A 144,179-nucleotide genomic window follows, 5' to 3' on the forward strand; every position below is an offset into this window, starting at 1 on the left:
TAAAATGCCACATTAGAACATCACAAATATACATGTAATGAGGGTTCAAATGTAGTTTTATTAGGTCTTTATTGAGGTAGACAATTGAGTTAATAGAAAACAATAATTGAATAACAAATAGATTAATTAATCAATTGTGAGATTTGTAGTTGAAAGGGAAGATTTGCAGGTCCATATATGTGAAGGGTATGCCAGCGTACACGGACGTACGCTCACTCTCACGAGCGGTGACATAACTTGTGTTTTCCATTGAAAACAATAGGGACCCGTGCGTGCAAGCTGGCGTACGCTCAGATCTCCGCAAGAAGTCGGTGGGAAGACGGACGAAAGACGTCCGCGTACGTTGCCGTACGCTCAGTTGTACGCCAGTTGTCGGAGTGTAAGGGCTGGGCCGGCCGCGTACGTTGCCGTACGCTCATTTGTACGCCACTCCCCTTCTACGTTGTTTCTGGCCGTACGTAAGCGGCAGATTTGTGGGTGGACCTAACCCCAACGGCCGCGTACGGCTAGCGTACGGTAATCGCGTACGTACGCACGTTTGGCCGCACCGATCAGAATAACCTCCATAGTTATATAGTAGTTCATTGAGTTACAGTATACTAACCTATCTTGATAAGTAGGCTCAATCCACTCATCCAGTAGTAACCAATTAGGGTACCTGTGGGGAAAAAAAACTTACCAAAATCCAGTGTAGATCACATCCTCTGCATTCCAAATTAGGCGTCCAACGGGCTAAAATAAAAATGCTGTAACCGGACCAATTTGGACTGAAGAAGTCCAATTGACAGGGATTCCACTTACCTTTTTCAGCCAATCACCTAAGAGCTCCAGAGAAGATCTGCTGGTGATTGGCTCTCCATGTCCCATAGAACTCAATGTCATGAAAATAACATTGAGTTCTATGATGAGAACCAGCAATTCAGCCTGATGACAAAGTTAAAACATCCACAATATAAGGTTCACTGGTCAGTAATTACTTGCCTCTTCCTTGATTCCCCTTTTGTGCAGTGGGATTACATTTGCTCTTTTCCAGTCCCCTGGATCTACCTCTGTAGCTAACTACTGGTTGAATCATTTTATTAACGATGGTATCAGATTTGCATGAGTATCCTTGGATATGTCCCATCTGGTCCTATTGATGTCTTTACTTTCAGTTTTGAGAGTCCTGTTAAAACCTGATACTGTCTAAATGTACTTTTATATACCTCATTTTTATGAATGTCCTTGGAACTTAACCGCAGCCATTTTCCCTCTCCTTCTGTAGTGAATACTGAAAAATAAAATTGTTTAGATGATATTGCCTTGTCTCCCTCCACCATTGTCTCGCTCTCTATCTTAAGCCTCTATTTGGACCCTCCCCTGTATAAATCCTCTGTTAGCCCCTGCTAGATGCCAAAAGTCCCTTTTTCTTTCTTGCTTTTAGAGTAATTTGCTAATATTTTTCTATCCAACAGCCGAACAGTTAATGTTGAATTTTTTGGGAGCCTAATGATTATTTACAGTATTTCATATAATGAATATGCAAAGTGCAGTTCAAGTGAGGTTTAGTAAGGAAGTTACGGTGATTAATGCTTATTTCATTTGTATTCTGGCAGCGGTTTGGCCTTTATCTCAAGTACTTGTCCGTATTCTATAATTCCTTTTATTTATACCCTTCTCGGAGACAGGTACGGTAGTATTCAGCAGACGTAGCGTGACTTTTCTGCATCCTTAGTTATAAAATATTTTGATTAATTGTTTCACCTTTCAACTTGAGAATCATAAGACGATTTGTATGAAACAAACACATATTTTATAGGGATGACAGTCCTTCTCATTGCACTACTTTATGGCTTGATAGGAGGCTCAAAAGAAATATCGCAATCACTCTTCCGACACTGACTGTCAAGGGTGTGGAACATTTATGGATTGAGGTTGATGTTCATTTTTGAAAATGAATCAGCCCTGAGACTAAATGCATCATTGGAATGGGGACCCAGCACGGATAAGTCGTCCTTACAACAAGATGATCTGACAGAGGAGAACATAAAGCACTTTATTCCATACACATTATAAATAATTAGTATAGTCTGGGACTGAAAAACAAGACTGCATACATATAATGTAAAAGATAAACGTTAATTTACGCTGCCATTCGCTCAGTCAATGATCAGGGTATCGGCTAATGAAATGAACAGCTCTAATTGATTATGGACTAAGGCATAGCTCCTTAATAATATGACAATACAATAAGGTGATGCTATTCTGCAATGTCTGATTGGAACATGAACAATGATAACTGGTTGGGAAATGTGTAAGTAATGACTGTAACCAGGGGAGTCTGCGGAGGTGGGGCTGCAGACCAGGTCAAAATACAAATATGGGAGCCACATCCACTGTCACCAACTGCCATTTCAAACAGACTCACTAGCAGTTGGTGTTTCTCCCAGGGGCATAACTAACTATTTAGCGCCCCCCCCCCCCCCCCCACCACACCTAACCTGCCCCCCCTTCTTACCCGCGGTCTGCGTCTCGCCCGGCTCTCTGTCGGGACCTTCCTGACGTCACGGTCCCAGCCGGCTCCTGCTGCTACAATGAAAACGGACTCTTAGAAAATGGCTGCCCCCATACTGCAGACAGAAAACTGTCTGCAGTATGGGGGCAGCCATTTTCTAATTGTCAGTTTTCATTGCAGCAGGAGCCGGCTGGGACCGACAGAGAGCCGGGCGAGACGCAGACTGCGGGTAACTATAGCCCCGCAGCCCCCCCGGCGGGGCCCCCAATTTCTCTGCACCCCCCCCGCCACTGCAGAGCTATAGTTACGCCACTGGTTTCTCCCCTATTTGAATTTTGAACTGTCCTGCAGCCCACCCTCTGGAGCCGCCACTGACTGTAAATATATTTTATAACCACTTTTCAACAACTCTATATTCAGTAAATTTACTAACAGTAACAATAAAAAATGTAACAAGGGTAGAATCTGGTCGTCTCTTGACTTTCTCTCTCCAAGGCTTGATACATCTCCCCACAGTCAGTAGAAAACACTTTTTCTAGAACTGCAATACAATACCTACTAAAATTAGAGGTGTGCAGATTGGAACAATGAGTGTTTTCATGTTCTGAAGGACGGGTGCAGCCATGCCTATTGGGGCATGCCTGGTGCTGGAAAGTGTGAGATTGACCGTCGTGGTCTCTCTGCAGTTTTACGTCTTTCAGCTGGGAACCCCCTGTCCCACTTTGCTCTGCAACGGCGGTGAAAAGAGGCTGTGCACACCCACTGCAACGATTATAAATGCACCAGTGATGAGATGCCAGCAGCTGGGGGTGGCCCATCACTGTCGCCATGGAGAGGGCAGCAACATAAAGTTCTGTGCCTGGTACACTGAAATGCTCCCCCCCCTCCAGCAGCAGATTTTTGTTACATTGCATATTGAGTATTATTTTTTATTATTACAAAACAACTGGTTATTATTCATTATGTAATGTAGTAGGGAAGGACAGGTGGGAGGCCACAGCATTGTTCGTCGTGCATCACGTGATGTCACTAAACTCATTATTACGGGGAGCTGGACAGGTGACCAGGCCCTTTAATACCCCTGTTCCTGGCCATGGGAGAGTGGAAAACATTGAAAGGAGACAGGCTGCAGTCTGCCAATCAGAGCCAGGGACACTATAGAGAAGAATGGAAATCTACAACTGCCATGAGCCCCTGAGCTTGGGCTGCAGGAGGACTGTCCACTTATCCTTATCTGTACACTTGGCAGGAGGAGGGACCAGAGAGGGAGACGGGGTTGAATACAGTGGCCGCTCCAGGGGTTGGGCACAGTTCAATATTCAAATAGGTGAGCCACACCCACTGCTGGTAGGTCAGTTTGGAACGGCATTATTTGGCAGTTGGTGTGACTTCCCTAGCAGCTATTTTGGACAGTTATGATGGTATCAGGGGGTCTTGGTGTGTTGACCGAAGACAGGAAGGCCTACCATTTGGTTGTGGAGAAGTTAAAAAAGTGTATCTCAGCATCTGTAACAATTATGCTGGGATAGCTATAGGTGTGTGTAATGTGCAGTGTGTTCAACCACCTGGTACTGTGACATCCTTGCTATTATTGTCTGCTGTGTGTATGTACATATAATACTAGGTGAGGACAGTGCTTACACTTTGATCAATGTCCGCAGAAGGCCAGGGGAGATGCATATGGCTCACCTAGGTGCACTCAAGGCAGCTGGCAGGGTGACTGGAGCTAAACATTCCCCTGTATCCTCACAATAATATGCTTAAACAGGACTGAGAGGGGGAGTCAAACCAATATGAGAGTGCTAGCTATAACTGATGCTGGGACATTGCTATCACCAATGCAGTGCATGGTTTGTATCTGGAGTGTATGGAAGCTTTGACAAGTGATGCACATCCAATCAGAAGGGATGTAGACAATAGGCAGATGTTTCAAACAGCAGATTTTGACAGATGGAACTTGTAGGGAATCCATTCAACTCAAAATGATAAGAGAGGCGGATTTTTACTCGCTCTTCAGGTAATGTGGGAGAAGGGCTTTGCACACTTGACAGCTGACCGGCTTTGAACTAAAGTTTTCCCGATGACGCTTAGAGACTAGAGTAAGTGTGGCACTGCTCAGTACGAGAGACTATAGTCGGGAAAATCATTTAAAAGAAATACACGTCTGTAGTTCTTTCCTTTCAGGATATAAAAAGTGTTTTTCATACGCTAAGCATGGAAAATATATACAGTATGTAAGGCTAGTTTCAGTTTCAGGTGGGCTGCACTGTGGTAGTCTAGTCATAAGGTAGCAGCCTGTTAGGAGTATAAGGGGAGTTTACCTTTGAATAAGTATATATTCCTGGTCTTGTGGTTTCCTCTTCCTCTTTGCCTTTTGGAAGTCCCTCCTTCCCTTTTGGAAGTCCCTCCTTCCCACCCTGAATTTTTCTAGAATTTTTTGCGCGCATTTCAGTTTTTGGGTGCGATTGTTGTCGGCTTTTTACAGCCAGATTGGCGGGAAGTCGCTGCCAGCCAGCGGACAAAGCATGGCAAAAGAGGCCATTGTGGGGCACCCCCTTTTGGTAGGACGGCGAGTGTGTCTTTCCCATGCGGGCGGACAAGGAGCGTTCCTGTGTGGGAGCACCCATTGCTCTGCCAGGTTAAAGGGTGGTGGGTTCCGCACAATGCAGGTTATGCAGGTCGGTGGTGGTGGTGAGCCCCTCCTTGGTGTTTGGATAACATCAAGTTGACTGGGCTGGCGTTGGTAGCTAATTTCTCTCTGCCATCCGCCAAATTTAGTTAAAGCTTATTTCTAAAACCTAGTTAAAATTACAAATCATATTTAATTTAAAGTTAATCAAACATGGTCACCAATCAATAAACGCTTGTTGACCTTTTGAAATCTAGAACTCGGTTGCCTGTGTATTTATTTATCGTCTGTGTGGTTTATTTTGTGTTGGTGTGATTTGTTTTAGGTTAAGCTAGCTTACAGTAAGTTAAGGTAGAAGTCAGTCACAATAAGTTATGGGCGCCTTAAAGTATATAATACGCTTTGGTAATGTGGGGCGAAAATTAATAGGCTGAGAGATTCAGAAAGTGAGAGATTTGGTAAGAAATCTCCAGGTTTTTTAAAGCGGCAATCATTTAAACCCGGCGCTACCACTACCGCATACACCCTAATGACATGGCACTAGCATTGCAGGGAAGCACCGGGCGGCAGAGGCACTCTCTCCCTGCAGCGTGGCGCAATCTACACTACTCCATCACCTGCAAGCAAGCAGTAGTACACATCCGGTTCCAGGTTCCAGCACCCGCTGGCGGATTAGCTGCTGATCCGATTCCCACCTGATATTTTTCTGCCTGTGGCCCCCACTACTGGATTGGCAGAGGCCAGGCTGGGGGAAACTGAGAGATTGTATAACCAGGGTGATGTGCATGCCCCCAGCTCTCCCTTGTTAGAACTTGCGGCTGGCGGCCAGACAGTGGGTGAGTAAGAGGTGTTTTGCACTTTTTACAAGGCTTTACAGTGTCTATCTATCTATCTATCTATCTATCTATCTATCTATCTATCTATCATATATCAGTCAAAGGGTTTTCAGAACATTTATATTTACCTTCTTAAGGTATCCATACACTACTCTCACCCAGGGCTAGAAATGTTTTGCTTTTGGCAGGGCACATACTAATGTTATGTTCTGGGAACACCTTTGGCCCCATACCTCACAGCGCATCCCGCACAGGACCGGCCCATCTGCACCCTCAAATCTGTCTCTCCTTCTCTCCTGTCTTGGGGGGGGGGGGGGGGGGGGGCTCTTTCGATAATTTGCTATGGGGCCCATGAAGTTCTTGTTACGCCTCTGCAGTTGGCAGTCATCTCCACTAAGTTCCCCCCTGCATATGTAACTGTCTTACCAGGAACAGGAGATTATCCAACATTTCAATGATCTTTATTCGGCCTTCCAGCACTGCGGATGTAACTTGGCAGGATCCAAGTTTCTTATTCTGCTTAAACGGGTTATTTGCTTCCTCCTCCGGCATCATTCTAATGGTGCAGTAAACTAGAGACAGGTCACCACTGAGTTATTAATCGCATGCATGTCTGTCAAGCTGTACCAGTTGTGATGTGGGTGTGGCCAAAATAAACCTGTAGCCAATCAGATGTTTACAATGTATTTTAGTTGCCGAGCAGACTGATTTTGTGAAAGGCTCTGGCACCATTGGGATGGGGGAAAGCAGGTGTAGATAATGTATTTAGCAGGTTCTAGCAGAAACATGGGGAAGTGATGCCAGGCTCCTGTACGTCTGATGTGGAAAGATTTTATGGTGAAAGCCAAATCTATGTGAAACAAAGTTCATCCATCGAACTGTATCTTATGCCAAAAGCAATGTTAAATCTGCAGATTTATGTCAGCCACTAAATTGCTTCTTTTGCTTTAGTAGTTTTTGCAACACAAAGATACAATATGTCGCACAGCTTGGTGTATGGAGCTACTGGTGAGTGCAATGCCAGCAATCATCCACCAGATGTCACTTTTTAAAATCACCATTGCTCATGGGACAGATGTGCAGTTCAATGCTACAATACAGCAAAACAATCATCATAGCATGTGCGTGAAGTCTCCATTGAAATGCACTATAGCATAATAACTACTTTTCTATACAATACTGTACTGTATTACAGTACAGTATTGAAAATAATATTGCATAGATGTGCGTCTCATTACGCTATTTATAACGGGCTATGTGGATAAGTGAGCAAGTATACAGTATGGTCGAAGTACTGTACATTCGGGCGGAGTGAAAAAACTGAAATTGAGAAATTCAAAATCGGCTAGTGTGGGAAAGTTGTGACTTGACCTGAATAAGAAACGTGCAAAAGCTTTTTGATCTGAGTCAACATCTTCTGTTCTGGCAAGAGGCCTGAAGTTTCACTATTTTGGTGAAAATGACGAAAATTGTGAAGATGCACCGATCTAGTTAAATTATGTCAGGATGTCTTAGAGTGGTTTATTAATATACTTTAGCTTAGTAAAAGAGAGTACTAGCTTGTCCTAGTGCAAAGTGACTGACTTTGGTGGGAGAAAAAATCTCTGATAAATGACCCATTTTCATGGCTTCAATTGTTCAGTTGTGAATATAGTGTTTTCTCCGGAACGTGTAATTGATGTGATCAGGAAAATAAACTTGGTGAAAAAAAACCAGGTAAATCCCTTTTGTTTGCCTTTAATAGAATAATGCACCTACAGGATGTGTCTTCTAATGTCCAACAAACTCTTTACTGAATGCTCCAGTAAGTTCAGTAACAATGCATTACACTCTGTTCTTTAGGTGCGGGATTTAAAACACTTCTGTTTATTGTCTTTACTTGTGGCAGTTTATTTGTTTGAAAAACAGTCTGAAAAACAGTTTGCATCCCCTATGCTGGGAACATGAAAGGGCTGCATTACGGCATATAGGGCCTTAGGGGTTTATTCAGGTGAGTCCACCAAACCCCGCCCGGCAAACGCACGCCCCCCCGCCGCCCCAGCGAAGTGCGGCTTCGCCCGCACAGCAGCGAATGGATGTTTTGCATAAACATCCATTCGCTTTGCTGGGGTGTCCGCCCACATCATTCGATGGTCACCGACCATCGAATGATGTTTAGCGTGCACGCTTATATAAGTGACTTTTGAGTCACTTACATTTGCGTGCACGCTGGCGTGATATGGGCGGGCAGCTGACATCCGGTGATGTCAGCTACCCGGCCCACACACCCGCATCACTGCCTCATTACCATGAGAACGCCCAGCGTTCTCATGGGAACGCCCATGGAATGCTGGGCGTTCCCATATGGTTGGGGACAGCCCGGCGCCCCCCACCCATCTCCGCCCCCCCTCGCTGCCATGGGTGCGTGCACCCGGCGACCCGAAAGGTCGCCGTGGGTGCACGCACCATATGCCTGCACATGCGCAGATACCCGTCTGCGCATGCGCAGATGGCTAACATCGGATCTGCGTGCGAATGCACACAGATCTGAATAAGGCCCTTATTCTGGTCGATGCGTAATTTTCCGAATTCTTTCGGATGGCGTTTTTTAGCCGTCTGCGCATGCGTGGGCAACGCTATGCGCATGTGCCACGCAAGGTCTCCGTACTCGTTCTTACTAATACCGTACAGAAATGTGCACCACATTCACTCTGGAAATATGGGCGTAATATGGGCGTCATTCGGAAGTACCCAGGGGCGTAGTTTCAAAGTGGGCTAAACTGGGCATAAACATAACGTACATGAGGGAGTGCACTAATTCTGGTAGGCGTGCATTCGGACAGCACACCGACTGCACACGAACAAAAAGGCAGGAAATATGCGGTCTTCATAAGCAAGTATTGCTTTGCGGACACCACTCGGTCATGCACTAGGCATTCGGAACGCCCAATCAGTACGGGCGCACCTGAACCAATGTCAGCTGAACACAATACAATCCACTCCTTTACTCATTACTCATTAATTACACTCTTTTCATTGCTTCAATTGGAACCATTGCAGCTTAAATGGACCATTACAAAACACACAAATATATGTTCAAAGCACGGCTGCATTTGTTACACACATTTACACTGCAAGCAATGGACAGAACTTGCTATCACTAATATAAATATACATGTCACTTTTACATTCACCAATAACATTGGTGCATACGGGCAGGTTCCCGTCCGTTCTGACGCGGTAAGACCGTGCAAACGCTGTAAGACCGTGCAGAATATGTGTGTGTCCACCGCACACACACGCAAGGTTTGGATGTCGTCCGTAAACATGCCCTGTTCTTCTAGTGGGAGTCCGTCCGTATGCGGAGGTCCGGTGGGCGTTTCTTCGGACGATGTCCGCACAGCGTGGCGTGCGGACCGCTCCAAAAGAATTCAGAGATTTACGCACCAACCAGAATAACCTCCATAGTTATGCCAAAGATAAGCCATTATATTAACAGTTAAATATGTTGAAATTTATTATGATGTAATAAACAAATACATCTAATGTTTAGTGATATTTAAAATGATGCATTAAACAGTTTACATTGTTACTTGTAATACTTATTGTAACAGTTACTGTTTTTCAAAAACAGACTGCAACAGTTATTTCTTATTAGCAAGATCTGACAACCAGACACTCTTATTGATAAGACACAATGGGGCAGATGTATGAAAGATGTATGATGGATTCCGACATCAGGATACTGACTGTCGGGATCCCCCTGTCGGAGCGTCATCCGGCACCCGCTTCAGCCAGGGCTTCATGGGAGCTCACATCTATGGAGCTAGCTAGGGCATAACTTACACTTGTGTATGGGCACAGCTGTATGTGCGTCTCATTACGCTACACTAGTTAAACACAGAATTATGCTACAGAATGGATGACATACTCTACAGTACGAGCAGGCCAGACTTAAGCACCAGTTTTCAATAGTTTTACATTCTCGTAGCCAATGAAATGGAGAACAAAAACCTTTATGCATGTACAGTACATGCAATTAATTGTAGTGTCCCATTCACACCAATGTAGATTGCAGTGTGTTTTCCCTTAAAGGTCCATACACACTGGGCATTTTTACCCAGCGTATATGGATAACGATTATGGGGAAAAAACGCTGGATGGGGGTAATACTCTTATTGTGTTTTTCGTTCATTTCAGCAATTCTCCCCGGGGTGGACATCTTTCCATAGTGGGAAACTATGGAAATCCGTCCACTCCCTCGCTAATCTGCGGGTATTACAGAGTTTGTTTTCCCTGAATCAATAGAAATGTGGAAGTCTTTAATTAAGTGATGGATTCATTTGTTAACAATTTGATTAAACTCAATATTGAAAGTTTTGCCATACAGTATATCATTATTACAATTGCCGCGGAAGCTTTCAATACTCAGAATAATCACACAGTGTTATCATACTAATTAACCACTCTATTAAAGGTTTCTGAAGCACAATTGATGTGATACAAAAAAAACAATGCACACTGCTTGGTAACACTGGGATATTGAAGCATAAAAACTGTCAGGATATCTGATATCTGACAATTCCAGAAGCTTGTGTCCAAAAGGCCAATTCATTATAGTAATTATCGGGAGGCTGGATAATAATTAAATTTTAGACAAACTAGTGAACACAGGTACAAGTGTGAAATGATTATCTGCTGGGGAAAACATATTTATTAAATATAGTATAAATTTAGTGGCATAACAATAGCCCAACAGACCCCGCCGTGGCAGGTGCTGGGGGTCTGCAGGGCTATCACTGAACCGCTGCTTCCTGCCGGGACCTGCAGATCTACTTGCCTGCAGTCCTTACTCCTGGCGCTCCTCCTGCTGCTGAAAAATAGCCCTAACAAAACCAGACTTATCTTTCTTCTGGATACATTGTCCCCCAAAGGCTTGAACGAAGAAAACAAGTACACTTGTGACAGTGCCCCTGTACGGTGTGGTGTGAGATGGTACCTGAACCTGGAGCCGACGACGGCAGCAGCTTCCGGATTCCTCACAGCGTCTTCTGGAGAACCTGTGGCAAGGAACGGCACAACCCAAGGAGACCCACAAAAGATAACACTACTACAGTTAGCAGCGACAAGTATTTATTAAAAGAAAACACCTGCCCTCGTCGCTGTGATGCACTCGTACACGTATACTAACATCAATAAGCAGGAAAAGACATTTAAATAAAACATTTTCAAAGAGAGCAAAATTACAGAGAATAATACGACGTCACTAGAATACTATACTACACATATATCCGCCAGGTGGCGCTACGCACCCTACCTATACTGAACTGTAGTCCCGGTGCAAACAACACAGTTACTAAATAAACGGTCCCACGAAGACAGGTCCTCACAAGTATAAGAGTCAGGCCCTAGCTTAGTGTGCACACTACTTTCATATGGACCCACGACAGGGTAACTCACAAAAACGATCCTCATCAACGAGGGGCAGGCAGATTCCCGTTTCCTGGGGCAACCTCCTGTATTAAGATATCAACAGGCCTCAGAAGCACTCTGCACATATAGGGAGCTTTCATCAAGGGAGTCTCTCAAGGGGCCTCCTTCTCTCCAGGCGCTGGGGACTATGGCTTATGTGCAGGCCACCAGATTCTGCTGTGGGCATGAGGTAAGGTACTAGATGCAGTCCTGTACAGGGGACAGTATAGGCCAGCCAGGGGAATGAGAAGTACCTGTTTGACGGCTACCGTTGCTGGCTCCCGCCAGTCACGATCTGCTAGGCTCTTTACTGTTGGCGCGATGCTGTAGAGATACACCTCCCGCCGTGGCACTTCCAAGCTGCCCGTTAGCCCACTCCTCCAGCCGCCCCCTCTCCTCTCCTGGCCAGGGACACCAGGTGTCAATCACCACCGGGAAAGCTGCTGTCGGCGGCTCTCCCCTGCGTGCAGTCTCTCTCCTCATGCGACGCTGCTCCTTTGATCTCCGCCTCCCAGTCCTGCTGGCTGGAGACACTGTCTGTCAGTCACAGCTGGGTTCTCTCTCTTCAGTGCACGGACGGGGAAACAGCTTCTCCGGTCCCGCTGCACACACATTCTTCTCAAGACATGGCTGGCTGGCTCTGTCTATCCACGCTTCCAGGCTGTGCGCTCCGCTGCTTCTCTCCGCACTGCTTTTCCACGTGCCAGCCTTCCTCCTGCTGCTGCAGCCTTCCTCTCCGTTCCACTGCTCCACAGAGCTAACCTCTGACCTCCCAGCTTCCTGTCTTGAGCACTCCAGGGCAGCCAATCAGGGGGGGTGTCAGGCTCCCTTCACGTGAAGGTGAGCTTTAACCCCTCACAGCCCTGCAGCTTCCACAAGAACAGGAGGTTTTTTTCCTCTGAGCAGCATTGGCTGCAATTACAATCTTTGAGGGCACAGGGACACCTCTGGGGTGGACTGCCACACACCTCCCTGCTGGAAATTTGCCTGTCCGCAGGCAACTTACCCAGACCAATAAGTTCTTGACAAAGTCCTGTCAATAAACATTCTGCAGCAACAAAACAATGCAAACAGTTATACATTACATAACCACAAGTATTACATACCTTCCTATAACCTGACTATCCAATGTGGGCTCCCTGGGTCAACCATCCCTCCGCCACAGGACTCCATCCCTCTGCGGTCCAGCTTCTCCACTGCTGTCAACGGATGGCGCTTACTCTCACGACTTGCACTCAGCTTTAGGCACGTCTCGCCTCTCGATCTTGCCTCTTCGACCTCTGTATTGCTTGCTGGATTCTGAAGGCGAATTCTTCTCCAGAGATGGTTGCGTATTCACCGCTTGTTACCGGCTTCCCACCGATGGAACAGATCTCGGCCTTGTCTTCTCTCTCTTGTGCTTCTACCTTGGCCTTGGATCTATGCAGTGGCACCACTGGTTCTGCTGCTGGTGGCTCTATCGTTGGCATCACAGCCATCTGAACCACGATCTCGGGGCTTCTCTGCTGGTCTACCATTCTTGGCCCTAGGTTCGCCACCCGATAATCGGCATCATCCATTCTGGGCACATACTCCCGCGTTGGCTCTGGAAGTTGAGGCCTGGTCGCTTTTTGCCAGTTCTGATGGACTGCCTCACTCCGCACGACCGGTTTCTTGCTTGACCTTGTGATGTCAGGTTCTGGTGGGCGGGGCATCTGTCCTGGTCGAGGAGGGTTGGCATTAAATCGGTCACTCTCGCCATTTACTTCCCTCAGTTCAGCTCTACTTCCGCTGTGGCTGTACTCTTGCTGGTAGTACGGTTGGGGCTCTCTATGACTTGGATAGTGTGCTGGGGTGCGTCTGTTACGTAGCACCGGTGTTCCATTCGGTCCAGTCACGTTGGCGGCCTTGGTGCCTTTCTTCCCGCTTGTCAATTCGAATTCTACGGCCTCACCATTGCTCAGGCTCCGGAAGCTGTGTTGGGGGTTGGCATGCTGGATGGCGGTATAGTGGACATACACGCTATGGCCAGTGTCTGCGCGCTTAATGAATCCATACCCGCGTGGTACATCAAACCATAGGACACGACCTGTAATTCTTTACTGCCTTTTTATGAAGGAATCATACCCAATTCCCTGAGTATGATCCCAATCCTAGCTCCACTCTGCTTTCCCCCTATCATCACTGCCATTTCCCCATATTCCATGAATCAATTCTCTGAGAATCAACTCAATCTTTCTGAGACATATGATATCTTTCAAAATCTACCTGTAATACTCCCCAGGACTCACCTTTCATCAACATTGATGTTAAACCCCCCTCCTTTTCTCTCTGCCTAATGGTGACCATTATGCTATATAGATGTGGTTACCCCTCAGGTTACGTTATACTGTGGGCAAGTACCCATTATTCCTCTTATCTCATCTCTAATGGTGAGAACAAATAGCTGGTTTAAGGTATAAGATATATCATCGCAGCATGATTGTACACCGACTGGTGCAATAAGATACCTCTCCTATGACAGAATTTTTACAATCTCTCTATCTCATGATTTAAACTCTAATTAAGATACACACATATGTTGGATAAGGCGATAATATTATTGAATATTGAATATTAAATACAAATACACTCAGCCGTCACTGTCACCCTTTTTCTTTCCCTTTTTATCAATTTTTTAGTGTCTTCACCATTTTACACCTTTTACGTTTTTGCGTGCACCATGACACACGGTTTAGAGACAGTGACACTTGTTGTCACATTATCTTAAAAAACAGGTCCACTATATCAAATATGTAATTTGACTGGTTACATATATATTTACATATATTTTTTACTCACATTATTCCTTTTTATAATACCTATGTTCACACCAACTTATGACTAACACTATTCCCACATAGCGATATCTTATTTCATCCTATTTTCACTTATGTCACTGTCACTCTAACAGGTGCATCCACAGATTTTCAAATCATCCTCGACATACCTCTATCTCATAGACAAATGTGTGCCTCTATAGAAAGGAGATACATGACATCATGTACCTAATACACCATCCATTTAGGACTATGTTCATCATATTAGAAGATTCATGAATCACTACACCGCCCCGTCTGTAGTACATTCGAGCAACCATTAAGACAAGTGGAAAAGGGGAAACCATACACAGGGACAATCGCTCCGGACTGTGACATACTATCAGCAACGCAATTTACACTGAAACTGATAGGATACTTACTCAGCCACGATTCAATACTTTGAAACAGAGCTGTCAATCAGAGTTGCCGGCAGATTCCCCGCCCCCATAAAGCGCACTCCGCTGATAGGGAAACACAACTGCCAATCAAACCTACAAATGTTCCATCCGCCCTGTACGCCCACGGCAACAGGGTATTTAAGGAGCATCCGGTCCAAGAGTCGGGTTGGCCTTGAAAAAGCTGGAGGTGAAGCGCGCGCCGGCTAGCGGTGGTGCCTGCTCATTCGCCAATATTTAGCATTGTATTTTGATTGTGTATTTTTACCCACAGGTTTATCTGCACTTGTCTTATACCGGCTGCTGATCCCGTACCCTGCAGAAGGGCAGCAGCGGTAGTTTGACAAGCTAAGTAGCTTAACACCTGGCATGCCATGGAGCGCGTCACCTGTAAAGCTACCACGTATCCCCGCATATCACTGACTAGACAGGGGGTCTATTATACAGCCACAGAGCTGGTAGATTTATCAGAAGACCCTCTGCTATCACAGTATCAGTACGGTATATGCCACAGGGATTTCCACAATTGAGCTCCTTCAGTTGAATACCAGTGTCGGTATTGGGAGACGGCAATAAAGTCTACCCTTCTTATCAAATTAAAGAGCCTCGGGCAGCAGTAATACTCGAGTCACCTGCAGTCCACCTCTAATCTACTTTTGCAATTAAAGCATCCTATTACAGTGTATCAAAGTGAGAATATGTACACAGGAATATGTATCTAACAAATGTTACAATAAAAGTGTCCTTTTGACCTACTATTATCCCTTTGCATTCACAATCTTATCAAAACTGCTGAAGGGACTCAACTTATCTATCCGTGCACATAGCCTGCACTATAAACCTATGCTCACTGACTGGAAGTGTGAATACTGCCTCTAGAGAAACACGCACACCCTCATGTCGACAGGTGGCAGTCGACACACCACTGACAACCAATTTGGTTATATATATGCCGGTGTCAGTCACTCTGAATTAAGAATAAATATAATGATGCAGGAAAATGTTCAAAAGTGTTTGATTATACATTTTGGCTCCCTCTAAGTTGAATATATTACCCACTGACAGGTTTTGGCCGACACACAGTGTGTCGACTGTGGCAGTCAATACCTGACCAGATATTCCTGTCACGTGACAGAATTAAAGCACTGTCCAATGAAATGTCAAAACGACAATATGATATGACAACGATATCTTGAATGTGCTGTATAAATACCGTTGGGGCCACAACCTACTGCATTATATCTACTTAATACTGTATGACCTAATGTGACGACACAGAGTCGACTGAAGAATTGTCCAAATCACTGATATATCGATCTCCCAGAGGCTGTTTCTCCTTCCTATGGGAAACATAACACTATTGGAAGTTTGATGTTTATGCTTCATCGACTGCAAGACCACTGATATAACCTCTTATAAAGAGCAAATAAACAGACACGGTACCAATCCACAAATTTATTTCAAGGAGCACACATATACAGTACGTGGAATTTGAGACAAATTTATTTTCCGATTGTACACACATATGTGAAACCTAAGATAAACCTGTGTAATAACATTAGTGCGAATTGAGCAGGCCACCGATTTTAATAAACACACTTACCCTTCCCCTTGTACTCACATTTCAATGTTACATGTGTGTTTGTCATATTTCGCTTAGTTTTAAGTAATCATTCAATAAAAGTTAAATTTTATTTTATTTAAGGACCTAATAGGTGCACCCGACAAGGACATACTTTCTCTCTCTCTTCCAATAAAGCTATCTCCACATTGTCCAGTGGTCGCACACCTCCCATAGTAAACCAATACACTCTAGGCTTACGCCAGTTTTGTTGTTATCATTTAGGGGGGTCCTATCTTCCTCAAAAATACAATGAGGATCCTGTGAGGATGACTACCTCTCCTTCTGTTGCCCTAACAAAACGTCCGCCTCCTTACAGCAGACAGGTTTTAAGGATGCTAGAGGAGGCGGCCTCTTCTAGCATCCTTAAACACGGTTTGCTGTTAGGGGCAGCCATTTTGTTGGAGGTATTTTTCATTAGCAGCAGAAAGAGTGTCGGGACTGCAGGCAAGTGGATTTTCAGGTCCGGTAGACCCGGCGGCGACAAGCAGATGGGTGAGTGATGGTAAACTTTAGTGGGGGTGGGTGGGGGGGGGGGTATAAGGGGGTTTGGCGGTGCTGCCAACATTTTCTGGCTTGGGGGGGGGGGGGGGTGATGAAGGGGTTGGGGAACGCTGCCAAAAATTTCCGGCAGGGGGGGCGCATATTTTGTAGTGACGCTACTGTATTAATTCTAATATTGTCCGGGCTAGTAGGGGTATTAAATCTGGGTGCTGCTGACTGAATGCCTGGACTGGTTTCAGGGAGGGATGCTGCAGCGTTTATTTATTAAATTATTTATATAGCACACATAGATATTCCGTAGCGAGTTTGCTCTGTACCCGGTGGAGAAGTTTTGTGGGTCTTTTTCATTGGCAATTATATTACTTGTGAATGCATAAAATGTTTTCTGTTTTGGAAACTAAGCAATGAGTTTCGTTGTCCTTTGAAGAGTTTTATGCTGAATCAAAGCCCTAGGAGATAGCTGCTGGAATAAGAGGAGTAATTTCAACATTGTTAAACAAACAGCAAAGGAAGAGGGGAGAGAACACGCTGGGCTTAAATGCTGACATTCTAGGAAGCGACTCTAACTATTGTTTATCGTTGCCAGGGGGCTTTGCAATAATTTTTTATTTCTTCGGAGATTTGCACGGAAAATAAACACAAGAATGAGCTATTAAGCAAAACATATTTCCACATATTGACCCTAAAGCCATTAATGCATAAAGTAAATTAATTAGTCACCATAAATGTCATAACTGAGAAAATAAACAAAAAATAAAATGCCACAAATGAGATTACTGGAACGTTGGCCGTACAGTCATTATGAAGTTGAATAAAATAGTAAAATTGGACTGCGACAGCGTGAGGACTCTTCTCCCCCGCTGGGAATAAAGTTCCATGTTTCATTTCCTTTCACGCTAAACCAATAAGGGGCATTATAAAAATAAGCCGCTATTGTTGAAGTAGTAAGACGTTTTGGTACTTGTTTCCTAGCACGGCCACAACGATCATGATCGCGGTCATCGGGGGTAAAATCGGGGCCATCGCGGGCATCGCGGCCGCTATAAAATCGGGTGCGATGGGCCAGACGCGATGCCCGCGATTTCCCCATAGGGAACAATGTTAAATGCCTCAATTTACCCGCGATGACCACGATTTCCCATAGGAAACAATGTGAAATGGATCAATTTACCCAAATTATCATAGGGAACAATGGTAAATGGGCCAAAAACACCCCTGAACATAAAAATGTCCCCCTAAAAGTACTATACGCCACCCCGCGATCAACGTGAACCCGAAGCGTGGCGAGCGCAGCGAGCCCGCGAGGGGCGGTGGTACGCGTCCTCCGACCTTTTCATGCCCTACTATCCACGTCGGCGTGGAGTTGAGAATAGAATAGTGTGGCGAGCGCAGCGAGCCACCGAGCCCGAAGCGTGGCGAGCGCAGCGAGCCCCGCGAGGGGACGCGGATACCTTCACAGTTATACGTGTCCCCTCGCGGGCTTCCCAGGTGTCCATGGCGACGCGGACACCTGGTAAGCCCGCGAAGGGACGCGTTTACCTGTGAAGGTATCCGCGTCCCCTCGCGGGGCTCGCTGCGCTCGCCACGCTTCCGGCTCGGTGGCTCGCTGCGCTCGCCACACTATTCTCAACTCCACGCCAACGTGGATAGTAGGGCATGAAAAGGTCGGAGGACGCGTACCGCCGCCCCTCGCGGGCTCGCTGCGCTCGCCACGCTTCGGGTTCACGTTGATAGCGGGGTGGCGTCAACTACTTTTGGGGGGACATTCCACTGCTCTGTGGGTTTTTTGGGGGTTTCTGGCCCATTTACCATTCTTCCCTATGCTGATTTGGGTAAATTGATCCATTTAACATTGTTTCCTATGGGAAATCGTGGTCATCGCGGGTAAATTGAGGCATTTAACATTGTTCCCTATGGGGAAATCGGGGGCCTCGCGTCTGTACCATTTAAGCATTTTTAGGTGCACACGACGCGACCGACCCGATTTTTCACTGTTTTCAATGCATTTCAATGGAAAAATCGGGTGCATCGCGTCGGTCGCGTCGCAGGCCACTAAAAATTACCCCCGATGGCCGCGATTGTGGCCGTGATTGTGGCCGTGCTAGGAAACAAGTACCGACGTTTTTATGTGATTCCATTTAATGTCTTTGCATTACACAAGAATGTGACGAAAACAAAATATACACCATGGACGGATGTGTCACAGTATTGATATTGAAAATGTAGAAGGTCATACTGTCAACATATGCAAGTTGACACTTATGATGTCGACCAGGGATGTAGCAATGCTGCAGTAGTCCAAGCAGTGGCTAGGGGGTGCTGGCAGCATGCAAGAACACTCATGGCCTGTCATTGCATGCTGGCACTTGTAGTACATCAGATGCATGCTCTGCATTTTTACATTATTATGCTGGTACCTGCGCCATGGCCCTGGGGTGCCAGAAGAGACCGCATGTTGCATCTGCCCCACCTGCAGTGCACATGGTTTTGCCCATTTTGAGAACAAATCTGTACTGCGATCAGATCTGAATAAGGGCCAGTGCTCACGCCGCAGCCGCACGCCAACATTTTGAGGGCATGGCCTAGTGGGAAGGGGGGGTGGCATATACTTGCGGTGCTACCACGAGGCCATGCCTCCATTGAAACCACTGTGGGGGCTTGCCCAGCAGCTTCTGCCCCCAGCCACTCTGGCTGCAGGAATAGACGCTGTGCGCATGATCATTATTTGGGGGGTACCCACTTCCTCAGGTACCCCATCCAGAGCTGACCAGCATGGCCTCGTAAGGACCCTTGCCACCAGGCCACACCTCCAAACGACATCCATCATCTAAAAGTTGGTAGGTATGGTTTTTAGTTGATATTTTGCACTTCTTTCACAGCAAGTTGGCACTCAAAGGGTTAATAAACATATCATTTGCTTTTCCACTGACTCCCCTTTCCCACTGCAGGCTTTACACGGTAAAATGCCATTTTTTTAGCCTTTTTAAACGGGTACAGCTGCAGTGGGAAAGCTCCAGGTTGCTGTACCCGTTTAAAAATACTGTGTTTTTTTAAACGGGTAAAAAGCAGTGTTTTACCCGCTTAAAAGCCATTTTTTCGGCAGTGGGAAAGGGGTAGCCCTTTACCCGTTAAAAAGAAAAACGGCATGGGATCCCCCCCCCACTGCCGTAACCAGCACCAGGCTGAAGGAGCCGGGGCTGGTATTAAAAAAATCAGGAAACCCGACAAATAGGGGTTCCCTGATTTTTTACAACCAGCCCCAGGCTCCAGGTCCGGGGCTGGTTCCCAAAATACGGGGGACAAAATGACTAGGGGTCCCCCGTATTTTAAGAACCAGCCCCAGGCCAAACCAGCCAGCAGGGTAATGCCACAGCCGGGGGACACTTATTATATAAGTTCCAGCGGCCAAAGCATTAACCCTACCGACCAGTCAGCCTGGCCAGGGGCCCTGGGGTCCCCCCCCTCCAGGACTTACCTGACCAGGCTGAAGCCTGAAGCTGTCCCCGGTGACCCTGGGCGGTGGGCATCGAGCTGATGGAATGGTGTAAAAAAATAGAATAAAAACGATTGTCTTTTACTGTGGAACCTCCCCCGCAAGCTGGGACTTGGAGAACCACAAGTCCCAGCCTGCGGGGCATTAAAGGGCCTGCTGGAACTTGTAGTTCCACAGTAAAAGAAATAGTACAATAAACACACTGACACACGTGAAAAATAAAAGTTTAATACATACATTACACAAACACACTGATACTTACCTAGCTTGAGCCCGTAGGTATCCCTGGTCCTGATGTCCTGGTCTGTGTCGGCGTCTGTATCCATGTCGACATCCCTGTCGGCGATGGCGTCGGCGGTCCGGAGTCCGACGAAATCCATGTGGGAACCTATGAAAGGAAACCATACTCACCTCTCCCAGGGCGACGTAGGGGGGGGGGGGGGACCCCTTCATTGGGAAAGGGTCTTTGTGGCCCGTGTAGGCAGTGGGAAAGCAGCATGAGACGCTCACAGGGAAGCATGCTTTATTATTGTTCCTGGAAGTATCAGCACACACACACACACACACACACACACAGAGTGACCACTGATGTAAAGAAGAAGACATTGTACAACTCCACTTCTAAAATTTACAGAAAACATCGGTGAAAGTTACAATAGCTATTTAAGGTAATTATCATAAATTCTACTCGATAGCTAACCACATAAAGAGGCTCCAATTTTGTGTAATCTACCTTGAGATGCTCTGAGTGGTTTCCTGCTGTGTCCTTCACAGCTGGACACAACCATTCTATGGCCGGGGAGACTTTTTTTCTCTCATTTGCGACCAGACCAAAATTCACTGTGTGGATGCTTCACTTTAAATGGAATTTTTTATTATTATTGTTTTCTGGGTATGATATAATCACTTTTAGAAGCAAACTGAAACTACTTTTCTTATTTCTAGCTTTTAACTGTTATGTAGGGAAAAGCTGAGAAGATTAGGAACCGTTTTCCGAGATTGTTGCCCTAGATATTCTTACTGTATACAAGTAGAGACAGTGCTACAAAATAAATCTAATTGATTCAAAGGACTGACAATAATAGGACCCAAGAAGGAAAGTGCGCTACCGAGTGGCGTAACATAAGCCCCACAGACCCCGCGGTCACAGGGAGGCTCTGAATAATTGTGGGCGCTGGGGGTCTGCGAGGCTATCGATGTGCTGCACTGCTGCCGGGACCAGTCTTCCTTACCACTCTGCTTGCCGCTGCTGCCGGGACCTGCAGATCTACTTGTCTGCGGTCTCGGCGCTCCTCCTGGCTCCAGGTAATGAAAAATAGCCCACACAATATGTCCGCCCCCTTACAGTAGACAATTTTTGAGGATGCTAGAGGAGGTGGCTGCCTCCTCTTGCATCCTCCAAAACGATCTGCTATTAGGGGCAGTCCTTTTGTGATAGTCCTTTTCATTAGCAGGAGCCAGCCAGGAGGAGCGCCGGGACTGCAAACAAGCAGATCTACGGGTCCCGGCCACAGACCCTGTGGCAGAGGGGTAAGGCAGGGTTGGGGGGGGGGGGTATAATTTTACTGTGTGGGGAGGGTGGGCATTGCCAAAATTTCCAGCTGGGGGGCATAGGCAAATGCAGGCGGGGTTTCTGGTTGCCTGGAAACCCCCCTCCTCTTGGAAAGTGACTTCAATTATGACAACACTAGCACATAATATGATCAATAGAGCGGCCTCCACATCATGCAGTGTAAGGGGCAGAGCAGAGCTGCTGCACATGCCCAGTGTACCAGCTTCTTCTACCACATGTACTGTATGTGTGGATCTGAGCCCTCAAACATCGCAATGGACCAGAGAGTAGCTGCCAGGAGGAAGAGACAGGAGCCTTACCATGAAGTGGGAGATTGTGAGTTTAGAAAGTGCAGTACTGGTTCTATTATATCTGTGTATTTATTTATTATGATATGTTTAACCATTTCCTGGCCATCTTATTTAAAATGTTTGAAGTAGCTTATACTATAGAACAGCTGTACTGTTAAATAATAATACTGTATTCCATACAGTATCCTGTGTATAAAAAGACCAATTTTGAGGACTGTAATGGCGAACCCCACTCTAAAAATCCTGCGTTTGCCACTGGGGGTGGGGCGCACAATGTATAGTTACGCCACTGGCACTAGCCTCTTACCCCTGTTCAGGCCATCGTTGGCTACCTTCGGACGGACAGCTCGTGCATATGCACTGCATACGCGGTTGTTCTATAATCGCTCATGCTGCAAATTTGCAGCTCAGCGAAGGAATCTGAATCGGCCCGTATGTGTTCACAGCGATATAGAAATGTCTTTGTGTGGTGCACCTGGAAGAGAATTAAGATTTACATTTTATTTATACTAAATATAAAATTCTGCAAAGTATAAAAAAACAGATGAAATGGTAACAAAGTATAGAAAGAGGGATTAAAATCTTCTGGCGGTCAAAGCGGTTGGCAGATCGACAATAAAAGGGTTGACCATCAATAGGTCGACTATTGGTCGAAAAGGCCATAGGTAAACATGGTGAAAAGGTCAACACATACAATAGGTCAACAGGGATGTTACTGGTAATAATGTAGCATCACAAGAACAGTATGTTAATAAAAAGAAGGTTACAAATCGCTCACAGTGGACACTGGGCCCAATTCAGACTTTCTCACTGGGCTATGAGTGTTCGAAGCCCGGCACGCAAGTAGCCGCCTCCCCTCCAAACGAACGCCCTCTACAGCCTGCATACTCTGACCCTACTGTACTGTTAAGTTGGCCATACACTACTGCGATAACTCACACCAGTGTATGGCCATCAGATCCCCATTGAGCCGCCCAGTCCTTTCACGTGTGATGTATCGCATGCGACCCCTGTTACCCGCCGCCAGGAGGGGGTTCTGATCATCAGATCCCATCCGATGCACATGGGACCGCACATCGGATTCAATGGGATGTCAAACAAATGCAATTTGGGCTGTTTTCACCTGATTTATTCTGAAGATTTACTGATGATTTACTCTTTTCCATGCACTCATTATATCCCGCATTGATTATTGCAATAGTCTCCAAACTGGTCTTCCCAAGAACACTCTCGCCACTGCAATCTGTTTTAAATGCTGCTGCTAGGCTGATCTTCCTAGCAAGATGCTCATCGTCTGCTGATCCGCTCTGCCAGTCCCTTTTTTTGGTTACCTGTGTTTTACCGTATTCAATATAAAACCCTTCTACTAGCATATAAAGCTATTAACCATACTGCACCAGCATATATCTCTGCACTTATCACACAATATCTCCCATCTCGACCACTACGCTCTACACAAGATCTGCGTCTCTCTACTCCACGGATCACTAGCTCCCATTCACTATTACAGGACTTTCATCTGGCTGCTCCCACCCTATGGAATGCCCTTCCACGCACAATAAGACTCTCCACTAGCCTCCAAACTTTCAAGCGTTCCCTGAAAACTCACCTCTTCAGGCAAGCCTATCATATTTAAGTTCCATATGCATAACCCTCTGAGGTACTTATGTAACATATAGCTTCCCTTCTGGACCTACAAGCTATGCTATTACTGATGCCTGTCCTTGTGTTTCCCGGTACTTGTTTCCTAGCACGGCGCCCATCGCATCGCAGACCATAAGGCATACGATGGTATGCGATGCGATGTTACGCAATGGCAGCCGATTTTATACAATTTTAAATTGTATACCATCGCATTTTATGCCATTGTATGCCATATACAATGGTATACAATTGAAAATTGTATAAGCACACTAATGGGTGTTTTCAATGTTAAATGTGACCCCTATACGATAATTAATTGTATAAGCACCGTAATGGGTGCTTAGTATGTTAAAAGCACCCCCAACGCCACCCCCACTATCAACGCCAACCCGAAGTGTGGCGAGCGCAGTGAGCCCGTGAGGGGCGGCAGTACGCGTCCTACGAACTTTTCATACCCCCACTATCCACGTCGGCGTGGAGTTGATTTTATGTAGTGTGGCGAGTGCAGCGAGCCACTGAGCCCGAATCGTGGCGAGCACAGTGAGCCCCACGAGAGAACGCGGAATACATGTAAAGTAATACGCGTCCGCTCGCCACATTTAGGGCTAGGTGGCTCGCTACGCTCGCCACACTATATGAGATCGGCTCCACGCCGACGTGGATAGTGGGGGTATGAAAAGGTTGTAGGACGTGTACCGCCGCCCCTCGCGGGCTCGCAGCGCTCGCCACGCTTCGGGTTGGCGTTAATAGTGGGGGTGGTGTGGGGGTGCATTTATCATTGTAAGCACCCATTAGGGTGCTTATACAATTAGAAATTGTATAGGGGCTTATACAATTTAAAATCGCATCACATGCGGGCATATGGCATGCGATTCGATGTCATACAACTTAATATCGTGGGCACCGTGCTAGGAAACAAGTACCTGTTTCCCTCCTATATCCCTATAGATTGTAAGCTTGCAGCAGGGCCCTCCTACCTCCAAGTCTGTCTGTTGTTACCCAGTTTGTTTTACCTTTGTTTACAATTGTAAAGCGCAACGTAATCTGCTGTAAATAAATAAGTACATTTATTCTCCCAATCCGTCAGAATTGGGCAATATCGGCCCAAATCACAGTAGTGCCTTAGGATTGAGTGTGATAAAGGCAGTATGATGATAGGAGGAAGACAAAGGCACAGTACAAGCAGATGCGGCACGTGTGAACCAGGGTCCTCTAACAGCATAAAATTGTGAAGCGACTTGAGGCTTCTATCCAATTGGTGCAGGAAATCTGCAGTGTGAAATGTACATTAGTTTTCTCTTAACATCATTTGCAAAGTTCATTTAAATTTCATTTTGAACAGCAGAATTAAAAATCATAACTGAATGGTATGTTTGAGTAATGTTTATACAAACTGATAGTGTAAGTTAAAACTTTCACAAACTGTCATATTGAATGTATTTTGCTCGACACGGAGAAAAGCATATACATGTTCCCAAGGCAAATTGTTAAATAAATTCTACTGCAATACCGTTCAATATTCAAATGTGAAGCACTTGAGGCAAGGATCGCGGTAACTTTGAAGTGGCAGTTTTAGGAAGAGCTAAGGTACAGTTATAATTACAGGTCGCAAGAATTTCAGTTTTGGCATTTTCTTGATTACTTCCCCCGATCGTTTTGGATTTTATCACACACGTGAACATTTTTTATGACTATCATTACAATTATTGATCGCAAAGAAAATGATTTACATCCAATGGGTGAGAAGTAATGATTAGCTGTTTGTAATTAAGAGAGGTATTTTGCATCTGCATAAACGCCTAATTGAAATTCACAATTACAACTGCAAGACTACAGGGTGAGAGTTCAGCCAAATAATTTTAACTGAGTAAATTGTGTTGCTGGCGCTCACTGATCAGGGGTATACTTGGGGTAGGGTGCTGCTGGTTAAACAGGTGAGGGGACCTGCCTCACGAAGAATTATGCAGACAAGGATTGGTTTCTGTAACCTGCGCTCCCAGGGGAAATGGGAGTTGATGCGTACAATGTAGGACAAATGTTAGTATAAAGAATGGCTGATGGACTGAAATGGGGTAAAAAGTGAACTTTATTTTGAGATACAAGTGGGGGGGGGGGGAGTCTTGTGCGGGGCTGGGTTGAGGGTTGGGTCACCTCTATTCCGTGGAATTGGAGGTGGGGGGGCAATGGGGTTGAGGGGGTAGGTTAAAGTCAGCAAGGGAAAGAAACAGTCTGGGTCCGGTTTGTGGCAGGTAGGTGTCGCTGGAGGCTGGCGTCCCGTCCAACCCGCGATACACGCTTACCTGCTTCCTGGTCCCCTGCTGTCCCCTTTGCTACTGTAGATACTGCAGATACATTCAAAACAAAAAAGGAAGTAACTACTGACCCATGAAGTGTATCTAACTCATTCTAGAAGGCACTCACTGGCTTAACTACTGTAAGGCAGCCCCCGCAGCCGCTTGGAGGAGCGGGGGCTGCGTGGGCGCCGGATGCCGGCACTCGCCCGGCCCTGCTGCTACCTAGGGTTGTTGTGAGTTACCAGAGATGCTGCCCGGGAGTCGGAGGCTGTGTCAGCTAGCAGTGACACATATGCGCCATGTGATTTAGTCAGCCTATCACACTCCTACCAACAGTGTCATGTGCCCACATTACATGACAATGCTAGCTGTCACAACCTCTGACTCACGGACAGCGCTCTCTATTTAGCGCTGTCCCGGGGCGGATTTAGAGAGGGGGGGGCACTCGCCCCCCCTGTTATTTCTGACACTCTTTGTTTTTTAACTTTAGCCGCCGCCGCCGCCGGAAAGATTCACAGCCGAGCAGAGCTGCCCGGCTGTATTCAGTGTCAGGACACTGCACTAGGTCCCGACTCTCGGCTGTATTGATTGGCTGCCGCAGTCACCTGCCGGGTCCGCCAGTAAATCAGAACTCCTTAGCGGTCCGACAGCCAATCAGGAGTGGTGGCTCCTGATTGGCTGCCGGGCCGCAAGAGAGCTCTGATTGGTTTGCGGAACCGACAGGTGAATGCGGTGCAAGATTTAAAATAGCCGGGAGTCGGGACCTAGTGCTGCTGCTGAATACAGCCAGGCAGCTCTGCTCGGCTGTGAATCTTTCCGGCGGCGGCGGCTAAAGTTAAAAACAAAAAGTGTCAGAAATAACAGGGAGGGGAGGGATGGGACATCGAAAGAAAACATCGGTCAAATGATGTTTTTCAACATTGGTTGCAAAACATCATTTAGACCTAAACATTGGTACTGTGAACCCGATGTTAACCGATGTTTCGATATTTTTTAAAATAAACTGGTTACCAAAGCATATAATACACTAATAAGCTTCTGAAATGATAAATAATCCCTCTATTAAGTTTATCTTAGTGGGTTCTCCATGATACACTCTGACTCTCCGTAACAAGTTATAAAAAAACATGACTATGCTGGCATTTGTAATAGCAAGCTATTGCTAATTCATAAAAAAAAATTTTTTTTTATTTAAATACATTTATCACGATTGTTTTAATATGGAAAAACTTTGGGCCTAATTCAGAGGTGGATGCAGTTGCACTCTCAAATCCACCGCTTAAGTATAAAAGATGCAACATTGCCAACATCAAACATCTGAGCAACCCGATTGTTGCTTAGAATAACCATCAAAACAAAGACGCTGGAGCCAGTGCAACTGCAAATTAATGTTTGAAACATGTCCGCATTTGACAAACCAGCCCCCATCCCCTCCCTCAAATAGAAACTACTGTACCTGTCACTCAGTATCTGCAGCCGCTGTTACTAATAAATCACTGCACAGAAATAAACTGTGCAAATGTCTGCATCCACAACTGAATCAGGCCCTTTGTAAGGTACTGTGATATGCTTGCTGCATAATAATAAATCAATTGATAGATTGTAAGCTTGCGAGCAGGGCCCTCATACCTTTGACTGACTGTAAATACCCAGTTTGTTGTATCACTGTCTCCTATTGTAAAGCGCAAGTGAATATGCTGCTCTATATAAGAAACTATTAATAAATAAATAAATATGAAGGGAGTTCACCACAATGTCACTACTAGTGACTATCGTATTATACTGTTAATTCTAGCACCCGCTATCTTTGAAAACCCATACAGTTCCTCTTCCCTGCCTGGAGTGTCGCTGTCTGCTGTAGTGCTTCTAGCACAGTGTGGTCTGTATATCAGCACTGATATGCAAACCAGACCTGTGCGACAGTGACTCACTAACAGCACCAGTTGCAGTGAGGCAGGGGTGGGGCTGTCCTGTGTGCTGCTGCTGAATGGCTGGCCAGACTGTCTTTAACTGTCAGCTACTACCACCCACAGCAGCAGCACACAGCCACACACACATATGAAAGCCCAGCCAGCGGTGATAATTTCATGTTTGTTAATGGCTTTTTTTTTTATCAGTCTCTTAAGTTTTAATGAATATAAATCAAGGAGAGAGTGAGCTGGCTGCAAAGCATTGAAAGCACCACACATTGACACACAAAAGAAAAAACATTGGAAGATTGAGAAAAACATCGGGGGAGAAATCTAGCGATGTAGATGAAACATTGGATCCTCAACATTGCATGGTTAAACATCGAACATTGGAACCATAAATCCGATGTTACCGATGAAACATCATATGATTACCCATCCCTAGAGGGGACCTAGTACTGCTGCTGCAGCGTCCTGACATTGAATACAGCCGGGCAGTGCTCTGCTGTCTGCCCGGCTGTGAAGACACGCGCAGGCAGGGGCATGATCCCTCTGCTGTACAGACCAGGCATCCTGCAAATAATAAACAACTTTGTATAGCGCAAGTGCTGGAGCTGCACACACTTGCCGCCCATCACTGGGGAAAGGATCTGGGGTCAAAACAGAATTATAACATATCTGGAATTATGCTGCGACTGGGCTGCTTTTTTCTTCATGGGATTTACACAGAGGATCGGCGCTGGGCTCGGTAACCCGCAGCATAGAACTGTACGCAAGTCTGGTGAGTGCCCTGTCCTTGAATGTGTGTATATGTATGTATGTATGTATATTTATATATATGCAGTGTTGTATTTGTCTTAACAAAATGCCATAGGGGGGGGGGGGCGCAAAAAATTTTTTGGCAGGGGGGAGCAAAATTTATAGTTACGCCACTGAAGGCACTATTAACTCTAGAGGCCCAAACATACTGGGCAACTGAGCTGACAGTTTACTTGTCTAAGCTCAAAAGCTGCCCAGTGCAGGGCAGCGATGAGGGGTGAGCGCTGAGGCATGATCCCACATCATCACAGGCCTGGCCACTCATCTACTGGTATTACCAGCAGGTGAGCAGCGGAGTGGATGGCTTTCCATAGCGTTCTGCTATGGAAAGTTGTCCACCCCCGGGAAAATCGTCAACACGGGTGAAAAACGCTCAGCAATTTCCCCCACCATATATTGATTGATGATCTAGGTAGATAAGAGCAGCAGTTTTCAAAATGTGGGACCTGACCCCAAAGTGGGACCCGTCCTTCTCAGCATGGGGTCATGACTCCATGTTGCTGACCATCAGACTTTTCCAATCTCAGTCAGTGGGCGGTATTCAATGAGAATACCTGCGAGGTGCAGCGAATCCTTTTTAGGATTCGCTGCACATTCGCCACGTTCCGGAGCCTCGCAGGCTCCGGTATTCAACGAGTCGGGGGCTCGCTGCCCCTGACCGGCGAATATGAGCTCCTGCGGCAAAAGCCGCAGGGAGCCTGAGGACGGTGGCAGGCAGAGTGATGGAAGTCTCTCTGCCTGCCCCAGAACGTTTGTGGGGGGAGGTGGGCTCCCCGGGTGCCAGGCAGCACAGGCTGCCCCCCCGGGGTGCCAGCAGGGGACGCGTATATTCACTACACCCGATCGTAGCGATCGGGTGCAGTGAATATATGAATATCTAATGAGCGGCTCGGCTCCGGCGCCCCCTGCTGGCTGCTGTGTAAAAAAATAAATAAAAAAAAATATATATATTTTTTTAAATTAAATATATATTCATGTGCTTATAGCACATGAATAAAAATAGCATGCCCCTCCTCAGAATAAAATTCCTGATTTTTTGACACCAAATGTAAAAAAAAAAACACTTTATTTTAAAAGTTCACATTACACTTCACCATAAAAAGATAGCGATTGCTACTCTGTGAATCATGGCGAAAAAAACCTTCAAATGTATTCGCCATGTGGTCATTGAATAGGGTGATTCACCGTTTTTGTCAAAAATTCACCAAACAGCACAAATTCGCCATAAAAACATGGCAAATCAGCCTCATTGAATACCGCCCAGTGATTCAAGGAGTCTGAATGTCTTGATGTCTGGATGTCAGCCTGGGCAGGGAGAGGGCAACAGAGCAGCAGGCGGCCCATATGTGTGGGGGCCATCAGACACCCAACCCTACTGCCCCTCCCTTAATCTGGCCCTGAAACATACTTGCCTACCTGACCCTCTCCAGGCGGGAGAGAATGCTCTGTTCCTGGGCTTCCCTGGTAATGTATGATTGCTGTCACCTGTGGGGAGCTAGGTAAAGGTGTTTCACCACAGGTGATGGCAATCATACATAACCAGGGAAGTCCAGGAGCAGAGCATTTTCTCCCGCATGGAGAGGGTCAGGTAGGCAAGTATGCCCTGATACCGTGAGGATCACTGTGCTCCTGCTTTTAAATTCCTACATTACCATCCTGTATCTGCTGATGTCATCTTGTGCAGGAACAGCACGTTGCAGCAGCAGGCTGTTCCTGCCCTGTGCTGCTGCGACTGAATTCCTACATTACCATACTGTATCTGCTGATGTCAGCCTGCGGGGGGAGGTCTGCTGGTACTTGTAGTTCTCCTGTATAAAGCAATGTTAGGATTGAAAGATTTTACCCCATCAGGCCGGCGTCCACTGGCCAGGGACACCGGTGACAGCCCCGGGCTTCAGCCCTGGACGGGTGAAGCCTGGGGGGGGACCCCTTTATTGTTGGGGTCCCCACTCCTCCAGGTACCCCGTCCAAGGCTGACCAGCCACGGTGCTCATGGTACAGCCGGGGAACTTATGTAAAAAGTGTCCCCTGGCTGTGGCATGACACTGCAGGCTGTTGGAGCCCGGTGCTGATTTCAAAATACGGGGGACCCCCAGATTTTTTGTCCCCCGTATTTTTGGAACCAGGACCGGTCCAAGAGTCCAGGGCTGGTTTCAGAAATACGGGGGACCCCTACGCTTTTTGTCCCCCGTATTTTTGGAACCAGGTCTGGCTCAATGAGCCCTGGGCTGGTTATGCTCAGGAGGAGGGACCCCACACAATTTAAAAAAACAAAAAAACAACAACACATTTTTTACTACAGAACCATGCACAGATCTCAATGATCTGTGCAGGGTTCTGGCCAACTCGCATATCCAAACCTGGTCTGATTTTTTGGCGAATTTAAGACACATTTCCCAAATTCGCATCTCATTAAATATGCGATTTGTATACTTTTTTAATGGGAAAACATCTGGATGCGAGTTAAAATCGCACTTTGTAAAACTTTTTGCCGTTTTTCGCATCTCATTAAATATGCGAAAACAGGATTTCAGCCGTATTTTGCGAAAATTACGCCAAAAAACACACATCTCATCCCATAGAATGTCACCCTATATGTCCTAACAAATGTAAACATTACCAGTCGTTATGATGAATAAAAATGTGTGCTTGCCAATTTTCACACCTATTCTGACAAATTCACTTGGCCCTCAAAGGGTTAACTTACTGAGTATGCGTTGCGGTCCGCTAATACATCTTTGTGAATAAGGTATGCACAGTCTCTAAATATATATGTGGGGTATTTATCAAAGCTTGGCATGAAATAAAGTGTAGAGATACAAGTATCAAACTTCGGAGAGTGATACAGAATTAACCAACCAGCTCATAACTGTAATTTTGCAAATACAGCCTGTAATATTGCAGTTTGAAGCTGCTTGGCTGGTAGGTTTTATATATCGCACCCATATATTTTTGTATATGCATTTCTACATCTTCTCATCAGCGGTGTAGCTAGGTGCCATGGTGCCCGGAGCAAGGGCATATTTCGCGCCCCCCCCACCCCCCCCGGAAATGAATTGGGGGCGTGGCTAACATGTGTTGGCATGTTACATTTGAAATATATAAGACACTGTAGACGAATCTGCTGCGCTATATAAGACGCTGTAACGGAATCTGCTGAGCTATATAAGACAATGTAACAGAATCTGCTGCGCTATATAAGAACCTATAACTGAATCTGCTGCGCTATATAAGACGGTGTAACGGAATCTGCTGCGCTATATAAGACACTGTAACGGAATCCGCTGCGCTATATAAGACCCTGTAACGGAATCTGCTGCGCTATATTAGACACTGTAACAGGACCTGCTGCGCTATATAAGACACTGTAACGGAATCTGCTGCACTATATAAGACACTGTAACGGAATCTGCTGCGCTATATAAGACACTGTAACGGAATCTGCTGCGCTATATAAGACGCTGTAACGGAATCTGCTGCGCTATATAAGACACTGTAACGGAATCTACTGCGCCATATAAGACGCTCTAACGGAATCTGCTGCGCTATATAAGACACTGTAACGGAATCTGCTGCGCTATATAAGACACTGTAACGGAATCAGCTGCGCTATATAAGACACTGTAACGGAATCTGCTGCGCTTTATAAGACACTGTAACGGAATCTGCTGCGCTATATAAGACACTGTAACGGAATCCGCTGCGCTATATAAGACCCTGTAACGGAATCTGCTGCGCTATATTAGACACTGTAACAGGACCTGCTGCGCTATATAAGACACTGTAACGGAATCTGCTGCACTATATAAGACACTGTAACGGAATCAGCTGCGCTATATAAGACACTGTAACGGAATCTGCTGCGCTATTTAAGACGCTGTAACGGAATCTGCTGCGCTATATAAGACACTGTAACGGAATCTGCTGCGCTATATAAGACGCTGTAACGGAATCTGCTGCGCTATATAAGACACTGTAACGGAATCTGCTGCGCTATATAAGACGCTCTAATGGAATCTGCTGCGCTATATAAGACACTGTAACGGAATCTGCTGCGCTATATAAGACACTGTAACGGAATCTGCCTCGCTATATAAGACACTGTAACGAAATCTGCTGCTCTATATAAGACACTAACGGAATCTGCTGCGCTTTATAAGACGCTCTAACGGAATCTGCTGCACTATATAAGACACTGTAACGGAATCTGCTGCGCTATATAAGACATTGTAACGGAATCCGCTGCGCTATATAAGACACTGTAACGGAATCTGCTGCTCTATATAAGACCCTGCAACGGAATCTGCTGCGCTATATTAAACACTGTAACTGGACCTGCTGCGCTATATAAGACGCTGTAACGGAATCTGCTGCACTATATAAGATGCTGACCGCTGTAAATAAATAAATAAATATAATATATATATATATATATATATATATATATATATATATATATATATATATATATATACAGATAAAAATATATATAGCACAGCAGGGCAGCAGCAGAAGCCAGGGAGATTCATTTATATTAATATTTTACAGTACAGAGGGTCTATAGCAGGCATGTCCAAACTGTGGCCCTCCAGCTGTTGTGAAACTACACATCCCAGCATGCTTTGACATAGTTTTAGCATTCCCTAATAGCAAAACTGATGGGACTTGTACTCAGAGCCGGCCCTAGCCTAAATGACGCCCTAGGCAAGATTTTGGCTGGTGCCCCCTAGCACCGCCACTAGTTCCGCCTCTGACCCTGCTCCCCTTTCCCAGCACCATCAACCCTCATCATAGCAATCATCATTTTGGTGCTCCGACCCGCAATATTTTAAATAGAAACAGTGCACACATTCGGTGCGCAGCCCAAACAAGGGTGTGTTCTTGCTGGGAAGGGGCATGGCCACACAATAGTACCCCCAATTCAAATTATGCCACATATTAGTGCCACTTTATTCACATTATATCATGCAATGGTGTCCCTTATTCACGTTACGTCACACAGTAGTTCCACTTTACCTTATGTACATTACTCCTCACATTATTCACATTATACCCTTAGAAAAAAATCCTGAGAAAATATTGTATTTTAAGCACCTCCATGGCCACACTGCAACCCAGCACAAAGCAGTGTGTGCTGGGCAGACTAGAAGAGCTGCAGCTGCTGCTGTCCCTTAAGGGGAGGGGGCCCGGGGCCCACTGGGCCCTTCCATCAGACATTGGCCTGGGTCACTTGTACCCCCTACCCCTTTCTCTCGGCACCCCTGATAATACCACACAGTAATGCCCCTTACACATGACACACATTATTAATGTCCTTATAACCATAATGCCCCTTACACATATGCCAACCTTTATTAATGCCCTTCATACACATAATGACACACATAATGCCTGTTACACATATGTCGCCTCATTATTAATGCATTTATACATGACACACATAATGCCCCTTACACATATGCCGAACTCTATTGCACAACCAACCCACCCGCAGACAGCACTCGCACAGCCACTAACACTGTGACCTCTGCCTCTGCTTGGATACAGATGTTTCCTCATACATCTTGATTCAATAAGCCATGCAGCTCCTGGCCAGTTCTGCTAGCTATGGGTGCCTTTTTTGCTGACAATTTGTCGTATTTGCATTGTTATGTGATCAGGACACAAATGGAGCTTCCGATGATTAAAATGATATGCGGCATGCCTATATTCTGTGTGCGACTGTGACTTTACCTGCATACGGAATGCTTTGTTACAGTGATTTCCATGAATACACTATTTCATATGCTGCATATCATTTTAATCAACAGAAGCTGCTGATGCCCTTAGGCATTCCAAATGCCCTAGGCAATTGCCTAGTTTGCCTATGGCCGGCTCTGCTTGTACTTTCACAACAGCTGGAGGGCCACAGTTTGGACATGCCTGGTCTATAGTATAGGCTGTTTTACATAAAATAAAATTGTCAGGGAATGTTTAAGCATACTGTATCATAATAAATATATACACAAACATAATAGAACCCATACTGCAATTTCTAAGATCCCACTTCATGTTAAGGCTCCTGTCTCTTCCTCCTGGCAGCTGCTCTCTGTTCCAGTGCGATGTTTGAGGGCTCAGATCCACACACAGAGCAAACTTGGTAGAAGAAGCTGGTACACTGGGCATGTGCAGCAGCTCTGCTCTGTCCCTTACACTGCATGATGTGGTGGCGCCTCTATTGATCCTACTATATACCAGTGCTATTGTTGTCACAATTTAAAGGCACTTGCCAAGGGGAGGGGGGTTTCCAGGCAACCAGAACCCCCCCCCCCCCCTTCATTTGCCTATGGCTTTGTATAGTAATAATAAATGTAGCCATTGTTTTTTTAGTCATATCAGATGTGTTCTTTTTCTCTGTTTCTGGTAGGAGAATTATTAAATACACACATCTTCTATGCACAGGATCTCATTTAAAAATCACATCGCCTTTGTAGTGGCTGTCTACCGAATAAATTAATTAGTCATACCCTGCTAACATGGTAAACAATAAAGTCATTGTGATAAAGGAGGTTCCAATATATACAGTATCCGATATGTGACGGGTACATCCATCCCTTGCATAATGAAAGCAGTAAATACAGGATTCTGTGGATCTTCTGCGTACAATCTGTTTTCGGAACAGGATTTGTAACAATGTAAATCGTCTGCAGAAACAGAGCGCTGTAAAATGACTCACGGAAGAGACACTACTGAGGATAATAAAGCAACAAATTAAAGCGATCCCTGATGTGACTGACTTGCCAATTGTAAGCATGTAATCTTCGCACATATGACACTGATTTCCTTTTGTAGCTGCAGGCTTTCCCTGAGTGCTGGTGATATTCTTTGTACATTTGTTATATTATAATGATGTACCCCTCCCTTGTGTGCACTGTACTCACTGTTGTATGCGGCTTTCTGACTTTCATCTTTGGACGCATAGTAGTGGTTGCCATCCTGATTTTAGGGCAGATGGAAGCTGGATGGGCATAAGGATATAGGAACCCGGGACTCTGGTGATTGGCTGAATAATGCAGTCCTGTTACTAGGTAGATTAGAAGATTTTATTAAGGGAGTGTTTGTTTTTGTTTCCTCCCAACTTTCACAAATATGACAGCAGGACTCCTGGGGGCGTGTCACTGAAAAATGGGGGCGTGGCTTTGCGGCAATGCTGCGATCAGATTTTGCCATCACTATGGGAGCACGGACATTGCACTGTGGGGGATATTCTGGTTCATTTGCTCGGATGCGAATGCGCATCCTTGCGTGTGACCCAGATCCTGCCTTGCGAATGGTGGTACGCCGGCCCGCCATTCGTATGGTGCGTATGTTCGTGCACCCAGCAATTGGTTTGGTCGACGTGGATACCTGCACATGCGCAGAAATGCACATGCACAATGCAAAAGCATTACCCCGAGCGAATGTACGTGGGCCTGCAAACGGAACAGAATAAGGTCTTGTGAGCTGCTGGCCATGAAACCCTGTCACTCTGTCTGCGGGAATAGATGCTGTGCACATGTGCACTGTATCTATACATATGATCCATTCCAGTCAGGGTTCAGGAGAAGACATAGCACAGAAACAGCCCTGGTATGTGCGCTGAAGGATCTTCTAATGGCACAAAACGGAGGTAACTGTTCAATCTTAATCCTTCCGGCCCTCTCAGCAGCATTTGACACTGTGGACCATGGGATTCTAATTGAGCGCCTGAAGAATCTCTGTGGACTTTATGGCACAGTCCTCAGCTGGTTTAAATCTTTTCTCTTCTGGAATATACTCATCATCACCAATGCCACCGCCTTGTGGTGTCCATAGGCGTGCGAATACAGCACTAACCTCCCCTGCCAGCAGCAGTGTGGAGCTGCCCGGCGGCTGCCTGTCGCCGGAAGCAGTTTCCTCCGGCGCTAGGACCTGCATCTATGCGCTGGGCGCCCCACCGCCAGCGGCTCCATAAACAGGGAGACGGGGGTCACCTGCGGCAGCGCTCCGCACTTCTCCTCCCCCACCTACTAACCAGGAGAACCATGGACCTCAGACAGGGGTCACCTGCAGCAGCGCTCCGGCCTCATCAGCAAAGCTCCTTCCCCCGGTGCCCCCTCCCCTCCTCTGCCTGGCAGCAGCAGCTTTGTCCCCGGCCCTCACACTGCTGCAGTGGCAGGCTCCAGGCAGTTCTGTCATATACACATGACACTGTGTATATAGCAAAATGGGGGCATTATATGTGTATGGAACTACAGGGGGCATTAAGTATGTGGCACTACAGGGGCATATATATGTGGCACTATGAGGGTAGTATGTATGTGGCACTATTGGGGCATTGTGTGTGGCACAAAAGGGTCAGCATTATGTGTGTGGCACTACAGGGGCATTATGCATGTGGCACTATGCTGGGCATTATGGATGTAGAACTAAGGGGGGCATTATATGTGGGTAACTAGCATGTAATCGCCCCCAGACAATGAGCATGTAACCCCTTGGGCAACAGGCATGTAGTCCCTATGGCAATGAGCATGCAAACTCCCCCCCACGCCCGTGTGAAGGGGCATGTAACCCCCTGGCATGGAGCATGTAAACCCTGGCATCGAACATGTAACTCCTGACAACGAGCATGTAGGTAAGCGCACTTATATGGCATAATAAGTAATGGGTATTATGGTGTGTGGCATAATGTGTAATGAGCAATATGGTGCATGGTATAATATGTAATGTACACATTTATACACTATATAAGTGTGGTGTAATGGGTAATTTGATGTGTGGCATACTGTGTAATGGGCATTGCTAAGTGTGGAATAATGTGTAATGGGCATTACAGCATATGGCATAATGTGTAATAGGCAGTTCGGTGTGGGGCGTAATATGTCATGGGCATTATAGTGTGGGATGTAATAGGTAATTGGCATAACAGTGTGTGGCTCAATATGTAATTGGTTTTATGGTATCTTTATGTGGCCTAATATGTAATTGGCATTATGGTGTGAAGCAAAATGGGCATAACAGTGTGAGGCATAACATGTAATGGACATCACAGTGTGGGGTGCAACGTGTAATGGGCATTACAGTGTGTGCTATAACGTGTAAGGCATATGGTATACTATGCAATGGCTGTGTGATGTGTAATAGGCATTATGGTGTACATTTTTGGCGCATGCCTTTGGCATGCACTGTCGCTATTGTCAAGTCCTGGCATAATGTGGCAGTACGTATGTACGGATGGTGTAATGGTTAGCATTACTGCCTCACAGCGCTGAGGTCATGGGTTCCATACCCAACATGGCCCTAACTGTGCAGAGTTTGTATATTCTCCCCGTACTTGCGTAGGTTTACTCCGGGTGCTCCGGTTTCCTCCCACAATCCAAAAATATACTGGTAGGTTTATTGGCTCCCAAAAAATTTACCCTAGAATGTCTGTGTGTGTGCGTGTGCATGTGGTAGGGAATATAGATTGTAAGCTCCACTGGGGCAGGGACTGATGTGAATGCTCAAATATTCTCTGTAATGCGCTGCGGAATATGTGTGCGCTCTATAAGAAACTGCTAATAATAATAATGTGTAATGGGCATTATGGTGTGTGGCATTATATGTAATGGCCATTACAGTGTGCTAAATTATGTGTAATGGTCATTATACTTTAAATTTTTGCAGCGCTCCTTAGGTGCACACTGCCCCTGTTTATAGTATATGGGGGGGGGGGGGGGGGGGGAATGATTCACTCTGAAGTGCATATACATAAATAAGTCACCTATTTATTTTGCATTTATGCTCATTAGGTCGTGATAGACACGCCCAGTAGGCGGGGATGGACACGGCCAATAGGCGGCAATGGACACGCCCCTCCAATGGTGCACCCCCTAAAAAAATGGGCTGCGCACACCTATGGTGGTGTCCCTTGGGTTTCTTCCATGCTTTTTGCGGTATACACATGCTACCACTGGGTGACATAATCAGACATAGGGTGACCAACTCATCCCTTTAATCCGGGACATATATTAATTACACAGGTTCTGTGGCAGTTTAAAACCAGGTGAAGTGGAGTCTGGAGGTGTGGCAGTTTAAAACCAGGTGAAAGCCAGCCACAGAACCTGTGTAATTAATATGTGTCCCGGATTAAAGAGATGAGTTGGTCACCCTAATCAGATATCATGGCCTGGTCTACCACTGCTATGCAGATGATACACAACTGTACCTGTCTTTTGTGTTATAATGACCTAATGACCTAATGGTGTCGACCCAATGCTTATCGACCTAATGACCGTATCCCCCTTTCCTGAAGACTTGTGTATACAGAGAATGAGACAGCACTCAAAGCAAATTTTATAATTAATGATAATTTTAGACCTTGGGGGCCCCCATTTTAAGTACGCCAGGACCCCAAAGCCTTAATCCAGCTCTGCACCCACACAATACTTGTTGTCCCTATTTTTAGGCGCAGGGGTTATCAAACCTCCAAGTTGTCTCCAGGCAACTGGGATGAACTTACACCGCTGCCTCCCACTGTACCTCCCCCCCCACTTCCCCTCCCCCACCCCCGCCTGTGGGACTACTGCAACCTGTGGATGGGACAGCGGTACACTGTCCAATTAGCTGGACACTGCTGCAATCAGCAATAATGAAGAAGTAAAGCAAAAAATACAAATATTTAATAATGTAAAACACTACAGTGGAATGGATCTCTTGTAGCAATAAATGTTTAATGAAACGCTCATGCACAAGTGTGCAGTGACTAATGACCTCAGTGTAAGGCATATTACGTACAGGGCAAATAAAACAAACAAGCTTGTAAAGAACAAGTGCTCTCTGTAAACGAGGCCAGACAGCCACGACACAATTAAAAATGTACACTGTGGATACACCTTGGAATTACTGAGAGCCTGCGAGGCTGCCACCTCATCCCTCCAAAACGGAACACTTATAAAAGATGTATAGGGCGAGCTGGTCTGGCTCCTCCAGTGCGATGCTGCGCTATACACTTTTTATAAGACATTTGTTTAAAGTCAGAAGGTTGCAGCCAGAGTGGGAAGACTGCCAGGCAATACTGCTCCTAGACAGATTGGGATCTGTTGTGTATTCTAACTCGTAGCTCTCGTTCATTATATACTGTGTGCATATTTATTGCGACATATATAATGATTTTATTTAGATATCCTTATAATAAACAGTTTTAAAGGAGCTACAGTATATTATAGTGCCGCAGGTTGCATCCTAATAGCTTAAATCCTCATGTCCAGTGAGACCACGGAGAGCCAGTGCAAGGAGAGGAGGCTGGAGTTGGAGAGATTATGGGGCAGGTGTACCGAGACTTAGAGAGTGACAAAGTAGAGCTTTATCACTCTTAATTGTAGAGATGAGCGGGTCCGTATCTCCGGGATCCGGCAGATCCGGATATGGTGATCCGAGTCAGGATCCGAGCCGGCTCGGGAGTTTCCGCCTGAATTCCGGACCGAAAACGAGGCAAAACGTCATCATCGCACTGTCGGATTCTCGCGGGATCTGGATTCTATATAAGACGTACGCGCTCCCCGCCATCTTCACTCCATTATAGGTGAGGGAAGAGGGTGGTTGGGATCTGTGCTCCGTGCCCTGTGCTGCGATTTATTTAGGGACTGATTTTGTATTTTGTTGTAAACTAGGTGCTGCAGTGCTCACACGCAGGGGGTGCAGTGCTGCTGACTGTACACTCAGTGTACAGGGGCTGCAGTGTCCATAATACAAGGGGCTGTGTCCAGTGTGTCAGGGGCTGTGTCCAGTGTACAGGGGCTGTGTACATGGGCTGTGCCCAGTGTACAGGGGCTGTGTCCAGTGTACAAGGGCTGTGTCCACTGTCCAGGGGCTGTGTCCAGTGTCCAGGGGCTGTGTCCCTTGTCCAGGGGCTGTGTCCAGGGTGACGGGCTGTATCCAGTGTCCAGTGTAACGGGCTGTGTCCAGTGCGACGGCATATATCTAGTGTCCAGTGTGACGGACTATATCCAGTGTCCAGTGTGATGGACTATATCCAGTGTCCAGTGTGACGGACTATATGAAGTGATCAAAATTGACTAGAAATGAGTGGAAATTAATGTTGTTGAGCTTAATAATACTTTAGGGGCAAAAACAGGCCCAAAATCTGTTATTTTAGCAATTTTAAGCATTTTCCCCCAAAAAAAATCCAGATCCAAAACCAAAACCAAAACCTGCATGGGTGGTTTTGCCAAAAGCAATCCAGATCCAAAACACCAAGGGAGATCCATATCCAAAACCAAAACCCAAAAAAGTGCCCGCTGCTCATCTCTACTTAATTGTCATTTTTCAATCACAGCCTGTAATATTGCAGTAAGGAGCTGATTGGTTCCTACTTTTGTCTCTCTCTTCACATTATCACTCTCCAAGATTTAGGGGGTTATTCTGGTTTATTTGCAAGGCTGCAAATTCGCGGCCTTGCGAGTCCACCAAATCCCCGTCTTGCAAAAGGTTGGCTACACCACCCATTCGCAGGCGCGATTCGCACGCAGGGAATGCAAATGCATGTTACACAGGGCCTTATTCTAGTTCACTCTTAGAGACAAATTCCTTCTCAGATGGACAAAACCATGTGCACTGCAGGTGGTGCAGATGTAACTTGTGCAGAGAGAGTTAGATTTGGGTGGGGTTTTTCTTCAAAGTGAGATCTATATTGCAGTGTAAAAATAAAGCAGTCAGTATTTTCCCTGCACAGAAACAAAATAACTCACCCAAATCTAAATCTATCTGCACTTGTTACATCTGCCCCCCCCCCCCTGCAGTGCACATGGTTTTGTCCATTTGAGAAGGAATTTGCCTCTAAGAGTGAACTAGAATAAGGCCCACAGTAACATCCATTTGCAGGCCAGGGGGATCCACCCACATCTTTCGATGTTTGCTGACCATCGAAATATGTGGAAGGTGGACGCATATGTAAGGTTGCTCAGAGCTTGCTTTAATGGCAAGAGCTTAAGTGTTGTGTAAAAGGGACGGTCTCCAGCTGCTCACCGGTGAGCAGCTGGAGACCGTCGCTTGTGGAAGAAAGCCACCAGACACAAGGGGTATAATGCTGGAGCTGAGAAGTGTGACCAAGTAACACCATCAGCACTGGGTGGCTTGAAAGATCTAGAGCCGGACTGGGAGTCCTGTTCGAGCCACACGACTTTTCATTTGCCATGAAACACCACCAGGCTGCGAGCGCAGGCAGTTCTCGGGCGGGAGGGTAATACGAGCTGCACCATCGGAAGCCATACACCTGGCTCACATTACCCCACCTTTTTTCCTCTAAGATCCTGACACACAGGGAAACTCTGAAGGATAGCCGCTGTGACAGTGCGGCGTCTTGAAGAGGAGTACCAGTGTGAGAACGGCAGTGGCCCTGCGAAAAAGGAACATATAACATCTGTGGATTAAAGGTAAAAAGCACGTTCCCAGGAGGTCCGGTGAGCTCATCATTTTTTCTCGTTGATAAGGAACTGGTTGATGATTTTTTATCTCCAGATTTTTTTACTTGTTTATTATTTTTTATTGACTTGTTGGTTTTTTATGGAAATAAAGAGACTGTATTGATTTTTAAAGAAAGTTGTGGAAATCCTACATATTTTTAAACATATTGTTTAGCGCTGCAGTTAACCCTTTTACAGGGCCGGTGCTAGTCACCGGAGCGCCCCAGGCGGGGAGGAGGGGGGGGGGCGCCCCGGCGCTCAATCACTTACCCACTCCAGGGGGGCCGCCTGCAGGGTCCAGCGATGCGGCGCACAGCGCTGTGACATCCGGGGGGGGGGGGGCTTGCCGTGCGATGTGGCACTGGCCGCCGTGCTCTCCACAGAGAGGGGAGGGGGATGTCCGGTGCCGTGATGTCCCGGGGGGGGGGGGCTTGGCGGGTGATGCGGGTCGCCGCTATGCTCCCCAGGGATGGGGAGGGAGTGGCGATGTGGAGCGGGTGGCGATGTGGAGCGGGGGGGACCAGCTCCGAACTGTCGTCCTTCAGCGGCCCGCGCCCTAGGCAAATGCCTAAGGCTGCCTAGTGGTGGAGCCGGCCCTGCCCTTTTATATACCCTCTAGACCAGTGGTAGCCAACTTCAGTCCTCAAGAGCTACCAACAGTTCACATTTTCCAGACAATCTAGCTGCTGCACAGGTGCACTCGTTACTCACTGACACGTTTTAAAAGATCCACAGGTGGAGCTATTTCCTTCACTTGTGATTCTGTGAGGAGACCTTGAAAACATTAACTGTTGGTAGCTCTCGAGGACTGGAGTTGGCAACCCCAGCTCTAGACCATAAGCACCTGTAATACTGTACAGGAGAATTACAATTGATAAGAAACAGAAGTAACATTTGGAGAATGTGTTGTTCTCATGTAACATGTAGTGTTCTGCTTCAGAGTTTTACCCTGCCTGTTACCAGCATTACGGCCTCACAGAGGGAATGCATGACAGGAGAAGAGACATAACAGTAATGTACATTCCTATTGATGCTATTTCTGGACATTCTCTGCAAACCAATTTGTTCTGACATTACCGCATGAAACTCAGAACGCTCAGCAGTGTCGCTATGTGTGTAGACCCATTTAGACTTGCAACCAGATAGGATTCTGAATACTATGCTACCCTTCTGTGGTGGCCGGGGTACAAAAAGGGAACGGGTTCCCCTTACCTTGCTGCCTCAGAGACGACTCAGGTTCACCCGTTATTCGTTCTTCCGGTGGACGAGGGAGAGAGACTCTTCAATGAAAGGGGACAGCGTTCTGTGATGCAACTCAAATTTATTATGACGGAACAGTAATCGATGCCCACTGACCCTTGCTGCGCAGCAGTACTTGGGAGTAATGAAACATCGATAAACAACAATACTTAAGAACAACCTCAAGTGACACAACCGGGTTGCACACGTACCCACTTAGGCCTACTAACTCCACGTGTCCAAAATACCGTAGCGACACTCGGGGTCAAACACCCCCACTTTTAAAACTACTACTGGATCCGGTCAGTCGGCACGGTATCGTTGACACTGGAGTCGTATCTTTGGATATACACACAAACTTAACGGTATACGGTACACTTCCAATAACAATTACAACAGTAGTGATAATTGGGACAACCGGTGTACCCTGTATAAATAAGTAACAGGGGTGACGTCACCTGATGTGGGACCCAGTCCTACCCAACCTGTGCACAGGGGTCTGAAAAAGTCAGTTCCGTGAAGCTAGGTTTCCGGCAGGGAGTGCGCTTGGAGTGCTCAGCCTGGGTCCCCTATGCGGGCATTGGTGAGTGCTACAAGTCTGCGTTGGTGGCAGGGAGTGGGCCTTAGTGCAGTGGGTTTAGAGAGTACCTGTTTTCCCCAGCAAGGTGCAGGCTCCTGCCCGTCTCGATCCCGCGCTCCGGCTGTCGGTCAGTCACTCTGCTCTCCGTCTTCGGCAGGGGCACTCTAGTGTGGGCGCTGCTCTCGCGGCGTTGCCACACTCAGATACGCCGCACCTGCCCTGGGCTGCTCCGGCTGGGGTCCTCTGCGACGCTCCCGTCGCTCCACGCTACTTCGGCTCCTGTCACTGCCTCTCTTCCCCGATGACGCGGCGCCCAGCTTCTCTTCTCCTCTGCGACGAGCGGGGTCAGTCGGCGGTCGCGTGCTGCACACTCTTCTCCTTCCCCGGGACACACCGCACGCTGTTCAGCTTCTTCCCTCTCCGTCCTCACACACGAGGGTCCCGGGTCCGCCCCCCTCTTCCTCTTCTCCCCTGCGTCCAATCCCCTCCCGGCGCGAAATCCCGGGGGACATTAACCCCCTAGCGTCCAAATGGAAACGGGGGTAACAAGCAGTCCTGGGACACCACATTCACCCCCACTTTTACGGATGCGTGTCCCCGCGCATCGCAACGAGACGAATAATTGTCCCCTTTTTTTTCAAATTTCGGTCCCTGCGGTGACTATGGCAACACTTCACAGGCACAATATATACATAGATTACAAGTTATGAACAGATATTTAATCCTGGTACCGCCGGGGAAGTGTACCCCGAGTACTCCTTTCGGAGCGCCTTAGCTCAGACTCGGGGGCCACCTCCGCGGCTGCGCAAGGCGGGGGTGGTTCAACTAGTGGCCTAGATCGGGCCCGCTGTGGCTGCGGCGTAGTGGGCCAGCTGACCGCCATCAACAGTTCAAGCGGGTCAGTGGGCAACAGGGGCAAGAGGGCGGCTTCACCATCTGGCTCTTCACCCCAATCATTCTTGGATGCGGATTCTGACGCTTGGTTCGGTTTTGGGTGGAGCTTGAGTTGGTTTCGGTGAACCCAATGCGAACGGGTGCCATCTAACTTCGCAATTTGGTACACGGCCATGGTGGACACTGGTTCTGTTATCACCACATATGGGTCGGATTCCCACTTGGGATCCAGCTTGCTCCTGGGTCGATTATTCTTCTTGAGGACGAAACTGCCCGCCGGCAGTCGGCAGGCTTGAGCGTTCCGGTCATAGTCTTTCTGCTGGCGCTCATTCACAGCTCCCCTGCGCTGTTGGACAACTTGGCTAGCCTCCCTCATCCGGTCTTGGTGTTCGTTCATCCAGGAGGACTGCGTGGACAGTTGAGGCTCTGGGGTTGGGAGATCGAGCTGCATATCGGCTGGCAGCTTCCCGGTTCTCCCGAAGAGCAGGTAATAGGGTGTATACCCCGTCGAAGCTTGGCAGGTATTATTGTAGAGGAAGGTCAATTCGGCCAACAGTCTAGGCCATTCGGATCGCTGACTCGGGGACAGCGCGCGGAGCATGTGGAGGAGTGTCTGGTTCATGCGTTCGCAGGCGCCGTTCCCCTGGGGGTGATAGGGGGTGGTGTGTAGTTTATTGCACCCGTAGTAGGCGCAGAGTTCCTTGAAGAGTTGGGATTCGAAGGCGGGGCCCTGATCGGACAGGACTTTCTGTGGGAACCCGTAGGGTCGAACGAACGCTCTCCAGAATATTTCGGCCGTGGTACGGGCCGTCAGGTCCTTCACTGGCACCGCCACCGCAAACTTGGTATAGTGGTCCACTATAGTAAGGGCGTAGGTGTATCCCATTGGGCTGGGCTCCATCTTCACATGGTCGAGTGACACTAGTTCCAAGGGCCTACTGGTGCAGATTGGGTGGAGTGGTGCTTTTTCGTTAGCGGTAGCTGGCCTCCGGGTCGCGCAAACCAGGCAGGTCTTACACCACGTCTCGACATCCTGACGTAGATTGTGCCAGTGAAACCGACTCCGCAGGGTGGCTTCTGTCTTTTTGTTCCCGAAGTGCCCCGATTCATCGTGGTAAGCTCGCAAAACTGTGTCGATTGCGGCTCTGGGCAGTAGAAGCTGTTCTCGGGCTAGGTGGGTCCTCGGGTCGATCCACCCGCGATACACTAGCCCGTCTCGCACCACCATTCGGTCCCGCTGGCGCCACAACTGTAGGAATTCGACAGGGGCTTCATCCCTTTCTGACGGGGAAGGTTCATACTGGTCCACTAAGTAGCGTTTGACCCGTTGGATGTGTGGGCACTCCCGTTGCCACTTCGCCCAATCTTCCCCGTCGCCACTCACGGCTTGCTCGACGGTGGCCCTATTTGCGTGCTGTTGACTAGTTTTCGGCGGCGGTGCGGTGAAGTGCGGCAACTCCACCGCCTCTCTCGGGTCTGTCTCTTCTTCTTCCTGTTCTGGATTTGGCAGGCGGGACAAGGCGTCAGCGTTGGCGTTACTGCGACCGCTTCTGTACTCAATCTGGTAGTTGTAGTTCGCCAACCGCGAGGCCCACCTCTGCTCCAGAGCGCCAAGGCGGGCTGTTGCTTGATGTGCTAGAGGGTTACAGTCGGTGACGGCCACAAACGGGGTAACTGCCAGGTAGTCTCGGAATTTTTCAGTCACCGCCCACACCAGCGCCAGGAACTCCAGCTTAAAGGTGCTATAGTTAGCGTCGTTCCGTTCGGTGGGTCGGAGGCTGCGACTGGCGTAGGCGATGACCCTCTCTTGGCCCCCTTGCTTCTGGGCCAGGACCGCACCTAGCCCCTGCTTGCTGGCGTCGGTGTAGAGCCGGAAAGGGAGACTGTAGTCAGGGTATGCCAACAGTGGGGCAGTGACGAGGGCCCTCTTGAGGCTGTCGAAGGCTTGCTGACGGGCTTCTGTCCATTCAATTGGGGTCTTCTTATGGTACCCTTCCTTCGGAATTCCGCGGAGTAACTCAGCAAGGGGGCTGGCTAACTTCGCAAAGCCTTGGACGAAGCGCCTGTAGTAGCCCACAAACCCCAGGAAGCGCCGGATATCCTTCACCGTCTGGGGTACGGGCCATTCCAGCACTACTCTGGTCTTTTCCGGATCGGGTGCGACCCCCTCAGCGTTCACGACATGGCCCAGGTATCTAACTTCCGGCTTCAAGAGATGGCATTTCTCCGGTTTGAGCTTGAGCCCATACTTGGTCAACTGTTGGAAGACTTTTCCCAGATGCTGGAGATGTTCGTTGTAGGACTCCGAGAAGATAATGATGTCGTCTAGGTACAGCAGTACGATCTCGAAATTCATGTGGCCCAGGCAATGCTCCATCACCCGTTGGAAGGTGGCCGGAGCATTGCATAGGCCAAACGGCATCCGGTTAAACTCGTAAAGGCCCATGGGGGTCACAAAGGCCGTCTTCTCTCTGTCCTCTTCCGCGACTCTGACCTGCCAGTATCCGCTGGTCAGGTCCAAGGTGGAAAAGTACCTAGCGGCCTTGAGGGCCGCCAGGGACTCCTCTATCCAGGGAAGTGGGTAGGCGTCCTTGTGGGTGACTCTGTTGAGTCTCCTGTAGTCCACGCAAAAGCGTAACTGTCCGTCTTTCTTGCGGACTAGGACCATCGGGGCCGCCCAGGGGCTGTGGCTTTCCTGGATCACGCCGCTGGACTTCATTTCCTCTAGCATCTGGCGAACCGGTTGGTAGAGGGCTGGTGCCACTGGCCGGTGTCGTTCCTTCACGGGGTGCGCCCCGCCTGTCGGAATGTGGTGGCGGATATCCCTCACAACTCCGATGTCAGTCGGGTGCTTGCTAAAAGCGGCGGCGTGCTCTCGCACCACTTCCATGACTCCTTCCTTTTCCGTCAGCGGCGTGTTTTCGTCCCCGACTTGGAGATCCCTCCACCAAGCGGGTGGCTGTTCTAGGCCAGCGTTCACACTGTTCTGTTGTAGTAGTAGTAGTAGTAGTACGTTTATTTATAAGGCGCCACAAAGTGTCCGCAGCGCCGTACATAGCAAAAAAAAAAAAAAAAAAAAAAAATTACAAGGTAACGTACAGGGTGTGTAGAAAGATACAGTATAAATAGGGGTATAGCTGGTAGAACTAAAATCAGCATCAGTTCAGAAGTAGGTGTCAAAATAGTCAAGGAGACCGAAGATGAAGTAGAGGAAGGGAAGAACAGGACAGGAGCACAGGTGAGGTAATGAGGTAGGGTGAGTACGTGAGGAAGGAGGGCCCTGCTCATAAGAGTTAACATACTAAAAATAGGTGGGTGGACGAACGAAATACAATAGGATAAGTAGGAACGGAGGGGAACGGAGGCAGGATAGGAGGATCAAAAGAGGTTAGGAGGAGGGATAGGCTAGTCGAAAAAAGTGGGTTTTGAGGGAGCGCTTGAAGGAGGTAAGGGAATCAGATAGCCTGATGGGTGGCGGGAGGTTGTTCCAGTGCAGGGGGGCAGCGCGAGAGAAATCTTGGACACGGGAGTGGGAGGAGGTGATTAGGTGAGAGGTCAGTCGGCGGTCAGCGATGGAGCGAAGAGGACGGGAGGGAGTGTGGATAGAGATCAGTGAAGAGAGGTAGGGAGCTGTGGAGGAGGAGAGAGCCTTGTAGGTGGTGGTGAGGAGTTTAAAGAGAACTCGGAAAGGAATGGGGAGCCAGTGAAGAGATAAACAGAGGGGGGAGGCGGAGGTAGAGCGGCGGGAGAGGAAGATGAGCCTAGCAGCAGCGTTAAGAATGGATTGGAGAGGTGTGAGGCGGGTGAGAGGTAGCCCAGAGAGAAGGATGTTGCAGTAGTCAAGGCGGGAGATGACAAGAGAGTGAATGAGAATTTTGGTCGCGTCAGTGGAGAGGAATGGTCTGATGCGTGAGATGTTGCGTAGGTGAAAGCGGCAAGACTGTGAGAGAGCACGAATGTGGGGGGTGAAAGAGAGGGAGGAGTCAATGATGTTGTCCCACGGACGGTGGGGGCACGACATCTTGGAACGTGGTCCACCTCAGTGTTGCTATGGGTTGGTTGCGGTACACTTTCACTACCCGGCTGTGGGGATTCAGTACTCTCACGGGGACACGACCACCCCTGACGGTTACCAGGGCGCTTGCCACGACGACGTCGTACCGCGCCGGAATCGGTCCTGCTTCGACTAGCGCATCGTAATCGCCTCCATTGGGTCCGCATCGGGCCTTGCCCCACAGGATTGTCTCAGAGTTTGGTTGGAGCTTCACCGGCTTCCCATCCGTTAACCGGACTTTTCCGACCTCGCCCGTCTTGGGTACGAACCGTTGGTGCCCCTGTAGTACTTTGATGGTTTTCTGCAGGGCTTGGTCCCCGGCCGTCGCGCCCCTCGTCAGCTTGGCCTTCAAAGTGGTCACTAATTCGTCGGGACACTGGTGCAACACATTTATCCCTAGGATGACGGGGGCGAACTGGTCCCCTTCCACGTCAGTGACCAGGCACCCCTGTTTGGGCAGCAGCGTGTCTCCAATTCTGATGTCAGCTTCCCAGTAGCCTACGCATGGTATGGTGAGGCCGTTGCTGGCTATTAACTGCAACCATGATGGGGGCGGCAAGATCACCCGCTCCTCGTCCCAGTGCTGTCGAAGGGTTGAAAGCTGGATCGTGGTGATCTGGGAGCCGGTGTCCAGCATTGCTGGGATCTCTATCCCCTCGACGGCCACTGGCAAGATGGGACATTGTCCGATGAATTTTGGCCGCCACTGATTTGGGTCTTGTTCTACTCTCTGTACTCGCCCCGAGGTCCGGCCCTCGACCTCGGGGTGTTGGAGTTTAAATGTTCCTCCTGTCCGCAATTCCTTTCCACGTGCCCGACTTCCTGGCATCGGCGGCATATGGGGCGCCCTTGGCCGTCAAATTGGTCGGACGACCGCCGCCCGTATTCGCGGGGCGGTTCCCACCTGCTTCGGGCTGGCCTTTGCCGTTCGGCCCTCCATCTCGGCTCGGTGTAGCTCGGTGCCGGTGAACTCGCCATTCGGCGCATCTCCCTCTGCATTTCCGCCATTCCGACGGTGAGTTCCTCCATTTGTTTTTGGAGTGTCTGCATCGCGTCTCTGTCTGGTTGTTGGCCACCCTGTACTGCCAGGTCTGGGGTCCGTTTGGCCCTGTCGGTGCTACTGGTCGTAGCTCCGGCTGAGCTCGCTCCTTCGTTAAAGCCGATCAGCTCTGGGTAGCCTTCCTCCTTGTTTTTGGGGTTACCGACGATGGCAAGAGCGGCCGTCTTGAAGTCCCGGAAGGTCTTGCCCGGCATCTGTGCCCTCAGCAGCCGCAGTTGGATCCTAACATTTTCTTGGGCCACCCCTTCGACGAATTGGACTGTTAGGGCCTCTTCTGCGTTTCGTACCTCTTCCGGGTCCACCGCTATAATGGCCTTTAGCATCTCCTGTAGACTCAGAGCGTAGTCCCGCAGTGTCTCGTTTGGCCGTTGTTTGCGCGTGTACAGTTTCATCTTTAGTTTGGGGATGGTCTTTGTCTCGAACGTGGTAAAGATCTTCTTCAGCATGTCTGTCGTATTTTTCCTATCTTCCATTGGCCATGAGGCCACTTCTCTGCGCGCCGATCCCTTCAGCTGCCCCATCAGGATCTCCACCTTCTGCTGTTCACTCGGTTTGTACATCCGGTACGTGGATTCTATATTGTTTCTGAACTCTGCGAATGGGGTCTTCTGTGGTTGGTCGTCATCTCCGCTATAGGTCGGGAGCCACGGGGCCCCGAAGTAGTACGGCATGGTTATAGCCGCAGCCGGAGTTGCGTCTTTAGCGTCCTGCTGTTCTTGATTTTGCGGATTCGCCTGCTGCGGCTCTCCTCCGCCTTGTTGCTGCTCCCATTTTTCACAGATGTGTCCCTCTCCTAGTGCACGCGGATCCTGTTCGCTGACGCCAAAAGAATTGTGGTGGCCGGGGTACAAAAAGGGAACGGGTTCCCCTTACCTTGCTGCCTCAGAGACGACTCAGGTTCACCCGTTATTCGTTCTTCCGGTGGACGAGGGAGAGAGACTCTTCAATGAAAGGGGACAGCGTTCTGTGATGCAACTCGAATTTATTATGACGGAACAGTAATCGATGCCCACTGACCCTTGCTGCGCAGCAGTACTTGGGAGTAATGAAACATCGATAAACAACAATACTTATGAACAACCTCAAGTGACACAACCGGGTTGCACACGTACCCACTTAGGCCTACTAACTCCACTTGTCCAAAATACCGTAGTGACACTCGGGGTCAAACACCCCCACTTTTAAAACTACTACTGGATCCGGTCAGTCGGCACGGTATCGTTGACACTGGAGTCGTATCTTTGGATATACACACAAACTTAACGGTATACGGTACACTTCCAATAACAATTACAACAGTAGTGATAATTGGGACAACCGGTGTACCCTGTATAAATAAGTAACAGGGGTGACGTCACCTGATGTGGGACCCAGTCCTACCCAACCTGTGCACAGGGGTCTGGAAAAGTCAGTTCCGTGAAGAAGTCCAATGTTTTTAGTAATTCCGGCAACACTGAGGGATAAGGGAGCAATACCCCAATTATTCTACAAGATGGCGGTGTCCCCACAGGTATGCCACCGGCAATGGGATTCCTAAACGTGGAGAGTTCCCCTATCCGTAAGGCCAGGCAAATGGGGGTTATTTCCCACTGGTGTCAGGCTGAAAGAACCCCTGGGAGACTGCAGGGGTGCAATAGGAGTGAAGCAGTTAGTAGTAAGGCTCTAGAAGGTTGATGGGGCCTTTCCTTGACTCCCCAAGCTAGGTTTCCGGCAGGGAGTGCGCTTGGAGTGCTCAGCCTGGGTCCCCTATGCGGGCATTGGTGAGTGCTACAAGTCTGCGTTGGTGGCAGGGAGTGGGCCTTAGTGCAGTGGGTTTAGAGAGTACCTGTTTTCCCCAGCAAGGTGCAGGCTCCTGCCCGTCTCGATCCCGTGCTCCGGCTGTCGGTCAGTCACTCTGCTCTCCGTCTTCGGCAGGGGCACTCTAGTGTGGGCGCTGCTCTCGCGGCGTTGCCACACTCAGATACGCCGCACCTGCCCTGGGCTGCTCCGGCTGGGGTCCTCTGCGACGCTCCCGTCGCTCCATGCTACTTTGGCTCCTGTCACTGCCTCTCTTCCCCGATGACGCGGCACCCAGCTTCTCTTCTCCTCTGCGACGAGCGGGGTCAGTCAGCGGTCGCGTGCTGCACACTCTTCTCCTTCCCCGGGACACACCGCACGCCGTTCAGCTTCTTCCCTCTCCGTCCTCACACAAGAGGGTCCCGGCTCCGCCCCCCTCTTCCTCTTCTCCCCTGCGTCCAATCCCCTCCCGGCAACCACCTGTCAGTCTTCCATGGAGGCGCGAAATCCCGGGGGACATTAACCCCCTAGCGTCCAAATGGAAACGGGGGTAACAAGCAGTCTTGGGACACCACACTTCCGTTGAATCCTATTGCATCTTGTGGTGCAAAAAGTGCCCCTTTTAAGAACCTTGAGATGGCACATTGGGTGCAGCGGGCAGCGTTGTAGTCTAGCACTAGAAGTAGCACTAGCGGGCGGCGGGGGTCAGCGGTGGTGGCACAATTGTTTAAAACACTGGTCAGCCCTTTGATTGGCTGAGAGCTCAGCCAATCAGAGGGCTTCCTAGTGTTTTAAACAATTCTGCTGCCACCGCTGACCCCCGCCGCCCTCTAGCGATGCTACTCCACCACCCTCTGTCAAGCCACCAGCTCTCCCTCCACCCCCCTCTCCCCAAACCCAACGCTGCTGAAAGCGTTCCTTCCTCCCCCCACTCGCATGTGGTTAAAAACATAAGATCTATCAACGCGACATTCGATGGCGTGCCTGTGTATCATGTCGAAAGGTGCCCTAAAAATGCATACAATCATTTATCTGCCAGATGTGGTCGAAATCTAATGATTGCATGTAATATCTCACAAGTGTATGGGCAGCATTAGACTTATCATATCTGTCTCTGAATCATTTTCTGGATATGTTGTTAGTCTGTCTGCTCAGGGCTTAAAGTGGTACTGGTGAGGTGGTAGAACTAGTTTCCCCAAGAAAGTGTTACCAGAATCCAGGGCATTCTCTGTCTTTCTGTCCCATTCGGCAGCACCTGACTCCGCCTACTGGAATAGTACAGTCAGTCCATACCTGCAGGGTAGGCAGCTAGGACGCTATGCACAGTGATTGGGTGGAGCGTTGGGAAAGTGGGCGGGTAGTGGCCAAGCTGGTTCCACCTTCTCCCTGTCTGCAATTGGTGTAAAGCAGGTAGGTGGAACTTGCCAGATCTGTAACTTGGTGCTGGGAAAAAGGTTAAGGGGGGGGGGGCTCAGGGAGTCAGTACCCCTGGGCCCGACTCTATGTAGGGCCCCTGTGGTCAGCATGTATTTTTTTAGCTAAAGGTTTTGTGCATGGGGGTGTAGTAGAGCTGCAGCTTCACCTATTTGCCATTGTGAAAATTATTAATGGTGCTGAGCATCGGGAGCCAAGACACACTGACTTCACAAGGGTACAGTGCATTACATGGAGTTGACTAAGTCCCATGAGATTTTGCACAAGAGGTCAGAGGCTGAGAAGCTTGTGCTGAGCTCTGCTTGGTGGAGCTCATTACATGCTTCTCAGGTCCATGGAGGTTAGCAGCAGCAGCTTCATCATGGGAGGGTTTTTATTCAGAGGTTGCGCTGAGCTTGTGAGGTCTCCTACAGAGTAATGTACAGAGAGACAAACACAGGCTTTTCATGTGGTGTGTATATATATATATATATATATATATATATATATATGTTAATCCACCACCCTGCAGTTACCCATTGACCAAATTTATACTGTCTTTACTCTGACCATAGGGTGAGATTTGGGGAGAAATCTCCAGTTTTTTTTAAAGCGGCAGTGTAAATGATTGCCACTTTAAAAAACTGGAGATTTATCCCCAAATCTCTCACTTTCTGAATCTCTCATCCTATTAAAATTTCACCCATAGTATCTACCACCCTGACTGTAGTACAAAATGTTAAACTTTATGGGGCCATCTGATGAGCAAATCTGGCAACGAACACTCCGCCGGGGGAAGAATATTGCCATGTTGTGCTTTGTTTCTGTGTTATAATGAGAAAGTTCGAATTACAGTATTCTACCCTGTAACATTCCATTTTTCATTTTTGCTAGGTTTGGGGCTGCTCGCAAATATTGGAAATCATTTTCAGCCTGCAACTTGGAAACAAACAGGTAATTAAATGTATAAACACACTCGTTGTCAATATTGCAGATTAAAAATATGATCAAGGGAGCTGAACCATTGATTCTGTTTGTGAACATGCCATTACCTCTGAGGGGGAACTGCAGCTCTGATTACTGTTTAATACCCCGTTTATGCCACATATTTTACTTTCCAAAACTGTTTTCAATTCAGTAAATTTAATATTTGTTCCCGAAGTGGTTTGCTGACATTAGTGGCGTACAAAAAACTACTAAAATCTAAGCAAACTTAGGCTGTAAACATTTCATAAAATAGGGTCATTTTCTATTTCTCTACCCTGTAAGTTTGTTCTACCAATTGCATTTGCCCATTACTACACAGTACATTGGGAGAGCTGAACTTCTGCAAGTCAGCAAACTACCAGCTTTGCAGCAAATTGCTTACAAATAACAAAAGAAAGACTAATCTAAATTGTATTATTGCATACATAGGGGGGATGCTCTAACATCCACGCCCCCTTACCACCGCACATCGCCCCCCATTGCCTACATAATTATCGCATATGCGCTAACAGATGCGATAATTATGGCAAAGGACAGCTCTTGCGTTAAGAGCTGTCCTTTGCGGTGAGAGACATCGGCTCCCCCCTCCCTCCCTTACCCGGCGCTGCTGCTGCTGCGCCGGGCTCTCTTCCTCCCTGCACCCGGAAGAGGATCATAGTGCAGGGAGGAGGAGGTCACAGGTCTGGACAGCACAGCACTGTGCTGCCCAGACACAGGTGAGGGGGGGTTGATGCGGGGCGGCGGTGGGTCTGGTGATGCCCCCCATCGCGATAACCCGGCGGGATGCTTAGAGCATCCCAAAAAGCAGAAAAAACCCAGATAACGGGGTTTTTACCGCATTTTTAGTTTAGAGAATCTCCCCCATAGTTTGATAAATGTTATCTTTAACAATAATATATGTTATTTCCTGTTTTGCCCAAACTTTTAGGGTATTCACATAATGGGATAATTGAGATCTAATCGCAAGACAAATTTGTTCTCAAAATGGGCAAAACCCATGCTGCACTGCAGGTGGGGGCAGATGTAACATGTATAGAGAGAGAGATTTGGGTGAGTTATTTTATTTCTGTGCAGGGTAAATACTGTCTGCTTTATTTTTACACTGCAATTTAGATTTCAGTTTGAACACTCTGCACCCAAATCTAACTCTCTCTGCACATGTTACATCAGCCTCACCTGCAGTGCACATGGTTTTGCCCATTTTAAGAATACATTTGTCCTCCGATCAGGCATGAATTAGTCCCAGTGGACATATCTTATTTGCACTGGATGCACCTCTAAATCTATTTTGTATTTTACTAGTGATCCGACTTTGACGTTCATCCAAGTGTACTCTGCAGACCATTCTGTGATGATGTGACATTGGGAGAGGGAAAGGTGTCGGTAAGATGGTGGTGCAAAGGGTGGACGGTAAGGGGCTTCTTTCCCTATGTCAGCATAAGTATTATTATCAATTTCCTATAGTGGAGATCTGTAGTAAAATATACGAAACAGTCAGTACAGCGGTGCTAAATGGTACTTTATCCATCCCTCTTGAAGTTGCAGATCCCTCAGAGTCACCATTCAGAAACGCACACACAAAGAGGGTGACTATGGTTTTTGTGCCAAAATATACATTTCTCATCATAATTTAATGGTTGGGGAAATGCCCCATGAATTACATTTAAGGCTTAAATTAGTTATGGGGGGAAGTAGGTATTTTGTCACTTTTGTATAAACAGGGCAGTTGAGAGTAATGCCGGGCCCCCGGTAAATTTTTTGGGGTGTGGCCTAAGTGTGGGAGGTGTGGCCACCTCTCACACTTAGGCCACGCCCCCAACATGTTTAGAGGAGAGTGAAAGAAAACTCTAAAAACTGTAATCTCAGCAGCAGCACACACCTACAGCATGTGCTGTGCTGACAGCAGGCTCAGCATGACCTCTTACGCTGTCAGTGAGACACTCATGCTGTGCCTGCTGTCAGCACAGCACATGCTGTAGAAGTGTGTGCTGCTGTTGCTACCGTAAAGGGACGGAGGGGGAAGAGAGGGGTCAGACTAGGCCTCCAGAAAGCCTGGGCCGGGGTAATTAGTACCTGCCCCCCCCCCCTTCCCTCTCGGCTGACCTGTGTATAAACCTAGAAATGCACCAACCCATTTAAGTGCTACTGCAAAGTGTCAGATTGTCCCCATTGAATGTACAAGATGAAATGCAATCCCATATCTCTCAACTTTCTGTTAAGGCAAGAAGGGACATATGTGTGCACCATAGGAGGCATGACCAAAAACAGGAGGCGTGACCTATGATTGCTGCGGCCAGTGCTGTGTGTATTTTATTTATTAACAGTTTCTTATATATCAAAGCATGTGCCTTTGCGCTTATCACCACTACTCTGTCCAGCAGACCAGCGATGGGCAGGGGGGACTCCGGACTGCCCCACCACCACCACCGCAGATCACTACCAGCCCCGGCTCTGACACAAGACAGACCCCCCCCAAAAAAAAAATTTTTTTTAACTATTCCACAAAAATCGGAACAGTTGTAAGGTATCCAACCCCCCTGGAAAAGAGCTTGTGCCATATTCAGATAAAAAAGGGGAGTTTGTGCCAGCGCAGGAGCCTGAGGAAGCCGGACACTTACTAATACGTTGAGCACTACCTAATCTTCAGCTGACGAGAGTCCCCCTTCTTTTGGTGACCTACCCACTTCTCCCCAATCATAGCACACCTTGCTGAACTGAATCTGAGACTGAAAAAGCTGTGGGATAACTAGCACGATCCCTAAACAAATCGGATGTCAGAGTGAGCTACACAATGGGAGTCTTGCAAATCATAGAGCACTGGGAAAGATTTGTCATACATTAACCCCTTGGATTACAAAATCCTCCTACAATACTTCAGAGGACAACCAAGGATGGTAATACGAATTCAACCTTGTTCAGCTGATTTATGACTTTTTTAATTCTATTCATACCACATACTACAATAGAGAGATTATGCCATATATATATATATATATATATATATATATATATATATATATATATATATATATATATATATATATATAATCAACTAATTCATCTGCTTTTTAAAAAACATTTTCATTAATTGTCTATTATTCATTTATTTATTTTTTATTTGAGTCTTTATTTAAATTTTAACAATTATACAAAAACAACAGATACAATAAAAAGTACAAACACCACACTACATACATGCCAAAATACGAGCGAGGAAGAAAGCCGCTCTAATATCCTGAAATCCTAACAGAACAGGACGGTAAACTTCAACCGATACGGGAGATGTCATATTCTAAGACCTATGCGATATATATGAACATGGGGCTAATAATGTTGGACAACCAGATCATAATCTGTATACACTGGGAGTAGCCTGCTACCTAGTGGGCCAGCAATCAAATAACTGTCCGAGAAACCAATATACATACATAACAAATAATTAAGAGGCTAGATACAGCGGTGACACAGGGTGATATACTCATGTGAATAAGTGAGTCATAAAAGCTAGAGAGACAGAGAAAGGTATAGTGTGGGAGGAAGGCCCCTCACTCCCCTACGCGGACCCCCTTACATTTGGAGCCGGCGAAGAGGGAGGGTACCTAGAATTCAATAATTTCCTAGTTGCTTGGTGGCATATAGACAAAAATATATCAGTGAAAGAACCGTGAAATAAATAAAGACTTATGAAATAGTGCTCCTAAATATAAAATAATCAGAGTGGTACCAATTGTTCCATATAGAATGGAATTTGTCTATTCTTTGGTTCGATGCATAAAAGTACTTTTCGTGTTCATACGTTGTATTTACCAAATTAATCCATTCAGTGAAAAAAGGTCCCTTGTGCGCCATCCAATGGCGTGCCACTATCATTTTAGCGAGTGAGGTAAGGATTAGCAATAGAGAATTTAACTCCCTAGAAACAGTTAAATCTGTCCATAGCCCCAGTAATACATTACTATCTGTTAAGATAACCCGTGGAGCCCCCAATTCCTCACATATTCCCAGAACCCGATCCCAGAAGCGCCTTACTCTCGGGCAGGACCAGAGAAGATGCAAGAATGAGGCCCCCATCATCCCGCATTTCGGGCAGTTGTCAGTGGTGGCGCCGCCAATTCTTGTGAGCTTCACCGGAGTCATATAAGTCCTATGGAGTATATTAAATTGGACTTGCTGAGTTCGGATGGACTTTGTGGCTAGTTTTGGGGCCGCCACGGCAACCCGCCACATAGTCTCAGTTAGATTAGGTAGTTCCGCAGACCATTTTGACCTTAACTGCCTCAATCCTTCGTCTTGAGAATTAGCGGACAGATGTCCATAGAGTTTTGCAAGACAGCACCGTGGCGGTAGTTTTAGTAATAATGCTTTAATTGGCGCCACTGTTAGCCAGCCAACTTGGCCACGGCTATGTTGTAGGATAGCGCTCCTGAGTTGCAAATATCTATGGAACATAGAGCAGGGTAGTTTATACTCTTCCTGGAGTAAGGCAAAGGATTTAAAGATTCGATCCTGATATAGTTGTCCTAATGATCCCACCCCGTGCTGAGCCCATAATCTCCCACCTTGTTGTTTATTTACTTCCTGCAGCGTGTTAAGGGAGAAGATATATGTATCTGGATCGGTCCCAACATACTGGTCCATTTTACAGACTGCTTGCCATATTCTAATGGCTTGACTGACTATAGGTGGAAATTTCTTACGAGTCCTTTTTATAAGCAGGGTTTGTAGGGGGGTGATCTTGGGGTCTACGTATCTAATCAGCCTAGTTAGTTCCCCCGTATGGGAGTCTTTTTTAACCCATTCTTTAAGATGGACCAGTTGCGCCGCTAGATAATAATTCTTGAAATTAGGGAGGGCCAGCCCCCCACTATCACGGTCCAGCCAGAGAGTAGCCATCTTCACCCTGGGGCGCCTGTTACTCCAAATGAAGGATGACAAGATGCTATTTATCATTCTGAAGAATTTATCCTTAATATAGATCGGCGACTGTTGAAATATGTACAGGAGTTTGGGCAACACCACCATTTTGATTAGGTTTACCCGTCCTATTACAGATAGGGGAAGTTTGGCCCAGCATCTACATTTAGTTCTAAGATCTGACATTGCCGGTATAATATTGTCCTCTATAAAATCCTCTGGCTTACTAGAGATCTTTATCCCCAGATAACTTAAACTGGGAGTGTTGGCCAGTGGGAGGTCAACCCCCCATGCGTCATTGGGGCTTTCATCCCCCAGACGCATAATATGGGATTTACCCCAGTTTACTGTCAGCCCAGACACTTGTCCAAATTGAGTCAGTTGCTGGAATATCGCGGGTAAGTCCCGCTGCGGATCTGTTGTACCTACTAATAAGTCATCGGCATATAGGGAGACAATATTCGATCTTGCAAGTACCCCCGGGTTATGATGGTATAATTTGGTTCTGAGTGCGTAAGCCAATGGCTCTATCGCAATTGCGAAAATCAGGGGGGAAAGAGGGCACCCTTGTCTGGTGCCTCTGTGCAACGGGAAGGGAGATGACGTATGCCCATTAATGGTGACCCTTGCCCTGGGATTCTTATAAATTAGCCTCATCTGTTAATAATAAACCCAGGACCAAATCCGAAGGCCTTAAGGGTGTGCCACAAATAGCCCCATTCTATGGAATCGAAGGCCTTATTGGCGTCGAACGACGCCAATGCCGCCCTTAACCCTCCTGCGTTTACATACTGAATATAAGAAAGTACTCTCCGCAGGTTGAGCGATGTGGAGCTACCCCTCATAAAACCCGACTGATCGGGGTGTACTATTTCACGAATTATACCGCTTAGCCTATTTGCCAGAACCTTTGCAATGATTTTTACATCGGTGGGGATCAGAGAAATTGGTCTATAAGAATCGATCTTAGACAGGTCTTTGCCCTTTTTTGGCAGAAAAACTATAGAAGCTTCAGCCATGGAAGGGGGCATGACTCCCTCGATCATCATCCCCTGGGTCACTGCCAAGATATGAGGAGCTAAAATCCCCCTGAATTTTTGAAAAACCTCTCCTGGTAAACCATCTAACCCAGGGGCTTTACCTGCTGGTAGCGAGCTAATGACATTTTCTACCTCTTCAATCGTGAATGGGGCGTCCATCAGATGCTGTGCATCTGGGGAGAGTTGAGGGAGATTTAAAGAGGAGAAAAACTGCCCCATCATGTCTGCATCACTACTGGTATGAACTTGGTATATATCACTAAAATAGGTCACGAATTTGTTCACAATATCTGGGGTGGATGTCAATAACCTCCCTTGTTCTGACGTTATCTTAGTAATAATATTTGAGGGTCTATCCATCCTTAATAAATAAGCCAGGGATTTACCCACTTTATCTGCATTGGCATACCATTGATGTGAGTTTGCCCGAAGTCTCCTATAATTCACCTCCTGCACATACTCCAACCATTTGGTCTGGGCTTGCTGCCACGCCAGCCGGTCTGATTCAGCCCCGCTAGCAAGGTAGGTATTTTCCAGCGCGGCCACCCGGGACTCCAACTCGGCCACCCTTCTCTGATGTGTTCTCTTCAGGAAAGAGATCTGTTTAATAAAAATACCCCTGAGGTAGGCCTTGAAGGAGTCCCAAATGCACGCGCCCGAAGCAGTACCCCGATTAGTTTCAAAAAATTCCTTGATTGCATTCTCCACAGCTCCCTGATCCATCTGGGAGAGCCAAAATGGCTGCAGTTTCCACACCTTAAAGCCCTCCGTTTCCTCTATGTTACACTGTAGAACCATAGGGGAGTGATCTGATATACCACGAGCCGTATACTTTATAGAGGAAACCTTGGGCAATAACGTATCTGAAGTAAATATCATATCTATTCTTGAAAAGACCTTAAATGACGCAGAATAGCATGAATACTGACGCAGTTGCGGATACCGCTCGCGCCACGCATCCTTCCATCCTATCTCTGCCATAAATTCTGCAAACCTGTTCTTCTCATTGTTTGTAACTTGAGCCTCCCTACCCCACCGATCTAACTGTGGTACGCAGACATTATTAAAATCACCCAAGCAGATAACGTGATTATCTGGGTAGGCTGATGAAAAAATTACTGCAGAGCGTAGCACCTCGTACGAAAAGGGAGGAGGTATATAGACAGACAACAAAGTAAAATCGGTATGATTAATGCTACAGTCTATAAAGATGTATCTGCCCCCAGGATCTATCCTAACTGAGCGATATTCAAATATAACTGATTTCTTCACTAGAATTGACACACCTCTTGATGAAGAGGTGAAAGGGGCATGAAATTGAGCCCCGATCCAAGGGTGCTTTATCGCCTGCAGCCTATTTCCAGCCAGATGGGTTTCCTGGAGGCAGATAACATCGGCCCCCAGAGTTTTACAGTGTTTTATAACTAACGCCCTTTTGACTTTGTTGTTGAGACCCCTGACGTTCCATGTCATAAAATTAACCATACGCAGTTGTAAACATCATCACTCTCTTGTTTGCATTTGGCTTACCTCCCCCCCTCCTTCCCCCACTCCCAAACCGGCAAGAACCTATTAACTGTAGGTAACATAAATTTCTACTATGGCATGTACAAAACATTACACAAACATACATTCCACAAATCCCAACCCCCCTCCCCCTCCCTGTACTACCTAGGAACCCAGGCGTACCTATGTCCCCACAGGCTTCCCTCCAGCTACCCTCCCAACCAACGTTAGGGGCTATTACTATGACAACCATAAGACCACCACAAGCGTGGCCGGCTCTCCTAATTTCAAACAGATATTTACTCCTGGTATTCACATCCCCCCCCCCCCCCCATGCCCTTTACCTATACCTATGTGACTAACCCCACAAAGAATCCGGATATCATAATACTAGGCATCTGCAGCACCCAGCGATTATATAGTCCCGTGGCCTAGGGCACACATTAATGGGTTCATTTGCAGCTGTCCACTAATATAGTGCGGTTGAACTCCCTTTAAGAAGCCAACTGTCTCTTGCCGGGATACGTCCTGTCCAACCAGTCAGCTGCCTCTTCGTGGGAAAAGAAGAATTTAGTTGAGCCATTGACCTCGACTCGCAGTTTGGAGGGGTACAACATCGAGTACTTTAACTCCAGTTCTCGAAGTCTGGCCTTGACCTCCCTGTATTTGGCCCTCTCGCGCTGGATTTCTATCGGAAAGTCTGGGAAGGCAGAGATTTTTTTCCCCTCATATTCGAAGTCTGGTTTTCCCCTAGCCAAACGGAGGATGCTATCACGATCTCTAGAGTTCAACACCTTGGCAATTAGTGTGCGCGGGGGGCCGCCTGGGGGTGCAGGCCGCGAAGGCACCCTATGAGCTCTTTCAATTGTGAACTGTGGGGTAAGCAGCTGTCTGCCTAGTGTCCGACCAAGCCAGTCCTCCAGAAATTTTTCGGGGTTACTACCCTCTACTCGTTCTTCGAATCCTATAAATCTGATATTATTTCGTCGATGTCTGCCCTCTAGGTCTGATAATTTGCTCCGTAGATCTACCACCTGTCCCGAGAGGGCCTTAACTTGGGATTGGAGGGGGGCGACGACATCCTCGAGGCTAGAGACCCGGTTCTCAGCTTCCGTGACTCTGTCGCGGATCTTCTGGACGTCATCACGTAAAAGCATGATATCTGATTGTACTTTATTAATCTGCCCTAGTAAATTCGCTTCGCATGTGTTGATTGCTTCCAACACCTGTTGTAATGTGACATCAGCAGTGCGGGGGTCAGAGGTTCGTTTAGCCGGGGTAGTCTGTGGGGTACTGGGCTGGGAATTAGAGGCTGACTGTGAGTTGCTAGCTTGTGATTGGGTCCGCGCATATTTTTCCAGACGGGTAGCGGCCGATGCTTGGCCTGTTTTACCCATTTTATATCTGTAATATGCTGTACAGCGCCCTCGGCCCTGCTGAAAGTACAATAGCCCGAAAGCAATATCCTGACCTGGTCAGATGGGCCAAATTAAACACTGATACGAGTCTCTGCCCTGTAGAACCAGTCGCCTCACAGCCTCTGCAGGCCCGCCCTGGCCCAAACAACACCAGCCAGTCACTTAACAGATCAATTTGCCTCTTACCCCACTTCTGTCCATATGAGGGTCTCCTCTTTTACCGTCTTTTAAGGACATCCTACCCCCTTTGGAGATCCAGAGGTCCGCTTCCAATGCCGCTAGACTGCGTGCCTGAACCTCCCACACAGCGATGAAAGATGGTGCAATGGGACACCACACTCCCTTCCAGCAGTCCGCCGGCGTACTAGAACAGGCCGGCCGGTGTTTACCTATTTCCTGAGGGGAGGGAGGTTGCAGCGATTTGTGGCCGGAGCCGCCGCCGCTGCGAGTCCTGCTGCAGACGCCAGCGCTGTCGTCACAGGCGCATGCTCCCGCTGGCGACACGGAAGCTGATCAGACTGGAGATGGGTCATCCACCGAGCGGCAGCCGGGACCCAGCTTTCTCACTGGCTGTCCGCGCCGCGACTCCCCCACAAAGACCGGGCACCCGCACACGGTGAGTCCGCAACTAGGGCTGCTTGTTCGGCTAGGCATACATCTCAGGCATGGGGGAGAGGCATGGAGCACAGGAGAGCCAGCACGTACCTCCCTCACTCACACGCCGCCGTGGCCACGCCCCTCAGATTATTATTCATTTATTTTAATATATTTTATTATCATAATTAAAAATTGTTACATTTATTTAATGTCTTGTGCATTCTTCAGCCAGTGCTGGCACAACCCCCCCTTTATTATCTACAATATAATATACAAGGGATTGACTACCCCTAGTGTCAGCTGCTGGTAATTGCGCACCACGCACTTTTTATCTTTGTGCCGTATTCAGGTGGTTGGGTTCAGCACATACAATAACATTTAGCTGAAATACTGTAGTTGCAATCATGAGCATTGTTAGCAATCCAAACAAGCACTCAACTGGGCAAAACCATGCTGCACTGCTGGTGGGGCAGATGTAACATGTGCAGATAGATTTAGATTTTGGTGAGGTGTGTTCAAATTCAAAATGCAGTGTAAAAATAAAGCAGCCAGTATTTACCCTGCACAGAAAAAACATAACCCACCCAAATCTAACATAGTTTTGCCCAGTTGTGTGTTTTTTTTGCTTTGCTAACAAAGCGGAATCAGCATTTATATCTGAAACTTCAAATCAACTATATTGAAAACTGTAGATAAAATTCAAAGCATAATCGCGTATGGGCAAACCCCGAACACTGGGGACCGGGACGAATGGCTCTGAATCGGCCCTTAACCCCTTCCCGCCGCAGCCTGTTTTTGCCTTCCTGACAGAGCCCTTTTTTTCAAATCTGACATGTATCACTTAAGTGGGGATAACTTTTTTTTGCTTTTACTTATCCCAGTGATTTTGAGATTGTTTTCTCGTGACACATTGTACTTCAAGTTAGTGGTAAATTTTCGTCGATACAGTCTGTGTTTTTTTGTGAAAAATACCAAAATGTCGTAAAAAAATGGAAAATTTTGCAATTTTCAAAATGTTAAATTTTCTGCTTGTGAGACAAATAATCATACCACTCAAAATAGTTAATAACTAACATAGACCATATGTCTACTTTATGTTGCCATCATTATTTCAACCTCCTTTTAATTTTTTTGGACACTAGGAGGCTTAAAATATGAATAGCAAATTCTCAAATTTTCAAGAAAATTTCAAACACTGATTTTTTTAGGGACCAGTTCAGTTCTGATGTGACTTTGAGGGACTTGTATGTGAGACACCCCCATAAATGATGCCATTTCAAAAACTGCACCCCTCACAGTATTCAAAACAGCATTTTGGAAGTTTGTTAACCCTTTAGGTGTTTCACAGGAATTAAAACAAAGTGTAGGTGAAATTTCAAAATTTCATTTTTTTTGCAGATTTTCAATTTTAATACATTTTTCTAAGGAACACAGTACATTTTACTAGAGAAATGTGACTAAAAATTGATTCCCCCAATTCTTTTGTTTTCATAAATATCCTACATGTGGCCCTAGTGTGCACTTTGACCAAACCACAGGCTTCATAATAGAAGGAGCACCTACTTGATTTTGGAGCCTCCTTTTTATGAGATTATTTTTTAGGCACCATGTAGGTTTCTAGGCACCATAAGATGCTAAAAGTTAGGAACCCCCCCCCACAAGTGACCCCATTTTGCAAACTACACCCCTCAGGGAATTCATCTAGGGGTATAATGTACATTTCAAACCCCCAGGGGTTTCACCAATTGTGGTACAACTGGGCAGTGAAAATGAAAAACTTAATTTTTTACACAAAAATGCAGTTCTGGCTCAAAATTTTTCATTTTCACAAGGAATGAAGGAGACAAAGCACCCCAAAATCTGTGCCACAATTTCTCCCGAGTACGGCAATGCCTCACATGTGACCAAAAAATACCATTTGGGTGCATGGCAGGACTCAGAAGGGAAGGAGTGATTTTTGTATTTTGCAGCTCAGATTCTGGTGGAATTTTGGTGGGTGCTATGTCGCATTAGCAAGACCCCCAAAGCACCAATACAGTGGAAGCCCCCCACAAGTGACCCCATTTTGTAAACTACACCCCTCAGGGAATTCATCTAGGGGTATAGTGTACATTTCAAACCCCCAGGGGTTTCACCAATTTTGATACAACTGGGCTGTGCAAATGAAAAATTACATTTTTTTACACAAAAATGCAGTTCTGGCTCAAAATTTTTCATTTTCACAAGGAATGAAGGAGACAAAGCACCCCAAAATCTGTGCCCCAATTTCTCCCGAGTACGGCAATGCCTCACATGTGACCAAAAAATACCAGTTGGGTGCATGGCAGGACTCAGAAGGGAAGGAGTGATTTTTGGATTTTGCAGCTCAGATTCTGGTGGAATTTTGGTGGGTGCTATGTCGCATTAGCAAGACCCCCGAAGCACCAATACAGTGGAAGCCCCCCACAAGTGACCCCATTTTGCAAACTACACCCCTCTGGGAATTCATCTAGGGGTATAATGTACATTTCAAACCCCCAGGGGTTTCACCAATTGTGGTACAACTGGGCAGTGAAAATGAAAAATTAAATTTTTTACACAAAAATGCAGTTCTCGCTCAAAATTTTTCATTTTCACAAGGAATGAAGGAGACAAAGCACCCCAAAATCTGTGCCCCAATTTCTCCCGAGTACGGCAATGCTTCATGTGTGACCAAAAAATGGCAGGACTCAGAAGGGAAGGAGTGATATTTGGATTTTGCAGCACAGATTCTGGTGGAATGTTGGTGGGTGCTATGTCGCATTAGCAAGACCCCCAAACAGGGGCGTAGGGAGGGCGGAGCCGGCGGAGCACTTGCTCCGGGCGCAGAGAGATCAAGTGGCGCCGGAGCTGTGCAAACTGTGCCGCTGGCTCCCCAGCCCTGCTTACCCGCTCCCTCCCCCGCCTGGCTGCGGCACTTACAGTGCTAGTACTTCAGTCAGTGTGCGTGGAGGTGCCGGGATTCTGCATTCAGAGGCAGGACGGAGAGGCAGGGACAGTGGAATCATGGGAATTGTAGTTTAAATGTTACTGCTCAGACTTTGAGCAGTAAACGATTAAACTACAAATCCCATGAGGCCATGCTTTGCCCTGGGCAGGAAGCCAGGAAGTCTCACACTGAATGAACATAAGCACACTGCCTGGTGACATGCCTGCCCTGCAGAGTCAGACAGAGACAGTGCAGTTACAACGATAAGGCTGTTCTGGAGGGAGACAGCTCTGCAGTTCTCTCCCTCCCCTACCTCCCCTGCGTTTATCTAAGCAGCAGCAGCAGCAGCAGCAGAAGCAGCAGCAGCAGCAGCAGGAAGAGGACCCTCCGTTCACAATGTGTCATCAATGAGGGTAAAGATCCTGTAAAGTGGCTTGTAGATAATTAAATTGGCATTATACAAACAGTATTATCTGTTACTATTAATTTCACCACCTGCAAATGGATTGTGTGTGTTTGTGTGTATGTGATATGCGTGTATGTGTACATGTTATATGTGTGTGTGTGTGTGTGTGTGTGTGTGTGTGTGTGTGTGTGTGTGTGTGTGTGCAGGGCCACTGGAGGTAGGTAGGTGGGAGCAGGGACGGGACACCCCCTGGATGGAGGTGAGAGGCGATTCCCCTCCAACCCCCCCTGCCCGAGCGACTCAGCGGCTGCCCCATCACCCCCTTCACATGCCGCCTGCACCAAGCATCTCCCCCCTCCCATCCCCCAGGACCCTCTTACTTGCTGCAGGAGGTGCCGGTCAAAACACTAATGTTGATTGGCGGTTTCCTGTTTCCTGCCACCGCAATAGACCTGAGCCGGCCCAGCGCCCAGCAGGTGACTTTAAGACCACAGCCTCCCTTCAGCGCTGCAAGTCACAGAGTGAGCAGTTATTTACATCTGCAGAGTAGCCTGCAGCCCACCTGCAGTCCCTCCATCACCATATACACCCCAACAGTGGTGAGTCCTTTCTGGGTTGTGGGTGGCACCCACTGTGCGTGTGTGTGTGTGTGTGGGGGGGGGGGGGGGGGGTTGTGCTGACCACTTGCCGGGGAACCTTGCACCAACCCTGTGTGTGTGCATACATATAAATGGAAGCATGATGGCTCCCACCAGTGGTGTAACTAGAAATGTTGTGCCCTCCTTCCAAAAAAGTTTTTGGTTTTATGTGTCAAATGTGCAAATGGGTATTATGGGTAATGGGCATTATGGTGTGTCTTAGGCTGCGCCCCCTTTTCATCGTGCAAGAGCCCCGCCTTCTACAAATCGGGGGGCGCGAAACATGCCCTTGCTCCGGGCACCGTGGCACCTAGCTACACCACTGCCCCCAAAGCACCAATACAGTGGAACCCCCCCACAAGTGACCCCATTTTGCAAACTACACCCCTCAGGGAATTCATCTAGGGGTATAGTGTACATTTCAAACCCCCAGGGGTTTCACCAATTTTGATACAACTGGGCTGTGCAAATGAAAAATTACATTTTTTTACACAAAAATGCAGTTCTGGCTCAAAATTTTTCATTTTCATAAGGTATGAAGGAGAAAAAGCACCCCAAAATCTGTGCCCCAATTTCTCCCGAGTACGGCAATGCCTCATATGTGACCAAAAAATACCAGTTGTGTGCATGGCAGGACTCAGAAGGGAAGGAGTGATTTTTGGATTTTGCGGCTCAGATTCTGGTGGAATGAATGGTGGGTGCTATGTGGCATTAGCAAGACCCCCGAAGCACGGTGAAATGATGAACCTAATAATCCATAGATGTGTTGTATTTTTTAAAACACTCCTTTATACATAGGCCGGGTTTGTCGGGGCAAGTGTCACACTGGAAAATAGTTTGCTTTCTTATTCCCTTTTTATAGCAAACTTTGCACCTTTTTTGTGTCCTGCCCTTTTTTCCAGTGGAGGGGATTTCATCAGGAAAATGCTGCCCTGGTACAATACGGGGGCCAGTACTAGAAGTACTGGGGCCCTCTGCCTGCTGGTTCCCAAATATTAGTCCCTTTATGACTTCCTCTTGAAAGTGCATAAATGTCCCCCTCTGGCTGGTAGAACGGAATAGCACGTAAGCGTTATACAGTGCCATCTGGATGATATACACGGCCAGCTTCTTGTACCAGATTTTTGTTTTCCGCAGGGCACTGTACGGCTTCAGTACCTGATCTGAAAGATCCACTCCGCCCATGTACTTATTGTAATCCAGGATACAATTAGGTTTTGAGGTGTGGGTACTGGTACCTCGTACAGGGACGGAGGTGGTACTGTCTCCGTGAATTGTTGTCAGTATAAGGACATCCCTCTTGTCCTTATATTTGACCAACAACATATTTTCGGTGGATTGTGCCCTGCTTTCACCCCTTCTCATTACTTGGGCAATGTGCGTTTTTGGGAGGCCTCTTTGGTTCTTGCGCACAGTACCGCAAGCTGCTGTACCTCTTGAACCAAGGGCCTTAAACAGGGGGATGCTAGTGTAAAAGTTATCCACATAGAGGTGATAACCTTTATCCAGGAAGGGGTGCACTAAATCCCAGACAATTTTTCCACTAACACCTACGAGGGAGGGGGGGCATTCTGGCGGTTCAATTCTTGAATCCTTCCCTTCATATACCCTAAACCTGTGGGTGTACCCTGAGGTGCTTTCACACAGCTTATACATTTTTATGCCATACCTTGCCCTCTTATTGGGAAGGTACTGGCGGAATTTAACCCTTCCTTTAAAATGTATAAGGGACTCGTCTATGCAAATGAATTTATCTGGGATGTACATCTCTGCAAATTTGGCACTGAAATGATCAATGACCGGCCTGACTTTGAATAGCCGGTCAAAGGTGGGATCATCTCTGGGTGGGCACTGTGCATTATCGTTGTAATGCAAAAATTTAAGGATTAACTCAAAACGAGTCCGGGTCATGGCCATACGGTAAAGTGGGGTGCTGTACAGAACATCTGTACTCCAATATTGCCTAATTTCTGGCTTTTTTACTATGCCCATATGAAACACCAGACCCCAAAATGTCATCATCTCTACTGCATCTACAGGGGTCCACCTAGCAAATGATGACATGGGGTTTTGAGCAATAAACTGCTGGGCATATAAATTAGTTTGGTCCACCATTAAATTTATAAAATCATCAGAGAAAAATAATTTGAAAAAGTCAATTTCTCTGAGACCTGTGGAATCAAATTGGATTCCTGGGATGGCCAAAAACTCAGGAACCTGGGGCTCAAAATTGTCTGGTGGTGGGGTCCATACGAGATCAATTATTGGGGGGGGGGGTCTCAGCTGCTCTACGGGGGCGTCTTTGAGGGGGTCCCTCATCACTAGAGGAGGAAGAGGAGCTTAAGATGAATCCTTCAAATTCCCCGCTTGCATCACTGGCTGTGTCAGAGGCAAGCATGGCATATGCCTCCTCCGCTGAATACATTCTTCTGGATGACTGGGATGACATTTGGGATGACATTTGGGATGCCATTTTTATTTTTGTGTTTCTGGTAGTGAAATGTTTAAACACGTGTATAGTGTAGGGGGGGTACAAACTTTATTTCAACCCAGGGGGGTATGTAGTGTGTAGTGTGTATGTAGTGCAGAAAAAAAAAAAAAAGGTCCTGCGCAAAAAATTGAGCACAGATGTTGGTCAGTAACGTCCGTCACTGAACAGCGCTCAAAGGCAACAGGAATTTGATAAAAAAAAAAAAAAAATAGATCAACCCTGTGCCGAAAAAGCTGATCAGTGATGTACGTCACTGATCAGCGCACAGTGGCCACAGGACACCCACAAAATCACAGTGTGTGTAAAAAATAAATAAAAAAAAGACCCCACAGCACCCTCAAAAAAAAAAAAAAAGGTAATCACTGATGCGACACTGATTACCAGTGAGGGGCAGCAGGTGCACAACCTTTGGTGCAACTGACAGTGCAACTGGCAGCAACTGACAGGTATATATAAAAAAAAAAAAACCTGCACCCCCAAAAAGTTGCTGATCAGCACAGATATACTGATCAGCACAAAAGGGGGGGCAGCAGACACAAAATATAGCACTCTCTATCACTCTCTGTCACTATCTCTCTCTATCTCTCTATCTCTCACTATCTATCACTCTATGACACTGCAGCAGCAGCACTGACAGGTATATATATAAAAAAAAAACTCTGCACCCCCAAAAAGTTGCTGATTAGTTAATTTATACTGATCAGCACAAAAGGGGGGGCAGCAGTCAGTTGCACATGCAGCACAGCTGTATATATATAAAAAAAAAAACCAGCACCCCCAAAAAGTTGCTGATCAGCACAGATATACTGATCAGCACAACAGGGGGGGGGGGGGGCAGCAGACACAAAATATAGCACTCTCTGTCACTATCTCTCTCTATCTCTCTCTATCTCTCTCTATCTCTCTATCTATAACTCTATCACACTGCAGCAGCACAACACAGGAAGTCACAAGAAGTCACAAGATCCAGGAAGCATCCAGCACGCTACAAGCAGTGATCAGGTAAGTATTTGCAAGGATCAGGTCAGTATATCACGGCAGATAGGCACGGTGACCGCACTGCACGCAATTCCAGACCGGAATGGCGTCTGCAGTGCAGTCACCGTTAGTTTAAATCACCCTCCATGGCTGTGATTGGTCCGTCGGTCCGACGGACCAATCACGGCCTTTGGGGGCGGGTGGGGTGAGGTGGGGTGACACCAGTGTCACCCTTACACCCCGTGGTGATTGGTGCTGTACTTTACAGCACCAATCACCACCGATCCCTGTGTCACCGGCGAACGTTATTCGCCGGTACACAGAAAACGCTGTAATTGGCTGTTCACATTTGAACAGCCAATCACAGCGATCACCGACGGGGGGGAGGCATCACCGCCCCCCCCTGGACATGCTGGGACATGTCTGCTGTCAGGGACAGCAGACATCTCAAAACTGTCACCGCGTCTATAGACGCGGTGACAGTTTAAAGCCATGATGTACATTTATGCCATGTGTCGGGAAGTACATCCCGGCCATGACGTAAATGTACGTCAAATGTCGGGAAGGGGTTAAGTTCTAACAGATTTAAAATTCCTAAAACTGTATTTGATATAAAATAATTCCTACAGTATGCATGTGCCTCTGTGGGTTTCAATGTTCTCCAGCAGAAAGGAGAAGCAAGGATTATGCTTTCTCCTGGCAGCCATATGGGTTAGTGCACGTGCGTTGGGTTATTACGCGGTTATTCCACCTGTGTTTAATTCACTTGTTGTCGATTCTCATCCACTGGGCACTTCTTGCAAAATGCATAAATAAAAAATGTATTTCATAATTATTTCATACCATTTACACCAAAATATTTGGACCCAGCTTCAGCGACTCTGCGTTTGTTACCTTTTACACTGGCGGCTTGCCCGGCAAATTTCTCCTGCACCCCCTTCCCCCATCAGAGGCAGTTCCTTAGCCGGCGCTTGGCCGTGCTGGACCCCGGACCGACGCGCTGGGGGCAAGCCCAGCACCAAGGGAAGCTGCTGGGCTGCCCACAACCAACGTACACCCCCTAACCCCCGTCCATGAGGTGAATGGATGCCACACACAGGCATCCATTCACCTCCTCCCTGCCTCTGCTGATGTCTGCAGAGTACAGCAGATAGCAGTGGAGGCTGTGTGTGCCCCAAACCCCCCCCCCATCCAACCTGCGGATGCTGCGGGCCGGAGGTTGGGCTTCCCTCATTGATGTAAATGGGTGCCAGGTCGGATGACCTGGTGTACCCATTTACACTGCCCTCTACCCAGGTCCTGCCCGCCTTCTACCCTGGTCAGGACCTGGGTAGAAGTCCCATGTAAAGGGACACGGGTTAACCCCCTTTTACACCACCGCAGACCTAGGCCCACAAGGGAAAATCCCGGGTTTTTGCGGCGGTGTAAAAGGGGTATAAATAATCTCCATTGTATTAACTTGTACAGAGATGCTCAAGGAAACCTGGCCACTGGGTTCTGTACTTTTAGAATAAGGAGAAATAAGTTATCTAAGAACAGTGTGTAATTTCTTCAGGAGCTGTAATATTAACATTTATAAGGAGAGGGAATAAATAGCGAGTGATTAGCATTTGAGGTTGACATGTTGGATCTCATGGAGATGTTTTCTAATCCGGGACTGACAGTGTATCCAAAACTTTGTTCCAGAATAAACTCTGCTTTATAGCGAACCTTCAATTATGAGCCTAAGTTATCTGTGAATTCCCTTTTCTGCACAGTGTGTTTGAAACCTTATTAATGGTAATGGATTAGGCAGAGCCATCATTGCATATTTTTAGATTTTTTTTTCTCACTTTCAACATTCATTTGCAGTTTCCAGTTAAAGAGCAGCACTCTCAGAATCTCAATGCATGTCTTCAATTTGGTGACATGTAGAAATATAAAGTAATTCTGTTATCAGCAGATCATTCAGGACTTGGCCCAGGCAGGTTGAAGTGGAAGCAGATGTTTTTGTCACACATCACCAACAATTGTCACTTTCACATGCATTGTAATCTTCTCTTATAGAACACTGCAAGAAAAGGTATTTGAATACAAATCCCTTTATTAAGTAACACATTTCAATATACTGCCAAACACTGGATTCAAACTCATAACTTTTTGCATTTTAGTCAAATACCCTACACATTGAGCTATTTGTTCCCAAATAAGAACAATGAGATTTCCAGCTATATGAAGCTACTTGTACTTTGTAAAAAAAAAAAATCAGATTGCAGTTGAGTAGATCTATGTAGTGTGCAGCCACACATCCAATCCCATTTGGCCAAACAATAGTTGGAATTCTTTAGAATAACAAAGAGCTGTCCAGTTAAGTTCATGAATGTTGTACCGGTATGAGTGACAAAAGAAGTAGTGGAAGGATACAGAGGTGCTCAGGAGATGCCGAGCTTCAGAGAGGAGCGAAGTTATAAGTGAAATTAATTTACAACAGATAATTGTCAAGCGCTGCTGCCCCTTTACCCTGCAGCTCTGTAGGTGAAGCACACTTTGCAGTATCCTATTTATGGCTTATTGTGCAGACTTTTATACCTCTATCTCCACTTCCCATCTTGCTACTCTTCTTCCCTAACTCCCCTTATCTCTTATGCTCTCTCTCTCTCTCTCCCCCCCTCTTCCCTATATTTCTCTTTCCCCTCTTGCATCCCGTGTCTCTCCCTAACTCACTCCCTCCATCCTCCTTTCTCTGTCTCCATATTTTCCTGTTTGTACTATTTTCCCCCATTTTTGGAGCAATAATTGCTTTAATTGTTTGTGAACCAATAAACCAGCATATTTGGCGATATATATGGAGCCCTTCCCAGCCAATCTTCTCTGGATAGTCACGGTGAGCCAAGGCCTATTGATCTCTGCAGCAATACAATACAGTATGGGATTAGCAGAGTAATCCTATTACTCACTTAATCCTATTATAGGGCTAGATGAGGATGGCTCCATCTGTACATGCAGGGCCATTTTAACAGCATTGTAGGCCCTTAACAAAGTAATGCACCGGGGCCCCTACCCATCCATTCTCATGATGAAATAGATGTCTTCACCAACATTAGGGGCATATGGATGCACATGGAGCGCCTTTCTATGTGTTTCCATTAGAGATGAGCGGGTCCGGATCCCCGAGATCCGACAGATCCGAATATCGGGGATCCGGGCTCGATCCGAGCCGGTTCGGGTGTTCCCGCCTGAATTCCGGACCAATAACGAGGCCGAACGTTATCATCGTGCTGTCGGATTCTCGCGGGATCTTATAAAAGACGCACGCGCGCCCCGCCATCTTCACTCCAATCTTGGAGAGGGAAGAGGGTGGTTGAGAAGCTCCGTGTGCTCCGTGCTGTGCTCTGTGCCATGTGCTCCGTGACCTGACCTGTGCCCTCACTGCCCTGTGCTGTGCTCCGTGCCATGTGCTCCGTGCTGTGCTCCGTGACCTGCCCTGTGCCCTCACTGCCCTGTGCTGTGCTCCGTGACCTGCCCTGTGCCCTCACTGCCCTGTGCTGTGCTCCGTGACCTGCCCTGTGCCCTCACTGCCCTGTGCTGTGCTCCGTGACCTGCCCTGTGCCCTCACTGCCCTGTGCTGTGCTCCGTGACCTGCCCTGTGCCCTCACTGCCCTGTGTTGTAGACTTGAGAGTCAGTGACTGCTTATAGACCTGAGCCCTGTAGTGTGATTTAACTAACTAGGTGCTGCAGTGTTCACACGCAGGGGCTGCAGTGTCCACTGTCCAGGGGCTGTCCTGTGGCCCGGGCCCTGTTGTGATTTATTTAGCCCTAAGAACTGTGTTGTGATTTATTTAGCCCTGAACCCTGTGTGTTTTTTGTGATTTAACTAACTAACTCAGTGCTGCAGTGCTCACACGCAGGGGCTGCAGTGCTGCTGAGTAGTACACTGTGTACAGGGGCTGCAGTAATACAAGGGGCTGTGTCCAGTGTGACGGCCTATATCTTATCCATTGTCCAGTGTCACGAGTCACTCACGACATATATCCTGTGTCCTGTCCTGTGTGATGACTGACGACATATCCTGTGTCCAGTGTGACGACATATATCCTGTGTCCTGTCCTGTGTGACGACTGACGACATATCCTGTGTCCAGTGTGACGACATATATCCTGTGTCCAGTGTGACGACATATATCCTGTGTCCAGTGTGACGACATATATCCAGTGTCCAGTGTGACGACAATATATCCTGTGTCCAGTGTCACAAGTCACAACATATATCCTGTGTCCAGTGTGACATGTAATGTGTGCCGGCATATATCCTGTGTCCAGCGTGACATATATCCATTGTCCAGTGTGACGACATATATCCTGTGTCCACTGTGACGACATATATCCAGTGTCCAGTGTGACGAGATATATCCTGTGTCCAGTGTGACGACATATATCCTGTGTCCAGTGTGACGACATATATCATGTGTCCAGTGTGACGACATCTATCCAGTGTCCAGTGTGACGACAATATATCCTGTGTCCAGTGTCACAAGTCACAACATATATCCTGTGTCCAGTGTGACATGTAATGTGTGCCGGCATATATCCTGTGTCCAGCGTGACATATATCCATTGTCCAGTGTGACGACATATATCCAGTGTCCACTGTGACGACATATATCCAGTGTCCAGTGTGACGACATATATCCAGTGTCCAGTGTGACGACATATATCCTGTGTCCAGTGTGACGACATATATCCAGTGGCCAGTGTGACGTCAATATATCCTGTGTCCAGTGTCACAAGTCACAACATATATCCTGTGTCCAGTGTGACATGTAATGTGTGCCGGCATATATCCTGTGTCCAGCGTGACATATATCCATTGTCCAGTGTGACGACATATATCCTGTGTCCACTGTGACGACATATATCCAGTGTCCACTGTGACGACATATATCCAGTGTCCAGTGTGACGACATATATCCTGTGTCCAGTGTGACGACATATATCCTGTGTCCAGTGTGACGACATATATCCTGTGTCCAGTGTGACGACATATATCCTGTGTCCAGTGTGACGACATATATCCTGTGTCCAGTGTGACGACATATATCCAGTGGCCAGTGTGACATCTAACCATTGTGTGATGGCATATATCCAGTGTCCAGCGTGACATATATCCATTGTCCAGTGTACAGGAGCGGTGTCCAGAGGCTGTGTCCAGTGTGACGGCTGTGTCCATTGTCCAGGGGCTGTGTCCAGTGTGACGGCTGTGTCCAGTGTACAGGAGCTGTGTCCAGAGGCTGTGTCCATTGTCCAGGGGCTGTGTCCAGGGTGACAGGCTGTGTCCAGTGTCCAGGGGCAGTGTCCAGGGGCGGTGTCCAGAGGCTGTGTCCAGTGTGACGGCTGTGTCCATTGTCCAGGGGCTGTGTCCAGTGTGACGGCTGTGTCCAGTGTACAGGAGCTGTGTCCAGAGGCTGTGTCCATTGTCCAGGGTGACAGGCTGTGTCCAGTGTCCAGGGGCAGTGTCCAGTGCCCAAGGGGCTGTGTCCAGTGTGACAGGCTGTGTCCAGTGTAAAGTAAGAAAAATAAATAAAAGTAATAAAATAAAACACTTTTTTGGAGGATGATGGAGGATGAAATAGTGGGAGTGCTGAAGCTGCTACCACCAGTCATGACAAGGCCGATACCTCTTTGTATTTGCTGTTTGGAGCATTTCTCTTTTTTTGGGATAGTTTATTAAACTGCCACCCTGTCTGCCCCTGCAGTGCCGCTCTGCCAGGTTGGAAGTGTAAGGTCCATATGTATGTGATGCCGACTGCTGTCGCTTAGCTTAGTCATCCAGCTACCTCGGTATACCCTTTTGGCCCAACTACAGTAAATGAAAACAATTTTGAAAGCTGTGAAGTGATCAAAAATGACTAGAAATGAGTGGAAACTAATGTTATTGAGGTTAATAATACTTTAGGGGCAAAAACAGGCCCAAATTCTGTTTTTTTAGCCATTTTTAGCATTTTTTCACTAAAATCCAGATCCAAAACCCAAAACCCACAAGGGTGGTTTTGCCAAAACCAATCCAGATCCAAAACACGAAGGGAGATCCAGATCCAAAACCAAAACCAAATCCCGAAAAAGTGGCCGCCACACATCTCTAGTTTCCATAGAGTGAATGGCTGTAAACCCTCTGATTGGTTAATAGCTTCAGCAATCCACTAATCAGCATTCTGACAGTCATTCACTGTCTGGTTGCAGACTTGGATGCAGATAGAGAATGCAGACAGCATCCTCTACCAATAAGCTCCGGAGGCATTGGTCTGGAGCAAATGCCCCAACCCAGAATACATCTGCTCAAAGGCCCCTAATATAAAGGGCCCCTGGGCAGTGGCACGGTGATCTCATATGCTAAGATGGTCCTGGATACATGCACACTCTTTTTATAGTCTCACCTTGATTTGATAGGAGAGTCTGATTCTCAGACCATAAAGGGGTGGGGTTCTCATTGAGGCGGTCTCAGCTTTGTCCAAGTGGTCAGGGATTTGGTGGATCTGGGACATAGATGGTCCTGATTTAAAATGTATTATTTCTGTAAAATGGAGACGTAACACCCAAAGTGTTGTCATACTCTTTAATTTCTACTAAATAGTTTACTTAATTTAGAATTCAACATTCATCATTATTTGGTGTATAACAAGAGCACTTTTGCCATATTACTTTTGCAGGTAAATATTTTACATATATGCATATGAGTTTATCTCACCATCGTCTAAAATAAGGCAAATCGTACAATGGCCAGAAAATGCCCATTTTGTCAGCAGAATAGTTCTGGGCATTTTCATTACTATGGTAACATAGTAGATAAGGTCCAATAGAGACCTTTGTCCATCAAAGTCAACCTCTTTAACTAGACTCATTGGAATAAATCCTAGATATTATCCCAACCGGGGAATGTCGCTGCTTGTTGCCCTATGCCAGTGGTTCCCAAACTGTATGCCATGGCACCCTGGGGTGCCTTGGGACACTTGCAGGGGTGCCTTGGGTTGGTGGTCCAGGACCAACAGGACCAACTCAAATTATTTTATATTATAGCATTTTTATTAAATGGAGCTTAAAGTAACAAGAAAAATATGACAAAAAAAACCAGTAAAATCACAGGTAGATGGAAATAGTCTACAAAAATTTTGAACTTAGTGCAGGTAAAGTACATACATCTCAGGATGCTGATGTCAAATAACAGATTCATTTCACTAAATGTCAAAACAATTATAGAAACAGAATGAACAGTGAATATATAAGAAAAAGGAGTAACTCAAATTATTTATGGTTAGAGTAATAGGAAAAACCAGTGCTTGTTGCTTCCAATCATAGTTTATGTGGACAAACAAAAGCAAATCCTATCCCATCTAATGTAGGGTACACACCAGGACGACCACCATCGTATACGACCGATAGACGACCATGGAACGATTTCCCTTGGACTTCCCGGGAGCTCCCAGGCAGTCCCCAGCAAACGATTAGCAAAAATTGTGGTTTTTTGGCGGAACGATCCAGATCCGATCCCGATGCGCCCGCGATGGTCGTTAAGACGGTCGGATCGCTGTTTTTTTTTGTTGTTGCAAGAACACATGCGACCGTCGTCAGATTGGCCTTTGAAATTTGAATGAAGGGGCTGGACTAGCAGAGGGGGAGGACTAGCAGAGGGGGATAGGAATAGCAGCAGCCATTTTAAACCAGTGTATTTCTGCTTTGTTACTAGTGAGGCTTGGTTTATACCTGCTGAACGCTGGACATAGCTATTTACACATTACTTTGTTTTGCCTGCCATTACAAAGTGTCTTTTAACCCTGCACTATGGAGAATGCAGTGATGGGTAGTCACCAGCAACAGTACCTGCTCTATTATGCAGTGTTGAAGCTCAGACGTCAGAGAGCCCAGCGCAGGAGAGAAAGATCATGCTGGACAAAGCAGTGGCTACTTCAGCGTCAGACTCGTTCGCACATGCCACTGCTCAGGGACATCAGGGAAAATAACCCAGACGATTTTCGTAACTTCTTGAGGATGGATGATGCCACATTCCAGGAATTGCTGCGTCTGGTGACTCCCCACATCGAGAAGCAGGATACCAAGTATCGCATGGCTATCCCTGCTGAGGAACGGCTGGTGGTGACCCTGAGGTTTCTGGCGACAGGACGGTCTCTTGCTGACCTAAAGTTTGGATCCCTCATCTCCTCGCAAGCTTTGGGCCTCATCATCCCGGAGACCTGCAAAGCCATTGTGAAGGTGCTGCAGTACCAGTATTGCAAGGTAAGGATGAAATATACACCGTACACTTTATTGTGCAAACAAAATATTTTTATTTATAATTTAGGCCTAGGACAGAAACAGGTTTTTTAGGCCTTTCATATGTAAAACATGTGTAAATAGTAAAATAGTAAATAGATTTATTGTGTCAACACAAATATATTATAATACCATATAAAAGATATTGTACAAAAAAACACACTATATATAAAGATTTAAGTATGTATGACCCAGTTTAAACTTTCCCAATAAGTACGGGCTACTGTGTGGCAGAGGATGTCTGCCGCAGATAAGTAAAGGCTGCGGCCCACATGGCGCATGGCGCAGATGCAATGGTCCCGGCCCCATTGATGTGCGCCGTACGACATGTGAGCAGTGGCCATCACATACCTGCAACTGAGACCATGTCTGCCGCACAGTACCCCATACTATTGGCAAAGACAAAAGGGCAATAAATGGAGTTTGCTATCCAGATTGAGGAGAATCCTGTTCTCCCTCTGGTAATGCAGGTACAGGTAGCAGCATATAAAAAAACAAAAAACACACTCTGGTAACTTCTGGAACAGGCACTTACAACAGTAGGGATAAGGTACTGTGTGGCAGAGGATGTCTGCTGCAGATATGTAAAGGCTGCGGCCCACATGGCGCATGGCGCAGATGCAATGGCCCCCGCCCCATTGATGTGCGCCATACACCATGTGAGCAGTGGCCATCACATACCTGCAGCTGAGACCATGTCTTCGGCACAGTACCCCATACTATTGGTAAAGACAAAAGGGCAATAAATGGAGTTTGCTATCCAGATTGAGGAGAATCCTGTTCTCCCTCTGGTAATGCAGGTACAGGTAGCAGCATATAAAAAAACAAAAAACACACTCTGGTAACTTCTGGAACAGGCACTTACAACAGTAGGGATAAGGTACTGTGTGGCAGAGGATGTCTGCTGCAGATATGTAAAGGCTGCGGCCCACATGGCGCATGGCGCAGATGCAATGGCCCCCGCCCCATTGATGTGCGCCATACACCATGTGAGCAGTGGCCATCACATACCTGCAGCTGAGACCATGTCTTCGGCACAGTACCCCATACTATTGGTAAAGACAAAAGGGCAATAAATGGAGTTTGCTATCCAGATTGAGGAGAATCCTGTACTCCCTCTGGTAATGCAGGTACAGGTAGCAGCATATAAAAAAACTAAAAAACACACTGTGGCCCTTGTGTGGCAGAGGATGTCTGCTGCAGATATGTAAAGGCTGCGGCCCACATGGCGCATGGCGCAGATGCAATGGCCCCCGCCCCATTGATGTGCGCCATACACCATGTAAGCAGTGGCCATCACATACCTGCAGCTGAGACCATGTCTTCGGCACAGTACCCCATACTATTGGTAAAGACAAAAGGGCAATAAATGGAGTTTGCTATCCAGATTGAGGAGAATCCTGTTCTCCCTCTGGTAATGCAGGTACAGGTAGCAGCATATAAAAAAACAAAAAAAAACACTGTGGCCCTTGTGTGGCAGAGGATGTCTGCTGCAGATATGTAAAGGCTGCGGCCCACATGGCGCATGGCGCAGATGCAATGGTCCCGGCACCATTGATGTGCGCCATACGCCATGTGAGCAGTGGCCATCACATACCTGCAGCTGAGACCATGTCGATGGTAAATGATAAAATAGCCTATTTTTTAAGACAGATCCTCAAAAACAGCAGACTCTGGATCTTCTTTCAGTAAAGAACTGTAGAATTGACGGTACTGGGGGGGTTGAGAAGGCTGTGTAGGTGTTGACTGGGTATGTGTTGGAATTGTGCTCGACTGGCCTGCTACGGTGGCAGGCGGAGTAGGCACTGGTGATTCTAATGACAGTGGTGTGTCTGGTGCACTACCCATGCCAACTATTTTAGTGCCACTGTTGAGATACCCTAAACTGCCATTATACACCAACTCCATGCATAACTTTTCAAAAGTAAGTTGCTGATCCGGAGCCATGTTGCGAACACACTCTGCCACATAAGTGAAGTAGTTGTCATGTTTGTCCGGGTTTCTTTTCAGGACTTGATGTGCCCGCATCATAAATTCTTCATGTGCTGATGCTTCTCCTTTTTTTCCTTTGCCACGCATTTTTTTGGCACGGGGGAGTGGTGGAGTGGGTTCCAGGGTGGGTGGTGGAGTGCGTGCCGGAGTAGGAACTTCGCTTGATGTGCATGCATTATCGGATAGTACAGATAGGTCTGGGGTTGCAGGTGGGTAGTCACCAAGCTGTAAAGAAATTGAACATGTTTACTAATCAATTCTATTTACTTCTAATTTCAGTTCCCTACCAGCGTGAATGAATGGAAAGTCATCGCAGAGGAGTTTGAACAGCGATGGAACTTTCCAAATTGCGGTGGAGCCATTGATGGCAAACATGTCCGCATAGCCCAGCCTATCAATAGTGGGTCCTACTATTTTAATTACAAGGGCTATTTTAGCATTGTACTAATGGCTGTTGTTAATGCCAACTATGAGTTTATCTTCCTGGATGTAGGAAGGAATGGCCGTGCATCGGATGGTGGCACTTTCAAGGACACAAAGTTCTACGAAAGGCTCATAGCGAACACCCTTCACTTGCCGTCTGTCCAGGAAACTAAACAGGGGCTTAACTTTGTTTTTGTGGCTGACGAGGCTTTTGGCCTGCACGAGCATGTCATGAAGCCATATGCGCAAAGGGGCCTGAACCATGACAAAAGGATCTTTAACTACAGGCTATCCAGGGCACGGCGTGTTGTGGAAAATGCTTTTGGCATCCTGGCTAACCGGTTTCGCATTTTCCACACTGCCATTAACCTGAGGGTGGACAAAATTGACTGGGTTGTCACGGCGTGCTGTGTCCTGCACAATTTGCTCCGCAGAAAAGCCACACAGCAAAGGGCTACAGGCACAGCACTCCAAGAAGACCAAGAATTGCCAGAGGAGGTAGTGCAGATATCCTCCTTGCAAACCCCAACACAACACTACACAGGGAGTGCACGAGCCAAACAGGTGAGGGAAGAGTACATGGCCTACTTTAATGGGGAGGGCGCTGTGGATTGGCAGGAGGAATCAATTAGATAGCCAAAAAAATAGACTCACCGATGCAGACTGCGAATTCTCCTCCTCCTCCTGCGCCGTGACTTCTTGGTTTTCATGTTCTACCGTAAGGACTACTCCTGTCCTCATCGACTCCTGGCTGAGGGTGAATGTCAACCGGTCATAGTACCAGAGCGATGTTTGATACATCTCGTCGACTCCAGCACCAGACTTCTTTGCAGCCTCCACCTTCTTGTGTTCCTTTAAGAACACCGTGCGCAGATTCTGGATGCGTTTCCTCACCCATTCAACATTGGCCTCTGGGTTAAATGGAAGACTGTAGCGTGCCAACTCCTCCAAGGCTTGGTTTCTTTTCATTTTGTTTGAATACTCCTTGGATTTTGTTCGCCACAGGCATTCGTGTGAACGATATTTTTCAATAAACCCTTCAAGAAACTCTTGTTCCTTTGCGTTGGACATTGGGACTGTAAAAAGATAAAACCATTTTAGTTGTTATAGTTATACCCATGTTTTGTTTCATATTTAAATTTTTATAGTTATAGTTACCAGTTTACCTAGTTCTTATGTTTTAAGTATTTAAAATGTTAATAAACTTTTATGAAAACCACTATACATTTTATTGTGCAGATTGCTATTCACACACACAGGTGAATGGGGCCTAGCAGAGAGGAGTGCATGGAATACTGCAATGGTGGACAATGGTTTATGTATATATATCTATATATACGTAAACACACACACACAGGTGAATGGGGCCTAGCAGAGAGGAGTGCATGGAATACTGCAATGGTGGACATTGGTTATATGTATACACACACACGGGGCCCACCCAAAAAAAACAGTGACATGGTCGGGTGCACGGTTGCCAAACCAGTGCTCTATAAACACTATATACATTGGTGGCAACAGTGGGCATGCATAGGAGAGCATTGGGAGTGCAAACATACCAGGTTGTTGTTCTGGGAGCTGAGACAAGAAGGAGAGTCCAACTGCTGCGCCAGCGCTGTTTGCTATGTGGAAAAACATGGCGCCGGGGGAGTGTTTAGGAAATGCCACTCAAATAGGCTGGATCAAACGACGGACGCACCGACGGACGCACGACGGAGGCGGCAAAAAACACTCACGATCTGCATACGATTGACGGTCGGTCGGCCTGGGATTGCCGGATCCTACCTGCAGCACGTAGGACCAAAGATGCGACCAAACGAGTGGCGGGTAGGCTCATTGGATCGGAATCGGATCAAATAAATGGCAAAAACACACGATAGTACATACAATCTGCATACAACCGGTCGGAATTGGATCTAAATTGACAGAATCGGGCCCTAGTCGTCCTGGTGTGTACCCAGCATTAGAATGACATATAGACACAAATTACTGTATTTTTATTATTATTTTTTTTTACAGAATGTGTCAATAGGAAATATTGGCATAAGGGTGCCCTGAAAAAAAATTCTGATTCACTAGGGTGCTGTGACTCAAAAAAATTTGGGAAACACTGGCCTACGTTGAACCTTCAGCCGCACAAGACTGTCTTTTTTGTAGTACAATACCGTACTCCCAACTCAAGATGAGGCCTAACAATTACCTTGAAAAAGCGGCACAATAACATTGTCTTCTTTTGATTCTATACCCCTTTTTTATACACGCTAGTATCCTATTGGCCTTACTTGCTGCTGCTTGCCATTGAGAACTGCTCCCAAATTGATAATCAATTTGCACTCCTACAGCCTTTTCCATTTCTGAGGCTCCTAACTCGACCCCATATATTGATACGGGTTTGTCAGAGTGGCCCCTGTAAATTGTAGTGAATTGCTATTAATGCCCATTTTTGTTTCGCTTCTGAAATTTATTATCACAGAAAGACAAAAAATTGCATTTGTATTCACGGGACACCAAACACTGATAATAATAACAATAATTATAGTAAACTCTGATACATAGATAATAACATGAGGTGTTTGGCATAAACCATGTCCAAGTGGCCTCATCCCCCGGAACATCATGAACACTTAAGTTGGCCATACACTGGTACGACTTGGCCTTTTTCTACATGATTTTGACATTGGGATGATAAATTGTGTGAAAAGTGTAAATTTGTATGTAATATACTTATGATTTGCGGTCCCGTGCATTGTACATCATCACTGGAAATTGTCATCACTGCACCAAGGATACATTGTATCCCGGGCGGTGAATGGGATCGCATGCGATACATCGTATACAAAATGACCGCATGCAATGTATCGCATGTGATCTTACCACCCGGCAGCCACCGGGACGTTTGAGAAAAAGCCATTTAAAAAGAAATATCTGTATTTATTCCACTTGCATCGCAACATGGTCTATCCAGAGACATGTTTACTGCTCTTATTTGCGTTCCCCCACACCAGAATCAGGTGGGTAATGTTTTACTGTATGTCATTTTGTGAGAGTTCTTTTTTTTTTTTTTTTATTCTGTAGCGGTTTTGTAATTGCTGTACCATAACATAGATAAGTGAGTCCCGAGTCATTTCCTAGGCTCAACAATAATATATTATTGCCAATCAATTAGCAATAAGCATTATTTAATAATTAGCAATATATAGCTCAAAAATAGCCATAAATATATTATATAAACTAAACACCATCTGAGGAGGAGGGAAGTAACCAGTGCCTGACAATGAGGTCCAGAACAATATAAAATCCAACAAAAGACAGCTGAAAATCTGTATTGATTGCGAAATAGCATGGTATGTGTCTGCCTGACACAGGATCGCCTCTGACACAAAAGGATGAAAAACGCGCATGGCACATCTCCAGTACACTGATCAGAGCAGGCAATGTAATAATCTATACAAGCACAGTGCAATTACCTTCATATAACAGGTTGTATAAAAACAACAATCGAAGGCTTAACGCCCAGATGGTTTACTCAGCAGCTGGAAACAGAAGAGGAATGCAACTGGAAATGAAGGCTCAATAAAGTGGTCAACAGAAAACTGGCAATATAACGGGTTTCGTAGCTTTTGTTCTTACAGCAGTAATAGTCACCTACTGTAGAAGCACAAACCAGCCAGCATCTGCAGACAAGACGGTATACTGACCTTTTTATTTACAGAGTCATGCTACTTCCACAATTAGGCAATAAATCATTGGTGGATTACCAAACAGGCAGAGTAGGCACTGGCCTATGGTTGAGTCAGTGGCAGATTACTAAACAGGCAGAGTAGGCACTGGCCTATGGTTGAGTCAGTGGCAGATTACTAAACAGGCAGAGTAGGCACTGGCCTATGGTTAAGTCAGTGGTGGATTACCAAACAGGCAGAGTATGCATCATGGAAGCCTATGGGTGAGTCAGTGGCGGATTACCAAACAGGCAGAGTAGGCACTGACCTAAGGGTGAGTCAGTGGCGGATTACCAAACAGGCAGAGTAGGCATTGGCCTACGGGTGAGTCAGTGGTGGATTACCAAACAGGCAGAGTAGGCACTGGCCTATGGGTGAGTCAGTGGCGGATTACCAAACAGGCAGAGTAGGCACAGGCCTATGGGTGAGTCAGTAGCGGATTACCAAACAGGCAGAGTAGGCACCGGCCTACGAGTGAGTCAGTGGTGGATTACCAAACAGGCAGAGTATGCATCATGGAAGCCTATGGGTGAGTCAGTGGCGGATTACCAAACAGGCAGAGTAGGCACTGACCTATGGGTGAGTCAGTGGCGGATTACCAAACAGGCAGAGTAGGCATTGGCCTACGGGTGAGTCAGTGGTGGATTACCAAACAGGCAGAGTAGGCACAGGCCTATGGGTGAGTCAGTGGAGGATTACTAAACAGGCAGAGTAGGCACCGGCCTACGGGTGAGTCAGTGGAAGATTACCAAACAGGATTGGTTGCTGTGGGCAACAGCATTAATTTTTAGAAGTTTTAGTAAATTTACCCCATAAAGTTGTTACATTGTTACAATAGACCTTATAAAATAAGAATTTGCAAATAATTGATATTTGTCTATGCTTTACTATTAAAGCCTGCTGTCTCTTATGTCATCCCGGTAATTGACATATACTACTGTATATACTGTATTCAGTCAGTGTCTAGGAGAAAACGCTCATGCAACAGGTACAGTACATTGCTATAACAATTTCCTGATTAGCGATAGAGTCATATTTAATTCATCAGTAAGTCAGCAGGTGTTCATCATTAAACAGAGGTGTAAGCAATTAGAAGAAATATATGTTAATTCAAGTTTATAGATACCCCCAAGAAACCTGCTGATAATTATATTTCATAGATCGTCAAAAAACACCGTTGGCTCCGGTATTGTTATATCAAACTCTCCACATGCGCTCTGATATAATCTTTAAACTTAGCATCATGGAAGTTACATTTTGCAAACTAAACTTAAAACTGTTCCCGTAACTTCTAATGGCTGATTACTACTTGTGTAAACATGCCAGGTGAATATGATTCCCAGCGTTTAGCATAAAAACCAATTTGCCTACAAAAAAAAAATACCAATTTAGCTCAATTATTCTTAGATGAAAATATCGCATGGCGTACTTACCCAGCTAAAGAGTTTAATCACTTCATTTAGTTTGGCAAAGCACTTTGCACACTTTAATTAAACTCATTTTGTCAATTTATTTGATACCGTTGAAAGATTCCAAGGGAGAAAAAAATAATAATTTATATGTGTAAAAACTCCAGTATTACTATTTACATTATAATGAGATCTAAAATGTAAAGTGACTTCTTAGGCAAGTCCAAAAGGTTTGTTTCAAATGATTGCAAGTGATGAAAACAAAAACTATATCCCACTCCCCCCACCACCACTACCACCATCCAGTGGTGTCGAGAGAAGGGGAGGCGCAGGTACTTTTTTTTTACCCAGGCCCGGGTCTGATGGAGGGGCCCCCTCCCCCACTGCAGAGAGCCAGGTAGTGGAAGAGAGTGGACAGGTTGCCGGTGCTGGACCGCTTCTCTCTCCTCAGCCCAATGCACAATGCTGTGTGCCGTTTGCTGAGCGGGGGAGGAGGACTGTGCTGCAGCGGCAGCCTGTCCCCTCCTGGAGCGGGAGTCCCACCCACCGGTTGGCCTTCTAAGTCTTTTTTTTTTTTACAGGACATAGCCACGCCCTTTTTTTACCAGGGCCCGTTGATGCAGTCAGCGCCCCTGCCACCACCAAGCCCTCAGTGCATAATGCTTAATTGATGGGGGGGGGGGGGTAATGTCTAAAGAAACGGTATTTAAGCTTTCATTCAACAGCAAACTGGAAGGCAACAAATGAATGAGAATCTGCCTTATAGCCACTGCACAGAATACTAACATATGTGCAGGCATTGATGCAATGTTGGATTGGGACAAGAAAGGCCCTCCGGGGGAATGCAGTGGTAGTTCTAGGGGTTCTAGTTCTAGGAGCGTGGCCAGCTACCACAGAGGGTAGAGATGACCATCAGGATTGCAATAGATGATGGTGACACGCAGTCCAGAGGTGGGGATAGAACAGTCTAAAATTCTAATAGGAGCGCCACACCAACTGCCACTCCAAACACTGCCAACATCGCCGACCAGGACTCACTGGCAGTTGGTGTGCCTTCCCTATTTGGAAGGTGCTGCAGCCACACCACTGCAGCTGCTTCTGGTGACACAGACTATAAATGACACCCAATTACTCTGTGTGGTATATTGACGGTTTTACCATTCACTGGTCCCACACCCGCCCCACACCTATGACCAGGCAGCGGTGGTTGGAAGATTGTAGCGCTATTTACCGGGCGGCAGACAGGAAGAGATGCTTATTTTAAAAAGACTGGACGGATTCTGATTGGCTGAGAGAATTCAGCCAATTAGCGTCCGGCCAGTCTTTACAAATTCAGCAGTGTTTCCCGACCTGCCGCCCGGCAAATAGCGCGACTAGCTTCCAGCCGCCACTGCCTGCCACCACAGCCTCAGCAGCTCCCCAGGGCAGTGCCATCTACCCCATTGGGGTGGACCCCTAGAATCCTTTGGCTCCTGGGCAACTGGCCATTAAGCCCAATGAAAAAGATGGCACTGCCTATGAGGGCATTGCAAGTTTTGGACAAGTGCTATTATGTTTTTCATTCATAGTTTAGTTGCCCCTTAACCATTATTGCACTAGACAGCTGCCTAGGGTTGCATAGTGGCACCACTGGCTCTGACTGCTCATGGGAAACAGTTGAGATGTTATTTATCGTAAACCGTTTAAATGCTTCTTTGTTTTAGATATCTTTCCCCATTCTATCTGCCATAAAGCTGATGAGACTGGTTAAAGTTCTTTTCTAGAATGTCTTTTATGACTCCAGGGCAGCCTGGATACAATCAATCTGATTGCATTTGTATCTTTTTAAACTTTTTTTTCGTTGTTGTTTTCAGTCAATTTATTTTTCTAATGCTGGAAAGGAAATGGTCTGCTGTTCTGATTGATTAATTCTCTGCCAAAGTGGCCGAAGACAAATAAAAGTCAAACAGAATGTGAAGCAATGTGTAAAAGTCTGTTAGCCATAAGCTCAACACATTATGTACAGCAACTGTGTCTGTAAGGGGGTGGGGCTAACTAAGCAAATGAGCCCCGCCTCTTTAAAGTAGACCTGGGAATTGTTTCATTTTATAGCGATGGGCCCCAAAGTGGCCAGCAGCATCTACTCTCTTGGCTTCTCACAATTCGGAGAGAAGAATAGTTGGCAAATATGGGTGCAGGTCTAGCAAGGTACCTTTGTCACCTGGTCTGTGGCCTCTGCGCTCTACGCCAACCCCCTCCCCTCACAACCAGTGCTAGACATGTGCTAAGAATGCACCATTTGTATCCAGGGTTAGTGTTTGGCCATGAAAGAGACAATGCCACTTTGTTGTGCCCTGGGCAGCAGCAACGGTCACACCCTGGGTTATGGACGGATATCTAGCCTTTTACAAGTGCTATATTGTCCTTCAACACCCTTACTCTCCTGACCCCAGCCATTCCCACATTTTGGGGTTCCATTGGTGTTTATGGTAGCATGAAAGGATGTGGCTTTATCTGTACAAAGCCACCGCCAACCTCTAGCACTTATACACACGGGTAGATCAAAGTCATCACTATAAGCTGCATGCAACTTCCTCATTGCAAGCAGAGCAGTGTGATGGGTGACAAAGTACGTGAGATAGTCCTGCTGCAGCTCCTGTAATCTCACACCAGAATTGGAGATCTACTCTGACTACCTGCTGCTGCTGGTACAGAACCTAGGCCCAAGCACTATTTACCCGGATACTGCAATGCTAAGGCCCTATGTGGAAAAGACATAGGAACTTCTCTTTTCTTGGAAAGCTACAGAATGAGAGCACAGTGAGAGAACATTCTAAGACTTCCTTCCCCCAACAAACATAATATGAAATCAACAGCTTTAGGGCCATCTTTCCCACTGGGCTGCTAGGGCTACTGCCCTGGGGCCCCAGAGCAAGCTAAGGCAAAAATAAAAATGTTGCTTATGGCAATCCCGTTAGCACTGGCTAGTGTTGGCTGGCATCCCTCCTCCATCATGTCCTCCTCCAGTGGTCACACTGAATGTTGGGTGTGGTGTCATCACATCCGACATTATCAGTGAGGAACGCCAGGAGCGGTGAGGTTGTGTAGGTAGGAGCCGCACTGCTTTGTCCAGGGGCCCATAATGCTGCTAAGATGGCCCTGATAGCATCCATGTTTTATAATTAAATCTCCACTGTTACAACCAGACCCAAATTAGCACAATCTGGGTCTCATCAAAGTTTGTTCCAGAGGAGCACGCAGAGATGGAGGTGGTATACACACAGCTCTTGACATAAATCTGTTGTCAGTGACAATGACATGGTTATATTATGGTTTACAAGAACACGTGTTGATAGGAGAATATTATCTTTGGGAAATGTGAGAAACTGACCCTCTGGGGGAAATTTACTAATATCCCCAAAAACGACCGATGTCTGGTCTGAATCCATATGACCGTCATTGGTTGTATTTTTGGGAAAATATATAGGGTAAATAGGGCATATTTACTAATCTGCGGTATTTATGGATTTGTATTCTCCCGATAACATAGGCAGCCGTATGCCGCTGTATTCGTATTTAGTGGCTGTATATACGCCCACTAAAAACAAATGCGAGTCGGCAGCCTGTACAGACCAGTCAGATCCGTGCAGGCTGCAGTGTAAAAACAAAATAGAAAAAAATAAGTAAATAATAGAGAAAAAAACAGCATGGAGTCCCCCACCCCATGGACATAACTAGTCCCAGGCTCAAAGAGCCAGCCTTGGTTTTAGAAATTCAATTTAAGTAGGTGATCCCCAGAATTTCTACAATCAGCACCAAGCTCAAGGGCCGGTCCTAGTTCCCAAAATATGGGGGACAAAAGGGGTAGGGGTCCCTCGTATTTTGAGAACCATCATGGGGCCCAACCAGCCAGCAGAGTAATGCCACAGCCGGAGTGAGACTTTTTATACAAGTTCCCCCGGCTAAAGCATTATATGCCCTGACCGGTCAGCCCCCCCCCTCCAGGATTATTCCTGCCTGGGCTGTAACCCAGGGCTGTCCCCGATGCCCCAGTATGGTGGGCAACGGCCTGACAGCCTTTGTGTTTAAATAAGAACAATTATCTATTAGGTTCTGCTGTGGAACTACGAGTCCGAGGAAGCCTGGTACACATACTAAGACTAAGCATTAATGGGCATGCTGGGACTCATAGTTCAACAGCAGAACCCATAGCTAAATAAAAACACAGACACACAAGTAAAGTAAAACTTTATTACATATACCCCATACATACATACATACATACATACATACATACATACATACATACAGTACTGATACTTACCTGGCTTGGCATGTAGGTATCAGTCCCCTTAGAAATTATACTTACCCGCTGTCTTCTCTGCTTCATCGGGACACAAGCGGGACTTCTGTTTACAACTGTGGCTCCACTTACAGACCAGGGGTTAGGCCTGCCCACAAGCCAATCATGAGCAGTCATGTTTAGTTATTAATAACAATGAAAGAAAAAGAAAATAGATAAAGAAAGGTGATAACGTAGGAACGGTCCCAATGGGAAATAATATCATTTAGGCTCAGATGGGGGAATATCTGCCAGCTCATCCCCGCAAGTCATAGTATCCAACTTCCCTTCCAATAACAACAAGTCCCACCAGTTTAGGGTTAGGCCGGGTATAGTGAAGAATCAGACTAACCCATGTATTAGTGGGGAATGGGGATGAACATCATTCAAGATTTCAAGGCTAATACAACAGTTCTTCCCTCCAATTAAACCAAAACCAAATCTAATAAAAAACATAGAGGCAGGTTGTCGGCAGAAAGGAACCCTCCCGTTGGAACCCCTACCATAGCTCCATAATGGAACCCTAAAAACACCCCTTTCACAGCCAGACATCAAGCCATGCCAAGAACACCTTTACAGTAGTTTAACCCGTGCTTCACTGGAACTTTTCTTGGGGACATGTGAATTGTACCAGCACAGCTGAGGCTGGCACCATAATACAGACACTGTATCCTCTATGCTGCTTGGTAAGGTGCCCAGCTTATCCTCCACTGTAAATTAAAATGTGGAGATTTTAATAATGAAGTAGGTGAAATGGGATTCTCACGTCTCAGAGTGATTCAATTATTATCTCCACGTAATTCTTTGTCCCTGACCTTTACATATATCTATATAATGACTGGGGTGAATGAGAAATGATTCCGCTGTTAATTTCTCCTAATAATTCCATTGTAAAAATGAACAATTTTATCATCATCATTAGTACTATTACAGTGGACTGCAGTGTCGTACATACGGCAACAGTAGGACGGTACGGGATACATAGAACATTTTAATATATTACAGTAACAGTGGTGTATTTATAACGGGTAAAATGTGTGTGGTGAACATAGGCCCCTGAGTCCCAGGGGGGCCCACACCACGCATACTTACCTGTCCGGAGTCCCGCAATGAAGGCAGCAGCGCTGCTGGGTTCACCCTAAAAATGGCTGCCATGCCATTTTTCAGAGGTCCATGCATGCGCAGTAGAGTCTGACTGCTCTAGTTCTCAGACTCTACTGTACTGTGTGCCAGGGCTTTGCTGCAGGAAGAGTGGAGGGGGTCCGAATGGAGGAGTGAAGTGGGCAGAATGGGGGAGAAAAGTACTTTTCCACTGTGGTTGAGAGGGAGGAGGTGTGGCCTAACATAATTCTATTGTAATTGTGTCATTTTAGCCCCACCTCCTATGACAATCAAGTGTCATTTTACAGTGAGGGGCGGAGCTTAGTGACACAACTGGTCCAGTCCCATTCCAATCACTACTCACCTACTTCCTTCTCCCGAAACATGAAATGTCGGCAAGTTTAGGCTAAATTTGCAACCTTGCAGCTGATGCAAGGTTGCAAATTTACCACATTTGCCACATTTACCATAAAAAGTTTCTTCCATTTCCAGGGTATTTTAAATAATAATCTTCTCATCTTTAAAGAACACGTATCAATATATCAGTTAGTTAGTTCCCGGCAGACTTGGAGCCTGTTGTGCTGCACAATGCATTAGAACAGGGCTGTAGAGAACACAGCTATGCCCCTGTACTTGGAAGATGTGGCCAAATAGTGGAGGCGTGGCCAGGGGCTGGCTGGCAACTTTCAGCCGGTGGGGGGTCGGGGCAACACTAGCAAACATGCAGCAGGTACCTGGAGGCTAAATAACAATGATGCTGCCCCAAATACCACTTTACTTTAACATTATTAACACGCAGCCAGCCAGCCCATCCCCCCCCCCACACACACACACACACAGCCAGTGTCCAAAACACTTAAGAGTCCTCCAGTTTTGCATACAGTAAGTTTCCTTACCAGCCTGATCAGCGGCGGTGCAGCGGAAGGGGGAGCTGACCGTGTGGGAGACGGGCAGTAGAGCTCGTCTGTCAGAAGGCGCATTGGCTTTACCAGCAGTACCTGCCAGCCTTCTGTCTAGCTGCTGCAGCTCCCGGAGGCTCTCAGGGCTGGCATGGCAGTCTCATCTCTACCCGAGTGCCTCACACCTCCTGACAGCTGAGCTCTACTGTCCGTCCCAGCCGCCAGGCACATAAAGTCAGGCCCAGGACACTGCAATACATACATGTGGCACCCTGCCCCCCTGGTCCAGCCCTCCCCTGGGCGTGGCTATGCCTCATACAATTATTTTTAAGACCACTTACACTGCACAGGGGGCTCCTAGTTGGGGGCAGTGGCGTAACTACTGTAAGGCAGCCCCAGCTGCCACTTGGGGGAGCAAGCCACAGTGGGTTCTGTGTGGGCGCCGGCACCCACTCGACACACTAATATGCTGCTGCCTGCCACTGCCTGAGCACCGGAGGCTAGTCAGCCGCAGCGCGGGTGCGGCCATGGCAGAGATGACAAATCCCTACACTGATTCAAGTGACTGTACACAGAGCCGGCTATTGGCTATTGTGTACAGGATGGGCAGGCGGATGGACGTGCTAGGGAGGGCTGGGATGCGTCGGAGCTAAGGGAATCAGCAGTGTCTACTGGCCTCTCTTTCTCTATTCTACTTCAGCTTCTCCGTTATGCATGTGATGTCATCACATCACACACTGGGGAAACACGCTGGAGAGGAGTCGGGGGGGGGGGGGCACACATTTTTTGGCAGGGGGGAGCAAAATTTATAGTTATGCCACTGGTTGGAGGAGATACAGTATGGGGAGAATTAGTGCAGGCAGAGTGCATGCTGTTTGCAGGTTAGAAGTGAGCGTAGGTGGTGGTAGTGGGTGAGCATGGCAGACCTGGGCCCCCATAGGCCCTCTTCAACAAGTCATTGGCAATTAGTACCTACTTTACCCACTTTTTGCGCCCCTGAATTAGAACATACCGGATTGAATGAACTATTTTGCACTTTTTTTTTTATAGTGAGATTTGAAGTCATTTTTTGAAAAATAAAATCAGGCTGAAAAAAATGCAGCTTTAAATTTTGCGGCAAATACTGTATTGAAGAATGCAGGCAATTTTGATAAATCACTGTCCATTACAGGTTTCCCAGGTATGTCCAGGCTGATTCAAGAGAAGCAGACAGGCAGAAGATAATTACTCATATTTGCAAATTTCCATCCTATTATCTTCAGTGAGTCCGATGGAACGGAGTTGGATTTTTAAAAAAGCCACCCTGACTTTTGATAAACTTTTAATAAACATAGAGATGATTTCACATACGGATTCACATTTGGTATGTGAAATCCTCTTTATGTTTATTGTTGTACATGCTCTCCTCCATCTCATCCTGTGACCTTTCAATTCTGTGTAAAAAAAAAATTAAATATATTTTTATATTTATTAATTCTATGAAATTTATGATCCATTTTGACATTCTCTACCACCTACAGCTTAACCCCTGAAGAAGTCTGTAGAAGACGATACGCGTAGGGTTGGACTTATTGTTTATCGTCTTGAATCAACCGATGTGGATTGGAAAACTTTTAATAAATAGACATACGTTTTATGTTTTATAATTGTGTACATCTCTTCATACTTGTGCAAACCTATGGTGAAAACCTACAAGGTGGTGGATTGTACTAGCGCTCTCTAATTACCCCATTTTCTTCTGCTTTGCATCCCCCACTAACCGGGAGGATTTATAGAGTAGCTGCTTGATTGTTTGGGGCGCACTCTGGGTCATTCTTGTGTGTATGTATATATATATATATATATATATATATATATATATATATATATATATATATATATATCTGTATACAAGCTTTATAATATGTGTTTCATGTTTTGCAAAAATTTGCCCTTTTTTTCACGTTTCCCTCAATTTACTGTAATTATTTCGTGAAAACATCTCGAGACATTTTCTCATTATTACTTTTATTGAATTGTGCTTATATACAGCGAATTAGCTGCCGTCATTCATTTACAGCATATACTATGAATATAGTTGCTCAAATAAGCATTCTGAGGCGTAAGAAATTCCAGAACATGATATTCTACAGCGCAGCTGTTGAAGTAACAATATAAAACTGTTGTCATTTGCAGAAAAGAATGTCAAGTGGTCAATTATTTTTCTTCAGGGAAAAGCCGAAAGTGATTTGTGAACAATGACAAGATAATATCAAAAGAGCTGAACCTACAAAAAGCTCAGAAAAGTGGATCGGCGGTAAATTGCTGTACAGAGCGTCCGTTTCCACGAGTCCTCGATCTGGAAACTGCAATGGAGCCGTAGGAGTCGGTGTAAGATATCCAGAGACTTTTCTGACCTCACATCATTTTAAAGAACTTTTTCCTTGAGGGACAGATAACAAATTTGAATAACAATGAAGAAATATGTAATAATATTATAATGTGAAGCCAAAACAGAAGGGTTGTGATGTCATTCATGTATTCGACAAAGCTGAGGACAATGCATCTTCAAGTTATTGATAAATACCTATTGGGGTGGTCTTCATAATAGTAGGACAACTGGTCAGTGGCGTTCGTCTCTGTTCCCGGAGGCAAGATAAATATTGGTGCCCCCTCCCCCACACAAACACTACCTTATATAAATATATACAACAACATAAGGTTTTTACAAACAAACAACAGTATTTGTCCAAGCAGTGCTCCTTGCGCACGGTGCCACAGAGCATCCAGGGACTGGCAGTCCAAGTCCCTGGTGCTATAACACTTGTCCCTGCGCACTGGCCCTATGGAGCATCAGCGCCATGTGCACCAAACTGAACAAGGTTTAAATCCCTTTTGAATCTCCTGCAATCAGCCCAGTTCCCACCTGTGGCTGTGCAGGTCTGAACATCTGGACTGGAGCTGTATGTTTGGGAGCCCACCCATCTATCCCCCAAACACACATCAGACACCCATTTCTGGCTTTGCAGTGAACCAGGTTCTGTTACCTGACTGCAAAGCAGTCTCTCTGATGCTGGACAGCTCCTTAACACTTTACAGGGCAGCTGTGACCAGTTTCTGATGAAATTAATTAACCCTGTTTCACCACAATATATATATATATATATATATATATATATATATATATATATATATATGTGTGTTCAATGAATGAAGATGTCCAAACGCGTTTCATCCTTCTGACTTTATCAAGGGATATCCCTTGATAAAGCCAGAAGGACGAAACGCGTTGGGCTTTGCAACCCTCCTGCCTCATCAAAAGTTAAGCAATCTATTTATTTGCACCTTGAACCTATTTATATTTTATAAAAATGTTTTAGTATAAAAGAAATTAAAAAAAAATATGGTAATTTTTTAGTATAGGGATTATCTTAAACTCCTTGTCTGTTTTTTAATTTGTACCAATTTTGTTCAAATAAATGTATTTATTTTTTACACACATACTTTGACAAATATTTATTCTTATTCAATTTTGACACATATCATGGTTCCAGGTCCACATATATCACCAGTTACTTATTTATTTTCATAAGTGCAGGCTAGCAAGATTATTATATATATTTTCTAAATGAGCAGTAGTCGCCGCATCTTCATTCATTGAACACATACTCTCTAAGTAACTTACCATTACTTTTACCTTGAAGATTGACTGACACCCCTTAGGTTAAAGGGGGACATTGCCTACCATACCCTGTTTGGGTTGAGGACACACAGGTGGCGCCACACATTCACTTTTTAAATATATATATATATATATGCCCTGACAAAGGGGTTTCATACCCCAAAATGTTGGCCCCACTATTTGAATAGCCATACCCAGGATTAGAACCTGCGACTGGTCTCCCTGGAGGCAGACACCTTACTGATAGACCAAATGGTCTCATCGACTGTGTGTGGGCAGTTTTAAATGTGACACATCCTACATCCTGGAGCCTGATTCAGATTTGTACGCGATGTCGATGTTCATGCAGCTGAACTAATGGTAGACTGTTCATGCGCCAAGGACTGGAAAAAGATGGGAAGGATTACCCATTGAATATACTCAATTACTGAATTATTTTCATTTTAATATGCACTTTGAACAACTGGAGTCACCAGATCACAGGGCATTTGGATATCAATTTGACCATAATCACACAAAGTCACCTTTGAATAGCACATGTAAAGAAACCTCTATAGGTTTGAAAACCACAGATAACACCGTGAGTGGGGGTACGCCCTTTTAAAAGAAATCTCTATATGTTTTTTATCACTTGAATAAGGGTAAGTGAGGTATGCTGTTAAAATAATTTATTTCAGCTCCTCACTCACCAATAGCAATTTGTCTTACTTATGTACTACACATGAGCTGTTTTTCTTCTTTTTTCTTCTGAGCACATGTGGAAACACTTTTTCACACTTTGATCATTTATGGAAAAAGCAGACCACCCTCACCCATTTTAGGAAGTGGCGTTTCTCAGGACCGTTTCAAAGAAACCTTTACAAGTTTTATACCATCTAAACCAACGTGAGTCTTGGTACGCTTCATGGAAACAATCCAATTTATCACTAAACTAATAAACTTAGCTATGAAATAAACAACAGGGAAACCTGAAATTTATTATTGTTTATATCTTTCTTTTATATCTGCTGAACATCACGACTTGAGATTAACATCTTTAAGAAAGACCATACTCCGTTAAAAGAGGACATTTGGCACCAAGTTATGAGTATCCATTGCGCCTTTATATCTATATTCCAATCTTTTTCCAGTCCTATGTTGTGAAGTAAAGGTGTCATTTCATTAATTGTGATTTAAGGCAGCACTGCGCCACAGATAATCTATCATTTGTTTTGATATTGTTCATGCGCCAAGGTACTCTATCGCTGCCTTCTGCAATCTGTTAGGCGCCGCCGTATGTCTCAGCAGACTCCGGGGGCACCGCTATCACAGGACAGCGCCGGAGCCGCTGGATGCCATGTTTTCTCTGCTTCTGCAGGACGTGCATTGTTGCGCCCACACTGTATATTTGTTCCACCAAATATAACGGTGTACTTGTTATTTTTAGTGTGTCATCTCCTGAGCATTGTTGCTCGCCTGGGGCCTCTGGGGGTTCCCCATCCCACGTGTGGGCTTAAAGAAGCCCATACACGCTCCGATCCCAGCGGTGCGATTTGTGCTTTGAGGTGCGCGCTACCTCGGCACCTCATCGCACAGTACAAAAAGTATGTGCTGCACATACTTTTTGTACTTTCTTTTAATCACATCACATTGCATGCACAAGGCATGCAATGCGATGTGATGGATGCTATTTTAGCCCAGAACGCACGCCGGGATCGGAGCGTGTATTTGCACCTTTAGGTAGTTTTCTCCTTGCCGTCCCTATGCCTTGGTGGACGCATTGTCTCCCATAAGACCAGATTGGCATCGGGGTCGGAGCCGGTGTAACCAGCTCCTTCGAACGCGGCTATTATAGGTGAAGCTTAGCACCGCACACGTCCGCGAACCACAGCTAGAGGCAACGGAGTCAGGGTGTTGGTTCGGGGATATTCCCAGAGTCCTAACACAATCAGCTGTAAACATATAAGACTATGGACTGTTTGATCAAGGATGGTCCCAAACAGTATCTTGCTTAAGGCCCCATGAGATCGAAATCTACCTCTGGATCAGGTGTATGTGGACACATCTGTATTAGTTGTGATGACACATTTTTACTTTCTCCTGACATGTTTATTGTTGATTTTCTCAGGAGAAAAGTTAAATGCAATGAAGCTAATGTCCCACCAACCTTTGTACTTCTTCCACTTTGTTAATTCCTACGTGAATATCACCCGTGTCACCCAATGATAGGTAAATGTCACACAATGATAGGTAAATGTGGGAGCAAACTGAGATAGAGTGACATTGTACTTGGTAGACAGAACACAGCCTACTTAACATTATGTAAAACGCATATGTACTTTTCAGAAAGCTGACAAGTCATTGAAACATGACACATTATTTATCAGAGAGTGTCATTAGGCGCTGTTCCTGACTAATGCCAGAGGTGGATAGCAATAAAATAGAGAAAGGATTATGTGCGCCTAGGCTGCCTGTGGTGGGAAAGAACCAAGGGGGGGGGGGTGACCCTAGACAGGAGGACTTTGGTGTTGATTTCAGACTGAACTGGATCTGGTTTTGAAAACTGATTGGAGCCAACATCGGGTGACGGATTCCGGGCCATCATCCTTTGTTTACATGCGCTGTTGAGAGCTGTTTGTTCAGTCTCTCTATCCGATCTGGTAATTAGCCATTTCTATTTCTATCTTGTGTATATACATTGTTGTTGTGTTTTATCGAATAAAAGGTGGTATTGCACCATATGCCCCTTTTCTATTTTCTTTTGGGACCTCAACTGGATCGAGCGAAAGCTCGAATTTGGATCCGAGACCTGGTTTCTCTCCTGATAAGATATAAACAGTCGATGTAGGAGAAGAGGAGACGCTACTATATTAAAAGTAACGTAGGACTTCATACCATCTTTTATGCATGTCATTTTGTGGAGAAAAGGACCGTTCCAGCTGATATAGGAATGTTATTTAAAACCATATACAGGCGCCAGTGGAGGGAAATTTCCATTTTTTGTATTAATGCCAGAGGTGGTAAGTATCTCAGAGAACAAAAAAAAAAAGAAAATCAGAAGAATTTAGAAATTAATTGAATCAACACAATTAATACAATAATAAAAGGAATTACATTTACTACCCATGTACCCATTCATAATCAGGCTGGGGTGTCAGTAGAGCCGGTTTATGAATGGGTGCACGTGGGTACGGTGCTCCAGACCTTTTATTCTCCCTTCCCAGACTGGGTACACTCCTGAAAGCTAGGATGGATCCAATTAGGGATGCCAATCCCGGGGCATTTTTTCAATCCCGGGAATCGGGATTGAAAAATGCTCAATCCTGGGATTGGCATGCCTAAAAGAAGATTGCCCCTGTGCCCCCCACACTAACTGAGTTTTGGGGAGGGGGGCAGGTGGCAGCGGTGCGTGACGTGGGTGGCCCGGCGGCAAGCAGGTGCCGGGGCCACACACTTACTTTTGGTGAGCGGGGGAAGCAGGCAGCACTGCGGCAGGAGGCTTCGGTGAGGAGGCAGACGGCTGAGGGAGGCTCGGCGGCTAGTGGATCCGACAGTGGGGGTGTAGTGCGACAGCCTGAGCAGCATGACCTGTGACCTAATCATGCTGCGCAGGCCGCACGCCAGGATGCACAGTCTAATCCCGAAATCCCGGGATTGGATACTCCAATCCCGGGATTAAAATCCCGGACATTTATGGGCCAAATCCCGGGATCCCGCCGATCCCGATCCCGGGATTGGCCACCCTACATCCAATGTCTGCTGGCAGTGGTGTAACTAGAACTTTGTGGGCCCCATAGCAAAATTTAAAAGGGGCCCAACTACCGTTGTCATTGCAATGTCAGCTGGCATCCTGCATGGCCACCATTACATTCCACACAGGGAGAGAGAAGGTGTGAGGAGGAGAAAGAGGGGATATAGTGCAAGGGTAAGATAAACCAGGCGGCAGGGGGGATAGAGAGAAGGGAAAATTGTGGAGGAGAGGGAAAAAGAGAAAGAGACCTGGTGCAGAATGATGGAGGGGAAGTAAGAGAGAGGGTTGAAAGAAAGAGAGGGGGCAAGAGGAAAAGAGTGCAGGGGACTGAGAAAAAGAGAGAAGAGAAGGGGGAGGGTAATAGTACGGGGGAGACAGAGGTGGGAAGAGAGAGAGAGGAGACTAAAAGAGAGGAAGAGAGAGATGAGGTGGGGGAGAGAGGTACGCAGATAGAGAGAGGGAAGGGAGCCAGGGGTTTGAGAGGGTTGTGACAGTGGTAACACTTTGTAGCACTCATACCTAGCTCTGCTCCCTCTCCTCCCCCTTTTCACTTGCCCTTTATTTCAGCTACCTCCAGCAGCACTGGGTCTCCTGCAGACTTAGGGCCAGGTCTCCCGCAGTCTCAGTACCGGACCTGCCATGGACTCAGCACCGGTTCTCCAATGGTCTCAGAGCCGGGAATTCCATGGACTCAGCGCTGGCAGTAGATTAGTTTTGTTGGGGCTGGTCACTAGATTGTAACATAGAGCCCCGACAACAGCACCACCGGAGAGGGTGAAGGAAAGTGGAGCGATCGCCCCCTCTTTGGTGGACACCAACGCTAATAAAAATCATCACCCATCAAATGATTTCTCTCCTCTTCGGCCACATGTAAGGGGATGTGTTCGCCTACATCCCTCCGCATGGTACTGAGGGCATTTGGCAACGGGGGAGGGGGGCATTCGGCCAGCAGGGGGACATGCATTGGGACGACCACTGAAGGTCGCCAGGGCTAGGTCGACAGGGCTAGGTCGACACCAGAACTAGGCCAACATAGCTAAGGTCGACATGGTTGGAAGGTCGACACAAGAATTAGGTTGACAATGGCAAGGTCGACATGCGTTTTTCAAGGTTTTTTTGAGTCTACATGTGCCGACAGGCGGTATTTCATGCCCTACCATCCACTACGGCATGGCGGAAGAATAAAACAGTGTGCCCAAAGCATGCGAGGGGACATGGTAAACTTTGACGGTGTCCATGTCGACTGTCGACACCCGAGATAAAAAATGTGAAAAACTCATGTTGACCTTTTGACCTTTCCATTGCCGACTTAATGCTTCTGTCGACCTTTCAACACTGTTGACCTAAGCCCTGTCGACCTTCACTGGCCCAATGCAGGTCAATCTAAATCGAGTCATACCCCATACCCCAGGACAGGCCAACCTGTGGCTCTCCAGATGTTGTGAAACTACAAATCCCAGCATGCCTTGCCACAGTTTTAACACTCCCCTATAGCAAAACTGTGGCAAGGCATGATGGGATTTGTAGTTTGACAACATCTGGAGAGCCACAGGTTGGTCAGGCCTGCCATACCCCATGTACAGTCCAAAATTCAAACACAAATGTGCTTAAAGGTGCAAACTAACTAATTAAGAACTGAGCTCATATTTCCCACTATAATTTCCACCAATTAAAATCTCAGTTTCTTGTTGAAAGCGGAAAGATTTTTAATTTTAGGTTTTACTGTATGGTCACAATAATTACAGGGTGATGTTACTCCTTAAAATGTGAGAAACCGCGACTCAGTCCAGTAGAATTTAACCTGCGCAGTTTTGTAATTCTCTGCGTTCTATGCCAGAGTTATTTCTCTTGTTTCTGCAGATTTATTTTGTTGAATAGGTCTCTGAGCGCTGGAAGTAATTATTGCCGGCGTTCCCTACTGCTGCGATACATAGAAGCTGGTGATTTCCATGGCTTTCTAAAAATGAATGTGCATAAATTCTTCAAACGAGAGAGAAAGTCAGGAGGAAATGGCATTCGAGTGGGCAAAGCGGCCCAGAAAACACATCAACAGCCTTACCACATGATAGACCAAGAGATAAATTACAGCTGCCAGCACAACAACTGCTTGTTCTGCCAAGGAATTGTCAAGAGTGATCGAAATATCCTTTTCTTAGCATCTGAGTCCTCTTATTTTCCAATCAGAGAGAAGAACATAAGGAAAAGAAGAAAAGGGGGGGGACGAGACAAATATAAAAAAGGTTCTGTTATGTATACTGGGACATACTGTATGTGTCAGTCATACAGATGATTTTAATCCTGAATATGTAAGTACTGTACAAAGGGGCACATTTATCATACAATATTTGTGGCTAATTCCCCGAAAACACCTTTTTTGGGGGGTTAGCCGCAAATATATTGGGCCAGATTCTCTAAGCTTCAAAAGTGATACAATGGAGAGTGATAAAAAGCCAGCCAATCAGCTCCTGCCTGATATTTTTCAAACACAGTCTGTGACATGACAGGTAGGAGCTGATTGGCTGGCTGTTTATCACTCTCCATTTTATCACTTTTTAAGCTTAGAGAATCTGGCCCTAAGTATCCCCCTAATGTATCAAAGGGGACTGCAGAAAGAATCTCCGATCCCTGCTGCGATCCCCCCTTCACTGCCGCCGGCCGCATCCCCCATAGGTTTCTGTGGGGGGGTGCAAAGCTGGCAGATGTATGAACTTTGGGCCGCAGCGCATCGCATACCTGGGCTACCGTCATTCTGAGATGGCAGGTAGCCCATTGTAGCCAATGGGCTGCATAGAGCAACTGCTGTCGGGGCAGCGCATGTGCAGACCCCCCGGCGCCCGGCTCAGCACATCGAAGAGACAGGCTCCTTTTAGAACCCTGTGAGCGGGGGATGATACATCCCTGTGATGTGAGTGGTAACAATGCCGCTCAGATCGCATTGTAAATGTGCTGCTTGATAAATGGGCCCCTAAGAGAGTGCAATGATTGCGAATTCCATATACAGTAATATATAACTAGACATGTCCCCAAGTGGGTTTCTCTCTCTCTTTCTCCTTCTATTTCACTTTTTCTTCCTCTTTCTCCAGTTCATCCCCCAACTCCTTCCCCCTCCCCTTTCTCCCCATCTTGCTCCACCTCTCGCTTCTCCCTCATTTGAATATTTTTATTATCAGCACTTGATGTTATGTTGGCCAGGACCAGGGTTGGATTCATGTTTTTGTTTTCCAGTACCCCTTTTACCAATTTTTCACCACCGTTGACCTGGGTTTACGAGGTAAAAACCAGTGTTTTTGCCTTGGTGTAAAAGGGGAGTAGCTGTCACTTAGGGCCTGATTAAGCTTGGCTTGCTGCCTGGCGAGTACCTTAGTGCCGCCTGGCTGCCCAGCCAAATATCCGTGTCCCCCCCCCCCCCCCCCCCCCGGCACCCAAATCCTTTCATTGACATTCAAGGGGATGTGTTCACTTGCATGCGGCGGTTAGCAGGAGAAATAATTTGATCTACAAATGGTTCCTCCTGCCTTCGGAAATAAAAGAAACTGACTCCTATTTCCTCCGCAGATGCAAAAGACATGTAAGCCCAGAAGTCCTATCATCGCGAAGGACAGCTAGAACTAGAGCTACAGTATCCGCGATACTTGATGCATCTTGCCCAGGAGCCGGTTAGCTGGATCGTACTGTAATGCTTAGCAAGCTCTTTTATGCCGCCCACTGGGCGAACGAATGCTGCCCCCCCTGCCGCATTAACATCTCCACCGCAATAAGAATGGATGTTGAGCATAAATCACCATTCGCATAGAAGCGTACGGGCCAAAAATCATTCAATGGTCGACAACCATTGAACTATTTTTACCCTGTTCGTAAATATAAGTCAGTCTTGACTACCTACAGATGGGTCTGGTCCTATCTTGGCTGGGGATGGCGCTGGCGTCGCCAGCCGCCATCACCCGCCAGCGCCATGGCGATGGTGAGAAGGGGACGCGCGCGCACGAGAGGCGCGCGGGTCCCCTTCCGACGGCGCTTCCATCCGTTCCCCCGGGTCCCCGCCGGCTTGCCGGCGGTAACCCGGGGTCCCCGCCGCCTGCCCGCATTCCCCCCTAACCCCCCCTAACCCTGTCCGTCTCCCTGAGGCGGAGACGGACAGGGTTTCTGTCGTGCTGGCGACGGAGACTGAGACGCGCGTGCCCGTGAGACGCACGCGCGTCTCAGTGTATTCGCTGGCGCGGCTGCTGGCGGGTCGCCAGTGCAGACGTTCTGGCGACCCGCCAGCCAGGATGGGACCTGACCCATCTGTATATTTGCAGCATGCGGCTCCGAGAATGGGGTGGCCGCTGGCGTCATGTGACTTCAGCTCCCGCCTCCGGCAGGCAACGGCCCGCCTGCGTTCGCATTGGGACATCGTTTTTGTGAGCATGCCCAGGAAACACCGGGCTTCCCCATGCGCATTCCCCCATCTGCCCCAATGTTTGGCATGCACAGTCCCCGAAACATTGGGACGGGGCCGAACTCGCAAAATTGTGAGTCAACATGAAGCAGGCCCTTTATCGCTGTCCACTTTACAATTTCTCTCTCCAAAGCTTGGAAAATAGACCCCCAAATTCCAAAGTGATGACATCATTTTTTATCACTCTTCAGCTTTATTAAATATGTATTTCCCTCCCTAACCCCCAAGAAATAACACCACCATCTCAACCTCCCTACTGTCAAGGAGCTAACGCTTGCAGGGTGCAGTAAAACATCTCCCGGCTCTGAACTACAGAATGACATAAAATGTTTCCCAATTGAACGATTCTTTTAAGCCTGAGGCAGCCACTTTGAGACTCTTTGATCTACAGGTCATTCTGAGGCTTAAAGTTCCATAACAGCTGGAGAACCACCAATTCATTTTAATGTTCAAAGCTATTAGAATCTTAATTCTGAAAAAGGATATTCTACAAAATGAACAATATTGCCATACTTTATATATAAAAAAGATAAAATAAAGTATAATACTGTAGGTCACAGAGGTTTATTCTGATGACTGGTGTTAAATGTATTAGTAGCTTAGGTATAAAAACATTACCTATTGGTATTTAGCAATTTTTCGAGGAGCCGCAGAGTTATATTTCCAGGGAAATTCTCTTGCACAGTTTAGCCAGCAGTCCTGGTAACAGAGCCTGTGACAAGAGGAAGTCATGTGGCTTTTGTGTGCTCACCAAATACTGAGGTTTGTATTGGAAAGGAATCTCAGACATGGCTCATTATTATCAGTGGTAAATACCAGTGGTGGCTCAAGAGGAGGGGCTGCAGCACAGATTAAAATCCAAAAAGGGGAGCCACCAACTGCCCTTCCAAACCGACTCCATGGCAGTTGGTGTGGCTCCACTATTTGAATTTTCTGAAATTGGAAAATCTGTTTCAAACTTCCTGGATATGGACAGAGGGAGCTATGAAGACAGAGATTGGAGGTAGAAGCAGATAGGGACTAAGCCGTCATTTTGACGGGCTTTTAACCGTGGTTGCCAAAAGTCACCTGCTGGTGAATGATTTGAATTATTGTCATAGGACGCAGGTTGGATCACTACTGCAGCAGGAGGTGTCTGCTTGTAATAACCGCCTCCTGCTGGATTACCATACAGCGCTATTGCTACTGCTTCCAAGTATCAGCAGTTCTAGAACTCCAGCCACATCTGAATTAGCCCCCTGAATACTGATATACAGGGCTGCCGTCAGAAATTTTGGGGCCAGGGACTGACAAAATCCACCCCCCCATTCTATGTGTGTGATTATATATGTGTGAGTTAGTGTGTATTAGTTTCTGCTAGTGTTCTGTGAGTGCTTGTTGTGTCAGGCACCTAGCAGTATCCCTAGGAGCCCACTGTGGCCCCTGTGGCCCCCTGACTCCCCTGAAGTGAAGAGGACGATGGCTTTGAGGCAGCTGTACTCCGCAGAGTCTACATGCAGGGCCTTTAGCTTCTCCACCTGCTCCTGGAAGATGTGGATGTGGTCCATGAAGGCCAATACTCTGTCTGCGGACATGGGCAACGCGTGGAGGCCGGCGGCGGCCAGCAGTGGGGCCAAATGGATTGGCATGGAGCACTGGGCGGCATTCAGCACAAAGAGCTCCCTCCACGTCAGCCGGAGCAGGTCCACCTGGTCGGTGATCTGCAGGTCGGGGAAGAAGAGGATGTTCCGGGCCCACTTCACCGCTCTGAACAGCAGCCGGGCCGCCATCTCGCAGATGTTCTCTATGCCCATAATGTTGTTGGGCTGCATGCACTGGCTGCCGTAGCGAGAGGTGGGGTAAGGCTTGACCCGCAGCAGCAGCCAGATATATCCGGACAGGTACCAGTGGCCGTTCAGGGGGTCCCCGTTCGTCAGGGCGTACAATGTGCCGCTGCGGCCGCCAGGCTAACTAACCGGGCGGCGGGTGGGTGGCCTCGGGGGTGAGTGACTGCTGCTGGGGAGACCTTGTGGGCCCGGGACTCAAGTACCCCCAGACCCCCCTGTCGGCGGCCCTGCTGATATACTGTATAATGTTTACAGACCTATATCCCTATATTGGAACTTGGAGCCTAATTCAGCATAGATTACTTATTAAAGAAATGGTACTTCGTCCGATTATTTTACAACTGTGCATGAAAATCGTGACCGAATATGCAAAGGCATAGCAGTCGCAGTCTGACTGACAGAAAGCCGGCATATAGGGGCAGAAACATGGCATTTTCTGGGTGTGTTTGTGACGTTCCCACGCGTTTGGGTGGATCTCTGGCATCAGCGAAGACTACTTTCAGCCTGTCTCTGTTGCAGATTAGTGGAAGCCCTAGACTTGTCAGATGGGAAGAAGTCACTCTGGGATGTTCCAGGTTTTGCGGAGGGATCTGTGAATGCATTTTGAATTGCGATGCGTTTCTGGGCGGTGATAGATTGCAGGCAATGGCTTTTTTCTAATTATCGATCCATGCTGACTAAGGGCCTCATTCAGTACAGCTCGCTAAGCAGCGGTCGTTTGCAGCTTAGCGAGCGACTTATCGCCACCCGGACAAACTTCTGCCCCCGCCGCGCCACTGCCACCGAATCCCCTCGGTAACTTGCAAGGGAATTTACACCTCCTCGCATGCAGCCAAAGGGGAGGAAATAAGTTGATGGTCGCCAACCATTGAATTATTTCTCTCCTCTTCAGAAATAATTTGATTTTTATTTTCGTTGGAGTAAGCCGGAGAGGGGGCTGGCATCATTTATTTATTTATTTAATTTATTTACAGTTTCTTATATAGCGCAGCATATTCTGTTAGGAAATTTCCGTTAGGATATAGGAAACAACAGTGATTAAACAAACTGGGTAGAAACAAACTGACATAGAGGTAGGAGGGCCCTGCTCGCAAGCTTACAATCTATAGGGATAATTGGAGGGATACATAAGGATGTGATGTCAGCCGCCCACCGGGACACCAATAAAACCCTGTGCGTTTCCCTTCTCAGGCCCCTGCCCGCTCTACTACCTCCCCTCCCCGTGCAAAGGCCTCAGCGACTGTTATAGTCCCCAAAGGCATTTACACAGTGGTCCTGCCCATGCGTATAATAAGCCATACGCATGCTCACAGCCACACCATCAGTCCCTGGAGCGAATACGCCGGAGACCAATCCAAACAGAAATGATTCTAGAATCTTAGAGTTTAGTGCTGCTTCTATTGCTATATATACATTTAATGCAATACTGTACATAATTACTTTCCTCCTCCTTACACGGTTATATAAATGTAACTTAAACTAATAAGCCGCAGAACATGTGCAGGTAGGGGTGCCACTTCAGTCATCGTTGATTCCTGAAGATTCCCCCACCCCTTGCATTAATGAAAGTGGGCGTGGCCTTAAACAGGGGATGTGGCCTTTACAAAAGTGAGCGTGGCCTCTGATATCTAAAAAAAATTATCAAAACAACCTTTTTGCCCATTACATAATATAAACATTAAATATATATAGGAACGGGGTTTGTACACATTGGGGCTGCAGTCAACACACAGCGGTGTGTCATGCTGCTGTGGTGCCGGCCCTGCAGGTATACCTAACGGTCACGGGCTGATGTCAGCATCACTGGCGCTGCTCCTGTCACCCCGCAGCTGTCTGTCTGTCTACAGGCTGTGGGAGAATAGTGCATCCGGTTCCGGATGCAGGCAGCTCCGCAGCGTCGGCACACGGGCACGGGCCGGCACTGCAATGTCACTGGGGAGAGAGAGAGTGGAGGGCTGGACAGGAGGCTTTTTCAGACACCTGGATTCCGGGAGAATCCTGGAATCCGGGAGACTGGAAAATCCTCCTGGAGGGTTGCCACCAAAAACGGGAGAATCCCGGAATTCCGGGAGAGGTGGCAACCCTATATGCAGGATAGACACCACAGATTTTATGGCAAGGAAGCTGCACATGCAGTACAGTAATTACACATTTTCCCAGGGCCGGTGCAAGGCACCGGAGCGCCCCAGGCGAGTCGGGGTGGGGGCGCCCCGGTGCCGGGGGGAGGGAGGGGGGGGGGTGGTGGTACCTGTGTAAAAAAATTGCTGCCCCGGCGTCCCTGCAGTGCTGGGGCGGTCAGGGGTGTCCGTTCCGTAGGGGTACCTGCGGCGCCGTCATGTGTATAAAGCTGGCTGCGGCCGGCGGGGTCCCTGTAGTGAATAGCAAATAACTAGCGCTTCCCGCGCCGCCGCGCGCATAGCGCTAGTTATTTGCTATTCACTACAGTGACCCCGCCGGCCGCAGCCAGCTTTATACACATGACGGTGCCGCAGGTACCCCCGGCGGAACGGACACCCCTGACCGCCCCAGCACTGCAGGGACGCCGGGGCAGCAATTTTTTTACACAGTTCGCTGGGGGTGAGGTGCGAACTGCCGCACTCCAGGTGCCGGCGCCCTAGGCAAATGCCTAGAGCTGCCTAGTGGTGGCGCCGGCCCTGCATTTTCCTGTTTGCTTCCTATAGAACACACTTTATAATTTACACATTCCACTGTCACTTTTTATAAAGCCCTAAATATTGGAAAGCAGGGAAAAAAAATGTTTCACAAGGTCTGTGGCAACCTTGGCACTCGACTGAAGGAATCCAACATTTTAGAAGTGTAAAACAGCACTGGGAAATGTTCGGCTACCAATTAGACAGGAGAGAAAATGACAGAGACAAGGTACAGTAAGTACTGTAACCGGATTATAAAGCCATCGCCTAGCAACACTGTAGAGACAGATGCATAAGAATGAATGGCTGAAACCAGGCTATCAAGGCTTCTGATTTGGGGTATTGATGATGTATTTAACAAAATTGTAGAACTTAGTGATGTGCTGTATTATTTTATCGCTACGGCTAGAGGAATTTTTGACATATGGTTACTGGTCATTAGGTTTGCCCATAAATTAAAATTGTCATTAGAGTGGCAGCAAATGGTGATCAATGACCTTACTATTACTTCAAGCCTGGTCACTTAACCCTTTGCAGTCCAATTTTGGTCTGGTTTAAACGTTTAAATTAATTGTTTTTTATTTATTTATTATTTTTTTTTTTTTTTTTTTTTATTTTTTTTTTTTTTTTAAGGGAACCTTTATTAGATAAACCTATGATTTACACAAACTTATTGATGCATTAAGGCAATGCCATTCCTATAAACTTTAACATACCAGATGACATATGCAGAAGAATCTAAAGTACTTTGGAAAAAGTAATTAAATAATGGTTGACAAAATATTGATTAGTGTTTTGTACAGATATATATAGATGACCCTTACATATAGTATCCATTTCCAATTGTACTTGACCTAAAAGTGAAGTACATATTATGCCGTTTTGTTTACATAATTATAATCTTGTCAACAGTAAAAGGAGACCTTAAACTTTATTAGACACACACACACACACACACACACACACACACACACACACTACCAGCACAGAAAACAAACATTTGTTTTAAATACTGACATTTATATAATTAAATCCGAATGTACTTTTGAATTCTTGGGAATTTTACTATTGCGTAAAGCAATCCTCACTCAGATACATTTTATAAAATAAAGAAAATATACAGTTAAACAATCAGTTTCAAACATCATTTTAGAATCCAAATTTGTAATGTAAGAGAAACAAAAACAAACTTTTTTAATGAAATAATTACAGTCTCTATATTGTCTTGGAAATGTAGATATTCTCTGCTTTTAGCGAGCCTGTCAGACTGGAAACATACATTAAGTGCAGAATGCATGCCATTAAATAGTTCTTAAACATCCTAAAATAAACAAAATGACTGAATAGCACGTGCTTTTTCATTTCAATCCCTACTCTCTGCAAAATAAGATATACATCAACAGCATCAATTTACAGCTTGCATCACCTTAAGCCTATAGTTATCCATTGTAGTACTCATAGGGCAACAGCATATCTATAAATAAAGTCATTAATATGCTATTTATCAGTAACCGTATCGAGATATAGAAATATATGGTTGCTGGTGCTCTATACACTGTCCTAGAAGACGACAGTGGTAATTCTACAAAATCCCAGACAAAAAAAATAAACAAAACAGAAAAAAAAAAAACATTATCTGATCTTAGTTAAATACAGTGAAAACTTGCTAGTAAAAACGAAGGACGAAGACAATGCAATACTTATGTACAACTGATGACCATGGGCCTGGTTCAGAGATGGATGGAATATCAGGGCAGTATGAAAGCAGCATTGAGTTCCTGTCTGATCTCTAGGAGGGGTATGCAGTATAAGGAGACATCCCATAGAAGAGATGCCTCCTGCATGTAGATGCGATCCGAACACCGTGACTGATGTTGCAGGATGGGATCCAACATTGTGACTCTTGGTTCCCAGCAGATAAAGCTTCCAGGCTGCGAGACCAGGATGTCTCCATGATGACACACAGACCTTGGCTCTCTGCACCCCCACGCCCCAATTTCGGGAGCATCCCCCTCTCTGCTGCCTGTCAATAAGGCAAAAGAGGGGCGTCAACTCACAGCCTGTTCCACGCATGCGCAGAATGGACCTTACACACCCATAGATAATGAACCATACCTTCAAATCAGACAGGGAGAAAAGCGAGATTTATGCATGTGGAATATATCCAACAACTATATCCTTCCTTTAACTGAAATTGGTATATTTTAAATCAGCAAAAGTATTGTACAAATCGCTCATCACAACCGTTAAGTCCACCTAGCAACCTATGATTGGTTGGTAACAATACAGTATAATGTATTGCAGTACTCTTTGGTACAAATATGTGGTGTTCCAGTAGCAATATGCAATTGATGAATTCCTTGAAGTCAAGGATTACCCATTTTTTAATACAGATCTGACAACGTAATGAACAACAACAAAAAAATGGTACGTTATGTTTGAAAGCAAAATGTACAATGCTCCGTTCCTCTGCAGCATTAAGGATTCACATCATGCAATATAAAAAAAACAAAGGTCTTTCTATACTGTACTTAACAGGAAAAAGTAAGTAAATTGAGACCAGACCATTAATCCATGTCATCCATAATATCCAGTTACTAAGAAGATATGTAGGTTATAAATAACATTCTTAATTTTCTACCAAAAAACAGCACATAATGCAGTGATGATTTGCAAAGCATCTTAATATCACTTGGAGGATATTGGAGATTTACATTTCTCTTGGAGTGTTTAGTTATTTGTTTCTGTATAACAATTACACAGGACCGTGGTATCATGTACAGTTATTACGAAAACTAAATCTCTTAATGCCAGTATTCACATCATATTTTCTCCCTGCCAAGCTCTAGAATTAATATAATAACTATTGTGTCCGTGTAAGGAAAATAAAATCGCACTTATCTAAATAAAGTTTCTAAAGGTGCCCATACACGCACCAACCACCCGGCACCTCCTGTGGCAAAACAGCATCGCATCCCATGCACAACGATGCTATTCCAGCACAAAAAGCACCGGGCAACTGGCACGCGCATGGGCACCTTAACGCTTATTTGGACTCAGGAAACCAGCAGGTATTTTACAGTCAGTTTGAACAGGGTGACTAAAAACCCAATTTAGCTCTGCTGTTAGTCTAAGAAAACACCAACTATTTGTATTGGTGGAAAACTTTTACCATTGAAAATTATTTTCCTGACTCACATCAAATTTGTATGTTGTGGCAATGGCTTCAGTGTAATAGATACAGAAAACAAAGCAATAGTTTGCTCAGGCTAGAACCTGTGATGTGTTTTAGTGGTTAAAACACAGCAGGAAAAGAAGTGTCTGCCTAAATAGACAGGACTTGCGGCTATGTTTTAATTCAAAAATGTTCTCCATTGAATATCGAATGATGTTACTGTTCTTATTTTAAAGTGTCTCACCATTGAATTTGCTACTAGCGCTAGGGCTGTTGAGCCTGATTAGACGTTGGACCTGAAAGGGTTAATACAGTACAAGCAATTTCGTGATTTGGGTCATACAGGTTGAGTATCCCTTATCCGAAATGCTCGGGACCACGAGCATTCCGGATAAGGGATTTTTAAGATTTTTGGAATTTTTTTTACATACTTACCTGTCCCCTGGTGGGTCCCCGATGGTCCCTCGGCGTTCATGGAGTCCTCCGGCGTCCATGGCGGGCCTTCAACTTCATCTCTGGCTTCTCCAGCGGTCCCAGAAGTGCATTGCACGAGTTCCCAGGCGCGCCGGTGACGTCACCGGCGCGCCTGGGAACTCACGCAATGCTCTCCTGGGACCGCTCGAGACGCCGGAAATGAAGCTGAAGGCCTGCCATGGATGCCGGGGAACTAGGTAAGTATAAAAAAAGGGTTGGGGGGGGGGGGGGGGGGGGGGGAAGAAAAAATTCGAACTATTCACAAAAAAAACCCACGGTTTTTGGAATCATTTGGATAACGGATATCCGGATACGGGATACTCAACCTGTATTTGAAGCAATATGCAGGTTTTTCAAATATGGATCGTTAGGTCGACAATATTTAGGTCGACATGAAAAATGTTGTCGTGCATTAGGTCGACATGTGCAAAAGGTTGATGCAATCAATAGGACGACGTGAAAAAGGTCGACATAAGTTTTTGATATGTTTTGGGTGTCTATGTCGACGTAGGTCAGCATTGACATGATGAATATTGACATTGTCAATGTTGACCTATTGGTTACATACTGTATTTTCTTACATGATCTCTATACTGTTATAATGTTTCATGATTACCTGGGACTTGTTGGTGGGGCCCAGTGGGGCCTCGGTCAGATGCAACAGCACCTCTCCGAGGCACAATGTACAGCATTGAATCCCACCCCTCTAGTACCCTGGCCCTTTCTGCTCTCAGTGGTTCCGCCCAGACCCTATAACAGAAGGTAGAGACACCATATTTAGTTCACTCTGCCTCATACATAGGCCCTTATTCTGGGTCACTTGCAAAGGCAAATTCCTTCTCAAATGGCTAAAACCATATGCGCTGCAGATGGGGCAGATGTAACTTTTGCAGAGAGAATTCAATTTGGGTGAGTTATTTGGTTTCTGTGCAGGGAAAGTACTGACTGCTTATTTTTTAAATTGCAATATAGATCTCACTTTGAAGTAAAACCCCGCCCAAATCTAACTCTCTCTGCACAAGTTACATCTGCCCCACCTGCAGTGCACATGGTTTTGTCCATTTGAGAAGGAATTTGCCTTTGCGAGTGAACCAGAATAAGGGCCATAGCACCAATATATCTATTAGGCTCACTTAGTATTCTTGCCGCCTTGATGAACAAATTATCATAATCTCTATACCTGCAAACAAGCACAACAAAATGTCCCACCCAAACAAATGTACTACACTGGCCTTTTCTGGGACTATAGAAACATAGAATTTGACGGCAGATAAAAACCATTTGGCCCATCTAGTCTGCTCCTTTTTTTATCCCTCAGGTAATCTCAATCCTTTTTGATCCTTATTTCTTTGTAAGGCTATCAATATGCCTATCCCAAGCATGTTTAAATTGTTCTACTGTCTTAGCCTCTACCGCCTGTGATGGGAGGCTATTCCACTTATCCACTACCCTTTCTGTGAAGTAATTTTTTCTCACATTTCCCCTGAACCTACCTCCCTCCAGTTTCAGTGCATGTCCTCGTGTTCTATTACTTCTTTTCCTTTGAAGAAAATTTCCCTCCTGCACTATGTTAAAACCCTTGATATATTTGAAGATTTCTATCATGTCCCCCCTTTTCCCTTCTCTGCTCCAAACTACTGTATACATGTTAAGATCTTTTAGCCTTTCCTTTTGTGATATAGGTCATGCACCATTTTAGTTGCCCTTCTTTGTACAGTCTCTAATGTATTTATATCCATCTGAAGATATGGGGCCAGATTCTCTAAGATTCAAAAGTGATAAAATGGAGAGTGATAAACAGCCAGCCAATCAGCTCCTGTCTGACCTTTTTCAAACACAGTCTGTGACATGGCAGGTAGGAGCTGATTGGCTGGCTGTTTATCACTATCCATTTTATCACTTTTTTTTTTTTTTTCCAATATATTTTTATTGTACTGAGGCAATAAAGTACAGCTTTACAGTGATAACAAATGTGGTACATCAGCATTTCCATTCAGGGTGTGTATAACTATACAGAATGCAAGAACAATTTGGAAATTATTATATAAACTCATTTACATCTTATTATCAAATGTAACGACAAGAAATACAATAAACTGAGCTTTTTACTTATACCATTATGGAGTTTGAGTTTTCTTGCTGTGTATATATCTTTGCTTGTTCCGGAGCCTGGGAGATGCAACTCCATAGCCACTAATGGTCATGTAGGTCAATTGGGGGATCATTCGCTGCTAGTCTGGTAAGATACCAAGTAGTGTTTTTTAGGCTTCCATGCAATTGTTTTCTCACCGGGAGTGGCAAGGTGTCAATGTAAGGTTCCCATAACGATATAAATTTTTCTACTCTTTTTTCTTTGTTTAATAATGTCTCCACCCAATCCATCCTAAAGATGAAATTGAATTTTTGTTTAAATAGTGGGATTTGTGGAGGCGTACTCTCCAACCAACCTTGTAGTATTGTTTTACGACCCGCTGCGCTGAGGGCTAGCAGTATTTTTTTACTGTTCGACGTCATGCGTTGATTAGGGTTAAAGATTCCCAGCACTGCCCACTCTGGTGTAAACGGGACATAGTTTATGAGTGTGGATTCTGCGAATTGTCTGATTAGGTGCCAGAAATATTGAACTAAAGGGCATGACCATAAACAATGAAGGAGATCGGCATCTGCCTGATGGCATCGAAGACATGAAGAATTCTCAATAGTACCCATGTGGTAGCGTCGTAGCGGAGAGAGATATGTGTAATGAAAAGTGTTTAGGAAGAGTTCCGTATACATGCTGGCGGGCAGTGTCTTCCTCGAGAACTCTAATGCTTTTTCTATAGTGTCCATTGTGAGGTGAGGAAAGTGTGATATCCACTTAGACATTCCGCCTGAAATTTTCCCATTGTCAATTATGGTTCTTAAAAAGGTGTAATGAATTGATATGGCTTTTTTGTTGGGTACTGTGTATGTTAGTAAAGTGTCTAGTGTGTTTTGCCAATCAAGGGGTGAGAAGTGACTAATCACATGATTGATATAGAATCTCATTTGGAGAAAAGCTAGCGGGTAGGGGGCTACCATTGCATAGCTATTGGATAGTTCTGTGTATGTCAGTGGGGCTTTCTTATCAATAGAGACCAGGTTTCGCAATGTAGATATTCCCGCCAACCTCCACATAGTGAAGGGGTGTGCGGCCATACCATCCAAGAAGTTCGGGTTTTTAACTATGGGAAGGTGTAATGAATGGTAAGGATTAAGACCCGCCTTGTGTCGCAGAATATGCCATAGTCTTCGCGTAGTCCAAAGTAGGGGGTTTAGTTTAAGGGATTCATGAATCTCCTGGTCGTGGAGATGGAGGAAGCATACCAAATCACAGTTGCCAAGGAAATTCTGTTCTAGATTTGTATCTGTGTATGTTGAAGTTTTGTGAAGCCAGTCACGTAGGTGTTGTAAGATTGCTGCGTGATTATACGTTGCTATATCGGGTAGATTGATTCCCCCATTGAACTTTGGCTGTTGTAGCTTTCTCATGGCTATTCTGGCTCTACCACCCTTCCAAATGAACCGGCGCATGACCGTGTGAATTAGTGCCAGGTCTGATTTGGTTATGAGAAGTGGTAAGGACTGAACAGTATACAAAATCCTGGGGATTGCCACCATTTTCAGTAGATTTGCTCTACCTAAGTAGGAGAGTGGAAGCCGTTCCCAAGCCTTTATGGTGTCATTAAAAGTGTGTATTACCTTTCCAATATTCAATTTGTATAAATTGTTGATATTTCGTGGTAACATGATTCCCAAGTATGGGATATATTCTCCTGCCCATTGCACATGGAGGGGTCCAGCCCAACTAGGGACGCGCCTGCCAGATTCCAAAGACATAGCAGTGGATTTTTCTAGATTAATATACAATCCCGAAATTGAACCGAATTGGGTAACACTTTCGATTATGCTCAGGAGTGACTGCTCGGGGTTGCTGATATATAGGAGGATGTCATCTGCGAAAGCTGTGATTTTTACATCTCTCTGCCCGCATTTAATACCCTGAAAGATTGGATCATTGTGCAGTTTTCTTAGGAGAGGGTCAATAGCCAGATTAAACAAAAGAGGGGATAGTGGGCATCCTTGGCGTGTGCCTCTACCCAAGTACATTTTTTTTCCCACTCTCCCATTAACCAACAAAGTGGCCGAGGGAGTTTTATAAAAAAGGCGTACCATGTTAATAAAATTTGTGTCAAATGCTCTACTCTCCAGGACAGAGAACAAATGAGGCCACAGGACTGTATCAAAGGCCCTATTAATATCCAGGCTCAGTAGCATATTTTTGTCACCACGTGAACCCCCTGCTGCCACTACTGCTGCTATCGCTGTACGTATAGCTTTTACGGCATGTCTCCCACGAACAAATCCTACCTGGTGGTCTGTTAAAAGAGACGGGAGAATGGTTTGGAGCCTGGTGGCCATGATTTTTGTCATTAGTTTATAGTCCACATTAAGGAGACTAATGGGTCTATAAGCAGTCAGTAGTTGTGGGTCTTTATTCGGTTTGGGAAAGAGCATTATATAGGCTTCATTAAATGATGGGAAATGGCTATTGTTTTGTTGTAAGGCCAGGTACACACCAGAACGATCCTGATTGTTAGTAGATTGTTAGCAGATTGTGTGATTTTCGCACGATCTGTTGGAGCACACAATCTGCTAACAATCTGCTAACGATCTGCATCCAATCTGATCCCAATCCGATCTGAGTCTGTATCCAGTTGAATGGATCTTTTACAGATCCTCACTGCAGCAGGTAGGATCTGTAAAACGACCAAACGACAGCGGGGACGCGCATCGGATTGGAATCGGATCGGAATTGGACTTAAACATGCCCAATCTACATACAATCTGCATCCAATCGGTCGGAATTGGATCCAGATTGATGGAATTGAGCCCTAATCGTTCTGGTGTGTACCCCCCCTTAGTCTCGATAGAGTTCTACTAGTGTTGGGGCCAGATGGGGTTGCAATAATTTATAATATTCCCCTGAAAAACCATCGGGCCTGGCGCTTTCCCCAGTGGAAGACCCAAGATGGCTTCATTTACTTCCTCCATTGTGATTTCTCCCATTAGGGATTCTCTTTGAGATTGGGTCAGTTTAGGCAGGGTAATATCATTAAAAAATTGGTTTTGAATTTCCGTATCAACTGGCGTGGGGCTGAATAGTGTCTCAAAATACTGTTGAAATTGGTTTAATATATCTTGTGTCTTGGTCAGAATGGAGCTTGTTAGGGGGTCTTTTAAGCTGGTTATTGTATGTCTAGATCTAAGAGGCCGAGACAGAGAGGCCAGCAGTTTGCCTGCTTTATTCCCCCATTTGTAATATTTATGTTGCGCGTATGATATGGATGTCTTAGCCTGCGTTATGAGGTAGTTTTCCAGCAGCTGACCATTTTATCACTTTTGAAGCTTATTGCATCTGGCCCATGGTCTCCAGAACTGGACACAGTATTCCAGATGAGGCCGTACCAATTACCTATAAATTGGCATTATTAATTATTTTTTTCTGCTACTGATTCCTCTCCCTATGCGACCAAGCATCTGACTAGCCTTCCTCATTGCTTTGCTACATTGCTTTCCTGCCTTTAAGTCACTTGAAATAGTAACTCCTACAGTAGATCTCTTTCCTCCTCAGTAGTTTCCATTATAGTACCCTTGATACTATATTGAGTCTTTGGGTTTTTGAGTCCCAAGTGCATAATTTAGCATTAAACTGTACTTGCCGTACAACACACAAAAGTTACAGAACACTTATCTGGGCCCTATAACCCTCTCTTTCCTAGAGAAATAACAATAAAAACAACAGTATATCTTTTTTTTTTTTTTTGACAGGTTATGGTAAATTTCCATTCATACATGACATATAGTGGTATCAAATTACCCACGATCATTGATAAAAGAAAATTGCTTCCTGGTGGTCTATCCTATTAGCCTGCATTACACACAAACTATAGCAAAATACAGTGTATATATATATATATATATATATATATATATATATATATATATATATATATATATATGTGTATATATATATATTTTTTTTTTTTTTTTTTTTTTATGGACAAGGCTTGTCCAACACTGCATGGAGGCAGAACAATCACACACGGAAATTGTACTGAGTCTGACAGTAGTATCTCACTATGGTGTATTGGGGTGCAGTGCAGCACACCACACCACAAACAATGAAAAAAAAAAAGCTGACTGACAGCCTGCCTGTGTACTGTACTCCACTACACTGACTGACAGCCTCTGCCCTCTGCGCACTGACACACTGACACAGCTTACCTAACACGATCAGTACACTGACAAAGCCTTCACACTGACTGATGTGATGAATCTTACTGTCAGACAGACACAACCCCTGCACAAACCCCTCTGCACAATCCCCAGCACAATTACAACCCTCCCACCCCCCCCCCCCACCCCCACCCCCACACACTGCAGAGCTGTGCGCTGCTTGGGGAAGCGTGGGACAAATAGCGCCAAATTCTTGAGATGCCGAGCCTATAAAGACTCAGTGTCCCCAGTAGACCCAGTTACATATCATGTCCTCAGTTGTGCTGTTACAGATGTCCCCAATAGGCCCAGTTACATATCATGTCCTCAGTTGTGCTGTTACAGATGTCCCCAGTAGTGCTTTTAGCAAAAAAAAAAATTTAAATTCACTTTGTGGAATGTATGGTTTTCAGAATAATTTTGGATAACAAATATTTGGATAAGGGATACTGTATATATATTTATTTTTATTTGGCATATACAGTAATTGGATACCTCTTAAAACATATTGACGGAAAATCTGGAAAAACTCCAGTTTTTACTCCCAACGTTTCAGCACGGGTAATTGGATACCGCTATTCCACTGTGAGGGTCAGAACACTGGGACGTAGTTCAGCACTACATACTATAAAGTACATACAGGAATTGCTACTCAATAAACCAATGACGAGGGCAACCCTAGCTGTAGAGTCACCCAGCCTCTGTCACATCTTCATGACATATCCAAAATAAACATAACCCAGAAGTGCAATACATCCCCATAGCCAACAGAACGACAGTGGGTCCAAGAAGTCAACTTTATACAGGCGCCTACTGTTAGCTGGAGATATTTATCACAAGTAATGACTGTTGTCTTGTATTGTTCAGTATTCGTCTTCCTGTACTCAGTTTTGCTTCTTAATAGGTTCTATTTCACACTGCTAGAAGGTGACAAAAGACATGTAACAAAGGTCTTCGTCTTATAATTGGACACAACAGAGCCTGCTTGAGTGAATACGCTGTATGAGCGCTGGTATAAATGACAGAACCGATGTGACTCTCAATTCATTGAGCGTCTTAAATTAACTCCGACACAGTTGCGGGTAAAGTTGCCAATAATGATTTAGTAATAATTTATTTGTACCAGTTCTTCCCAGCGCTCGGAAATCGCCGCATTTATTTTGCTGCCAGCTTGATCTGTTTTTATTATATATGTCCTGGGCCAAAGTACTAAATATTATGATTTTTTAAATTCAGTTTTTATGAAGCTTGTGTTGAGATAAAATTCAAGTCAGAAAAAATAATTATTTGACTAAAAATGATCTTGGCTCAAGATCCCTTCATTCTCCAGCTCTCATTAAAAAAACGTTAATCAAAACAGAGCTTATTGCTCGGTGAAGGATATATAATAAATCTTCGTATGCCTAAAGCTTTTAAATTATTCACCATGCTTGCTGCTCTTCTGAAAGCGATTATCTGTTTTTAATTGGAAATCTTCTATTATTTGTGTCTGAAACCTTTTAAAGTACAAATGGAGGCTTGGTCGCTATTAATTGCCTCGGTGCTAGAAAGTCTAATAAAAGGGGGGTTTGCATGAATCCTTTTCATTGTAAGTCACATTAGCCAAGTTACTTTCAATAATCACACTCCAAAAATGTGAGCTTTGCCAGGAGGAAAAGCGTTTAATGGACTTTAGTGTCTGAAAGGGTTTTGGGAGTACGCTGATGAGAAACCATCGTAAATCCGATACTTCCGATGAGAAATTCTGTAAAATTCTTGCTTATCGACATAGAACATAAAAAGACGAAAATTAAAAGGTTTTTTTCACACATTTTTCAATTAACAGCCCAGAATAATAAGGCGATAATAAGGTATTTTCAACGTTTGGTACTTGTTTCCTAGCACGGCCACAATCGTTGGGATCGAGTACCTTTAAGTTAAGGTACACGATCCCAACGATGGACCCGATTTCCTTTGAAATCAGGTCCATTTTGTCGGCTAAGGTAAAAAATCGGGGGCATCGCGTCGGTCGGGACCATTAACGTTGGTCCCGACGCGACCAACGCGATGCCCCCGATTTTGCCATAAGCTTCAATGTTAAAATATTTTTTAACATTGAAATCGTGAGCATCGCGTCGGTCTTGTGCCATTATAATGGCACAAGATGAGATGGACTTGATTAAGTCCATCTCACATTGAAAAAAATGTGAAAAATGTGAAATGGGACAATATGACCCATTTCACATTATATATGGCCCCGTCGTCACCCCACGATAGACTCCAACCCGAAGAGTGGCGAGCGCAGCGAGCCCGCGAGGGGCGGCGGTGCGCGTCCTCCGACCTTTTCATTCCCCTACTATCCACGTCGGCGTGGAGTTGAGAATATATAGTGTGGCGAGCGCAGCGAGCCACCGAGCCCGAAGCGTGGCGAGCGCAGCAAGCCCCGCGAGGGGACGCGTATAACTTCACAGGTATACGCGTCCCCTCGCTTCGGGCATGGTGGCTTGCTGCGCTCGCCACACTTTATATTCTCAACTCCACGCCGACGTGGATAGTTGGGGAATGAAAAGGTCGGAGGACGCGCACCGCCGCCCCTCGCGGGTTCGCGTCAATCGTGGGGGTGGCGGCCACAATGGGGGGCCATTATTTTTTACACACATGCCGAGGCCATACCCAATGAGAAATGGCCCATATTGGGCCATTTACCATTTTTTCCTATGTTAAATTGACTCAGTTTCAATGTTAAAATAATTTAACATTGAAACCTATGGACAAATCGGGTCCATCGCGTCGGCACACAATGGACGCGATGGACCCGATTTCTCCATAGGCTTCAATGTTAAATTATTTTAACATTGAAGCCTATGGAGAAATCGGGTACATCGCGTCGGTCGCGTCGTGTGCGTTTTGGTATGCACCCGACGCAATTTTTTCCAACACGACCACCACAATAGAAATCGTTGTGGCCGTGCTAGGAAACAAGTACCCAACGTTTTTACCTTTTAGACTAGAAAAGTACAGTAGCACATATTATATACGTAGTAGTCCCAGAGATCCTTGCATAAATTGTCATGCTTAGCACTGTTTTTATTCTAAAAATAATATTTTGGGAAGGGCGGGGCAACAATGAAGGGTACATACGGGTACCCCAGTGAAATTGGCAGTGAGGCCAATGCAGTGCCGGCATCCGCAAGTTCATACATACTGGTCAAAGCTAGCCAAAGGGAATGCCTGAGGAGGGAGCGGTGGAACGTGTGGTGCACGTCCTTGACAGATGCTAGAGGTGCAATAGGGCCCCTTGAGTTTGTCTCCCCCAAGGTGGCAGCCATTTTTGGAGGGGTGCAGGGTCTTTGTCCATTTAGACAGAGACTCTGCACCCTGTATGGGGTACTAGCTACATATTTCTTAATGGGACACCATACCACCAAGCTTGCACCACTCATCTGATGTTACATGTGCAGAAATATTTACATTTGGGTGACAGAGTATCCCATACCTCCCAACTTTGGTAATCCCCAAATCAGGACCTGAATCACTGAAGGGGTGGGGCCTTGGTTAAAGGGGAGTGGTCTAGTGCCGCAACCTCTGTTTTTATCATTTTCAGGGACTGTCCCTATGTAAATGGTTGGGAGGTATTGTATCAATTTGAGTGTCCACCACACAGTCCACACTCACATGTCAGGTGCTGTGCATGGGAGGGCGGAGGGAGTCGGAGGAGCAGGGTTGGTATAATTTACAGCAGATGAGCTTATAACTCATATTGCCGGTAAGCACTGTGTCTAATTGAATGCAGCCTTAAAAGTTGAAGTGCATGTTTTTCTTCTGCTTATTGATTGAGACTTGTCAGTTTAACTATAATTGATGTAATATTCTAGATACAACCAGGGCCGGCTCCACCACTAGGCAGCTTTAGGCATTTGCCTAGGGCGCCGGCCACGGGGGGGCGGAAGTTCGGAGCAGCCAGGTCCGTCCCGTCCCCCGGATGGAGGTGAGCAGAGGTGAAATCCCCCCCCCCACTACTGTATATGCAGCAGGGGGGTCTATTAGAGGGGTCCGGCGGGGTGGGTTATATGCCGCAGGGGGGTCCGCGCGGTCTGAGGGGTGCCCGATGCCCCCCAGCAACTTAAAGAGCCCTGTTGGGTGCCGTGGTCCAGGACCAGGAGAGAGAGCCAGGAGAGAGGGAGCCACCCGCTGTACCGCCCAGCCGGAGTGAAGTGCTGCCCGCTGCCGTCAATCATCATCCGCCGGGTGGCGGCGCGGGAAGCGCATCTGGGTTTGAAAACACTGGCCGCTCTCTGATTCAGCCAATCAGCATGTGGCCAGTGTTTTCAAAATCAGAAGCGCTTCCCGTGCCGCCTCCTGGCGGATGATGATGGATGGCAGCGGGCAGCACTTCACTCTGGCTGGGCGGTACAACCGGCGGCTCCCTCTCTCCTGGCTCTCTCTCCTCTCCGGGCGGCTCCCTCTCTCCTGGTCCTGGATGACGGCACCCGACGGGGCTCTGTAAGTTGCTGGGGAGGTACGCCTCAGACCGTGTGGACACCCCCCCGTGTAGTGGGTGGGCACCGGGGCACCCCCACCCCCCTCGCCTGGGGCGCTCCGGTGCCTTGCACCGGCCATGGATACAGCTTTTGCAACCCACCGCTTCTCAGCGGGACGGTGCTGAAAATTTAAAGCGGCACTAGCAGTCATTGTAAAGCCTGGCGTGCTTACACTAAATGTTGATGCCGCTTTAAATTTTCAGATCCAACCCATCAAGAAGCACTTTGCAAATCGAGCCCTTAGGTCTAATCAAACAGATCATAAAACAGGATTAGGAAGTGTAAACCTTTCAAGTCCAGGAAATAGTAATAATCTGCTTTACAAATGGTGGCTGCAGAGAATTTATTTCCTCTTTAATAGAAGCTGTAAGGCTCTCTTTCCTGAAACGAGCTGAATTACAGGTGGACATGGGACCACACTGCAATCTCTTTGCACTAGATGTTACTGAACAGCAATCCTGAATCAATACAGCTCTGCAACAATACAGAGAAAACTCGAAAAGCTTTAATAAGCTGCAACAAGAGACCTTGATTTCTTTGAGCACACATACAGTAGATTACTCCTCTTTCCTTAATGTGCTGGATACAAAGTGATAGGAAAACACTTCCTGCGTTATATAAACACTTACAACTCGGGATGTGCACCGGCCACTTTTCGGGTTTTGGGTCTAGATTACCTTCGGGTTTTGGGTTCTAATGGGTTTTGCCAAAACCACCCTTCCGGATTTTGGGTCAAAAAGCATAAAAACCGCTAAAATTCCATTTTTTTTTGCTCCTACTGGTTAACCTCAATAACATTAATTTCCACTCATTTTCCGTCTATTCTGAAACCCTCACAATGTTGTTTTAAGTCTAAAAGGTTGCACCGAGGTAGCTTGATGACTATGATAAGCGACACAAGTGGGTGGCTCAAACACGTGGCCCATCTAGGAGTGGCACTGCAGTGGCAGACAGGATGGTAATTTGAAAAACTTGACCCCAAAGAGCATATAATGCAAAGAAAAAAAAGAGGTGCAAGATGGACTAGTCATTGGGCTCTCCTACCCATCCATAGGTTGTAAAACCAGGATACACACGGTTTAACAAACCAATCATTTCAGCAACAGGGTCTGCCACACAACTGTGGCTGAAATGATTGGTTTGTATGGGCCCCCAAACAAAACAAAGGAACTCATCTCTCCCTGTACATCTGTCATTGTCATTCTCATCCTCTGACTCCTCGCCCCTTTCAATGTGTACTTCCTCATCCTCACAGATTATCAATTCGTCACCGCTGGACTTCAAAATAACAGGTCCCTTTGTAGTCTCTGGAGGCAATTGCTGGTCTTCATTGAAGAATATATAATTCAGTTTGATGAACACCACCTGCGCTAAAAACTCTATCAGAGTACACACTGGAGGGGGGACAAGTCAGGTAAAATAGAGCCAATTTGTACAGGGGCCTCCAAACTGCCTTTTTTCCAGCCAGTAGAGGTACAGATTGTCTGACATGTCTACTTGGATGTTGTCACCAAAGTAATTTTTTTCAATGGTGAAAGCATGGTATGCAGCAACAACAGTAGACATGTCAGCAATCGTTGGCCGGTCCTTCAGTCCGGACCAGATGCCCAAACTCACTCCTGCCTGCCCTGCATCCATGCCAGCGGAATTATATACTGCAGTAGGTACTGGTAGGCAGGGCACCAGCAGACTGAAATTATATGTGGCAGCAGGTAGGCACCAGCAGAGAGGATTTATATATATGGCAGTAGGAAGTCACCAGTGGACTGGAATTATATATACTGCAGTAGGTAGTTACCAGCGAACTGGATTTATATATACACAGCAGTAGGTAGGCACCAGTGTATTTGAATTATATGTACAGCAGTAGGTAGGCACCAGCAAACTGGAATTATATATACAGCAGTAGGTAGGCACCAGCAGACTGGAATTATATATACGGCAGTAGGTAGGCACCAACGGACTGGAATTATATATACTGCAGCAGGTAGGCACCAGCAGACTGGAATTATATATACAGCAGTAGGTAGCCACCAGTGGACTGGAATTATATATACAGCAGTAGGTAGCCACCAGTGGACTGGAATTATATATACAGCAGTAGGTAGTCACCAGCGGACTGGAATTATATATACGGCAGTAGGTAGGCACCAGTGGATTGGATTTATATATACTGATGCAGGTAGGCACCAGCGAACTGGAATTATATATACTGCAGCAGGTAAGCACCCGCGGACTGGAATTATATATACAGCAGTAGGTAGTCACCAGCGGACTGGAATTAAATATAAGGCAGTAGGTAGTCACCAGCGGACTGGAATTATATATACAGCAGTAGGTAGTCACCAGCGGACTGGAATTATATATACTGCAGCAGGTGGGCACCAGCAGACTGGAAATATATATATGGCAGTAGGTAGGCACCAGCAGACTGGAATTATATATACAGCAGTAGGTAGGCACCAGCGGACTGGAATTATATATACTGCAGCAGGTAGGCACCAGCACACTGGAAATATATATATGGCAGCAGGTAGTCACCAGCGGACTGGAATTATATATATGGCAGTAGGTAGGAACCAGCAGACTGGAATTATATATACTGCAGCAGGTAGGCACCAGCGGACTGGAATTATATATACGGCAGTAGGTAGGCACCAGCAGACTGGGTATATATAAGGCAGTAGGTAGTCACCAGCGGACTGGAATTATATATACAGCAGTAGGTAGGCACCAGCGGACTGGAATTATATATACGGCAGTAGGTAGGCACCAGCGGACTGGAATTTTATATACGGCAGTAGGTAGGCACCAGCGGACTGGAATTATATATACAGCAGTAGGTAGGCACCAGCGGACTGGAATTATATATACGGCAGTAGGTAGGCACCAGCGGACTGGAATTATATATACTGCAGTAGGTAGGCACCAGCAGACTGGAATTATATACTACGGTAGGTACTGGTAGGCAGGGCACCGGCGGACTGGAATTAAATACGTAGGTAGTGTTATGGGTTTTAATTAACACCCGCTGGAGGGTGGGCAACTCAGGTAAAATAGAGCCAATTTGTACAGGGGCCTCCAAACTGCCTTTTATATATCCGCTTGAACAACCTGCTCGTGTTCTTGTTTAGGCAAGTTTGAGCAGCAAGGAATAGATGCACACAGCATCTATTCATAGAGCCAAAGAGACAGGGGGCGTGGCCAGCAGCTCACAAAGCGCTGCACATGCCCCCACCATGATTAAACGAGGCGTGGCCGTGCGATTTTTGTAGCTGGCCACGCCCCTTTTCGGGGAGCACGTGGCTGATTTTCAAATGTTGGTAGGTATGGCTAGATAGTTAATGATATTAATGATAATGTTCATTGTATTTTGTGTATCATCTAATAGTGTGTGCTCTCAACGTTGTTATTGATGTTTTCTCCCGTGCCACGCCATGCCTGAAAACGCCTGGCCAGGTGTCCACCCACAAACGTCAGCATCCTGTCAGTCAACTTGCGAAGAACAGAGACATGGTTTTGTTCAGTTGAGAAGGAATTTGCCTTTGAGAGTGAACCAGAATAACCCCCATAATGTAATGCGTTCATGATCCATACACAATTTATGTCACTATTCACCCTTGCACATGTGTGCTACGATCCATTCAAAACCCAGGTGGGACGTGGGAATGACCTGCCGCTCCCATAGTTTTTAGATTACTGATAGAGGCAACCATGAAATCGTATATTTTTGGATTGTGGGAGGAAACCGGAGTACCCTGAGGAAACACACCAAGCACGGGGAGAGTATAAAAAATCCGCACAGTTAGGGCAACGGTGGGAATCGAACCCATGACCACAGCGCTGTGAGGCAGGAATGCTAACCATTACATCATTGATTAATCTAAAGTACAGTATATGCTGCCAAATCACCAAATTTGCACAGATTGCGGGTAACCATTATTGTGTTTTTTTTTAGAAAGAGGCAACAGTTTAAAAAGCAAAACAACTTGGTTTTGCCCTTTAAATTATTGCTGCTTTAAAAGTATGTAGTTTAATATTGCCTTTTTAATTATTCTAACAGAGTATCTGCACCTAGGGTGGGGCTGGCCCAAGTCTCAATGGTGCAACCAATGTTATTTCAACATCTATAGACGCACAAAGTGGGTGTCTCAGTCCTTGCACATTCAGATGGAGCCACCTTTGTTTTATCCCGCCATCTCGTCTGACACACACGCGCATCCCATTCTTGGCAAATGGCGAACCGAGATGGAAAGTCATGGCGTGCCCGAGGGATGAACAAAGATGGCTCCATCTGTACACCTGCATGCTGTACACTACTATTTTGCCCCCTACGTCCCCCTCCCCCCCACCTCCAGGAAGGGCTAGTCTGGTCAGTGTAGCGGGTCATGGCAAATGGGAAGTTGTGGGGTCATGGGGAGACGATTGCGCCATTCTGGCCCCACCCATGATATACAGATCTGTAAAACAGCCTGGGGTTGGGCTACGATGATACAATTCAGAGCTAGTCATGGCATTTGGGGTGCCGGGAGATCTCTTGATTTTCTGGAGCCTCCCAGTCAATAGAGACCGACAAAAGTCCCACCCCACCACACACACATATACTTTAATTGTCCATTAACCCCCTCACAGTGTATGTTTTCCAGGTGTCCTCACATAATCACAAGTGAAATAATTGGCTCCACCTGAGGATCTTTTAAAATGTGTCAATGAGTAATGAATGCTCCTGTGCACCTGCCAGGTTACCTGGAAAACGTGAACTATGTGGGGTCCTGAGGGCGTAGTTTGGGAACCCCTGCTTTAAGTCATTGGCATACACTAGCATTGAGATATTTTGATGAGCAGCAGGAGGGGCTAGACCTACCACTGAGTCTCCCTCATATAACTTTAATGCGAATATGTCATTTTTTTGGTAGGTATTTTCAATTAATGACTCCTGACCTAAGTTTTCAATAATGCTTTATTTTTGTTGTCAGCGGGGAAGCAAATGTCTCATCATTCCTCACCTGGCTTGCATACCGCTGCAAAATATATTGGCAGTTCATAAATAAGTGACAATAATAAAAATGTCTCTCAAAGTGATCGTAAACTACAGATTTCCCAAAGGTAACATACAACATACAGCAGCGTTCCATTCAACAGGACGAGACATGTTTGATCCATCAATATTATATTAACTGCTATTCATTTTAATGGGGTAAAACACACCATTTATAGTTGGGCCTCTGACTAGTCTTCAACATGCTGAATGAAATATCGATTTTTAGCTGTTGAACTGACAGTATTGCTTACATTAGGATCAATATATCAAATAGTTATTTTCTGTCGCTTGATCATTTAAAGGTTAACACTAAGCAGTCGTCGCTACTTAGCTTGCTGTTTATTGTGCTTGTAGTTCTTAACCTGAGAAACGCATGTACAGTATTTTACATAATAGGTGGTACAAAGGGTGAAGATGTTTCAAGTCTCACATTGCCGCTCACTGCATTCATAATAATCGCATTCATGCACTAACATATGCGATTAATAATGCGAAGGACAGCACTTGCGATAAGAGTTGCAGGGGGCAGGGCCTGTGGCATGACATTATTAGGAGTGGGGCATATGGGGAAAAAAAAGGTTGCTACCGTGACATTGTGGCCATGCCCCCCCCCCCCCTCCAATACCCATTGCCAGTATTAGAGGCATTGCACAGCGGAGGGTGAATAATGCCATTTGGTCAAGATGGGTTGTGGGAGACTTGGGGCATTGCAAGGGGACTTATCCACCTTTCCATAGATGCGTAATGCGGACCCAACTTTCAGGAGCCTCCAAGCTCCTCTGGGTGGGTAGGCAAGTACGATTAGAATATGGGAAGCAGAGATTTGCTGCTGAAAAAAGGTTAGCGGAAAAAGTTGGAGTTGTGATGAATATGGCACTGTGCAGCGCAGGCTGTTCAGATTATACAACACATGGCAGCACCCCTGGAATTAGACACGACACATGGCATCACCCATGGAATTATACACAACACATGGCAGCACCCCTGGAATTATACACGACACATGGCAGCACCCCTGGAATTATACATGACACATGGCAGCACCCCTGGAATTATACAGCACACATGGCACCACCCCTGGACTGATACAGCACACATGGCAGCATCCCTGGAATTAAACAGCACACATTGCAGCACCCCTGGACTGATATGGCACACATGGAGGCACCCCTGGACTGATACGGCACACATGGCAGCACCCCAGAAATTATAAAGCACACATGGCGGGACACCTGGAATTATACACGGCACATGGCTAATTCCCCAGAATTATACAGCACTTAAGGCAACAACCCCTGGACTGATACGGCACACATCGAGAACCCCTGGAATTAAACAGCACACATTGCAGCACTCATGGACTGATACGGCACATATGGCGGCACCCCTGGATATAAACAGCACATATTGCAGCAGCCCTGGACTGATACAACAAACATGGCGGCACCCCTGGAATTACACGGCAAACAAGGTCAGCATCCCTGGAATTATAGAGCACTCAAGGCATCACCGCTGCAATTAAAATACAACATGTAATACGTTGACAGTGTCAAAATATCATCCTTGTTCCTACTTCACCCTCCATGTCGTAAAAGATGGAGAATATGATAGTGTGCTGAGCGTAGTGAGGCACCGAGCCTGAAGTATGGTGAGCGAAGGGCGACATGCGAGGGTACACGCTACACTCATTGGGGTCCATGTCAACCTGGACACCCCAAAAATGGGACAAACTCATTTCGACCTTTTTAGGCAAGGGTACGTGTTACACTAACTGGGGGGTCAATGTCAACAGTTGGCCACAATGAAACCAATTTTTTTGTAAGAATCATGTTGATCTTTTCATTTGTTTGACATGTCGACATTTTGACCCCGTTGACAAGTTGACATTTTCCATGTCGACCATTCCAATGTTGACTTTTTGACCCTGTCAATCAATTGGGGTAGACTTATTGACTGTTAATATTTTTGGTTAATATGAAAAAGGATCACTTTCTCTCATTTTCAACTTGCAAATTTTTGTATTGATAAATGTGCTCGTTAATCATACATTTTATTGCTACTCCTTGGACTTGCCTCCTTATATTTCAATATTAATCCATTTTGGAGTTCCATATAAGTTTTGTTTGTCTTACATAAAATTAGTCTGGCTTTAGGTACAAAACAGTGGGGCAGATGTATTAAGCCTTAACAAGAGATAAATCCAAGGGTGATAAGGAGAGATAAACGCCCAGCCAATCACCTGCTAAATGCCATGTTACAGACTGTGGGGCAGATGTATTAAGCCTTAACAAGAGATAAATGCAAGGGTGATAAAGAGAGATAAACGTCCAGCCAATCACCTGCTAACTGCCATGTTACAGGCTGTGTTTGAAAAAAGTCAGTAAGGAGCTGATTGGCTGGACGTTTATCTCTCTTTATTACCCTTGTATTTATCTCTTGTTAAGGCTTAATACATCTGCCCCTATGGGTGAAATTTAATAGGATGAGAGATTCAGAAAGTGAGATATTTTAAGAAATCTCCATTTTTTTTAAAGCGGCAATCATTTACACAGCAAAACCAGTTTGATTATGAAGTGTAAATGATTGCCGCTTTAAAAACATTGGAGATTTCTTACCAAATATCTCACTTTTTGAATCTCTCACCCTATTACATTTCACCCAATGTCTGTGGGGAAAATAGCAATTGTCGGGGTCCTTTGATGTTGCTGACGTGTTAAGAGTACACATACAGTATAGCTATATGGAACGTCGTCTCCTCGAAGATAAATGAGCTTAGCTAAGATCACAGAGCCATTATATTGCAGTTTGGTTTTTATTGATTATTTTGGATATCACTGACACTGATGAAAAATGCCCTTGACCAACATTATTGGCAAGCCAATGGAAAAGTATCTGTCATCAGTAAATTGGGCTAGTTACACTGGAAGAAGAGAGTCAATTATAGAGTTCAGTGGATCAGGCTCTATATAGCGCTAGCACAGAATGCGTGACGCACATCAAAAAATTGAAATACAGTATAAAAAGCAGATAATACACAAGTGAGCGAGCACACAATATCGGCCACCCTCAAGTAATGACCATTCACATACATAGTGTTCTTAACTAGGGCTCCCAGAATAGTTTAGGAAGATATTATAATATTCATATTTGTTTTATCTTTGTAAATACACTGTTTTAGTATTATGTCACCGCAAGTGTACAATAACCATTCCCATGTTATATGATCTAGGGGTATCTGATATCTAAATAAAAAGCAATAGAAGCATGTAGACTGTGGCCAACAGGATCGCACCAGGCTACCATAAGGACATGGACCTGATGGATTTCCTGCTTCATCGGTAGTGCCACTTAGGAAGCTGTTACACCTGTTACAAGCCGTTCCGTGCAGCAGGGATATTTTGAAAATAAAGTTCTTGTAGTGTAAAACGATTGTCCCATGCTTACTGGGAATGATACTTGATGTTGTGACACCAATCAACACTTGTGACAAGTTGAACTTAAAGCTGGATACAGGCACCGCCTGCCACCCGCACAAACACCTGCCCGCACGCAGATTTCTCCCGCACCCATTCAAATGGATATTTTGCATAAACAACCATTCGCAGCTTGCATGTGGGGTAGAAATCATTAGATGGTCACCATCGTAACCGATGGTCAATGCTCCACGCCCCCCATCCGCAATACTGCATTTGAACGGGCCGGTGAATAATCAATTTGCCGCACCCGCTCGCACAAATAAGCTGTGCATGAGCGTAAATACTTATGCACATGCGCAGTCTCTAAACCTCGCTCCTCTGTGCGAACGCGCAGGGGAACATACGAACCAAACTGAGGGCCAATATTTCCATGAACATGAACATCATGGTTCTCAGATATATTTACTTATTAACAGTTTCTTCTATAGCGCACACATATTCCGCAGCGCTTTACAGAGAGTATTTGAACATTCACATCAGTCCCTGCCCAGTGGAGCTTACAATCTATTTTTCCTACCACATGTACATGCACACACATTCACACTTGGGTTAATTTTAGTTGGGAGCCAATTAACCAACCAGTATATTTTTGGAATGTGGGGGGGAAACCAGAGTACCTGGAGGAAACCCACCCAAGCACAGGGAGAATATACAAACTCCGCACAGTTAGGGTCATGGTGGGATTGATCCTATGACAATAATGCTGTGAGGCAGTAACACCATCCGTGCTGCCCCATATTTTGTCAGCTGTGCAGCAAGTGCAGATATATCGTTATCCACAAAATCCATTATATGACATCACACGTGGGAGGGCAATTTCAAATGTGGGCTTCTGGCCAGTCACATTGGGTAATCTATTGGTAAGATGGTGTGATAGGTCCTTGGGTGAGTCAGATGGCCGAGCTGTATGCCAAGATTGTACCCAGCAAAGAAAACTCTTTTGTCCAAGGTGATCTTTTATCACCCTACATTACCACAAAATTAGTTTGATGCATTAGGTCTACTGTAAACAAGGCTGGTGTAAGGCTTACTCCCCCACCCCAACCGGACACTGCAACCAATACCCACTTTACAGCCCCTCAAGTGAAAGTGGGAAGGTGGCATCTTAGATGTTCCACAATCTACATCTGCATTAAGTACATCAAGGTTGTCTTTCGCAAAGACATCCTTTTTTTTTTTTGCAATTACTTGTTTATTGGTTCTATATTTATTTTATTATTTATTTACAGTTTCCTATATAGCGCAGGAGATTCCGTTGCGCTTTACAATTGGAAACAACAGTGATTAAACAAACTGGGTAGATACATACCGACATGGAGGTAGGAGGGCCCTGCTCGCAAGCTTAAAATCTATAGGGATAATAGGAGGGATACATAAGGATAGAATTCCATAAGGCAGTCCCATCAGATTACAAGACAGTCCTGATGGGATGCAATTAGATATAAATGCTACTTGAGGTTGTGTGGGTGTTCCTGAATATGATAAGCTTTCCTGAAGAGGTGAGTTTTCAGGGAACGCTTGAAATTTTGGAGGCTAGAGGAGAGTCTTAGTGTGCGTGGAAGGACATTCCATAAGGTGGGTGCTGCCTTACAAAAATCCTGCAAGTGTAAGTGGGAGCAAGCAATGAGTGTGGATGAGAGACGTAGATCTTGTGCAGAGCAGAGTGGTCGGTGGGGATATATTTTGAGATAAGCAAAGAGATATAAGTCAGTGTAGTCAGAGTAATGGCTTTGTATGTAAGTAGAAGTATTTTATATTGAATGCGGTAATATACAGGCAACCAATGAAGGGACTGACAGAGCGGATCAGCAGACGACTAGCCAGAAAGATCAGCCTCGCAGCTGTATTCAAAATGGATTGTAGTCGAGAGAGTCTTTTCTTAGGAAAACCGGTAAGGAGGCCATTGCAATAGTCAATGCGTGATATAATGAGTGCATGGATAAGAGTTTTTGCAGTGTCTTGTTTACACAAGGTCAAACTTTGGATATATTTTTTAGATGCATGTAACATGATTTAGAGACAGATTGAAAGTGAGGAATGAAGGACAGTTCAGAATCAAAGATGACCCCTAGGCAGCGAGCTCCAGGAGTAGGATTAATTGTTGTGTTCCCAACAGTGATATAGATATCAGGTTGGTAACTACACTTGCTCCTGAGGAATACTTACCTAACCGGGGAAACGCGTTGAGCACCTTTTATTGACCAGCTGAAGGGGTAACCCATCCCGGAGACCAACCCACGTCTCCCCATCAATAGCACACCACGTTAACTGGATCCAAGAAAAACGCTGAGGCTGTGGGATTCAGCCCAATCCCTACATTGGATGCCAAGGTGAGCTACAGACAAGGGAGTCCTGAGCTCTTGAAATCATAGAGCACTGGGAAAAATTGGTCCACCATCCATCAAAACCATTGGATTACAAATTTTCTCCTAAAAACATCTGAGGAGTAACAAGGATGGTAATATCTCTATACCCTTAATCAGCTGTTTATGACTTTTATTCAATTTACCACTAAATTGATGGAGAGACAGAGCCCCACAATTATACCCCTTTTACACCAAAACGCCGGGTCGCACCCGGCTTTTTTAGACCCAGGTTCAAGCCGGGTGCGACCCGGCGTTTAGTGCAATTTACACAGGGCGGACAGCCCCCCCCCTCCCCTTCCGGTGCTTGGAGATGACAGGATGATGTAATCTCCAAGCGCCAATCGCCGCCGGACCGGAACGCTGCTGGGGGCAGCCCAGCACTAAGGTAAGCTGCTGGGCTGCCCCCAGTCACCGCGCGCACCCCCCGCCGTCGCACAGGAGGTGAATGGATGCCGCACACAGGCATCCGTTCACCTCCCTCCCCCGCCGCCGCTGCTGTCTGCAGGGTATAGCAGACAGCAGCATCGGCTGTCAGTGTCAGGCTGACAACCCGTCCAACCTGCGGACGCTGCGGTCCGCAGGTTGGACGTTCCCCATTCATGTAAATGGGAGCCGGGTTATCCGTCCCGGCGTTCCCATTTACACCGCCCTCTACCCAGGTCCTAGCCGTGTTCTACCCAGGTCAGGACCTGGGTAGAAGTCCCGTGTAAAGGGACACGGCGTTAGGGATTTACACCGCCGAAGATCCGGGTCGGACCCGCCGCTGACCCTGATTTTTCGGCGGTGTAAAAGGGGTATTAGTCATCTATTTAATTTTAATTTTTAATAAATTGTATTGTATTGCATTTATATATCCATTCATTATTTGTGGTCTAATCAGTAAAATTACTGTCTCAAGTGTGTTTTTCAGCCAGTGCCGGTACAACAACATTTTTTTCTTGCCAGATATCATTAGGGATTGACTATCCCTAGTACCGGCTGCTGTTAATTGCGCACCCCACATATTTCTTATTGGTAACTACTCTTGGTTGCTGAGAAAATAATTAATTCTGTTTTGGAAATGTTTAGTTTGAGGTGCGAGATGACATCCAAGATGAAATGGCAGAAAGACATTCATAGACACGGAGCAATACTAATGGTGACAATTCCGGGGAGGATAGATAGATTTGAGTATCATCAGCGTACAGGTGATACTGAAATCCAAAAGAGTTGATTCGTTTCCCAAGTGAGGAGGTATAGATTGAGAAAAGCAGATGACCTAAGACTGAGCCTTGTGCCATGGACAGAGGTAAAGAGGAGGAGGTAATATCAGAGAAGCGAACACTGAAAGAGCGATTAGATAGGTAGGAAGAGAACCAAGAAAGGACTGTGCTCTGAAGACCTAGGGATTGTAGTGTTTGTATGAGAAGAAAGTGGTTGACAGTGTCAAAGGCAGCTGAGAGAAGAATAAGAAGTGAGAAATGGCCTTTAGATTAAGCAGTGGCCAGATCATTGACTACTTTAGTCAGTGCTGACTCTGTGGAGTGTTGAGAGCGAAAGCCTGACTGAACAAGATATAAATATGTCAAAACAGACTTAACAGTAGGAAGCATACCTTACAAACAAGCCATCTTGAGGAAGACAATCACAGTCAAAACACATGAGAGCAATCACCAAGACACAGTGTGGAGGGGAGGGAAGAGGGAAAAAGTGTAATGGCGCACAACAAGGGGGTGATTCTGGTTTGCTCATTAAGGTGCTACTGTAAGACCGCAGCTTATCAAGTACCAGAGGCACCGGCCAACCTTCTGTAATACCTACTCCCCGCTGCCGAATCTCCTCGTAAACATGCCAGGGGATGTGTAACGAGAACACATCCCCCCTCATGCCTCCACTGCAGGATATACCGTTCGATGGTCACCGATCATTGAATAATTTCTCCTGCCTTCGCAAATAAAAGTCAGTCTCAACTGACTTATTTGTGGGCCCCTGGATGAAGACAGGGTAGGCGGCTGACGTTATGTGGCGCTAGCCACCCGCCCCTGGCAAGCATCGGGACACCCATAAAATGCTGGGTGTTCCCATGGCCCAACACTGCGAAAGTTCCGTCCGCTTCTGTCCCTACCTCCCCGCTGCAAACGGCCTGGCAAGTGTGTAACTCATCGCGGCCATTCGCTATTGGGGTTTGTAAATGCGCAGAAATGTGCATGTGCAAACACGACCATCGGGCAGGAGTCAAATTCGGGTCATTCGGATACAGAATTGGCCCCAAAGCTCTTTTGTATTCAGGCCATGAAAACTAGGTAGTACTGAATTCCTAGTGTTTCTCTACTACTAGACGTAGGTCTTCCATATCCATAAAATATCAACTGTAGCAAACCATTCTTTACCGGAATGTGGGGTCACAGACTTCCAATACACCTGTATAACCGCATTAGCTTCATTATTCAAAAATCTGAGGAGTGACTTCCTATAATGTATAAGGTGGAGTCATCCAGAGAAGCGATATTGATGGCTTTCAATTAACTGATTCAAACTTGCAGGGCAGGAGAGGTGCCCCCTTGGGAGCAGGAGCCCGGTGGAGAATGACTCCATTGCCGTCCAGAGTAATGCTTCTGGTTCTACTTAATAACTGAATATCTCTGTAGAAACTCTTAGAAGAGTAGTGTGTAAGGATGTTCTGCTTTCAGCATAAATGTACTGTTTCCTCCCAGTTATAATTTGCTGTCGCTGTAATAATATGTTTCTTGCCGGTGACACTTGTTACTGTTTGCACTTAATCATATACTGTACAAATCCATAGCATTTGCAAAATGCAGACAACCTCATTCAACTCATTTGTTTATAACGATGCTGAATTGGCAATCTATTAACTTTATATCTTTCCAAATGATGCTTCAGTTTTCAAATTCCTGATATGGTGTTATGAAATGAAATATATAGCTTAGTTTTACAATGAATTTGAAAACCCAGAGGGAGGACACAAATTAAAGAATAACTAGAGCCGTTCAGATTTTTTAAACTCCTCTGTCAACTACCATAATGGAGAGCATGATGCCTTTACTCTCCACGTACTGATTCCATGATAAAGATTGGGCGGTATGCAGTTCAAGACTTAAAGGCATCTCATTTTCAATCTACCAATGGGTAATTTGTAAGATTGAATGTTTGGGCTAAGAGTTACCTCTGTATAATCTGTTTTTGGTGACTCAAATTAATGGCTCCTCAATGGCGTCATCCCCATCTGCACCGATGGCACACCTATTCTTTGATTTGCCCTCCAATGCACAGTAAGACCTTCCTCTAATCTCCAAACCTTGAAACGTTCACAGAAAAGTCTCCTCTTCCGGCAGTTTATCCAAATCCAGAACTGCCAACATAGCCTCCAGAAACTTTCCTATTCAAATACATCCTCACTGTACAGTCCACACATATCCTCACTTATTTTCTCTTTCTTCAAATCTTGCTGACCATTGGCCAACATTACAGGTTGGCCATATCATAGAGCCCACCAAGATCCCATGAAACATGGTGGGCCAATATGAAATAAAGTAGGTATTTTGGCCCCCACTAGTCCATTTTGACCACTTTTCACCTGATTCCAACAGATCGAGATGAGAACTCGTGTGAGAAGTGGCCAAATCGGATGTAATTGATATCGTTGATTGATGCGTTGTCCCGTGCACATTGTTTTGGAGTCAGAAGTCGGACCTGCTGCATGTCCAACCTCTAACTCTGCCCTTCTTCTGGCAGCAGGGAGTGGGATTGCATGTGATACGTCACATGCAGAAGGGCCACATGCGAGGCCCCTTATCTCCAGTGAAGGGCAATCTCAATACTTCAGCATAAAAATACATTTTGTTCAATGCTATGCTTCCAAATTTGTGGCAACATTTTGGGTAAGGCTCTATTCTATTCCAACATGACTGTGCCCCAGTGCACAAAGCAAGGACTATAAAGACATGATTTGTCGAGTTTGGTGTTGAAGAACATGACTGGCCCGCACAGAGCCCTGTACATATACAGATGGGTCTTGTCCCATCTTTGCAGGGCTGACGTTTCTAACGCCAGCCCCGCCATCACGCCAGCCCCGCCAGGGGGCGTGTGCGCGCATGAGACGTGCGCACGCTCCCTGGCAACGGAGCCTGCCTCCGGTTACTGCCACCTCCTCCTCCGCCGTCACCACAGGTACCCCTTGCCGCCCCGAGCACCCCGCTAACTCTGCCTTTCTCCCTGAAGCGGAGACGGGCAGGGACACGCAGTGTCCCCGCTGAGAGACTGGGACGCGTGTGCGTGTGAGAAGCACGCGCGTCCCAGTTCAGTGTAGCCCCTGTCCGCCGGCGCTCGCCAGCGGGGAGGGTCTGGCAAACCCCGGCCAAGGATGGCAGGGGTCATATCTGTACTGTATATAATTTATTTTCTCTATGTAGAATTTGTACAATAGTAAATATGAGTATAGACTTTGATTGCTTTGGTGAATTTGGATTTGCCCCTGCCATCATTAATGCATTATTTACCAATTAGAGTCTGACCACCTTCAAATAATTAATAATAATAATAATAATAATAATAATAATAATAATAATAATAATCTGGTTATGTGGACAAATATATACAAGTTCGCCCTAATGTATTCAACATGGATTCAACATTAATTTCTCAAATTTATAAATGTAATGTTGTATTTAACAAACATGAGCTCAAGGTTAATATTTACCTTAATACTGTATAAGCTAGCATTACCACCATTATAAAGCACCTTATATCTCGGAGATTAGTTTCAGGTTGATAAAGTCAAAGAGTCTCTATCTCCTGTGCCAGAAGCTGTTTGGTGATATTATCTCTTACCATGTAAGTTAATGACTGCAGAAGATGCTTTAGCGGAAGATAAGACCTCACACGCTGTTTAGAAAACCATTTATTCCTGCAAAAATAATCTGATTTATACTGCACACAACATTTTAAATGTAAACCATTTCTCTTAATTAAACTTGAAATATTCCTAGTAGATGTCAGTGGTCTAGAAAATATTCAGTATAATTACTTCTTGGTCTTCTGTATATTAGCCACCTGATTAAAAGCAGCACCAAAGGGGTAGGTCACCGATTGGTAGAGGGACTTTAACATTATGGGGAAAATTTAATAGAATGAGAGATACAGAAAGTGAGAGATTTGGTAAGAAATCGCCAGTTTTTTATTTAAAGCGGCAATCATTTACACTGCAAGACCAGTTTGATTTTGCAGTGTAAATGATTGCCGCTTTGAAGAAAAAAAAACCTGGAGATTTCTTACCAAATCTCTCACTTTCTGTATCTCTCATTCTATTAAATTTCACTGTATATTTTAGTGATAGAGGTAATAGTGATAATCTTAAACTGGGTACACACTATACGATGTGCATTCAATATAATAGTTTGTTAACGGTTTCCCTTGAACAATATTGTGTGTATGCACTGGGGTGTGGATCATTTCCTAGACCACATTTAGGTCCACAGTCATTAGGTCGACCATGTTGGGTCGACAGGGGGGAAGGTCAACAGGGTTGTAGGTCGACATGGGTCAAGGTCAACATGGGTTTAGGTCGACATGGGACAAGGTCGACATTGGGTTTAGGTCGACAGTCGTTAGGTCGACATGGGGTTTTCACTGTTTTTTACCCGAATGTCGACACAGTCAACATGGACACAGTTGGAGGTGAACCACAGCCCCTCGCATCGCTCGCTTCGCTCGCAATGCTTCGGGCACACTATTTTATTCTCCCACCACGCCCTAGTGGATGGTAGGGCATGAAATACCGCCTGTCGGCACATGTCGGCTCAAAAAACAGTGAAAAACCCATGTCGACCTAACGACTGTCGACCTTGTCCCATGTCGACATTGTCCTATGTCGACATTGTCCTATGTCGACCTAAACCCATGTCAACATTGACCCATGTCGACCTACAACCCTGTCGACCTTCCCCCCTGTCGACCCAACGTGGTCGACCTAATGACTGTCGACCTAAATGTGGTCTACAAAACTACCGTATACCATGCACTGTACAATCTTCTAAATTAAGGTGGGAGTTATATTGAAGATGGGATGTTGCCCTTATCAACCAATCAGATTCTACTTCTCATTTATTAAACACCTTCTAGAGCAGTGGTTCCCAACCTCAAGTCCCCCAACAGTTCACGTTTTCCAGGTCTCCACACAGAATCACAGGTGAAATAAATGTGTCAGTGAATAATGATTGCACCTGCCACGTGACCTGGAAACCCTGTACTGTTGGCGGTACTTGAGGACCGAGGTTTAGAACCACTGTTCTAGAAGATAACAAGTAGAATCTGATTGGTTGCTTTGGGCATCATCCCATTTTCTATAGAACGCCCATCTTAGTAAATTTACCCCTATATCAGAGTGTCATGCTTTTAAATCTTCATTTTATACAACTTTTGATGCTTGAAAAGGTAGTAAAATATGTGCCACCGAAAATAAAATCATTGGTCGGATAGTCCTGCACTGTCCAATGCACTGGACCTCATGAGTTCTGCTCATTAGAGATGGGTCGTTCGCGAACAAAGCTGATCTTTTGTGAGAGTGAGTGAGCCGACGATCCCAAAAAGGTGAACCGTCATTCTTTTACTTTCAGTTTCGGTTTTCTTTACAATGCATTTGCCTGAGCTCAGCACTGCCACCTGTGGCAGCTGAGATGTACTAACTCTGGAGTACAGTGCTGTGACTGCAAGTGAAAGAAACCCAGCCATCGATCAGTGTTTTTACACAGTGTCATGTATGTCCTTATTTGTTCAGCTCACTGTTTAAAAAAAAAAAGAAGTAAAAAGAAAATGGCAATAAATGATTGTAAAACAAATTATGCTTTGTTATTATTAGAGATGAGCGGTGGGCACTTTTTCGGGTTTTGGTTTTGGATCTGGATCTCCCTTTGTGTTTTGGATCTGGATTGGTTTGGGCAAAACCACCCTTGCGGGTTTTGGATCTGGATTTTTTTTTGGAAAAATGCTAAAAATTGCTAAAATAACAGATTTTGGGCCTGTTTTTGCCCCTAAACTATTATTAAGCTCAACAACATTAATTTCCACTCATTTCTAGTTAATTTTGATCACTTCATATATTCACACTGGACACTGGATATAGTCCATCACACTGGACACTGGATATAGTCCGTCACACTGGACACTAGATATATGCCATCACACTGGACACAGCCCGTTACACTGGACACTGGATACAGCCCGTCACCCTGGACACAGTCCCTGGACAATGGACACAGCACCTGGACAATGGACACAGCCCCTGGACACTGGACACAGCCCCTGGACACTGGACACAGCCCCTGGACAGTGGACACAGCCCCTGTACACTGGACAAAGCCCCTGTACACTGGACACAGCCCCTGTACACAGCCCCTGTACACTGGACACAGCCCCTGGACAGTGGACACAGCCCCTGTACACTGGACACAGCCCCTGTACACTGGACACAGCCCCTGTACACCGCCCCTGTACACTGGACACAGCCCCTGACACACTGGACACAGCCCCTTGTATTATGGACACTGCAGCCCCTGTACACTGAGTGTACAGTCAGCAGCACTGCAGCCCCTGCGTGTGAGCACTGCAGCACATTAGTTTACAACAAAATAAAAAATCAGTCACTAAATAAATCACAGCACAGGGCACAGGGCACGGAGCACAGAGCACGGAGCAAAGAGCACGGAGCACAGATCCCTATAATGGAGTGAAGATGGCGGCTGTGCGTGGGTCTTATATAGAATCCGGATCCCGCGATAATCCGACAGTGCGATGATGACGTTTTGCCTCGTTTTCGGTCCGGAATTCAGGCGGGAACTCCCGAGCCGGCTCAGATCCTGACTCGTATCACCATATTCGGATCTGTCGGATCCCGGAGATCCGGACCCTCTCATCTGTAGTTATTATCAAATTACCCCTTTTTTTCAAAGCGAGTCGTTGACCCGCCCCAAAGATCCGAATCTTTTCACGGATTGATCGTTCGATCCCAGTTCTTCTTAGTGACCCGTTTTGCCCATCTCTACTGCTCATCCCTATTTGAAGCCCGAAGATCAGGGTCACAATCAGAGCTTCCTCTACTTGGAATTAAAACTGCTTGGGTCTTATAAAACAGGACTTTTTTTTTATTGAACACTGAATCGGTGTAAATGAGGGTGCGTATGTAAAGTAAGTAAAATCTTATCTATTATTTAGGTCACAAAGAAATTAATAATTAATAGGGTAATACTGGTTGAGGAAGAGTTATGAAGGTCTAATTCTCATCTTGCCATTCCTAACTTTCTCCAAGGCTAGACATTTATAATTAATTTTCTTTTACAAGGTTATTAGGAATAAAGCTAAAAGTATTGCAAAAGGCTCCACATAAATGAATGTTAGAAATATGTGCTAAGAACAGGTAGTTTTCTATTTAGCTTTCAATACTATTTTAATGTCCTTTGTGTCCTTCATTTTATGGCCCTATAATATTCCCTAGGTAGGTAGGAGTGACTTTGTGCCGAAACGCAGGATCTCTATCCATTGTGTGGGATCACAATTAAACAGTTATTGCTATACAGGGCCTTCAGTTCAGGACACAGACCTTTTCTTCAGCGTAGCACTATAAGTGAGTTGCCCCAAAGGCAGAGCCAGATTAAGTTCTAAATGGGCCTGGAGCTGAAAATGATCAAGGGCCTATTATGCGCAATAATAGGGGTTGCGGCCAGCACCTAATAATGTGGGTGGCGTGACCAGTGTTCTGGTTGGGTGGTCAGCTCATGGGCGTGTCTCTATTTGTGTAAATACTTTCAACTAATTTTATGGGCCTGTAAAGGCAGGGAGATATATTGGCGAGTGCCCTCCAAAGGTGCACCCGCAGGATGCCGATGTCCTAAGATACTTGCAGGGTGAGGAGGCACTCCAGTCATAAAAAAATACTGAAAACCGAAACTTGGTAGACAATATGTCAGCACCTTTTATGTGGTCACCTAAGTTTACCACACCATATACCCCTTATACAAATCATGCAACACAATAGTAACCCCTTATACTGTACTTGCTTTTTACACATTATGCCACATGGAATGAGCCAAAATTCACACTATGGCACACAGATTGAGTCAAAATTCATGTTGTGCCATACATATTAAGGCAAAATTCACATTTTGCCACATGGATTTAGCCAAAATACACACTATACCA

General features: G+C 46.0%; 1 long non-coding RNA gene across 2 annotated transcripts; it reads left to right on the top strand.

The window, feature by feature from the left end:
• Positions 1-28,477: 28,477 nt before the first annotated feature.
• Positions 28,478-96,405, top strand: LOC146007274 (uncharacterized). Of its 2 annotated transcripts, none has more exons than XR_014444309.1 (4): positions 28,478-28,755; positions 54,143-54,202; positions 55,538-55,645; positions 95,511-96,405. It is a non-coding gene; the product is annotated as an uncharacterized LOC146007274 (long non-coding RNA). The 2 variants fall into 2 exon arrangements; XR_014444310.1 differs by lacking the exon at positions 28,478-28,755 and adding an exon at positions 35,506-35,578.
• The last annotated feature ends 47,774 nt before the right edge of the window (positions 96,406-144,179 follow it).

The sequence above is a fragment of the Crinia signifera genome, chromosome 6 (assembly GCF_055691185.1).
Source record: "Crinia signifera chromosome 6, ASM5569118v1, whole genome shotgun sequence".
Taxonomy (NCBI): domain Eukaryota; kingdom Metazoa; phylum Chordata; class Amphibia; order Anura; family Myobatrachidae; genus Crinia; species Crinia signifera.